This window comes from Oryzias latipes, chromosome 18, assembly GCF_053564925.1.
Source record: "Oryzias latipes strain Hd-rR chromosome 18, Olatipes_Hd-rR_3.1".
NCBI lineage: Eukaryota > Metazoa > Chordata > Actinopteri > Beloniformes > Adrianichthyidae > Oryzias > Oryzias latipes.
In genome coordinates this window covers 10,253,216-10,397,097 of record NC_136254.1, presented here as the reverse complement: position 1 = coordinate 10,397,097, position 143,882 = coordinate 10,253,216, and the positions used below count along the sequence as shown (strand labels likewise).

The 143,882-nt window shown below is 42.0% G+C and overlaps 4 protein-coding genes and 1 long non-coding RNA gene across 14 annotated transcripts; 3 read left to right on the top strand and 2 right to left on the bottom strand.

Annotated features, from left to right (window-relative positions):
- Positions 1-32,727: 32,727 nt before the first annotated feature.
- On the bottom strand, positions 32,728-45,935 carry LOC144987233 (myeloid-associated differentiation marker homolog). The gene is made up of 2 exons (XM_078936387.1): positions 45,785-45,935; positions 32,728-35,173 (listed from the first exon to the last, which is right to left on the bottom strand). Exon 2 carries the CDS (start codon positions 35,080-35,082, stop codon positions 34,228-34,230), a length of 855 nt encoding a protein of 284 aa, XP_078792513.1. The 5' UTR covers positions 35,083-35,173; positions 45,785-45,935; the 3' UTR covers positions 32,728-34,227.
- Positions 45,936-47,960: 2,025 nt separating this feature from the next.
- arhgef11 (Rho guanine nucleotide exchange factor (GEF) 11) lies at positions 47,961-74,615 on the top strand. 9 transcript variants are annotated; one of them, XM_078936378.1, is made up of 42 exons: positions 47,973-49,248; positions 51,996-52,010; positions 52,245-52,336; positions 52,420-52,524; positions 52,611-52,660; positions 52,744-52,801; positions 52,873-53,054; positions 53,134-53,205; positions 53,281-53,388; positions 53,469-53,517; positions 53,646-53,683; positions 53,831-53,917; positions 54,799-54,867; positions 54,946-55,050; positions 55,284-55,382; positions 58,545-58,587; positions 60,519-60,615; positions 61,359-61,481; positions 62,525-62,548; positions 62,671-62,797; positions 64,070-64,163; positions 64,304-64,333; positions 64,441-64,564; positions 64,646-64,840; positions 64,951-65,001; positions 65,144-65,292; positions 65,364-65,504; positions 66,160-66,236; positions 66,313-66,438; positions 67,591-67,708; positions 67,782-67,930; positions 68,007-68,082; positions 68,157-68,339; positions 68,416-68,497; positions 68,575-68,655; positions 70,110-70,156; positions 70,240-70,386; positions 70,461-70,697; positions 70,863-70,979; positions 71,070-71,284; positions 72,720-72,852; positions 72,931-74,615. In XM_078936378.1, exons 1-42 carry the CDS (start codon positions 49,214-49,216, stop codon positions 72,978-72,980), a joined length of 4,200 nt encoding a protein of 1,399 aa, XP_078792504.1. In that variant the 5' UTR covers positions 47,973-49,213; the 3' UTR covers positions 72,981-74,615. The 9 variants fall into 9 exon arrangements, with proteins under 9 accessions (XP_078792505.1, XP_078792507.1, XP_078792512.1 ...); XM_078936379.1 differs by lacking the exon at positions 51,996-52,010 and having other exon boundaries at positions 47,961-49,248; XM_078936383.1 differs by lacking the exon at positions 53,831-53,917.
- A 2,808-nt stretch (positions 74,616-77,423) lies between these two features.
- Positions 77,424-95,234, top strand: LOC144986982 (vang-like protein 2). 2 transcript variants are annotated; one of them, XM_078935733.1, is made up of 8 exons: positions 77,424-77,681; positions 83,874-84,115; positions 86,193-86,316; positions 86,400-87,007; positions 91,099-91,235; positions 91,451-91,586; positions 91,813-92,059; positions 92,500-95,234. In XM_078935733.1, exons 2-8 carry the CDS (start codon positions 84,045-84,047, stop codon positions 92,755-92,757), a joined length of 1,581 nt encoding a protein of 526 aa, XP_078791859.1. In that variant the 5' UTR covers positions 77,424-77,681; positions 83,874-84,044; the 3' UTR covers positions 92,758-95,234. The 2 variants fall into 2 exon arrangements, with proteins under 2 accessions (XP_078791859.1, XP_078791858.1); XM_078935732.1 differs by lacking the exon at positions 77,424-77,681 and having other exon boundaries at positions 83,483-84,115.
- A 330-nt stretch (positions 95,235-95,564) lies between these two features.
- On the top strand, positions 95,565-105,779 carry LOC144986983 (lymphocyte function-associated antigen 3). The gene is made up of 7 exons (XM_078935734.1): positions 95,565-95,685; positions 102,391-102,600; positions 102,683-102,793; positions 102,893-103,156; positions 104,071-104,183; positions 105,513-105,541; positions 105,652-105,779. The coding sequence occupies exons 1-7, from the start codon at positions 95,649-95,651 to the stop codon at positions 105,674-105,676; spliced, it is 789 nt and encodes a 262-aa protein (XP_078791860.1). The 5' UTR covers positions 95,565-95,648; the 3' UTR covers positions 105,677-105,779.
- Positions 105,780-136,379: 30,600 nt separating this feature from the next.
- LOC144987136 (uncharacterized) lies at positions 136,380-139,196 on the bottom strand. Its single transcript, XR_013651011.1, has 6 exons — positions 138,927-139,196; positions 137,186-137,299; positions 137,031-137,080; positions 136,857-136,928; positions 136,629-136,703; positions 136,380-136,552 (listed from the first exon to the last, which is right to left on the bottom strand). It is a non-coding gene; the product is annotated as an uncharacterized LOC144987136 (long non-coding RNA).
- Between the last annotated feature and the right edge of the window lie 4,686 nt (positions 139,197-143,882).

Here is a 143,882-nt window from a genome sequence, read left to right as displayed (position 1 = left end):
TGCAGTGCGTGGATGAAGACGCACCCCGGTGGATCCCACATTAATAATGGGGACATAAGCTGTTCCTCTCTCCAACTTGATTAATGAAGAGGACACCAGTAGGCCAGCAGGCGGGGCAGAATCCAGAGGTTCAAGTAACATGGTGGGTACTTCACACTGCTCAGAGCAAGTGGTAGCAATACATTTCATTGCCCCACCAGGAATCCAATGAGCCCTCCGGCCACGCACCCTGACCATAAATGTTTTTGGAGGGCCCAGTTCGTCCATCTGGTGACACTGCTGCAATACCCCCACAATGGGATTTGGGGCTCCAGAAACATCTGGTGATCCCAACAGGCCCTGGCCATGCTGACTGAACAGCTCACTGTAGCACCGGCGAATTATATTCATCCCTAGAATGCCTGGAGCTCGGGAACCACCATCCCCAGGGGGTTTCATCTCTACCAATACCCCACATTGTGTCATGGACTTGCAACAGAGCTTAAGCTCCTGCTCCTAATAGCCAATGTAGAGGATTGAGAGTCCATTGACAGCTCTTAACTGTCACCAAATGCAGCCCCTAAGTCGGGACATGCCTTTTATATCAATTGTTGGTTACTGTCCCCTCTTGAAAAAAACTCTTCCTCCTCCACAAAAATGTGCGTTAGCCTCATAGCATGCATGCCTAAGTTATATCGTCGACCAAATTTTAATAATTATCAAAGCATAAAAATTAGAATCTGATTCATGTATTTTAATTGTTCACTGCACAACAAAATTAATACAACCTAAATTCCAAATAGAGTGATTATTCCTGCTTTTAAAAAGTTTTGACTGTGGCAATTATGCAACGAGGCTAACGAACTGTTAGTGATCTCGAGATGTTTATTTTTTTTTAAATAAGTACAGATACGGCGTAAATGTGACGTAGCCATTAGGGCGGGTGGTGGAGGGCTGGGGGGGGGGGGGGGGTTTAGGGGGCCATTCCTTCTATATAAATTGTTGGTTACTGTCCCCTCTTGAAAAAAACTCCTCCCCCTCCAAAAAACGTGCGTTAGCCTCATATTATAAATGCCTATGTTGAATTGTCAGCCAAATTTTATTATTTATCCAAGGATAAAAATCATAATCTGATTCGTTTATTGTATCTGTGCATTGCACAAAAAAATAATTAGAACCTAAATTCCAAATTGTGATATTGTTCCTGCTTTTAAAAATTGTCTTAAATGTGACTGTGGCAATTATGCAATGAGGCTAACGAACTGTTAGTGATCTCGGGATGTTTTTTTTTTTTAAATTGCTACAGATATGGCGTAAATGTGACGTAGCCATTACGCCGGGTGGTGGAGGTCTTGGGGGGGATTAAGGGGGGCCATGCTTTCTATATCAATTGTTGGTAACTGGCCCCTCTTGATATAATCTCCTCCCCCTCTTAAAAAGTGTGCATTAGCCTCATAGCATGAATGCCTAAGTTATGTTGTTGGCCAAATTTTTATATTTCTCCAAGGATAAAAATCGAAATCTGATTATTTTATTGTATTTGTGCACTGCACAACAAAATTCTTAGATCCTAAAATCCAAATTGTGTGATTATTCCTGCTTTTAAAAAGTGTCTTAAATATGACTGTGGCAATTATGCATTGAGGCTAACAAACTGTTGGTTATCTTGAGATATGTTTTTTTTTTTAAATTAGTACAGTTATGGTGTAAAAGTGACGTAGCAATTAGGGTGGGTGGTGGAGGCCTGAGGGGAGGTTAAGGGGGGCAAGGCCTTCTATATGAATTGTTAGTAACTGGCTCTTCTTGAAAAAAACTCCTCCCCCTCCAAAAAAACGTGCGTTCTCAGAACCCTGTGCACTACAGCACCCCAAAGATCCTGGATCTTGTGGCACCCCTGGGCACTATGGTCTGGGATCAAGACCAATTGCCCCTCCTGAAGGGGAAGATCTCATACCTCCTGGTCATGTGCTTGCTTCCGGTGATGAGCTGCCTCGTGCAACCGCTCCCTCGCACCCTCAAATGCAAGTGTTAAGCAGGTTTGATGTTCCTTGACCCACTCATGAACAGTCCCACCCACAGGCTCCTTCACACGACCCAACAAAAAGTCCACTGGGAGCCTCGGCTCTTGACCAAACATCAAGAGAACGGCCAATTGACCAATACAATGATGGGGGGTCGTGTTGTTAGAATACAGGAGCTGTGGGAGGCACGCATGCCAGTCCTGCTTACGGGAAACAGGCAAGGTGCGCAAAAGGTCATACAGGGTGCGGTTGAAACGCTCACATTGACCATTACCAGCTGGATGGTATGGCGTGGTCCTGGACTTCATGATCCCGTAGAGGCCGCACAACTGCTGGATTAGCAGGCTCTCAAAATTTCTGCCCTGGTCAGAGTGGATCCGTGCTGGGACCCCAAACTGCGAGAACCCCTCTGTTACCAGGACCTGGGCCAAAGTAAAGGCCCTTTGATCACAGGTGGGCACAGCCAGCGTGTATTTACTGACAACATCGGTCATAGCCAGGACGTTTTCAATCCCATTATGGGTAGGCTCCAACACCGTGAAATCCATGGCCAAGATTTCGTTTGTCCGTCGATGCTAATAAGTGCCCCATTAGGCTGCGAGCGGGTGGGCGGGTGGCTTTGGCTACCTGGCACCGCTCACAGCGTTGACACCACTCAGCCACGTCATCGGCCATCCCTGGCCAGTAGCACCGCTGACAATGCAACTCCAGGGTCCTCTCGACTCCCTGGTGGCCATGCTTCTGGTGGACTTCCGTCAGTACCTCCTCCTTTAAAGAGGAGGGTAACAATACCTGACAGATCAGTTCTGTACCATCAGAACGACAAACCTGCCGATACAGAACCCCGTCCTCTTGTACCAGGCGATCCCACTGGCGAAGGAGGGCTGAGCCTGCTGGCGAGAGCTGCCTACGCTCCTCGGCGCTCGGACGCTGCTTTTGTTCCCAGAATGGCAGCAACTCACTGATCACGGCATCCGAGCTCTGCAGGGAAGACCAGCTGGGCAGCCCAACGCTGTTCGGTGGCACCAACCTTTGCGGTCGACAGGTAGCTCAGGGGGTTGTTGTCTGTGAAGACAATGTACTTTTGTTCAAGGAGATGCTCCCTCATCGCCCACTTCAGAGCCAGAAACTCCAGCTTCATTGAGCTGTAGTTATCCATATTACGCTCTGGGGGCCGTAGACCTGGGCTGGCATAAGCAATGGGCCTTACTTTGCCACCTTGCTCCTGCAACAATACAGCCCCGAGCCCACTGAAGCTGGCTTCCACCTCCAAAATAAAAGGGCGAGAAAAATCAGCAAAAGCAAGTACAGGGGCTGAGGTGAGTTTAGACTTTAACGTCTCAAAGCTTTGATGACACTCCTCTGTCCAGCATTCCACCAAGCCTTAGGCTGACTTCTTCTGGGTCTTTTTGCCTGTCAAGCGCAGCCACCAACCGATGCAAAGGGGCAGCCAACTTTGCAAAGCCCTCCTCAAACAGCCGATAGTAACTGGCAAACCCAAGGAATGACCGCAGTTGATAGATGGTAGTCGGGGGTTCCCAGTTGGCCACCGCCTCGACCTTGTTGGGGTCTGTGGACACCCCTTTTTCTGAGATCATATGCCTCAGGTAAAGTACCTGCCGTTGGAAGAAGGCATATTTACTCAGTTTAACCTTCAGCCCCTCTTGCTATAACCGTTCGAGCACCACCTGCAGCCTCTCCAAATGCTGATCAACTGTGGATGAAAACACCACAATATCACAAGTACAAAAACAATGATTTGCACTGTTAATCCCCAAAGAGCCGTTGCATGAGGTGCTGCAAGATGCTAAGGGCATTGCAGAGTCTGTAAAGCATGCGATTCCATTGGAAGAGACCAAATGGAATGCACAACGCTGTTTTGGCCTTATCTTCCTCTGCGACTGGGACCTGGTTGTAACCGCTGGCCAAATCTATGGTAGAAAACCAGCGGGCCCCAACCATCGTGTCTAAGGTTTCTTCGATGCCAGGTAGAGGGAATGCGTCCTTCCTGGTTTTGTGGTTCAGCTTACGGTAGTCCACACACATGCGGAGACTGCCATCCTTCTTCCTTACAAGGACGATTGGAGAGGCATATAGGCTGCTGCTCTCCCTAATTACCTGGGATTCCAACAGCTGGTTAATGTGTTCCTTCACACCTTCATAATCGGAAGGAGGGATGCGCCGGTAGCGTTGCCTAACCGGGACATCATCCAGCAGAGGAATCTGGTGGGTGATCTGCTCCGTACAGCCTAAATCACCCTCATGTCCTGCAAAGACAGACTTAAAATTTCCCAGAAGCGCTCTGACCTTTCTCTGCTCCTCCGCAGACAAAGGTGATAGGTCGGGCTGATCTGGGGGTCCCATTTCTGCATGCTGGGTGGTTACCTCAGACACCTCAGTGACTCCACTAGGTAAACTCACCACATTGGCTGGAACCAAGGTGCCCCATTGCAGTGCGTGGATGAAGACGCACCCCGGTGGATCCCACATTAATAATGGGGACATAAGCTGTTCCTCTCTCCAACTTGATTAATGAAGAGGACACCAGTAGGCCAGCAGGCGGGGCAGAATCCAGAGGTTCAAGTAACATGGTGGGTACTTCACACTGCTCAGAGCAAGTGGTAGCAATACATTTCATTGCCCCACCAGGAATCCAATGAGCCCTCCGGCCACGCACCCTGACCATAAATGTTTTTGGAGGGCCCAGTTCGTCCATCTGGTGACACTGCTGCAATGCCCCCACAATGGGATTTGGGGCTCCAGAAACATCTGGTGATCCCAACAGGCCCTGGCCATGCTGACTGAACAGCTCACTGTAGCACCGGCGAATTATATTCATCCCTAGAATGCCTGGAGCTCGGGAACCACCATCCCCAGGGGGTTTCATCTCTACCAATACCCCACATTGTGTCATGGACTTGCAACAGAGCTTAAGCTCCTGCTCCTAATAGCCAATGTAGAGGATTGAGAGTCCATTGACAGCTCTTAACTGTCACCAAATGCAGCCCCTAAGTCGGGACATGCCTTTTATATCAATTGTTGGTTACTGTCCCCTCTTGAAAAAAACTCTTCCTCCTCCACAAAAAATGTGCGTTAGCCTCATAGCATGCATGCCTAAGTTATATCGTCGACCAAATTTTAATAATTATCAAAGAATAAAAATCAGAATCTGATTCATGTATTGTAATTGTTCACTGCACAACAAAATTAATAGAACCTAAATTCCAAATAGAGTGATTATTCCTGATTTTAAAAAGTTTTGACTGTGGCAATTATGCAACGAGGCTAACGAACTGTTAGTGATCTTGAGATGTTTTTTTTTTTTTAAATAAGTACAGATACGGCGTAAATGTGACGTAGCCATTAGGGCGGGTGGTGGAGGGCTGGGGGCGGGGGGGGGGGTTTAGGGGGCCATTCCTTCCTTATAAATTGTTGGTTACTGTCCCCTCTTGAAAAAAACTCCTCCCCCTCCAAAAAACGTGCGTTAGCCTCATAGCATAAATGCCTATGTTGAATTGTCAGCCAAATTTTATTATTTATCCAAGGATAAAAATCATAATCTGATTCGTTTATTGTATCTGTGCATTGCACAAAAAAATAATTAGAACCTAAATTCCAAATTGTGATATTGTTCCTGCTTTGAAAAATTGTCTTAAATGTGACTGTGGCAATTATGCAATGAGGCTAACGAACTGTTAGTGATCTCGAGATGTGTTTTTTTTATTAAATTGCTACAGATATGGCGTAAATGTGACGTAGCCATTACGCCGGGTGGTGGAGGTCTTGGGGGGGATTAAGGGGGGCCATGCTTTCTATATCAATTGTTGGTAACTGGCCCCTCTTGATATAATCTCCTCCCCCTCTTAAAAAGTGTGCGTTAGCCTCATAGCATGAATGCCTAAGTTATGTTGTTGGCCAAATTTTTATATTTCTCCAAGGATAAAAATCGAAATCTGATTCTTTTATTGTATTTGTGCACTGCACAACAAAATTCTCAGATCCTAAAATCCAAATTGTGTGATTATTCCTGCTTTTAAAAAGTGTCTTAAATATGACTGTGGCAATTATGCATTGAGGCTAACAAACTGTTGGTTATCTTGAGATATGTTTTTTTTTTAAATTAGTACAGTTATGGTGTAAAAGTGACGTAGCAATTAGGGTGGGTGGTGGAGGCCTGAGGGGAGGTTAAGGGGGGCAAGGCCTTCTATATCAATTGTTAGTAACTGGCTCTTCTTGAAAAAAACTCCTCCCCCTCCAAAAAAACGTGCGTTCTCAGAACCCTGTGCACTACAGCACCCCAAAGATCCTGGATCTTGTGGCACCCCCGGGCACTATGGTCTGGGATCAAGACCAATTGGCCCTCCTGAAGGGGAAGATCTCATACCTCCTGGTCATGTGCTTGCTTCCGGTGATGAGCTGCCTCGTGCAACCGCTCCCTCGCACCCTCAAATGCAAGTGTTAAGCAGGTTTGATGTTCCTTTACCCACTCATGAACAGTCCCACCCACAGGCTCCTTCACACGACCCAACAAAAAGTCCACTGGGAGCCTCGGCTCTTGACCAAACATCAAGAGAACGGCCAATTGACCAATACAATGATGGGGGGTCGTGTTGTTAGAATACAGGAGCTGTGGGAGGCACGCATGCCAGTCCTGCTTACGGGAAACAGGCAAGGTGCGCAAAAGGTCATACAGGGTGCGGTTGAAACGCTCGCATTGACCATTACCAGCTGGATGGTATGGCGTGGTCCTGGACTTCATGATCCCGTAGAGGCCGCACAACTGCTGGATTAGCAGGCTCTCAAAATTTCTGCCCTGGTCAGAGTGGATCCGTGCTGGGACCCCAAACTGCGAGAACCCCTCTGTTACCAGGACCTGGGCCAAAGTAAAGGCCCTTTGATCACAGGTGGGCACAGCCAGCGTGTATTTACTGACAACATCGGTCATAGCCAGGACGTTTTCAATCCCATTATGGGTAGGCTCCAACACCGTGAAATCCATGGCCAAGATTTCGTTTGTCCGTCGATGGTAATAAGTGCCCCATTAGGCTGCGAGCGGGTGGGCGGGTTGCTTTGGCTACCTGGCACCGCTCACAGCGTTGACACCACTCAGCCACGTCATCGGCCATCCCTGGCCAGTAGCACCGCTGACAATGCAACTCCAGGGTCCTCTCGACTCCCTGGTGGCCATGCTTCTGGTGGACTTCCGTCAGTACCTCCTCCTTTAAAGAGGAGGGTAACAATACCTGACAGATCAGTTCTGTACCATCAGAACGATAAACCTGCCGATACAGAATCCCGTCCTCTTGTACCAGGCGATCCCACTGGCGAAGGAGGGCTGAGCCTGCTGGCGAGAGCTGCCTACGCTCCTCGGCGCTCGGACGCTGCTTTTGTTCCCAGAATGGCAGCAACTCACTGATCACGGCATCCGAGCTCTGCAGGGAAGACCAGCTGGGCAGCCCAACGCTGTTCGGTGGCACCAACCTTTGCGGTCGACAGGTAGCTCAGGGGGTTGTTGTCTGTGAAGACAATGTACTTTTGTTCAAGGAGATGCTCCCTCATCGCCCACTTCAGAGCCAGAAACTCCAGCTTCATTGAGCTGTAGTTATCCATATTACGCTCTGGGGGCCGTAGACCTGGGCTGGCATAAGCAATGGGCCTTACTTTGCCACCTTGCTCCTGCAACAATACAGCCCCGAGCCCACTGAAGCTGGCTTCCACCTCCAAAATAAAAGGGCGAGAAAAATCAGCAAAAGCAAGTACAGGGGCTGAGGTGAGTTTAGACTTTAACGTCTCAAAGCTTTGATGACACTCCTCTGTCCAGCATTCCACCAAGCCTTAGGCTGACTTCTTCTGGGTCTTTTTGCCTGTCAAGCGCAGCCACCAACCGATGCAAAGGGGCAGCCAACTTTGCAAAGCCCTCCTCAAACAGCCGATAGTAACTGGCAAACCCAAGGAATGACCGCAGTTGATAGATGGTAGTCTGGGGTTCCCAGTTGGCCACCGCCTCGACCTTGTTGGGGTCTGTGGACACCCCTTTTTCTGAGATCATATGCCCCAGGTAAAGTACCTGCCGTTGGAAGAAGGCATATTTACTCAGTTTAACCTTCAGCCCCTCTTGCTGTAACCGTTCGAGCACCACCTGCAGCCTCTCCAAATGCTGATCAACTGTGGATGAAAACACCACAATATCACAAGTACAAAAACAATGATTTGCACTGTTAATCCCCAAAGAGCCGTTGCATGAGGCGCTGCAAGATGCTAAGGGCATTGCAGAGTCTGTAAAGCATGCGATTCCATTGGAAGAGACCAAATGGAATGCACAACGCTGTTTTGGCCTTATCTTCCTCTGCGACTGGGACCTGGTTGTAACCGCTGGCCAAATCTATGGTAGAAAACCAGCGGGCCCCGACCATCGTGTCTAAGGTTTCTTCGATGCCAGGTAGAGGGAATGCGTCCTTCCTGGTTTTGTGGTTCAGCTTACGGTAGTCCACACACATGCGGAGACTGCCATCCTTCTTCCTTACAAGGACGATTGGAGAGGCACATGGGCTGCTGCTCTCCCTAATTACCTGGGATTCCAACAGCTGGTTAATGTTATCCTTCACACCTTCATAATGGGAAGGAGGGATGCGCCGGTAGCGTTGCCTAACCGGGACATCATCCAGCAGAGGAATCTGGTGGGTGATCTGCTCCGTACAGCCTAAATCACCCTCATGTCCTGCAAAGACAGACTTAAAATTTCCCAGAAGCGCTCTGACCTTTCTCTGCTCCTCCGCAGACAAAGGTGATAGGTCGGGCTGATCTGGGGGTCCCATTTCTGCATGCTGGGTGGTTACCTCAGACACCTCAGTGACTCCACTAGGTAAACTCACCACATTGGCTGGAACCAAGGTGCCCCATTGCAGTGCGTGGATGAAGACGCACCCCGGTGGATCCCACATTAATAATGGGGACATAGGCTGTTCCTCTCTTCACTTGATTAATGAAGAGGACACCAGTAGGCCAGCAGGCGGGGCAGAATCCAGAGGTTCAAGTAACATGGTGGGTACTTCACACTGCTCAGAGCAAGTGGTAGCAATACATTTCATTGCCCCACCACGAATCCAATGAGCCCTCCGGCCACGCACCCTGACCATAAATGTTTTTGGAGGGCCCAGTTCGTCCATCTGGTGACACTGCTGCAATGCCCCCACAATGGGATTTGGGGCTCCAGAAACATCTGGTGATCCCAACAGGCCCTGGCCATGCTGACTGAACAGCTCACTGTAGCACCGGCGAATTATATTCATCCCTAGAATGCCTGGAGCTCGGGAACCACCATCCCCAGGGGGTTTTATCTCTACCAATACCCCACATTGTGTCATGGACTTGCAACAGAGCTTAAGCTCCTGCTCCTAATAGCCAATGTAGAGGATTGAGAGTCCATTGACAGCTCTTAACTGTCACCAAATGCAGCCCCTAAGTCGGGACATGCCTTTTATATCAATTGTTGGTTACTGTCCCCTCTTGAAAAAAACTCTTCCTCCTCCACAAAAAATGTGCGTTAGCCTCATAGCATGCATGCCTAAGTTATATCGTCGACCAAATTTTAATAATTATCAAAGCATAAAAATTAGAATCTGATTCATGTATTTTAATTGTTCACTGCACAACAAAATTAATACAACCTAAATTCCAAATAGAGTGATTATTCCTGCTTTTAAAAAGTTTTGACTGTGGCAATTATGCAACGAGGCTAACGAACTGTTAGTGATCTTGAGATGTTTTTTTTTTTTAAATAAGTACAGATACGGCGTAAATGTGACGTAGCCATTAGGGCGGGTGGTGGAGGGCTGGGGGCGGGGGGGGTTTAGGGGGCCATTCCTTCTTTATAAATTGTTGGTTACTGTCCCCTCTTGAAAAAAACTCCTCCCCCTCCAAAAAACGTGCGTTAGCCTCATAGCATAAATGCCTATGTTGAATTGTCAGCCAAATTTTATTATTTATCCAAGGATAAAAATCATAATCTGATTCGTTTATTGTATCTGTGCATTGCACAAAAAAATAATTAGAACCTAAATTCCAAATTGTGATATTGTTCCTGCTTTTAAAAATTGTCTTAAATGTGACTGTGGCAATTATGCAATGAGGCTAACGAACTGTTAGTGATCTCGAGATGTGTTTTTTTTTTAAATTGCTACAGATATGGCGTAAATGTGACGTAGCCATTACGCCGGGTGGTGGAGGTCTTGGGGGGGATTAAGGGGGGCCATGCTTTCTATATCAATTGTTGGTAACTGGCCCCTCTTGATATAATCTCCTCCCCCTCTTAAAAAGTGTGCGTTAGCCTCATAGCATGAATGCCTAAGTTATGTTGTTGGCCAAATTTTTATATTTCTCCAAGGATAAAAATCGAAATCTGATTCTTTTATTGTATTTGTGCACTGCACAACAAAATTCTTAGATCCTAAAATCCAAATTGTGTGATTATTCCTGCTTTTAAAAAGTGTCTTAAATATGACTGTGGCAATTATGCATTGAGGCTAACAAACTGTTGGTTATCTTGAGATATGTTTTTTTTTAAATTAGTACAGTTATGGTGTAAAAGTGACGTAGCAATTAGGGTGGGTGGTGGAGGCCTGAGGGGAGGTTAAGGGGGGCAAGGCCTTCTATATCAATTGTTAGTAACTGGCTCTTCTTGAAAAAAACTCCTCCCCCTCCAAAAAAACGTGCGTTCTCAGAACCCTGTGCACTACAGCACCCCAAAGATCCTGGATCTTGTGGCACCCCCGGGCACTATGGTCTGGGATCAAGACCAATTGGCCCTCCTGAAGGGGAAGATCTCATACCTCCTGGTCATGTGCTTGCTTCCGGTGATGAGCTGCCTCGTGCAACCGCTCCCTCGCACCCTCAAATGCAAGTGTTAAGCAGGTTTGATGTTCCTTGACCCACTCATGAACAGTCCCACCCACAGGCTCCTTCACACGACCCAACAAAAAGTCCACTGGGAGCCTCGGCTCTTGACCAAACATCAAGAGAACGGCCAATTGACCAATACAATGATGGGGGGTCGTGTTGTTAGAATACAGGAGCTGTGGGAGGCACGCATGCCAGTCCTGCTTACGGGAAACAGGCAAGGTGCGCAAAAGGTCATACAGGGTGCGGTTGAAACGCTCGCATTGACCATTACCAGCTGGATGGTATGGCGTGGTCCTGGACTTCATGATCCCGTAGAGGCCGCACAACTGCTGGATTAGCAGGCTCTCAAAATTTCTGCCCTGGTCAGAGTGGATCTGTGCTGGGACCCCAAACTGCGAGAACCCCTCTGTTACCAGGACCTGGGCCAAAGTAAAGGCCCTTTGATCACAGGTGGGCACAGCCAGCGTGTATTTACTGACAACATCGGTCATAGCCAGGACGTTTTCAATCCCATTATGGGTAGGCTCCAACACCGTGAAATCCATGGCCAAGATTTCGTTTGTCCGTCGATGGTAATAAGTGCCCCATTAGGCTGCGAGCGGGTGGGCGGGTTGCTTTGGCTACCTGGCACCGCTCACAGCGTTGACACCACTCAGCCACGTCATCGGCCATCCCTGGCCAGTAGCACCGCTGACAATGCAACTCCAGGGTCCTCTCGACTCCCTGGTGGCCATGCTTCTGGTGGACTTCCGTCAGTACCTCCTCCTTTAAAGAGGAGGGTAACAATACCTGACAGATCAGTTCTGTACCATCAGAACGATAAACCTGCCGATACAGAATCCCGTCCTCTTGTACCAGGCGATCCCACTGGCGAAGGAGGGCTGAGCCTGCTGGCGAGAGCTGCCTACGCTCCTCGGCGCTCGGACGCTGCTTTTGTTCCCAGAATGGCAGCAACTCACTGATCACGGCATCCGAGCTCTGCAGGGAAGACCAGCTGGGCAGCCCAACGCTGTTCGGTGGCACCAACCTTTGCGGTCGACAGGTAGCTCAGGGGGTTGTTGTCTGTGAAGACAATGTACTTTTGTTCAAGGAGATGCTCCCTCATCGCCCACTTCAGAGCCAGAAACTCCAGCTTCATTGAGCTGTAGTTATCCATATTACGCTCTGGGGGCCGTAGACCTGGGCTGGCATAAGCAATGGGCCTTACTTTGCCACCTTGCTCCTGCAACAATACAGCCCCGAGCCCACTGAAGCTGGCTTCCACCTTCAAAATAAAAGGGCGAGAAAAATCAGCAAAAGCAAGTACAGGGGCTGAGGTGAGTTTAGACTTTAACGTCTCAAAGCTTTGATGACACTACTCTGTCCAGCATTCCACCAAGCCTTAGGCTGACTTCTTCTGGGTCTTTTTGCCTGTCAAGCGCAGCCACCAACCGATGCAAAGGGGCAGCCAACTTTGCAAAGCCCTCCTCAAACAGCCGATAGTAACTGGCAAACCCAAGGAATGACCGCAGTTGATAGATGGTAGTCGGGGGTTCCCAGTTGGCCACCGCCTCGACCTTGTTGGGGTCTGTGGACACCCCTTTTTTTTGAGATCATATGCCCCAGGTAAAGTACCTGCCGTTGGAAGAAGGCATATTTACTCAGTTTAACCTTCAGCCCCTCTTGCTGTAACCGTTCGAGCACGACCTGCAGCCTCTCCAAATGCTGATCAACTGTGGATGAAAACACCACAATATCACAAGTACAAAAACAATGATTTGCACTGTTAATCCCCAAAGAGCCGTTGCATGAGGCGCTGCAAGATGCTAAGGGCATTGCAGAGTCTGTAAAGCATGCGATTCCATTGGAAGAGACCAAATGGAATGCACAACGCTGTTTTGGCCTTATCTTCCTCTGCGACTGGGACCTGGTTGTAACCGCTGGCCAAATCTATGGTAGAAAACCAGCGGGCCCCGACCATCGTGTCTAAGGTTTCCTCGATGCCAGGTAGAGGGAATGCGTCCTTCCTGGTTTTGTGGTTCAGCTTACGGTAGTCCACACACATGCGGAGACTGCCATCCTTCTTCCTTACAAGGACGATTGGAGAGGCACATGGGCTGCTGCTCTCCCTAATTACCTGGGATTCCAACAGCTGGTTAATGTTATCCTTCACACCTTCATAATGGGAAGGAGGGATGCGCCGGTAGCGTTGCCTAACCGGGACATCATCCAGCAGAGGAATCTGGTGGGTGATCTGCTCCGTACAGCCTAAATCACCCTCATGTCCTGCAAAGACAGACTTAAAATTTCCGAGAAGCGCTCTGACCTTTCTCTGCTCCTCCGCAGACAAAGGTGATAGGTCGGGCTGATCTGGGGGTCCCATTTCTGCATGCTGGGTGGTTACCTCAGACACCTCAGTGACTCGACTAGGTAAACTCACCACATTGGCTGGAACCAAGGTGCCCCATTGCAGTGTGTGGATGAAGACGCACCCCGGTGGATCCCACATTAATAATGGGGACATAAGCTGTTCCTCTCTCCAACTTGATTAATGAAGAGGACACCAGTAGGCCAGCAGGCGGGGCAGAATCCAGAGGTTCAAGTAACATGGTGGGTACTTCACACTGCTCAGAGCAAGTGGTAGCAATACATTTCATTGCCCCACCACGAATCCAATGAGCCCTCCGGCCACGCACCCTGACCATAAATGTTTTTGAAGGGCCCAGTTCGTCCATCTGGTGACACTGCTGCAATGCCCCCACAATGGGATTTGGGGCTCCAGAAACATCTGGTGATCCCAACAGGCCCTGGCCATGCTGACTGAACAGCTCGCTGTAGCACCGGCGAATTATATTCATCCCTAGAATGCCTGGAGCTCGGGAACCACCATCCCCAGGGGGTTTCATCTCTACCAATACCCCACATTGTGTCATGGACTTGCAACAGAGCTTAAGCTCCTGCTCCTAATAGCCAATGTAGAGGATTGAGAGTCCATTGACAGCTCTTAACTGTCACCAAATGCAGCCCCTAAGTCGGGACATGCCTTTTATATCAATTGTTGGTTACTGTCCCCTCTTGAAAAAAACTCTTCCTCCTCCACAAAAAATGTGCGTTAGCCTCATAGCATGCATGCCTAAGTTATATCGTCGACCAAATTTTAATAATTATCAAAGAATAAAAATCAGAATCTGATTCATGAATTGTAATTGTTCACTGCACAACAAAATTAAAACTCCTCCCCCTCCAAAAAACGTGCGTTAGCCTCATAGCATAAATGCCTATGTTGAATTGTCAGCCAAATTTTATTATTTATCCAAGGATAAAAATCATAATCTGATTCGTTTATTGTATCTGTGCATTGCACAAAAAAATAATTAGAACCTAAATTCCAAATTGTGATATTGTTCCTGCTTTTAAAAATTGTCTTAAATGTGACTGTGGCAATTATGCAATGAGGCTAACGAACTGTTAGTGATCTCGAGATGTTTTTTTTTTATTAAATTGCTACAGATATGGCGTAAATGTGACGTAGCCATTACGCCGGGTGGTGGAGGTCTTGGGGGGGATTAAGGGGGGCCATGCTTTCTATATCAATTGTTGGTAACTGGCCCCTCTTGATATAATCTCCTCCCCCTCTTAAAAAGTGTGCGTTAGCCTCATAGCATGAATGCCTAAGTTATGTTGTTGGCCAAATTTTTATATTTCTCCAAGGATAAAAATCGAAATCTGATTCTTTTATTGTATTTGTGCACTGCACAACAAAATTCTCAGATCCTAAAATCCAAATTGTGTGATTATTCCTGCTTTTAAAAAGTGTCTTAAATATGACTGTGGCAATTATGCATTGAGGCTAACAAACTGTTGGTTATCTTGAGATATGTTTTTTTTTTTAAATTAGTACAGTTATGGTGTAAAAGTGACGTAGCAATTAGGGTGGGTGGTGGAGGCCTGAGGGGAGGTTAAGGGGGGCAAGGCCTTCTATATCAATTGTTAGTAACTGGCTCTTCTTGAAAAAAACTCCTCCCCCTCCAAAAAAACGTGCGTTCTCAGAACCCTGTGCACTACAGCACCCCAAAGATCCTGGATCTTGTGGCACCCCCGGGCACTATGGTCTGGGATCAAGACCAATTGGCCCTCCTGAAGGGGAAGATCTCATACCTCCTGGTCATGTGCTTGCTTCCGGTGATGAGCTGCCTCGTGCAACCGCTCCCTCGCACCCTCAAATGCAAGTGTTAAGCAGGTTTGATGTTCCTTGACCCACTCATGAACAGTCCCACCCACAGGCTCCTTCACACGACCCAACAAAAAGTCCACTGGGAGCCTCGGCTCTTGACCAATCATCAAGAGAACGGCCAATTGACCAATACAATGATGGGGGGTCGTGTTGTTAGAATACAGGAGCTGTGGGAGGCACGCATGCCAGTCCTGCTTACGGGAAACAGGCAAGGTGCGCAAAAGGTCATACAGGGTGCGGTTGAAACGCTCGCATTGACCATTACCAGCTGGATGGTATGGCGTGGTCCTGGACTTCATGATCCCGTAGAGGCCGCACAACTGCTGGATTAGCAGGCTCTCAAAATTTCTGCCCTGGTCAGAGTGGATCCGTGCTGGGACCCCAAACTGCGAGAACCCCTCTGTTACCAGGACCTGGGCCAAAGTAAAGGCCCTTTGATCACAGGTGGGCACAGCCAGCGTGTATTTACTGACAACATCGGTCATAGCCAGGACGTTTTCAATCCCATTATGGGTAGGCTCCAACACCGTGAAATCCATGGCCAAGATTTCGTTTGTCCGTCGATGCTAATAAGTGCCCCATTAGGCTGCGAGCGGGTGGGCGGGTTGCTTTGGCTACCTGGCACCGCTCACAGCGTTGACACCACTCAGCCACGTCATCGGCCATCCCTGGCCAGTAGCACCGCTGACAATGCAACTCCAGGGTCCTCTCGACTCCCTGGTGGCCATGCTTCTGGTGGACTTCCGTCAGTACCTCCTCCTTTAAAGAGGAGGGTAACAATACCTGACAGATCAGTTCTGTACCATCAGAACGATAAACCTGCCGATACAGAACCCCGTCCTCTTGTACCAGGCGATCCCACTGGCGAAGGAGGGCTGAGCCTGCTGGCGAGAGCTGCCTACGCTCCTCGGCGCTCGGACGCTGCTTTTGTTCCCAGAATGGCAGCAACTCACTGATCACGGCATCCGAGCTCTGCAGGGAAGACCAGCTGGGCAGCCCAACGCTGTTCGGTGGCACCAACCTTTGCGGTCGACAGGTAGCTCAGGGGGTTGTTGTCTGTGAAGACAATGTACTTTTGTTCAAGGAGATGCTCCCTCATCGCCCACTTCAGAGCCAGAAACTCCAGCTTCATTGAGCTGTAGTTATCCATATTACGCTCTGGGGGCCGTAGACCTGGGCTGGCATAAGCAATGGGCCTTACTTTGCCACCTTGCTCCTGCAACAATACAGCCCCGAGCCCACTGAAGCTGGCTTCCACCTTCAAAATAAAAGGGCGAGAAAAATCAGCAAAAGCAAGTACAGGGGCTGAGGTGAGTTTAGACTTTAACGTCTCAAAGCTTTGATGACACTACTCTGTCCAGCATTCCACCAAGCCTTAGGCTGACTTCTTCTGGGTCTTTTTGCCTGTCAAGCGCAGCCACCAACCGATGCAAAGGGGCAGCCAACTTTGCAAAGCCCTCCTCAAACAGCCGATAGTAACTGGCAAACCCAAGGAATGACCGCAGTTGATAGATGGTAGTCGGGGGTTCCCAGTTGGCCACCGCCTCGACCTTGTTGGGGTCTGTGGACACCCCTTTTTCTGAGATCATATGCCCCAGGTAAAGTACCTGCCGTTGGAAGAAGGCATATTTACTCAGTTTAACCTTCAGCCCCTCTTGCTGTAACCGTTCGAGCACCACCTGCAGCCTCTCCAAATGCTGATCAACTGTGGATGAAAACACCACAATATCACAAGTACAAAAACAATGATTTGCACTGTTAATCCCCAAAGAGCCGTTGCATGAGGCGCTGCAAGATGCTAAGGGCATTGCAGAGTCTGTAAAGCATGCGATTCCATTGGAAGAGACCAAATGGAATGCACAACGCTGTTTTGGCCTTATCTTCCTCTGCGACTGGGACCTGGTTGTAACCGCTGGCCAAATCTATGGTAGAAAACCAGCGGGCCCCGACCATCGAGTCTAAGGTTTCTTCGATGCCAGGTAGAGGGAATGCGTCCTTCCTGGTTTTGTGGTTCAGCTTACGGTAGTCCACACACATGCGGAGACTGCCATCCTTCTTCCTTACAAGGACGATTGGAGAGGCACATGGGCTGCTGCTCTCCCTAATTACCTGGGATTCCAACAGCTGGTTAATGTTATCCTTCACACCTTCATAATCGGAAGGAGGGATGCGCCGGTAGCGTTGCCTAACCGGGACATCATCCAGCAGAGGAATCTGGTGGGTGATCTGCTCCGTACAGCCTAAATCACCCTCATGTCCTGCAAAGACAGACTTAAAATTTCCCAGAAGCGCTCTGACCTTTCTCTGCTCCTCCGCAGACAAAGGTGATAGGTCGGGCTGATCTGGGGGTCCCATTTCTGCATGCTGGGTGGTTACCTCAGACACCTCAGTGACTCCACTAGGTAAACTCACCACATTGGCTGGAACCAAGGTGCCCCATTGCAGTGCGTGGATGAAGACGCACCCCGGTGGATCCCACATTAATAATGGGGACATAGGCTGTTCCTCTCTTCACTTGATTAATGAAGAGGACACCAGTAGGCCAGCAGGCGGGGCAGAATCCAGAGGTTCAAGTAACATGGTGGGTACTTCACACTGCTCAGAGCAAGTGGTAGCAATACATTTCATTGCCCCACCAGGAATCCAATGAGCCCTCCGGCCACGCACCCTGACCATAAATGTTTTTGGAGGGCCCAGTTCGTCCATCTGGTGACACTGCTGCAATGCCCCCACAATGGGATTTGGGGCTCCAGAAACATCTGGTGATCCCAACAGGCCCTGGCCATGCTGACTGAACAGCTCACTGTAGCACCGGCGAATTATATTCATCCCTAGAATGCCTGGAGCTCGGGAACCACCATCCCCAGGGGGTTTCATCTCTACCAATACCCCACATTGTGTCATGGACTTGCAACAGAGCTTAAGCTCCTGCTCCTAATAGCCAATGTAGAGGATTGAGAGTCCATTGACAGCTCTTAACTGTCACCAAATGCAGCCCCTAAGTCGGGACATGCCTTTTATATCAATTGTTGGTTACTGTCCCCTCTTGAAAAAAACTCTTCCTCCTCCACAAAAAATGTGCGTTAGCCTCATAGCATGCATGCCTAAGTTATATCGTCGACCAAATTTTAATAATTATCAAAGCATAAAAATTAGAATCTGATTCATGTATTTTAATTGTTCACTGCACAACAAAATTAATACAACCTAAATTCCAAATAGAGTGATTATTCCTGCTTTTAAAAAGTTTTGACTGTGGCAATTATGCAACGAGGCTAACGAACTGTTAGTGATCTTGAGATGTTTTTTTTTTTTAAATAAGTACAGATACGGCGTAAATGTGACGTAGCCATTAGGGCGGGTGGTGGAGGGCTGGGGGCGGGGGGGGGGGTTTAGGGGGCCATTCCTTCTTTATAAATTGTTGGTTACTGTCCCCTCTTGAAAAAAACTCCTCCCCCTCCAAAAATCGTGCGTTAGCCTCATAGCATAAATGCCTATGTTGAATTGTCAGCCAAATTTTATTATTTATCCAAGGATAAAAATCATAATCTGATTCGTTTATTGTATCTGTGCATTGCACAAAAAAATAATTAGAACCTAAATTCCAAATTGTGATATTGTTCCTCCTTTTAAAAATTGTCTTAAATGTGACTGTGGCAATTATGCAATGAGGCTAACGAACTGTTAGTGATCTCGAGATGTGTTTTTTTTTAAAATTGCTACAGATATGGCGTAAATGTGACGTAGCCATTACGCCGGGTGTTGGAGGTCTTGGGGGGGATTAAGGGGGGCCATGCTTTCTATATCAATTGTTGGTTACTGGCCCCTCTTGATATAATCTCCTCCCCCTCTTAAAAAGTGTGCGTTAGCCTCATAGCATGAATGCCTAAGTTATGTTGTTGGCCAAATTTTTATATTTCTCCAAGGATAAAAATCGAAATCTGATTCTTTTATTGTATTTGTGCACTGCACAACAAAATTCTTAGATCCTAAAATCCAAATTGTGTGATTATTCCTGCTTTTAAAAAGTGTCTTAAATATGACTGTGGCAATTATGCATTGAGGCTAACAAACTGTTGGTTATCTTGAGATATGTTTTTTTTTAAATTAGTACAGTTATGGTGTAAAAGTGACGTAGCAATTAGGGTGGGTGGTGGAGGCCTGAGGGGAGGTTAAGGGGGGCAAGGCCTTCTATATCAATTGTTAGTAACTGGCTCTTCTTGAAAAAAACTCCTCCCCCTCCAAAAAAACGTGCGTTCTCAGAACCCTGTGCACTACAGCACCCCAAAGATCCTGGATCTTGTGGCACCCCCGGGCACTATGGTCTGGGATCAAGACCAATTGCCCCTCCTGAAGGGGAAGATCTCATACCTCCTGGTCATGTGCTTGCTTCCGGTGATGAGCTGCCTCGTGCAACCGCTCCCTCGCACCCTCAAATGCAAGTGTTAAGCAGGTTTGATGTTCCTTGACCCACTCATGAACAGTCCCACCCACAGGCTCCTTCACACGACCCAACAAAAAGTCCACTGGGAGCCTCGGCTCTTGACCAATCATCAAGAGAACGGCCAATTGACCAATACAATGATGGGGGGTCGTGTTGTTAGAATACAGGAGCTGTGGGAGGCACGCATGCCAGTCCTGCTTACGGGAAACAGGCAAGGTGCGCAAAAGGTCATACAGGGTGCGGTTGAAACGCTCGCATTGACCATTACCAGCTGGATGGTATGGCGTGGTCCTGGACTTCATGATCCCGTAGAGGCCGCACAACTGCTGGATTAGCAGGCTCTCAAAATTTCTGCCCTGGTCAGAGTGGATCCGTGCTGGGACCCCAAACTGCGAGAACCCCTCTGTTACCAGGACCTGGGCCAAAGTAAAGGCCCTTTGATCACAGGTGGGCACAGCCAGCGTGTATTTACTGACAACATCGGTCATAGCCAGGACGTTTTCAATCCCATTATGGGTAGGCTCCAACACCGTGAAATCCATGGCCAAGATTTCGTTTGTCCGTCGATGCTAATAAGTGCCCCATTAGGCTGCGAGCGGGTGGGCGGGTTGCTTTGGCTACCTGGCACCGCTCACAGCGTTGACACCACTCAGCCACGTCATCGGCCATCCCTGGCCAGTAGCACCGCTGACAATGCAACTCCAGGGTCCTCTCGACTCCCTGGTGGCCATGCTTCTGGTGGACTTCCGTCAGTACCTCCTCCTTTAAAGAGGAGGGTAACAATACCTGACAGATCAGTTCTGTACCATCAGAACGATAAACCTGCCGATACAGAACCCCGTCCTCTTGTACCAGGCGATCCCACTGGCGAAGGAGGGCTGAGCCTGCTGGCGAGAGCTGCCTACGCTCCTCGGCGCTCGGACGCTGCTTTTGTTCCCAGAATGGCAGCAACTCACTGATCACGGCATCCGAGCTCTGCAGGGAAGACCAGCTGGGCAGCCCAACGCTGTTCGGTGGCACCAACCTTTGCGGTCGACAGGTAGCTGAGGGGGTTGTTGTCTGTGAAGACAATGTACTTTTGTTCAAGGAGATGCTCCCTCATCGCCCACTTCAGAGCCAGAAACTCCAGCTTCATTGAGCTGTAGTTATCCATATTACGCTCTGGGGGCCGTAGACCTGGGCTGGCATAAGCAATGGGCCTTACTTTGCCACCTTGCTCCTGCAACAATACAGCCCCGAGCCCACTGAAGCTGGCTTCCACCTTCAAAATAAAAGGGCGAGAAAAATCAGCAAAAGCAAGTACAGGGGCTGAGGTGAGTTTAGACTTTAACGTCTCAAAGCTTTGATGACACTACTCTGTCCAGCATTCCACCAAGCCTTAGGCTGACTTCTTCTGGGTCTTTTTGCCTGTCAAGCGCAGCCACCAACCGATGCAAAGGGGCAGCCAACTTTGCAAAGCCCTCCTCAAACAGCCGATAGTAACTGGCAAACCCAAGGAATGACCGCAGTTGATAGATGGTAGTCGGGGGTTCCCAGTTGGCCACCGCCTCGACCTTGTTGGGGTCTGTGGACACCCCTTTTTCTGAGATCATATGCCCCAGGTAAAGTACCTGCCGTTGGAAGAAGGCATATTTACTCAGTTTAACCTTCAGCCCCTCTTGCTGTAACCGTTCGAGCACCACCTGCAGCCTCTCCAAATGCTGATCAACTGTGGATGAAAACACCACAATATCACAAGTACAAAAACAATGATTTGCACTATTTATCCCCAAAGAGCCGTTGCATGAGGCGCTGCAAGATGCTAAGGGCATTGCAGAGTCTGAAAAGCATGCGATTCCATTGGAAGAAACCAAATGGAATGCACAACGCTGTTTTGGCCTTATCTTCCTCTGCGACTGGGACGTGGTTGTATCCGCTGGCCAAATCTATGGTAGAAAACCAGCGGGCCCCGACCATCGAGTCTAAGGTTTCTTCGATGCCAGGTAGAGGGAATGCGTCCTTCCTGGTTTTGTGGTTCAGCTTACGGTAGTCCACACACATGCGGAGACTGCCATCCTTCTTCCTTACAAGGACGATTGGAGAGGCATATGGGCTGCTGCTCTCCCTAATTACCTGGGATTCCAACAGCTGGTTAATGTGTTCCTTCACACCTTCATAATCGGAAGGAGGGATGCGCTGGTAGCGTTGCCTAACCGGGACATCATCCAGCAGAGGAACCTGGTGAGTGATCTGCTCCGTACAGCCTAAACCACCCTCATGTCCTGCAAAGACAGACTTAAAATTTCCCTGAAGCGCTCTGACCTTTCTCTGCTCCTCCGCAGACAAAGGTGATAGGTCGGGCTGATCTGGGGGTCCCATTTCTGCATGCTGGGTGGTTACCTCAGACAACTCAGTGACTCCACTAGGTAAACTCACCACATTGGCTGGAACCAAGGTGCCCCATTGCAGTGCGTGGATGAAGACGCACCCCGGTGGATCCCACATTAATAATGGGGACATAGGCTGTTCCTCTCTCCAACTTGATTAATGAAGAGGACACCAGTAGGCCAGCAGGCGGGGCAGAATCCAGAGGTTCAAGTAACATGGTGGGTACTTCACACTGCTCAGAGCAAGTGGTAGCAATACATTTCATTGCCCCACCAGGAATCCAATGAGCCCTCCGGCCACGCACCCTGACCATAAATGTTTTTGGAGGGCCCAGTTCGTCCATCTGGTGACACTGCTGCAATGCCCCCACAATGGGATTTGGGGCTCCAGAAACATCTGGTGATCCCAACAGGCCCTGGCCATGCTGACTGAACAGCTTACTGTAGCACCGGCGAATTATATTCATCCCTAGAATGCCTGGAGCTCGGGAACCACCATCCCCAGGGGGTTTCATCTCTACCAATACCCCACATTGTGTCATGGACTTGCAACAGAGCTTAAGCTCCTGCTCCTAATAGCCAATGTAGAGGATTGAGAGTCCATTGACAGCTCTTAACTGTCACCAAATGCAGCCCCTAAGTCGGGACATGCCTTTTATATCAATTGTTGGTTACTGTCCCCTCTTGAAAAAAACTCTTCCTCCTCCACAAAAAATGTGCGTTAGCCTCATAGCATGCATGCCTAAGTTATATCGTCGACCAAATTTTAATAATTATCAAAGGATAAAAATCAGAATCTGATTCATGTATTGTAATTGTTCACTGCACAACAAAATTAATACAACCTAAATTCCAAATAGAGTGATTATTCCTGCTTTTAAAAAGTTTTGACTGTGGCAATTATGCAACGAGGCTAACGAACTGTTAGTGATCTCGAGATTAGTTTTTTTTTTTTAAATAAGTACAGATACGGCGTAAATGTGACGTAGCCATTAGGGCGGGTGGTGGAGGAGTGGGGGGGGGGGTTTAGGGGGCCATTCCTTCTATATAAATTGTTGGTTACTGTCCCCTCTTGAAAAAAACTCCTCCCCCTCCAAAAAACGTGCGTTAGCCTCATAGCATAAATGCCTATGTTTAATTGTCAGCCAAATTTTATTATTTATCCAAGGATAAAAATCATAATCTGATTCGTTTATTGTATCTGTGCATTGCACAAAAAAATAATTAGAACCTAAATTCCAAATTGTGATATTGTTCCTGCTTTTAAAAATTGTCTTAAATGTGACTGTGGCAATTATGCAATGAGGCTAACGAACTGTTAGTGATCTCGAGATGTGTTTTGTTTTTTAAATTGCTACAGATATGGCGTAAATGTGATGTAGCCATTACGCCGGGTGGTGGAGGTCTTGGGGGGGATTAAGGGGGGCCACGCTTTCTATATCAATTGTTGGTTACTGGCCCCTCTTGATATAATCTCCTCCCCCTCTTAAAAAGTGTGCGTTAGCCTCATAGCATGAATGCCTAAGTTATGTTGTTGGCCAAATTTTTATATTTCTCCAAGGATAAAAATCGTGCAACCGCTCCCTCGCACCCTCAAATGCAAGTGTTAAGCACGTTTGATGTTCCTTGACCCACTCGTGAACAGTCCCACCCACAGGCTCCTTCACTTGACCCAACAAAAAGTCCACTGGGAGCCTCGGCTCTTGACCAAACATCAAGAGAACGGGCAATTGACCAATACAATGATGGGGGGTCGTGTTGTTAGAATACAGGAGCTGTGGGAGGCACGCATGCCAGTCCTGCTTACGGGAAATAGGCAAGGTGCGCAAAAGGTCATACAGGGTGCGGTTGAAACGCTCGCATTGACCATTACCAGCTGGATGGTATGGCGTGGTCCTGGACTTCATGATCCCGTAGAGGCCGCACAACTGCTGGATTAGCAGGCTCTCAAAATTTCTGCCCTGGTCAGAGTGGATCCGTGCTGGGACCCCAAACTGCGAGAACCCCTCTGTTACCAGGACCTGGGCCAAAGTAAAGGCCCTTTGATCACAGGTGGGCACAGCCAGCGTGTATTTACTGAAAACGTCGGTCATAGCCAGGACGTTTTCAATCCCATTATGGGTAGGCTCCAACACCGTGAAATCCATGGCCAAGATTTCGTTTGTCCGTCGATGCTAATAAGTGCCCCATTAGGCTGCGAGCGGGTGGGCGGGTTGCTTTGGCTACCTGGCACCGCTCACAGCGTTGACACCACTCAGCCACGTCATCGGCCATCCCTGGCCAGTAGCACCGCTGACAATGCAACTCCAAGGTCCTCTCGACTCCCTGGTGGCCATGCTTCTGGTGGACTTCCGTCAGTACCTCCTCCTTTAAAGAGGAGGGCAACAATACCTGACAGATCAGTTCTGTACCATCAGAACGATAAACCTGCCGATACAGAACCCCGTCCTCTTGTACCAGGCGATCCCACTGGCGAAGGAGGGCTGACGAGAGCTGCCTACGCTCTGAAAAGTTGCACGAGCCAGTAATTTTTGACGACCGAAAGCAATAAACCGACAAGCCATGCTAAGGCTGACACGCTAACGACCGACTGGTACAGAATCAAAGATGGGCGGGGCTTTTGACACCTGCACGAAAGCGTAGAGAAAGTCTAAGGACCATTTGATTGGCTAAAATCGAACCCGCCTGCTTTGCTGATGAGTTTGATTGACAGATTCACTAGCCAATGGTGACATTGGTTGACCTGTTCCGTCAAAAGAGTCTCAATACCAAGGGCCCCCCCTCTTTCGGTTTTATTTGCACCTTAGACATGTAGGGTCCTTGGTAGGGGGGGTGCTTGGACATCACTGCAAGCAAGCAGCAGATGTCCTCCTGGCACCCTACCCGCCAATTTTAACCGCACCTTAGACATTTAGGGCCCCTTGGTGTGGAGGGTGAGGGGACATCACTGTGAGTAATCAGGAGATGTCCCCTTAGTGCCCTACTCGCCAATTTTAACTGCACCCCCCTTAGTACACACACCCCTCCCCCTTCAATATATACATTCAAACATAAACACACACACATGCACACAAACACCCTCTCAAACACCCATACACGCACACACATTTTACAAGGAAGGTGGGACCTGGGTCCATCTGTCCCCTACCCCTTCCCTGGTGGGGGGTGCGGGCCCCTTGGCGATGGCGGCCGTGTCCCTTGGGTGCCGGCTCCCTGGGCCCGGCGGTGCTCTCTCCGCACGGTGGGGGGGTTCATATTACACCTGAGCCGGGGGTGTTCGTGTCCCTGGGGGGTGGGTCCTGGTCCTTGCCCCTGGGCGCTGGGCCCCGCCAAACTTCCAACATGGCCGAGCCTGGTCGGGCCATATTTATAACATCCCTTGTGGGCCGCCCTTTTTTCCCCGGGGTTCCCCCCTCCCGGGCGGGGGCGGCGGGCCCCTGCCTTGCTCCTACCTGGACCAACCGTGGGCCGGGTGGGTGGCTGCCTGGAGTGCGGAGCGGGTCTCCCTTGGGGGGTCCTGGCTCGTACCTGGGGTCGGGGCGGGGGGATGCCCGGAACTCCTGGGTGGTGGTGGGGTGCTCGTCTGGGGCTGTGGGCGTCCCTCTCCGGTGGGGCCCTGCGTTGGGCTCTTCCGGCGCGGCGGGGGGCTGCTTTCCTGGCTGGGCTGGGGCGGCGCTCTCTTTCCCTCTGCGCCTCCCTGCTCTCTGGCTCTGGGGGCCTCGCGGCGGTCCGGCTGGCCCTGGCCTGGGTGGCGGTCTTGGTCGCCCGGGGGGCGGTTGTTCCCTGCCTGTTCCCGTGTGGCGTTGGGGGAATTCCGGCTGCCGCTGCTGCTGCGGCGGGGGTATGGGTGTGGGGGTGGCTGGGCGCTCCTCCTCCTTCTTTTCACATTCCACCATCCATTTTAGAAGAACATAAACACTCACCTGAGCACAGGTGTTAGCTCACCTTTGCACTAATAGTTTGGATGATTGAATGAATGAAAGATTTCACACTAGTTGGTTTAAAGGCATAGGTATGCGTTCGTGAACACTATCTGTTTTGTGTGCATGTTGACATGTGGACATTTTTGCGGCTAGCAGGTGTGTTGATAATATTTGAGTGTGTGTGAACAGGCCCCGCCCTTTTTGTACTACATTTGAACCGTACCGTAACGATAAACAACCAGTAAACCTGTCTGCTCTATGCTGCTTCATGGTCTTACCCCCCTTCCCCTCCTATTATCACCCTCCTACCCCCCCCCTCTCTCTAACGTCCCTCTCTCTTCTTCCCCTCTTTCCTTTTCCGTCTGGTCCAACACCAAAGATTTTCAAACATGATTGAAATTAATAAATTTTGGCCTCAATTACAAAAGGGGTTTATTCAGACATACCTTTGGTTTGTCTGAAGATGAATAACCCCTCTTGTTAAAATAAAATATGTCCAACACAAGAGGCCCTCAGCTCTCATCTGTTTGCCTAGCTGTTGGACAGGACAAGTTAAAAAAAAAAAAAAAAAAAAAAAAAAAAAAAAAGAAAAAAAAAGAGTCTCAATATTCATTGTAGAAAAATCTCTCACAAATGTTTGGAGATTCACAAATGAGAGCGGGTTTTTGAATGCACATTCTGCAATTCGAATCATCTGTAAGTTCACATCACGTGTGTACCTAAAAATCATGTTTGTGAAGCACCTACTGTGCATTTCTGATACATTTATTGTGAATTTCTGAAATGTTTTTGTGAAACACAGTGTGCACATTTGTGAGAAACACTTATTGTGTATTTGTAAAACATTTGGTGTGCATGTGTGAAACACAAAGTGTGTGTTTGTGAAACAGGGTGTGCATTTCTGAATTTATTTTTCACATTTGCATAAAATGACATTTGTGAATCAGAGCGTTTGTATTTGTGGAACAGGTTGTGTCCATTTCTGATTATGGAGACTGAATTAACTCCAAAGAATACTGTATGAACTGTTAATCACAAGGTCAAAATGGGAAACACCTCCGAAGGTGGTAGAGAATGAGAGCGCAAAGATCCTGTGGGACTTCCAGATCCAGACTGATAGGATGGTAATGGCGAACCAACCAGACATTGTAGTGGTGGATAAAGAACAGAGGAAAGCCGTTGTGGTGGATGTGGCAGTGCCAAGTGATGGGAACATCAGGAAGAAGGAACATGAGAAACTGGAGAAATACCAGGGACTCAGAGAAGAACTGGAGAAAGCATGGAAAGTGAAGGTGACAGTGGTGCCTGTGGTAATTGGAGCACTCGGGGCAGTAACCCCCAAGCTGGAGGAGTGGCTACAAAACAGTAGATATCCTTGGTGCCTTCTTTGATTTTAACTGCTCATCCTCATTGGCATGCTCCTCTTCCCCCATGGCCCTTCTTTGACTCGAATTCCTCTTCCCCTGACTCTTCTTTTATCCATTGAGTTTGTTTGAAATCTTCATCAAAATGTGCACTCTGAACTTGCTTTTATAAATGTGGTCATGGCATTAGCAACAAGTGTCTTCAATTGTGAGTGGTTGTATGTTTTGAATGATGCTAGGTGTGTTCCTTTTGTTCAAATATTGCTGACTGTGGCAAGCATTTTGCTTCACATGAGCTTTCATTTGAGGATATGAGCAGAATTCTTTTTGCAACTTTTGCTTTATTACCATCTTATAACGTGCAGATATTATTTTTGGTCCTTTTTAAAGTTTGTTTTGTCCTTTTTGGACCACTTCATTGAGAACCCTCTCCATCCTTCGAAAAAACTCTGAAAGCTTTTTGCCAGACTGCTGTCCCAGCATTCTGAACGAAACGTAGAGTTCTTCTCCAGTTTCTGGTGTGCCGAAAGTGTTTTCCACAACATCACTATAGTCTTGTGACGTAGCATCAGGGTTATTGAACCTAACCGCTTGCAGGATCTCCAATGCCGGACCCTACACACTTTCCATTAATCTAATTTTCTTTTGTTTGTTTGGCCGATCAAGGCAAGGCAAGTTTATTTATATAGCACAATTCGTACACAACGTAATTCAAGGTGCTTCACAAAACAGAAAAATTCATTAAAATCACAATACATCATAGAAATAATCAACGTAAAATTTACTTTAAAAGAAAAGAAAAAATTTGAAAATTGATTTAAAAATAAAGGAAGGAAAGGAAAGAAGAGTGCAGATAGGACCTTTCAGTCATATACACGGCTAAACAAAAATGTTTTAAGTCTAGATTTGAACATGAACACAGAAGAGGCCTGTCTTACGACTTCAGGGAGGCTGTTCCAGATTTTAGCTGCAGAATATTGAAACGCTGATTCCCCTTGTTTAGTTCTGACTCTGGGAATCAACCGGAGGCTGGCCCCTGAGGTCCTCAGAGTACGAGATGGTTCATATGGCACTAACATGTCAGAGATGTACTTTGGTGCTCGGCCATGGAGAGACTTGTACACAAGCAAAGCTGCTTTGAAGTCTATTCTTTGAGGTACAGGGAGCCAGTGCAGAGACCTGGGGCCTCATTTATAAAACTTTGCGTAGGATTTGCGTCAGAAGTGGCGTACGGATGAAACATAGGATGTGCGTACGCACAGAAATATTTGGATTTATAAAACCGTGCGCACGCACATCCTACGCATCTTTCCCTTAATAAATCACAACCAATTCTAAATGCAGTGCAGCTTTTGCGGCTTCATGACACGCCCATAGTTGCCCATAAATAGTCTGCAAAATGCCCACAAATTAATATACATGGCTTGCGAAATCATGGCAAACACCGAGAGGAAACTTCACTCAATGTGAAGGTGGAAAAGAGGAGAAAATGTTGTTTGGAGGGCACAGTTTGGGCATTACTAATGGCAAAAAGGCACTTGAGTGGCAAACGGTGGCAGACGCCAAATGCTGTAGCCTCACAACCTCGGACCATGGCCGAAATGAAAAAGAACTGGTCGGACATCAAAGTCCATGCAAAAAAACGTCTGGTGCTGCATCGCCAGAGTGTGTCTGCCACCAGGGGGGGAGAGCGCCAGATGCACCGGGTGACACGCGTGGTTCCTCCGAGTGCTCTTCTGTAACGCCGGGCCCAAAAGCCAGCAGAGGTCCAAGAGGACGGCTCGAGGAAGTCGGAACCGGCTCATAAGCCACTCGTCCTCGTTTGCCAGCAAGTCTTCTTGCTGTCTAAAGATGCGTTCACTCCGAATTCTTCCATTTGCCACATCTTCTAAGAGCACAAGATAAGCCATTGTGAGTCATTACGCATTGTGATGGGGCATTTTATTTCCATCCATTTAATTACATCTGACAAGCTACAGATGTCGGTAATAATCGACGTGGAAATGGGAAATTGTTCAGCGCAAATGTAATTTCTTGTTGCTTTCTGAATGGTTGAGACATACATTGGGTTGAGCCATACATTGAGTTGAGTCATACATTGTTTTATCAAAAATAAAAAACTAAAGGCATATGCATGAATACCATAATTCCATAGCTTATGAAGAAATGTTTTACTATGAAAACAACTTTCCCCAGTGGACAATTAGTGCGTCTGTCCGTCCGTCCGCACGCCTGCACCTATATCTGCTCCGCCAGACGGACACACTGACGAGAATATCAGTTTTGTACATTATTTCGTTCTGTTAACTATATTATTTATGAGGATGAATTGCACAACATGCCAAGTGTTCATTTGAATTTCTGTTGTAATTTTCGTTAGATTTTTTTTTTGTTTGTTTCACTGCTGATCGATCAAACAGGTGTTCGTGTAGGCTGTTAATTGTAAGACTTGCTTTGTGAAGTCTTCATGTTATTTATGAGAGGCAGGATTGTCATTTTCACTTTCAAGTGTTTCTCCCATCTGCCGACGGTGTCGCCGTTTCTCATTTCATCCGTTTTTGTGCGTACGCCTGGGTCAGAGCTTGCGTGAAGGACCGCACATTTTCCCGTCAAGTTTGCTTTTTATAAATATCAACTATTGCGTAGAGAATGGCGTACGCCTTCTTTTGTGCATACGCAACGTTTCGAAATGAGGCCCCTGAGCACAGGACTAATGTGATCATACTTCCTGGTTCTGGTCAGGACTCGAGCAGCAGCATTCTGGATGTACTGAAGCTGTTTTACAGCTCGTTTGGAGAGGCCGGTGAGGAGGCCGTTACAGTGGTCTAACCTACTGGAGACAAATGCATGAATAAGTATCTCCAGGTCTGACTTTGACACCATGTTTTTGATTTTGGCAATGTTTTTCAGATGGTAAAAGGCAGCTGATGTTACTGACTTGATATGGCTGTTAATTTTTAGGTCAGAGTCCATGATTACCCCTAGATTTCTGACTTCCTTTGAGGGTTTAAGAGACAGAGAATGAAGGTAGCTGCTGACACTTTCTTTGTTTCTGTGGGCCAAAAATAATAACTTCGGTCTTGTTTGAGTTTAGCTGAAGAAAGTTGTTCTGCATCCACGCACTGATCTGTTGGAGGCAGTGGCTGAGTGAATCCACCGGCCCATATTCACCTGGTGTCAGTGACACATAGAGCTGAGTATCATCTGCATAGTTGTGTTAAGATATGTTATTACTGCGTGTTAACTGCCCTAGTGGCAGCATGTAGAGGTTGAACAGAAGGGGTCCCAGGATTGATCCCTGGGGCACACCACAAGTCAAGACCATGTAGTCTGAGACACAACTCCCAATTTCAACAAAATATTTCCTGTCTTCTAGATAAGACTTGAGCCAACTTAGGGCAGATCCAGAGATGCCAACCCAGTCTTGGAGTCTGTGCAAAAGGATCCCATGATCAACAGTATCAAAGGCAGCACTCAGGTCTAGCAGGATTAAGACAGTGACTTTGCCATCATCAGTGTTCAGGCGGATGTCATTGGTTACCTTGATAAGAGCAGTTTCTGTGCTATGATGGGGTCTAAAACCTGACTGGAAAACATCACATGAATTGTTCATTTGAATTGATCATACTCTTCTATCATCTGCCTCGCCTGTTTCAGCCAGTTCTCCAAATGTTCCTATCCAAGTACTGTTGGGACACCTCTGAGAATGTGAGAAACCTCCTTAAAGTACCAGTATCTCTCCCTGGTCTAGATGTTAGCTGCAAACATCCCCTACCGCTCTAATGATAGCTTCCAGACTGGATGCTTGAAGGGGGGAGTAGAGATTAAGGTCGGGTGGTAGACTCTGTAACTCATCCCTGTCTATGACACCAGACAACCATTTAAAACTGAATACTGGTTCAACTTTGATACAATAAAGATTTGACCCTCAAAACAAACAAACTACAGGTCAATATATATTGGTGATGTACTCTTCCTCTTAAACGGAAAAATAAGCACTTGAGACCCTTGAAATTTCAAACACTACTGAACATTCATAAACTAGTTTCACAGAGTATACACAGAGATTGCAATTTGCACCACGTCCTGAAAAATAACAAACTGGGCCAATACTCACTCACTCATTTACACACTTAGTTACCCTTGGGGTCTCTTCTCCAGCCAATCAGCTTAGTCCAATGAAAACCAAAGAACACTCGGCAGAACGAGCTATAGCTGGTATTTTTGTTAGAACTGAGTGACTTATGAGCTAAATCGAAACAAGGAAGTGAAGACTTTAACCACTTCTGATTGGTCAGACTGATGGCATGTGATTGAGCCTTCAAGAATGATTGGTTGATGAGTTTAGGATGGGGCTAAATCGCGGTACCGTCATCCTTACCGTCATCCCGTCATCCTGATTATCAAAATGTCTGTAATAGAATCAAATAAACACAAAGAAAAAAGTATTTTATGATATTTCATATTCCTAACTACTCAGTGTTTTATCAGGGGCCTGTTTGGATGAACAAAGAGCTGATATCCTGGAGATGGAAAACGTTTTTAGATCAGTTAATGAGGGCAATTTTCCACTGTACACTTGACCATCTCCGTGGCACACTGGTTGAACCTTTGTCATGGTAGAGAGAACACGTCAATGGAAGAGTGGGGTCATCTAAGATGGCACAAGGGTTAAAGAGGTCCGGACGAGAACAAGGAAAATCTGCTCATACTGCAGAAAAAGTAAGGTTGCGAATCCCGTGGGAGCGGTGGATGATGGCGCCGAACAAAGTTTTATTAAGACTGGAAGGCAGCGCCACACTTTGTGAATGGATTGTAAAAGCTTAGACTAATGTGTCTGCTTGCACTGTTCTTCGAGCTTTCCCAAAAGCATCATTCGTGAGGAGCTGCATGGCAACGAGACGGACTCTAACAGTGACGAAAGTGAACCTGACGTGTTTGAGAGAAATGTAGCCCAGGTGTTCATTTCAGATATAGAGCATGAGGACTTTGATGGATTTTTGGATGCTGATTGATGACTGGCAAAATAAAAACAAAATCACAACCAACTCGGTTTTGCTCCTGCTGCCTTTTAAAAACACACACTAGCATGCATGTTTTACCGATATGTGTCAACATGCCCGCGCCTTTTGTATGTGTAAAATACAGAAAAAACGCCTATAACTTTCAGACGACTTTTCGGCTGGAAAACTGGGACAATAACGAGAATCCTGAGTATTTCAACGGGCACTTCAAGACGTGGACGACTGGCGCTTAAAAAAGGCTCCTCTGTGGTGTGGTCCACACGAACCCGGAGATCAACTGCTCTCAAACTAACAAAAACTGAGTCGTAGATGTTTGCATCTTCTGCAGCAGAAATATTGTCTGTCTCCATTTTATTTTTGGTTCGAAGACAGATTAGGCCAAAGAGTAAGGGGTTAAAAGGTCAGCAATGTATGCAGCAGTTCGTTCATGCAAGGGCCTAAACTAGAAGTAAGTTTTTAAAATCACCTCTAAACCAACATGAAGAGGACAATAAGGGAGTTATATGTGCTTGTTTATTGGCTCCTGTTAAAAGACTTGCCGCAGAGTTTTGAACAAGTAAGAGTCTTGTATTTTAATGAGTTCTTGTTAAAACAGGTAAAAAGCAGATTACAATGAAAAAAAAAACAGGAGGATAAATAGAGTGAACATACTTTCTGGTTTTCCAGTGTGCAGACATTTTTACTTCAGGGGCTTCACTGAACATTGCTAAAGGTAGGATCATATCACACAGAAACCATTACAGTCAGTTAAATTATGACCCAAAACAACCCAAACACTTCCCAGAAACCACAAACAGGTTCCTGAAGAGACCAATAATAAGAAGACACACTGGTTCTATTGTTAGTAATGGAAACGATTTAGATTGAGCATTATCATTACATGACAAAAACCTGAAACATGTTACAAAACAAAAGATCAAATAATAATTCATTTGTTAGTCAGGTGAGTTGAAAGGCTCTCATTACATTTAAAATCAATGAACTGGGGTTTAATACTGACTCATAATCGTTTGATGCTTTTTATTTGGATGACAGATTTGAACAAGGGGGTGTAACGATTTATCAGCTTAATAGCTGAATTGATTTATCCTCTTATGATCCAACCAGATCAATCTGTCTGAGACAAGTAGTTAATCAAATCGCCCTAAACCCTTGTAAAATCATTTTAAAATGAAATAAATCGATTATACCCTGCGACAGACTGGCGACCAGTCCAGGGTATCCCTTGCCTGCGCCCAAGTGGCCGGGATAGGCTCCGGCAACCCCGTGACCCCGAAAGGGAATAAACTGTAAAGAAGATGAATGAATGAATGAATAAATCGATTATATTGATATTGGAAAATACCATTTGCATTGAGGCACAGTAGGTTTATTTCACTAACGTAAAAACGAACAAATGCATCACAGCGGACGACACACGTGTAATGGCAGCTAAAAAGGATCAGTCCAATGTGTGGAAACACTTTAAATAAAGACATGTGACCAAACAATGTGGTAGAATGTTCTAAGAATGTTCCCTTTGGATTGTTTTCATGTGGAAAAACAACAGTGGTGAACTTTAGGATACTAAAATTGGATTTGACATTAATTCTTGTTTATTTGTTTGTACACATTTTTATTTGATTATCTTGTTAGAAATACACGTAAAGTGGAAAACTTCACCTGCACTGTTCAGTATCACGGTATTTATCTCTGAGTCACACTGGTAGAAGTTTTGACTAAACATGTCTGGGATCGATTTTTGGGTCAGTGAATTGGACCGTTTAAAATTAATCATGTGAATCTTATCAGCAACCACAAATTGATATTGTTGTTAAAATGAATCATCACATCTGTAATTTGAACAGAAACTGCAGCCATCTGACTGAACACACATGGAGTACATGCGTAGGAACTTTCTTGCAACAACCACTTCTTGAAGTATAATATGAGGATGGAAAAATACAGTTCTGTCTTTGAGTCTGCTCAGTCAGTCGACTGTTTTGCTGATCTTCTTCAGACACTGATGAAGACGAGTCTGGCAGAGTATGCCAGGTCAGCCAAGTACAGCAGGAGGTTGAGGCCGGTGAGAACAGCCACGGCGATCTCGTTTTTGGCATAACTGCCTTTTCTCCCGTACTGATCACCAAACTGATACAGGGGCCAGAGGATGGTGGCAGACACATACATGGCAACGGCCAGGAGTCCATATCCTGACAGAAACTTGGGGAAAGAAATGGGAAGCCAGCCGGTGCACTCCCCCACACACATCACCACCACAGCCATGGAGAGGATGAAGCAGATGCAGTACACGGCCATGCACCACTCTAGAGGAGAGTATCCCTTGTAGGACACAGGGCTGCTCACCAGGATAAAGATCATGCAGGCCACAAAGGTCTGGCACACTTTCATCAACCCTGGAGCTGTGGCCATGTAACCGGCCACCTCTCCAGGCCTGGCCTTGGAAAGGCTCACCTCCCCCAAGTAGGCCACTGTTGCCAGGCACGAGAAGACTGTGGCAGTGATGCGATAGTCCTGGGTCTTCCTGGCGTAGTGACTCTCGTTCCTGATGAAAAACACTGGAAAGATGATTGACGCTGACAGACAGAGGAGAGCAGCATAGCACGCTACGGTGATGGGGAAATTCGTCCAGGAGACGGGGATCCGGGTCTGGAGTCCACACAGCTCCACCAGCAGAACGAGCAGGGTGCAGGTGAAGCTGAACACCCAGCAGAACATACACCAGTCAGACATGCCTCCATGGGGCAGAAAGGCTCCTTCCGTTGCAACACTGAATGCAACACAAGAGAAGATCAGCGCAGCAACTCGAACCCAGAGCAGCTGGGAGGACTTGAAGACAATCACAGGCATGATGGGAGGCTCCACCCGGGCCGGAGATGTGGCAGACTTTCTTCAAGGGAAGCGCTGATGGTTCTTACAGATTGCAGTGGAGCCTGGAGTTCTGCAAAGGGAGAAAAAAAATGTAAACAAAAGCAAGATGACCCATGAAATATGCCGAGTACACGATGATCCAATAAAACTGAGTATATTTTTCCAATTTGCTGTCAAATTTTGACAATAAAGACAAGACACAGCAGCCTTACAGGAAAGAAAAAAAAACAGTGAAAATATATCGAATCCTTAACAGAAAGAATTATGATAAACAGAAAATATAAATGCAACACCTTTGTTTTTGCTCCCATTGCCATGAGATGAACTCAAAGATCTGAATCATTTTCTATAAACACAAACTAACCAATTTTCTCAAAGATTATTCAAAAATCTGTCTAAATCTGTGAAAGTGAGCACTTCTCCTTTGCTGGAATAATCCATCCCACCTCACAGGTGTCTCATATCAATGGTGATTAGACAGCATGATCATTCCCCAGGTGTCATTAGACTAGCCACCATAAAAGGCCACTCTGGGACAGTAAGCACACTCTGTGCACTTTAGTTTTATTGGTGGGGATGTGGGGACTCTGAAAACTGGTCAGTATCTGGTCTAGAGATGGGAATAGAAGCCCCATGAATTCTCATTGGGGTTCATGTAATTGTGCCGGAAAAATCAACCACCCATTCAGGGCTTTGAAACCACACAGAACAGCGGCATCTGGTCGTAAACTGGACGTATATCGACATATGCTTCAACTAAGCTCCTTGTAACACTTCAATGTGGAAATGATGATGAAAAAATGTAAAACAAAACAATGTTGTTAATGATGATTAGAAAGAAAAACTTAAAACAACACCACGTGACGTTTTCTGTGAGAGGTGCTTGACACACCAAAATACACATTACATGAAGAAAATAAAAGCAAGGCAAAAAAAAAAAATTTCTAAAACTCTGGTCTTCAACTCAGGACCTCTGGATGCAAACCCTACTTACTGTTCCACTGAGCTATATCTGCTAATACTAATTTAGCTTGCCATCATAGATTCATTGAAGTATTTTTTATACACAATGGTCATAGTGTATTGTTTTATTTGAAAAGAATAGAGTTGAAACGATCCTGAGCCGCGGTACGTTTTTTACCAGGTGAAATGGTAAAGTGCAATGAACTGACGCTGATTCCAATCTTGGGGAAACAATAGAACTGATCAACCACGTGATCTGCGCTAGTTGACAAACGCCCCGAAACCTTGTGCCGAAACACTCTGTTTCATTAAGCTGAAATGCGCGCCGAAGCGTCCGTGTCAAACGGGCCATCCCTAGTATCTGGTGTGACCACTGTGGGCCTCATGTTGTGCATCACATCTCATTTGCATTGACTTGATCTGGTTGTCAATTGTGGCCACGGTGGAGTTATGGGATGGGTAGGCGTGAGTTATGGACAAAGAACACAGGTGGCATTTTAAATGCAGAGATACAGTGGTGAGATCCTGATCGGCCCATTGTTGAGCCATACATCCAAAACTATCACCGCTTGCTGCAACATGATGATGCACAGCCCTGTGTAGCAAGGATCTGTACACTTCTCAGAAGTGTGCTTCTTGCTCGGCCAGCATAAACACCTGACATGTCACCCATTGAGCATGTTTGTGATGGTCTGGATTACGACAGCGTGTTCCAGTTCCTGCTAATATCCAGCAACTTAACACAGCCATTCATTGAAGAGAAGTGGACCAACATTCCACAGGGCTCAACCACAACCTGATCAACTCTAAGTGAAGGAGATGTGTTATGTTGCACGAGACAAGTGGTGGTCAGACAAGATATTGACAGGTTTTCTTAGTGCCCAGACCCCCCAGTAAAACAAAACAGCACATTTTAAGCTACACTCACACCAGGCACATTCAAGTATGCCAGGGGTGGGAAAACCACGGCCCACGAGCTGGATTCGGCCTGCCTCCATGTTTGGTCCGGCCCACTGAACAATATCAGAGACCCTTTTTTTTTTCTGGCCACATGATCAAGACCCGCATAGAACGTGACATTTTATTCCCCCCTTCTGCAGTCTGTGCCCCAACCTGAAACCCTCTAAAAATCTCTGTCAAATAGAACAGAAGACAGTCTTCCCTTTCTATGTCACTGTTCATCTTTCCCGGTTTAGCTCGTTCTTTTAGAGCGACTATGTTCCATTATATTTAAACAGTGCACCCTGTTCTGTGTCCTGATTGGCTGAAAACCTTATCAATCAATCGCGGAGCTCTTCAGATCTACAGAAATCTGTGATTGATCAGATCTGTGTTTTTATTCTAAGATACTGGACCTAATTTCTATGAAGGGTTGAGAATTTGAACAAGAAAAAACTGCCATAAACGTCTAATCAGACTCCGTGGATTTCACGATCACGATTATTTTTAGAACGTAACTCCTGCCATAAATGAGGGAACTCTGTAATGGTGAAAAGATAATGCAGATTTATGCTTAGCTGCACCAGAAGACAAAGAAATGTGCTTTTTTTTCCCATTATCACTGGATGAGAAACAGACGTGCAGGACACAGCCGCTCAGTTTTAGCACAAACTGCGAAACCGGTCAAAGACTCAACGGGACAAAGACAAGAGAAGATCCATTATTTATTGTTTTTTTCTTTTTAATGTATCAGCATATTTTCCGGACTATTTGTCTTTGAAAATCAGAGTTATTTGGTCATTTGTTATTTCCTAAATAGTGTTATTTATTTTATTAAAAGGATCATGAGTTGTTAAAACTTATTATAGGGCTTAACAATAAAAGAAAGATTAAAGAAGTTTAAAGTTTTAATCAAAAAGAGCTATTGTGGCCCTTCACAAGAAAAATGTTGGGGACTCCGCTCTAGCATCAATGTGGTGTTGGAACAATTGTTGTTTTTCATTCTTACGATCATTCAAACACCACATGAACGCAGCATTTCTATAAGTTTTCACGAGGTGCAATTGTCTGTAAAATGAGTAAGGTTTTAAACTAAAATCTCTAAAATGCTCTGTTTTTAAAATATAATTTTCAATCCAAATGTTTTCATCCAGATTCTATGTTAATTCTTTCTCACTCCACGCATCTGCTCCTGGTCCGGCCCTTCTGTCCAATTTTAGAACCCTAAGTGGCCTGCGAGTCAAAATAATTGCCCACCCCTGAAGTATGCACTATATGCGGCTTTCAGCTGGTGGTGTTTGACACCGGTAACACATGGAGTCTTGGGGAGGGGCATCTTCTTTAGTTTGTCTACTGTTAACTGGGGGTTGTCCACCACCTTGCCTCAGTGTGAAATGTCAAAGCTCTGCTATTGCTGCTAATCATGCTCCCATTTCTCCTTTTCACAACTCTAATCCAATATATGAAAGACTTGGTGTCACATCATTGTGGCTGGGCACAAACTGCAAATATTCATTTCTCCTTCATGATCATGTCTACAACAGTTACCATGTCCGTGTTTGGGAAAAGATTCTACCCACATATCACGTCCAAATCCAAGTCCCTGTTTGGTCGAAGCTCAGCATTTCTGGAATTAAACATTTTTAGTACGTAGAGCCTGCGACCAGACTTAGACGTGCATAGCGCCGTGTCAACATGAGATTTCCGGACGTGGAGGCCCGAACTGCAGGTCTACGTGTGTTTACATAGACTCTTGATTGGAAGTGGCTGCTTGAATGCAAGTCGAGACCTTCAGACAGAGTGGCCTTTTCTTGTGGCCAGTCTGAGGCACACCTGTGTGTTATAATCAGCATGCTGATATGGCACACCTGTGAGGTGGGATGGATTATACCAGCAAAAGATAAGTGCTCACTCTCACAGATGTAGACAGATTTGTGAACAATATTTGAGAGAAAAGGTTATTTTGTGTTTGTAGAAAACACCTTTGAGTTCATCTCATGACAAAAGGGGGCAAAAACAAAGGTGCTCTGTTTATATTTTGGTTCAGTTTATATTTAAGATATGTATTATGAAAGCAAGTCATTCCATCTACAACAGGAAAAACATGTTGAATTGATTACAAAATGTGAAGAAGAATTTTTCTTATGGTTTGGACTATGAAAAAAAATGTTTTTAATCTTTATATTTCAACACATTTTTTGCTCAAATAATATTTCCCAGATTGTTGATAGTAAAAGGAGCATGTGAGCGCTGATTCTTAGGAATGTGTGAGGTTTCCAGGGGTCATGTTGGTTCTGTGACGTCAGAACATCAACATGCAGGTATGCAGGGTTGGAAAGTCCCCCAGACTGCAGCCAAAGGGTAAGACAGACTTTGCTGCCCCCTGGTGTCCAAAGCATAGCAGTTATGGAAAGGCATCAGATTTGTTTACATATAAATTAATCAATAGTGGCCGAAAAATGTTAATACAAATGTTCTCATTAAAACGTATAATCTAATACATATCAAGACATCTTATGTCTATTTTAAGATCCATTACAGTATCTTAAAATGAAGATTTGTCTCAGTACAATATGGGCTGTTAGGTCACACTGTCTCAAATACCGTGCTAGTAATTATTTTAACAAAAATACCTGTTAAGAGTGAGAGCTGTTACCAAACCTACAGGGATATTTACTTTCTGCACATCCGTCTTGTGACTACTTTGACTTCCGGACTCCTCCCTTCCTCTCCTTACAGTCAAAGCCACTTCAGCAGGATGATAAGTCTGAGCACTCAGCTCAGGCTCAGTCAGCCTCCAACCTCAATACTTTCATGTTCATTGGCAAAAATAACCCCTTTGGAATGAGGCCTCATCCTGGAAATCTGATTAATTCACTACAGCAGTAAAGACAGTAACACAATCCAGCTAACACCAGTGATACCTGCTTAGAATGGAGGTCTGGGCCTGTTCTTCACAACAGGTCCCACCCATGGGACCACCTAGACATAGACGTAGACTATTGTAGGATTTCTAAGGTAAAATCATTTCATCCAGCATGCCAAAATGACGGGGAGAAACTTAAGCTGAGGGTTGTTATAAAAAAAGACATGTGGAACCCCAAGCAGTGATTTGAATATGTAAACATACAGAGAAAAAACATTCATAACTTCAAGTTTGTTAAGCAAACATCCATCTTTGATCTGTTGATATATATCTGTCATTTTTTTTACGAGGTGCCATAGATTTACCAGAGCATCTACAAAAATGAAATGGTCAGTTAACATGTAGCTGGAAATCTGGTCAAAGTTAACTGCATTTGAATCAATTTGATATCTTTAGTAAAATATTAGTAAAAATAATATTTTAATATCTGGCTAAGCATAATCAGATGAAATAAAGCTTTTTTTTAAAGAAAATCAGTTCTCATGCTATAGTGCAAAGTGCTATACAATTAAAAAACAAGACAGAGGCACAACACTTTAAATTAAAGGCCACACACCCTTTTGCCCCCTCAGCCTTTGTTCACACATAAACCACACACACAATAAATACAGGCATTGCATTGTGATATAAAAGACACAAAAAACCGAATGACAAGTTGAACTTCCCACAAATTATTCCTATAAAAATCACAAAACTGCTTGGATACTTTGAAATAAAAACTTAATAAAAATGATAATTGTTATTTAAATATACTTTTCTACACAAATTCCTAATTTTACAGATAAGTTTAAAGCACGATGTATGTAAAACTGCTTTTTCTTTTTACAAATTAAAATAGCTTTGGATTAAATTGAAAACATAAATTAAAATAAAACAGTATTTCATCTAATGGTATATCAAGTTGATTCCATATCTTGTTAGGGACACAGAGCTTTACTATTTGAAATGAACGAACTGGATTTCTTGTATTCCTCTGACGTACATCATCAAGCAGCTGCTTCCCTTCCATTCATCTCAGCTCCCTCTCAGCCTAACTCATAAGGACATTTAAAACAGAACGTGCTGTTCAAGGATGAGACTCAAGCAAAGATACCAATGTCTGCTAAATGCAGCTCTAAAGACTCAGGTTCCACTTCCAACTTCATCCTCTTTAAATGGGAAACTGGAAATAAAACTTACACTTTAACTAAAAAATGATTTTAAAAAGAAACATGCAGCTGCAGCTCACAACTCGCTCAACTTGAAAGCTTGACTCCACCTTAGAATGTCAGCCTCCAGTTTCATGAACTGCTGTGAACAGAAATAAAACTTCCTGTATGGATCTGCCAGCTTCTTAAGAGTTTAGGGTTATGACTCAAGCAGCCCTGTGACAGACTGATGACCTGTCCAGGGTGAACCCCACCTTCGCCTAGCAGAGGTCAGGTTAGCCCCGCGACCCCATTGAACAGGTTCAGAAAATGGATCAATGGCTAACACAGACACACTCTTCACTTTGACATCAGCCCCACTTATATCCTCTGTTATAAAAACTTTTATAAGAACTTGTATATGCAGCCTTCATAATAAATATGAAAAATATGAAGTACTGTAAACCTTTATTGTTCCAACAAAACAATAAAAGAACTGATCTGGTCACTTTTATGCAGTAGCCTGTTGAGGCTGAGGCTGCAGGAAAGGGGGAGATTTATGATGAAATTATCATCATTTCTGAACCGCTTTAATGGACTGTGGTCTTTTAGAGTGCAGGGGCCCCTCCTTAAGTCTTTGTATGACTCTGGTGGCCTCAGGCATTTGTCATGGAGATGTCTGCTGGTGCAGCAGCATCTCCACAGCAGACCAGAGGAGGCTGGGGAAGCTAGTCAGGAAAGCCAGCTCTGTCTTGTAGAATTTTCTTGATTTAGTGCAGGAAAGTGAGTCAATTGAACGGTAGCCAAGCTATTATCCAGGATGAAGAACAACGCCCACCCTCTGTATGACTCTGGCTTATCACTAAGCAGCTCCTGCAGTGAAAGACACATATTAATTTAAGCTCCTTGTAGGTTGTTTCTTCCTGCCTCTGTAAAAACTATAACTGATGCTGCTCCCAGTAAAGCCATTGAGAATAGCTTTTGTTTAATCGTCACCACCATTCACTTCAAGTCCCCCTCTGATGAAAATCATGGTTTTTTTGAGGTTATACATGTATGTGTGGCCTTTTTCTAATGAAAGAGAACAAATGTAATAAGAAAATCACTTCATTTTTTCATTTCTTCTTAAAAGAATTCATCCTTTTATTTGGTGTCAGTCAAACTGTGGCAAAGATGCTCGGTTTGAATTAATGAGCCGTTATGATGTCAGAGAGGCCCAAGAGTGCATGTGCATCGATTGCACAAGCTCCCTGATCTGCCCCGCCCAGTGTGCACAAGCTCAGATGCAGGAGAAGGGAAGATGGCACATTGCTGCATTGTCCGCAAACATTTTAAGTGCATACAAGGCTTATCATGGGGGACTTTCAAAAGTGTCTATAACTTGTGCAATATTTCTTCCATGGTGCAATGACCTATTATTACCTTCTTCCTGTATGATTCTGTCGATACATGACGCCCAGTATTTTATTTAATGCCGTCCATAATGTGTTATTGTGCTCTTATCATAAAATGTAATATGGAAATGTCACCACTGAGGGAAAAACAAAAGGTTTTCTTATCTTATGATTGTCTTCATGTATAGGATGTGTTTTCAGTTTTCATGATAAATTCCATTCCTTCATTTTAGATTGTTTTATTTTGATGTTTTCCTTATTTATTTCAAAGATTGTTTTGTTGGACTGCATTGCTGTGTCCTTTCATTTCCAGTTTTTATTCTGTAGACATTCTCCATCTGGGTTGTCTGCTGCTCCAGCTGCTGAAGTTCTGCTGGACCTGCAGCTCAGCTGACCGCCTGTCAGACAAGGATTTAGTTCATGTGCTCACCGCATTTGTTTTTAACTTGTTTTATTTTGAAGGTCTGATGAGAGTGAGTGGGAATCCAGATTCCTCTTTGTTCTATGAAAAATGCTTTATAAATAAAGATAGATTAGTTTAAATATGGAAAACAGGGTTTCAAAGTCAAGCCTGCAGCAGGAACGTTTGCTCCTTCTGCAGTGAAACGCAGGCTGTGACTGGTCCTAGGATGGTGTGTCAGTGAATTCCACCTTCATATTGCTCATTGCATTAGCCAATAATTCTGGCGCACCATTTCCTGTTGTGTGTTCTGAGACTTACACACAGGAAACAGCTCTAAAAACGGCTAAAAGCTGGCTTCCAGGAAACCACACCAATGAATAAAACCTTTAATGCTAAACTTCACCTCAAATTGATAGCTATCCATAGAGGTGTGAGCTCTGCAAAGCTGCCACGTTTCCTGTTAATATTGCAGAAACACGGTTTGCTTTGTGAGCATCAACAAACTTTCAATTGGTTTGTGAAGCTGAAGAATTTAAAATCACCTCTAATTCTTCAGGACATAACATGTCCTCCCTAAAAGCACTCGTAGGTTCAAGCAGAAACCTTAAATATTCTGCGGTTCCTCCAAAACTCAGACTGAGTCTATCAGAGGACCCACCAACGGCAGATTTAGGAACGTTTAAAGAATGATTTCAAACATGAAAACAAACAAATTAAAACTTAAGACATGCTTGAAAGTTACTCATCGCCTTTAAACAACCTGTTAGCTGAGCAGTTTCCTCTCTGAAAGCTGTGGTTGTGTGGTGACTGTGACCTCTCAGCATTTGGTTAACTTGGTTTGCTAGTAAACACCTGAAATAAGGCTTCAGGTGCCTGACTGACATGGTAAAGAAGAGAATTTTCAGAGTAAAATTTTACAACAGCCTCGAGGTCCAAATGTCAACACAGAAAGCATTAAAGTACAAGTAAAACATAAATTAAAACTTAAGGGCTTAAAAAGGCCTCCATACCAGTACCTCCAAATTGGGAACATCTCACCAGCGCTGCACCATCCTGGTCTTTGAAACCCTTGTGCTATCCTAGGCATTTTAACATTGGGAGTTGGGTCATCTAGACCCACTAGACAGTGCGCTGAACCTTTTTTCTTCAATGATTTGTGATCTTCACTGGTGTCCATAGATTACATGAAATCTTTCCACCTTTATCCAACTTTGTCATGGTAGGGAGAACACGTCAATGTGAGGGTGGGGTCATCTAAGATAACACAACGGTTAATAAAGACTTCAGGGCATCATTATTTGCCACCTGGAGCTTCTGCATGCCAGATGCCCTGTAGTTAGCCCATAGGTGTGCAGTATAGAGAGCTGGGCAGTAAGATTTAAAGGAAAGAATCTGGATTTTATCTGAGCATGAATAAAACCTGAATGTAAGAGTGCGATCCTGAGCATAAAATACAGTGTTGTCTGTGAATGTCATCCTCATCAGTTATTTTGTCATGAAAGTCCCACATGATCACCTTTTGATGTATTGTGAAAAAGGATCCCAGTGGTCTTTTAATTATAATTATGCTGATTTTAGGCTAAATCAAAAAAACCTGTGTTGTTTCCTAGAACATAGTTTCTGCAGAACGGAAGGAGATGATTAAACGTTCCTTCTGAGTTGTGGGCGGGGCTTCTGAGGAAAGCCCGCCTGCACATCCCATTATTCATCTGCTTACACTCTTTCCTGCTACAGCTACTCACAACTCCAACCTAACATTTGCATTGCAACAAAAATGATGAGAAATGTTGGAGCCATCCTGCCAGACAGTTTTGAACCAGATGTCAGCTTAGACGATGAAAACACAGACGTACATGGATTTATTTGTCTGTAAGTGGATGCATCAGAATGGAAACACAATTTTAAGCCTAAATTCTTTAATGTATATCCATCGTCCATCGTGAGAAAAATGCTATAACATGTTTAAAAACACCAAAAATACAATTTTTTATTGAAGTGGATTCTCGCCATTTTTGTTGCATTGTTAGCTTGGGGTTGTGAGGGGCTGTAAGCTAGCGAGAGAGATGATAAACAAAGGGAGAATGGGAAATCAGTGGAGGCTTACTTCCATGGCAACAGTCCCACTCACAACTCAGATGGAAGTTTCTGATCGTCCCCTGCCGCCCTACATAAAAACTAAGTCCTGAAAACAGGATAATCTGGGAACGCTTTTACAATATATCAAAAGATGATTGGAGTTCGACTTTAATAACATAATTTTTGGGTGTGACAGACATCGAGCTCACTATTGGACAGCTTAGAACAGGAACATTCAAAATCACATCTTTGGTTTGACATAACACAGCACTCCTGTTAGCGCTATATAAAATATCGTTTTAAACCGGACTGCTGGGGCCAATCATTAGATGATTTACTTTAAAACTTCCAGTCATCATAACTGCAGAGGACTGGGGACAATATGCTGCCTTACACCATCACCCTTACCAAAGATGGACAAGATCCCTACCTGACCTGCATTTTCTGATGAGTGTACCAGTACGCTAAAATTCTTACAATATACCTGATCAACTTCAGAAAGGTTTATGGTGGTTTAAAGACTTAGACTGCTTAAAGAATGTTGCATTTATGTTTTTCAGTTGTCAGAAAAGGAAACTGAAAGCTGGATCTCCATCCTCACATCCTCTCTTGCAACAGATTTCAGTTCTGCTGATCACTGAAGCATCTAACCACGTGGAAACCCCACTGTTCCACTCTCATACAACAAAATGTACCCCCAAATGAAAAAATGACTTCAACATAGCGGGCGTGCCTCGCGCGCCATGATCCGCTCTGATCCACAAACACTCCGCCCGACCGTTTCCAGGCCAAACCCCAGAAGTTTAGCACTTTAGAACAGAGGAAAGCAGCAGAAACACGGAATGGATCGTACCGGTTTGCTGGTCTGCAGATGTTCGTCTCGATCCTCCATGCGCTGAAAGTTTCCGTGCGTCCTCGCCTCAGAGGCGCATCCCCTCCAAAGGCGGAATGAGCGGCGCGCCCCGCTAAGACCATATTTGGTAATAGCCCTGTCCAAGCCCATGGGGTCATCTCAGTTCCTCTTCTGAAGGAGGATGTGAGACTGGAGACCTCTTAGACGGAATCTTTACACATCAGAATATTTTACAGTTTGTAAGAATTTGAGTAAAATCTACGTTTCATTTATTTTGTAGTGATGTGACTGAAACTGCAGGCCTGAGATTAACAACAATACAATGAAAGCCTTGTTTTTCTAATGCCTCACAGTTACTAAAACTGTACCAGAGCGGATCATTTTCAACTTTAGCATCATTTGACTTAGTCGGCTAAATGTTTTACATCACATTTTCACATAAAACATAACTGTCAAGAGAAAAAAAATGGGAGCTTGAATAAATGTAAGTCATCACCTTTTTCTTTTTTGCTCCTGGTCAGACCTTCTACTGATTTTTTCTTGGGTGATAGAATGAGTCATGACTGTTTGGGATGTGTGAGTCTAGAATTCCAAAAGAACAAGGTGAGACAAACAAGGAAAGAAAATCCTGTTGTGATTTGATTTAGTTTTATCAAATATAAATAGATTGAAAGCTCACAGATATTGCCAAATGATCACATTACATCTACTATAACAGAAATAAATGACACAAGCTTCTTGTTCACTTTTGCCTTCACTTCTCAAAGTATAACATTTTATAAGCAGCCTGGTCAACTCAAAGCCATCATGCCATCCATTTTCCAAATATTTTGCAGCTCTTGTCATCCATTCCTGTGTTTCTCTTGTTGATTTGTTTCCTTTTGTTTTAAACATAAAATGAAATTATTAAATATTAGGATAAACAGGAAGTGATAAAATGCCAGAGAAAGGGGAGGGCAGAGGAAATTTCGTTTGACTTCTCACTGCCATTTTTACTAGCCTTTATTCTATGCATACATGTTTACATGTTGATAATATTCACTTATCACATAAACACATAAAATAATATAAAAACAATATAATGATTGTCCACATCGTCCCAAAAGGTTTCTCATTTTCCAGCTTACATTTTTCAGAAACTTTCAGTTTTTTGTTTGAATTGTGGACACTTTTTACTTAGTTTGATACTTTCCTACACATTATTCCACAATCACATGCTTTTTCTTGTGTTATCCTTACACAAGGTTGTTTTTTTTAGTAAATACTTGTCCTTCTTTTTCTAAAAACTTACTCCAATCATCTTTTTGATGTATTTTAAAGTTTTCCCAGTAGTCTTACTTATGATTATGCTGGTTTAGCTAAAAAAAAAGAAAAGAAAAGAAAGAAAAACTGTAGTTTTCCAGAACATAGTTTCTGCAGAGCAGCAGTAGTTCATAATCAATTCGCCACTGAGTTGGGGGCCAGACTATTGGAGCAGACGAAAGCCTTCCCTGGTATCTCTCATGCTCCCAGCCGTCCCACAACTCTCTGGATGAAGCCCATCATCTGGACTTTTTAAACATGCATTTGGAGAGTTAGATAAGCTAATTCTTCTTTAAGAGTTCTGGTACATCACATGTCCATCCCAGGGGAGGATCCTTCCTTCATGACGTTTCTTCTTTTTTGTTTTCCGGAATCCATTTTCCTTTTCGCGAAGGATGGTCTAAGGCCAGGGATAACCAGTTTAGTTTAGTCTGTTTAGGTTAGTCTAGTTCTCCAAGTGACTCCATTCAGAATTTGTCCAGGGGAAGTTGTGTTTTTTTATGGAGTCCACCTCAATAGTTGAATACAAACAGGGCTGTGAAAATATATTGTGATAACCAATTATGAAGCTAAGAAGATAATTACAAAAAACATATGATAAGAGAGGAAGGACAGTGGATAGGGTAAAAATCACATTTTCTTGCTCTGTTACATATTTTTGTTGCACCTTTTTGGTCATATTTATAAAGAAAATCCTAAATAATATAAGGGGTTGATCTTTTTCATTAAAATAGAAAGTAATTAAAATGTAGTAGTAAAAAAAATGCGAGAGTGATTATCCGTTCCCTGTAGTGGAATAAACGAGCATGTTTCGGGTCATTGAACGTATCAAGACTTCCTGCAGCTTGTAGAACCGTCCACTTGAGGGCGCTGTTGCCCCTTGTTTGTATTGATGATTTTAAAGACATGGTGGAGGATCAGCAGTCAACCCTCCAAGCTTTCCACACAGAAAATGCTGTTTTTATCTTGACAAGGGGGCCTTTTAGGGCAGTGGATACATCCGGTGGATGTTGTGCCTAAGCGTGGATTCTCCTGGCTGACGGCGGAAAAAGAGCTCCCTCTGTTCTGCACCTGTGTTCGGGGAGAAGACCTGCTGTGAGGCGGAGCTTCGCTGGAATGTCCTCCAAGCTAACTCGCTAACATGGAATTCTGTGCCTGACTGCTCCCAAACTGTGGCTCCTGGATTCTGCGAGTTAAAATTCGCCTCCCCTCTGACATCCACTGGCAGTTTATCACTCTTGTGGTCGTACGCAGCCCAAGGAATGCGGATCTTTTGCTTTGAAGGCGTAGCTGGTTAGCTAGCCAGCCCCGCGCTCGTGTCCTCAGCTGCAAAGCCGGGGACGTTGATCTTGGACTCGGCTTGAGCTCGAACGCCATGCCGCGGATTGACAGCGGCCTGGTAGCATTGCTAACCTTAGCAAGCTAACGCTGGCTGGATGTAATAGGAGGCCGCCGGAGATTGTAGTTAATTAGATAATTCACATGGTGGTTTATTTTTCACGTAGTCACGAAACACTGCAAAGTCACCTTATGGTGGATTTTTTTGAGGTTTTTTTTTTTTTTTTTTTTAATGTTTTTGCGTCTGATTGGAGCTCCACATGTAAACAACAACCTGATACTATTAGAGTGCAGCTTCGGTTGTAGGTTATCACTAAATATTTAAGTTAAACCGGTACTTTTATCTTTATTTCAACTTTTGACGTTTAAGGAGGTACTTTATGATCTGTGAGGAAATCGTCTTAAAACTAAACGGCACGTGTTGGGGGATTTCTGAGGCTGATTTATTCATTCATGATTGATGATCCTCACGGAACCAAACTCTTTTATCCATTCGCTGCTGTCAGTTTCCTCCTCGTTTGTTTAAGCAGCATCAGGTCTGACTTTTGTTTTGTTTTTTTTGGCACTTTATTCAAACATCCTCCTGCTGGCCTGTCAGGAACTACTGGGGATGGGAACTGGAGGGACTCTGAGCTGAAGCAGCTTCCAAGTGGCTTCAAGGTCTGATCAAAGCTGAGCACAGAGCTCCATTGTGTGGACGGCAAACAGAACAGGAAAGAGATGGTGGTGGTGATAAGACGGACCCGGCGACACTGTTGAGCGCAGACCAGGAAGCAGAGGGATTCAGACATGAGTCTCCGCCAGCCCTCCTCCACGCTGGACAGGTACAGACATTTGCATCCACATCTCTAGATCCTGGTGTTTCAAAGAGCCGTACAACCCCAAAACAAAACCATTCATCTAGATCCATTCATTCATTCGTTGGGCTCAGTTCCTGTCTGGTTGCGAGGGAAACAAGTCTGGCAGGTTCACCTAGAGGTGATAGAACAGCTTCTACAGGGAGTCAATGTTGGGCTTAGATGTGATTAGAGAGCTGATGGGTTGGAGTTGGACGCTAAAGATCTCCAGGATCGATGGACCTGTGTGATCCCAGCTGATGCAGATGTGCTCTGAATGTGGAACATGATTTTTAAAGGGTCAAAATATTGAGCAGTAACACTCAAACATAGAAAGGAGCCATATAGAAGCTGGCTTAAAGACCCGTTCCAGTGTAAATAGTGTTTTTAACATGTTCTTATCGCATTTTTGATGGCAAAGGACATACATATATAAAGAAAATGAACTGTCAAATCGCTTTTATGGGTATTTCTTTAGTCGTGAATTAGGAGCAGACGATAAAATGCTGTTGGAAAAAGTTTGTAGGTGTGACGTAAAACCTACAACAACAAGCCTCAAGCTCCCTGCTCCACTCCATTCTGATTGGTCCCCTTGTGGACGACTAGATCCATTTACGTCTTCATTTTCCTTGTCTCTTCTGGCTCAACTGTGCAGCTGAATAGCTTCTATATTGCTCGCCAATTTTGTTGCATCATTAATGTGAGGTTTGAGGGGCTGTAAGCCAGCAGGAGAGCATGTAAACAAAGGGGTGACTGGAAGAGAGGGGGGCTCACTCTGTGTCCAGTCCACTCAGAATTTCTGCTCTGCAGAAACTATGTCCTCAAAAACGACACAGGCTTTTAACATTTTGGCCAAAACGGCCCAATTCTAATTAAAAACCCACTGGAAACGCTTTTACAATAGCTCAAAAGATGACCAGAGTGGGTTTTTTTATGTTTTAGAGTAAATAAAGCTGCAGATAACTTCCTGAATATCGTGCTGAGGGAGCTTTAATCTGGCCTGTGTGGTTTGTACTAGTTTGTTTCCTTAAAACGCTCCATTTGGAGAATGAGTCAGCTCTTGAACCCTGTTGAGGTTCACCACATCATCAGCGTAGAAAGTGCAGGCCTTGAATCCTCTTGGTTTTCAGTCGACGGTGAAGCCGTGGCTTCTTTGATTGGGTCTGGAGAACAGTCGAATGTGGCGCGTTCCTGTCCGTGTTTGTAGCAGACACCTTTTGCTTTTCCCTCCTGCCATCAACCGTTCCCCTCCGCCTGTGTTTACTGCTCCACCCTGCTGCTTGTTGTGTTGTGTGACAAGAAAAACGGCCTCCACGCCAAATCAACCGTAGGAGGCTCTGCAGCGGAACAGGACGCTGACACGTTCATCCCTTTTTCTAATTATCCTCCGGATGTCCTCATACTCCAGCTGCAGAGTCTTTTCCTGAAAATTATTCCATTGCATTCATTTAGAAAACCAATCAATCAGCTCATTTGATTACTTCAGAATCATTCTGTCCAGTGGAAGACTCAGTTTTAGAGATTGGAAATGGATCCTTTTTCGTTTGTTCTTCATTTTACCTGTAAATGTTTAAATCATTTCTAGTAAGTATATTATTTTATTCTAAATTGATCAGATGAAGTGATTCCTGTTGAGGTTGGAAGGACGCTGCAGTTCATTCTTCAGACAAACACGTCTGTTATTATGCACATGTCTGACGGTGACTTTGGCTCACTGGAAAATCACCTTTTATTGTGAATAAATAAATAAATATTTTCATTTGAGGCCTGACAGCGTTTTGGGGTCAAATCGTGTTCAACTTCAGTCACAATTTTTTCTGCTCAGAACAACTTTGTTTTAGAATTTTTATGCTAAAAAAGGCAATATCTTATGTAAATGAGTTTATATTCATCTGTTATAAAGGTTAACTAGGAGTTTAGAACATGAAGGGCTTGACATTTGAGTAAAAAAAAGCCTTTTCTATATGATTAAAGGAAAATCGGGGGATGTTATGTGCTGTTTTAAAAATCCTCACATTTTTCTTTTTTATTAGTAAATAAAACTACTTTTTATATAAAGATTATTATCAAATGCATCAGTGTTGTTTCCATGTTGAAATTATATTATCAAACAGCAGAATACAATTTTGAATGAATATTTGAAATAGTCTGAATGAAGCTGAGGTGGAGTGAAAGCTGTGAGTCTGAGGGTTTTTGAGGGAGAGCAGACGATGCTGCGTCTGCTTTAATAGCAGATGGATGCTGCGTCTGCTTTAATAGCAGATGGATGCTGCGTCTGCTCTCAGAGCAGATGGATGCTGCGTCTGCTCTCAGAGCAGATGGATGCTGCGTCTGCTTTAATAGCAGATGGATGCTGCGTCTGCTTTAATAGCAGATGGATGCTGCGTCTGCTCTCAGAGCAGATGGATGCTGCGTCTGCTCTCAGAGCAGATGGATGCTGCGTCTGCTTTCAGAGCAGATGGATGCTGCGTCTGCTCTCAGAGCAGATGGATGCTGCGTCTGCTCTCAGAGCAGATGGATGCTGCGTCTGCTCTCAGAGCAGATGGATGCTGCGTCTGCTCTCAGAGGAGACAATGATGCATCTGCTCAGAGCAGACACAGCATCGTCTGCTCTCAGGACATGCATCACAATTAGAATCTGAGCTACTGTTTACGTTTTCCTGTTGATTTTTTTTTCTTCCATCTCTTTCTGCCTTTCTCTTGTCTTCTCCTCCCCTCTCCTGCTTCGCTGTCAGCCCTTTCGCTGTTTGGTGAGTTTATTGTTCTTTGCTTTTCTTGTTGCTGTTTTAGAATGAAGTTTTGATCCTGAGTTTGTGTTGTTGCTTCTCCTGTTTCCTTGTTTTTTGTCTTTGGTCTGTCTCATCTGTTGTGGTTCGTCTTGATCACAGTTGGTGTCTCCCTCAGAGGCTGCTCTTCCACCAGCTTACAGTGTTTGGAAATGTTGGGCATCCTCTCATGCAGCGCCGCTCTGTTTCCCCTCGCAGGCTCAGCAGTTTGACCATCGGAGACTCGGAGCGGAGATCCTCTGGCAGCCAGCAGAGGGAGCTGTTGACTGAAGTCCCTGCAGAGGGCTCAAGTAATTTCTCAATTCCAGACTGCTTTGCTTGTCGCGTGTGCTGCGATGCTGGGCTTTCTTTCATCATCGGTCCGTTTGCGCAGGTCCTGGACTGGTCCAGAGATGTGTGATCGTGCAGAAGGACCAGCTCGGGTTTGGCTTCACCGTGTGTGGAGAGAGAGTCAAGCTGGTGCAGAACGTGCGACCAGGTGAGAGCGACTCGTGCGCAGACGTGCAGCTGCTCGGGCTGTGTGTTCAGCCTACATCTGAGCTGTGTCCCCCTCTCTCCCTTCAGGCGGGGCTGCAGTCAAAGCCGGGGTTCAGGAGGGCGACCGCATCATCAAGGTTCAGACTTCTCTCTGAGCTTCTCTCAGACTGTTGGGTGAGATGTTCTGCTTTTTCATGGAGTTGTCTCCTGCGTCCTCCAGGTGAACGGCTCGTTGGTGTCCTCCATGACCCATCAGGAGGTGGTGAAGCTCATCAAATGTGAGTCTGACAGAATCCAGAATGATGCTGGAGAAGCTTTCTGGTTTATTTATCAAGCCCCTCCCCCATAGCTGGACCGTACGTCGCGCTGACTTTACAAGGACCGCCCCCGTCTGCTGGCTCGTTGCCCTTAGAGCCCCTCCCTTCTTACCCCACACCCAATCAGAGAACGTCAGTCAGTGGAGAGGCCCCGCCCCCTCCACTGTTCAGCAGCACCCCATCCCAAAGAATCACGTTACCCACTCTACTGCAGGTGAGTCAGGCCTAAAGGGAAACAGAACGGTTTAATGAAAGAAAGCTTTTATTTTGAAACACGTGCTTTTGTTTTTTAGGACCCAGAAGTGCAAAAACATGCAAGTCAGATTCTCAGGAAAATGTTGGAGCAGGAGGAGGCGGAGCTTCAGGTACGGGAGCGCTCCCAGATTTTTCTGAAACCCAGAAGGCGTCAGCTGAAGACGCCGTTTATGCTCTGATTTCAGGACTTGATGGATGAACAGCTGAAGAATCCATCGCCGTCACTGGAGGAGCGCATTGAAAGTGCCAAGAGGAGAGCTCACCAAGTCAGGATCAAGATCCAGCAGGATGTGGTGAGCAGCAAACCTCCGCTTACACACAAATGAAAGAGGATGATGGGAAAAAGAAACAGTAAAGCTTTTTGGTTCTTCAGGAGGGAACCCGGTCAGAATCCACCACAAGCTACATGAAAGCAGGAGAAGGTTGGTGTCTGCATCTGTCTTCTGAAATTCCAGCAGATGTTTAGCATGAAGCAACTGCTGAACTCCATGACACATGTTTGAGGGTTTGGCTCCTGGGCGGCTCTTCTCACTGAGCTCCTCTTTGGCAGGGCGGCTGTCCCTGGACTCGGGTGAAGGAGACATGGAGGTGGGTGTGGCTTAGCCATCCGCCAGAACAGACTGCATGTGTCTGTGTGTGTGTGTGGGTGTGTGTGTGTGTGTGTGTGTCACGCTCCACTCATCCTGTCCCCCTCATCCTCCTCTGTATCCCTGCTTCTCCTCAATCCCCCCCCAGCCCTTTGAGAGCCCCCATTCCTCCCCCTCATTCCCCTTCAGGAACCCCCATCACCGGCGCCAGAGCTCCGACACACACAGTGACACGGTGAGACTGACGCCCCACATGTTTTGTTTACATCTTCAGCGCTCTGCTCCCTAAAGAAACGTCTCACTCACGACAAGTTAGCATTAAAATCCTGAAGTTCTGTCAGTTTCTCTCTCTTCATTTTTCTGTTTTCACCAGTTTTTTCAGGAGTTTAGTGACCTGGAAGGTTTCAGGACCTGTTTAGTTTTTGTTGTTTAAATAAACAAGACGGTGCTGAGAAATGAAACGTTAGTGCAGCTAAAATATTTGACCACATTTCAGTTCTGATCTGTGACAAACAAATCACTTTGGTAAATACATTTATTTCAAAATATGTCTGAAATTTCACAATCCTCTTTGCCTAACGGTTCATTTTTTTCTCACTATTGTGCAAAAAAATGAGATTTGTTTTTGTTAGAATATGTTTAGAGCTTGTATTAGTTATTTACATTTCTTCTTAATATAGAAACAGATGAATCAGTGAATTCTGATGTGGAGAAAAGCGGTTTTTCATATTGACTCTGTAGACTTTAGCTTAGTAATGTGTTGGATAACGGCGCTCGGCTCCTTTTCTCTGCTGGAGTTTCATGAACTGCATCAACGGTTGAAGAACTGCAGTAGTGGAAACAACTGGAGCTAAAGCTCAGGCCTAAAAAATCTGATCAAAAAGTTGAATCTTGTTCTGCTGCAGCTTTGACACTGATCCTGTATGGAGGAAGACGGAAACATTTAGGTTATTTTCAGGGCCAAAAAGCCAAAATATAATCACTACAATTAGACGGATTTAGGATAGATGATTAGAGGTGGAGGCGAGTGATTTCTGCAGCTCTGGTTTTCTCCTTCGTTTGTCTTTTGTGGTGTTGAAGACTGCAGACGCATTTTCTAAAATCTGTCTTTTCCAGGCTGGGAAAGCTCAGATCATCGGCCCAGAGGAGGAAGATGAAGAAGATGATGGTTACGCCTTCAATGAGGTGCGTGTCTGTGGGACCCCCCCTGCTCTGTCCCGTCCCCACCGCCTCCTCCCATTAATGCTGTTGTGCGTCTCGCAGATGGACGGACCGTTTCAGGACATCGAGTTGCTGAAGACCCGGCCAGCGCACATGACCGTCTTCATGAGATACGTCTTCACGCAGCTGCTGGACCCCAACCCGCTGGTCTGTATACCCCCCCACCACCACACACACACACACACACACACCTTAAAAATGACTCCACACCTGCAGGGTTGCCAGATATGAATTTTCACCCGTAAGTCCAACTAATTTTAGCCAAAAAATATTTTCAAACTTTCTTCCGGCCTCCAAAAGAAGCTGAACTTCTGCATCTCTCCAAATGTCCCTCCCCATCTCTGACGGCTGCCTTCTTGCCTGGTTTCTTTCCTCTGCAGCTCTTCTACCTGTCGGTGGAAGCTTACCTGAGCTCCAGCCCTAAAGACGCCCGCGCCCTCGCTCCTCAGATCTGCTCCCATTTCCTGGATCCAGATGCTGTAAGTCCTGAAACATCTGCAGAGGTTGGCTGCCCAACCAACAGCTTTCAGGTTCAGTTCCTGCAGCCTTTTCTTCCATAGGAAGGAAATCACTGAACAGGTGGAGAAATACCTTCTGTACTGAGGAGACGGAAAACATAAAACGCAGTACTAAAAAGGAGTTTACATGAATAACAAATAATGAGAGTATTTGATGAACCAGAGGGGTTCATTCATTATTAACAGAATGTTCATAAAAACACTTTATTTATAGCCAGAAATAGGTTTTTAAAGCAAACCCTGGAATCCCAGTGAAGGCTGCCTCATCGCTTCTGCTGCTTTAATAAAAAGACATTCGTGTCTTTACATGCAAACAGGAACCATTTATAAACAATCATCATTTCTGACTTGAAATTCATCAGCTTTACACGACGGAGTTTTAGGGCCAGTTTACAAACAAAAACTTTTTTTTTTAATTACGACTTTAAAGTCGTAAAATTATGAGTTTTTTGTTGTCAGTAGCGGTTCTAGGCACGGGCCGTCCGGGCGGTGGCCTGGGGCGGAAAACTGAAGGGGGGCGGCACAGGCGGCCCTTGTAAAATATTATATGCACCACTATTGGTTTACTTATGTCACAGTGTATGTCTGCCCAGTGTTTGTAACAGCCTGAACCTGGCCGCGCCGCCGCCCTCGCCCCGCAGCTGCGCTCTCCTGTCTTTGAGAAGTAGACACAAATGTGTGTGAAGAAGGAGAAGGCAGGGGGCGCGGGGTGAGCAGGGAGCGCTGCCGCGTTTGCGCATGCGCAAAACCTGGCTGGCTCATCTTTCAGGGGAGGCAACGGTCGCGGGCTTGATGAAAAAAATAAAAGTAAAAACTGCGACTGCGCCGTCATGTAGCGAATCAGCGCCCCTGGCTGTAGCTGCACGCGCTCCTGCTGGAAATGTGTGAAGAAGGGGGGGGGGGCTGCGGGGAATCGGTTCAATTGTGGGACGCTTCCAAATTAAGTGGCTAGGTGAGGACAAGGGCGGGGGTTTGAATCTACTTTATAAAACCTTTTTATAAGTCAGTCATAAGGTGACATTCTATAACCTACATTTTAATAAAGGTATAAAAAATATATTCTGCTTTTTTGGGTTAATTTTGTGTGAAATGCCCTAATGAAAAAATGGCAACACAAAACAATGCTGTCACTAAGGTCACAGTTGGTTCAGTCGACGGACTTGATGCCTTCTTCGTGACGTGAGGACATTTATGCCAAACAAATGGCAAAAACATCTAAAATATGGAGAAAAAAAGGTCAAAGCCATCTGGTGCCCAATTTAGAAAGAAAAGAAAAGAAGAAGAGGAGAAAAGAGATAAAGAAAAGGGGAAGTCCTCACAGCTTGATGCATGTCTTTTCTAAATTCTAATGCTACCTGCCCTACAACAACGTTGCCGATGAAAACTTTATTTTGGTCGATGACCAACACTGAAGTAGGCCCAAATGCTGCAAATAGCTGCATTTTTAAATTTTTTTAGATTTTATTCTTAAAAATTTGCTCTGCCTTAACTTGTAACATTAGTTATGATTCATGTGTCTGTCTGCTCTGCTGTAACACAAAGGTTTTGTTGTGTTTTGCTGTTGTATACTAGTTCATAATGTTAAAAAAGCTGTGATGGTTACACAGCATGCTGCTACTGCTGCCATAAGATGCTAATGGGGCAAATAATTTGAGATTGGTCATTAATTTAATAATCATTTGTGGCAGCCTAAACGTTTTCACAATGTTTTTTTGATATTTAACTGGGGATTTAGGGGTTAATTTTGAGCCTGCATATGAAGTTTATTTTTTATTTGTTTTACAAATGTTGGGTTATATTTTTAGCCAATAGAATTTCCATAGATCTGTAGGTAGTTTTAAAAATGAATATTTACCATCTACTGCAACTCTATGGGGACCAAACATAATGTAACAGGTCATAACTAAAAATGTGCCAATCAAAGGATTGAAGACGGAAAACATGAGCTAATTTTTCTTCTCTGAAATAGAGATCGAGATAGAACATGACAATTTAAATTTCCAATTCATAAATGTTTTTATAAGGCCTATATTGTAGTCTACGGTCTTTTGAAGTCAGTATCAAATGCAATTTCAGGGGCACTTCTAAGATATTTTGGATCGTCTACCACTGCTCAAGATGAGTGTGTTATTAGTGTGATAAAAGGTTTGTGCTTTATAATATTTATTTTATATTATTTATTTATTATTGAGTTTGATTCAATATTTTCTTAGCTAACTGTATTTTTGCCATGCTTATGGACTTTTATTTTTTGTGTTCTTATAACTATTATAATGCTGTTCAGAATTCTGACATCTTTTGTATCCACTTCTTAATTTCAATGACAATAAAACATGTCAGTCGACAAAGACAAACAAAGTTCTGTTGTGACTATGGGGGAGGGGGGGGGGGGGGGGGCACCTGGGGAGGGTCTCGCCCGGGGAGTAATTCAGGGTAGAACCGCCACTGTTTGTTGTAAATGTACAACTTTAAATCTGCTCATTTTACTTTTTTTTGTGGTGGCCCTAAAACTCAGTCGTAGCTTTAAATGTTTTCTAAACCTGAATGTTGGGACTGACGCGGTCAGACGCAGTCAGTGGGCGTGGCTTCAGTGCCCTTTTATTCGTATTGACTTTGATGTTAAAAGAACAACAAATATGAAATGAATAAATGCTGCATCGGATCCTTTTAGTTTTTTGTTTTAATACTCAGTATAGAAGAGTTTTATGTGTTATTTATCTTATTACTTTTGCTTACTGTTTTTTCTATGACTTTAGTTTGTTCAAACACTTTCACTTTCTCTTCAATTGAGGATCAGTTTGTTCTGCGAACTCCTGATGATGTTTGCATCACTAAAAGGAAACACGCGTTTAAAACCTGTTAAACTATTTTTCTAAGTTCACCTTCATTTCTTCATTTATTAGTTTAAAAATTAAAATGACTTTCAACTCGACAAAAGCAGAATGATCTGAACCGTTTCTTTAGCGACTTTTCTTTTTGTGTTCTGGTGCAACAGCAGTTTGACAGATTCAGACTAAAGGCTGTAAACATGTTTTTATCATTCATTTCTCTTTGTAATGTCACCTTTACGGGCCTTCAGTCTGATTCACTCACAGTCATTCAGTTCTGTTTGTTCTCTTTCAGCCGCTGAAAATCAAAGTGCGAGAAGAGTATCTCTCAGACATCGGTAAGACTTTAGAATAGTTGGAATAGTTTAATAATTCCATTCCTTCAACAATCACTTGACTGTTACCTCACCTTTGCACAAGTAGTATGTGTGACTCAATGAAATGTTTAATGTGTTGGCCTGAAGGCATTAGCATGGGTGTGTGAACATGAGTAGTATTGTGTACATGTTGACATGGATGTAGGTGAACATCTGAGTGTGTGTGTGGACAGGCCCCGCCCCTTCTAGATTTTTATTACATCTGAACTTCACTGTAATGATTAAAAACATCCAGGAAATTGTTGCTTGAAGGCCTGTTCACACCGGGACGAATTTCGCCGGCGATTTTCGCCGACGTTTAACGCCTCGTGACTAAACAAAGGGCACCAATGAGAGTGTGCACACCGACGCGTAAAAACGCCACGCGTCAAAAAAAAAACGCCTCGGGTTCGTTTTTTTTTTTCGACGCGTCGCGTCGAAATCTACTCGACCAATGAGAATGGCGCTTTTGCTCACGTGTCTGGAGCTTCTGAAGTTACAGTAAAACACAACTTGGGGGCGCTCAAACACAAAACTGCCTTGCTGAGCACACATACCAGCGAAGAAGATAGACGCCAAGTAGCGTCTACACAGCCGCGAAGCAATAATGACGGACATTCTAAAACATCCCCGAACCAAGTACCAGTTGGAGCTACTGGTGCTTGAAATATTCATGTTTTCTTTGTTTGATTCTGACAAGCGTGTAAATACTTGCTCTCTTCTTCTGAGTGAAAAGCGACTTTAAGAAGCGTAAAGTTGCGCAGCGCCACCTTGTGTACAGGAGTATTTCTGTTTTACATTAAGCGCCATCTAATGTCAGGGAATGAAATTGCATGTTCACTCCACTCATCGTCAGCGAAAATCGCCTGGGTGTGAACACAAAAAACGTGGCGAAAAACGCTGGCGAATAACGCCTGGCGAATATTCGTCCCGGTGTGTACGGGCCTTTATGCTGCTTCATGGTTTTACACCCCCCCCCCCCCCCCTCTATAATCACCCTCCAACCCCCCCCCCCCCCTCTCTCTCTCTCTCTTTAACATCCCTCTCTGTTCTTTCCTCCTTTTCTTTTCCTTCTGGTCCAACACAAAAATGATATAAATATGATTAAAATGAATAAAGTTTAGTATAGACAAAAAGGGGTTTATTCAGACATACCTCTGGTTTGTCAGAAGATTCATAACCCCTCTTGTTAAAGTCAAATATGTCCAACACAAGAGGCCTTCAGCTCTCATCTGTCTGCCCAGCTGTTGGACAGGACAAGAATAGGGCTGGGTTGGTTAAATCGATTGATTGATCTGAATCAATTCAAGCGTAATAAATCAATAATCGATCCATAAAAGTAGGAATCCATCTTTTGTGCCTTTCTTTTTCCGGGGACCTAACGCATAACAGCAGTAAAGCCAAAGTCTGCTAGCTTGATGCTAACGTATAATGGAATTTCCCATAGGACGGCTAATGCTAACGCTTGGTTGACCTAAACATACATTGCTGACTAAATGAACAGCTTTAAATACTCACAGACAGGAATTTTACAAACTCTTTTAAGGAAAGTTTTTTTTATGTACTGGTAACCATTTTTGGGCTAAAGTAGCGTTTCTGTTTAAATCTTTTGGAATAAAGTGTAATGCTGTAGACGGAGCTCCACCTCCAAACTGAAACGCCCCCCAGGAGAGGCAGAACATGATGATCTACACTTTTTTGTGGGAGCTGCTCCGTTTAAGAAATCCTGTAACACTGTTCGGTGTTAACACTCTCACTGGTTTATTATTTCACTAATATTATTTATAGTATGTGATTAATATGAATATCTTCAAAACATGTATAGATTATTATTGAAAGTTAATATAAATATGTCTAAAATGTGAAGCATGTAAATCCAAACTGGTTGTTTTTTTTGTCCTTTCTGCTGTCAGAGAGTCGTCTCCACGCACAGGAGGACATCAGAGGACCTCTGTCAGAACTGCAGCAGCAGGTGCTGCCCGACATCCAGGACCAGATTCAGGACTACAGGTACAGAAGATCTGACTCACACCTTCTCCTTTAGGATTTCTTTTATTCGCTCTCTCTGATTTAAAGAATGTGTCTGTCAATTAACAGCAGCATTTTGTTTTTGCTCTAAAGAAACTCAATGACACAGAATATGTATTAAAATACTATTATGCTGCTTTAATGAATGTATGCAAAGCTGTTAGTACAGCTACTTCTCCAGAAACAGCAGGAATCTGTGAACAAACCTTCACACTGAGATCCTCCTCTGCGTCTGTTCAGCAGATTTCTGCAGCATTTTCTTTTTCTTTTTCTTGAAAACATCAAGTTGTTGAAGGCGGACTGATCATGTGATCCTTTCAAATCTTTCATCTGACTTTCAGCTGCAAAGATCCTGCAGGTTTATCAAAATGGAGCAGACATCTGGCTTATCCACGTGACCCCTTTTAGTAAATTAGGGTAAATGGTTTAGGATAAAGTTCTGATCTTGATTTCTTAATCATTTGCATTTTACTTTTCTTCGGGGATCTTTTGTAGCTGTTATCAGGGTCACAGAAGCATTTCTGACTGTGTTTAAGTTTTTGCTAATTTAGTTTTAAACGTGGAAATTAAACTGTTTCTGTTGTCAATTTCCTTTCGAGCATCTTCACTTGTCACAGGTTTTCACAGGAAAAGCATTTTTGCAGCTGAAAGAATCTATGAAGTGACAAAGCTCAACCTTTCTGCAGCGAGGTGTTGACGTGAAGCTGTGGTTCATGTCCTGACAGGAACAAGCAGATGATGGGGCTGGGCTCTCTGTTTGGGGAGGGGGACCTGCGGCAGCTGGACGGAGACCCCGCCAAAGAGAGACAGGTGGTGGACAGACAGGTGGCTGCCCTCTGGGAGGTTCTGTAAGTTCTGCCGCCAATTTTTCTCTTCTTCTTTTTAAAAATAGATAAACTAAATAAGGAAACTTCCAAAACCTTTCTAAACTTGAAAAAATATAAAGAATTTTGGTTTCAAAATAAACCTCAAAAAGGCAAATTAACTGTTTCATCTATAAAGAGATTCTAAAGGGACATTAAAGAAGAAAAAGAAAAAAAAATCTCTAAAATAAAAATCTAACTGTTGTGCTCAACAGTTTTTTTATTTATTTATTTACATACATTTTTATTTACTTACATTTTTTTATTTTGACTTCAATTTCTTTTCTTCTTCAGTGTCCCTTTAGGAGCTCCATATTTCTACAAGCATCTGCCAAGAAGTGAATTTACTCAAACTACATTTATACAGCATTTTGGAACAACTGCTTCTGAACCAGAAGAAAAATGGCTGCTCTGTCATTTTAGAACAAGAGCTTTTAAAACTGTTATGAGGCTTATTTCATTTCATTTATAACCATCTCTGTAGGACTGAAGAAGCCGCCTCTCACTTTATGAGAGAAAAAGTTTGTCAAAGGTGTTTGACCTTTTAACTAGAAACCACAGGCTCACAGTAGTGATCAAAAATCTGAATTGGAAAGTCCCACTCCGATCATGTTTTGAGTGTTCCCAGTGGTCTTTTAATTATGATTATCCAGTTTTTAGTTTGCTGTAAAGGGGGGGTAACATGAAATAATTGCAGACATCACTCAAGTATTTCTCTAAATTTGTAAAGAACTGAGGTAAAGTGAGGAGTTTGGAGAATCTTTTATTTTGCTGATCACAACGGAAACATGAGCACATTTGGATTATTGCCCCAGGTTTGCCAGGCAACAGTTTTGATTATGGGAGTCATAAAAAAAAGTTAATGCAAAGCCACAGCTGGAGCCTCCCAAAGGTCAGGATGGTAGTTCCCGCAGAGCACATGACCAGCAGCGCCGTCACATGACGGCCTCTTGGGCTGATCGAGTGGCTTTTCTCTGTCAGTGGAGGATCTGCAGCTGTTTTTCAGCATCTGTTCTTTTCTGTTCCAGATCAAAGCACGAAGAGGACAGAAGGTACGTTTCAGCTGTCGTCTGGATTCCTCAAACACTTTTGCTGACTAAGCAGGACTACTCTGTGGGTCTTTCTTCCCTCCTCTTCACATCATCTCTGCCCTTTCCTCACTTTGCTCCATCAGTTCTCCTCTGGCGTCAGCTGTGCATCTATACCTGCGACATTCCGGCATCAAGCTGAGAGACTCCAGGATCTTCCCGGGTCTGAGCACGGAGAAGGACAAGTGGCTCGCCTTCCTGAAGTCGAGAAAGGTCAGAATGAGGGAATTCAAGACACTTTTCCTGGAGGACAAATGTAAATCTGGGCATCGAGGTCGACTTCTGTTTTTCAGGGAAACCCCCATCAACAAAAACAGCTGATTTCTTTTTTTACTCTAGCTTTATTTAACTAGACAGGAAGTGAAAAACATCCTTACTTTTGAACTTCCTGGCAAAATAAAGCCAAACTGCAATAAGGAACATTTTTTATATTACAAAAACTTTTTAAAAAGGTTTTTAAAAAACAGAATTAAACTATTTGGACTGAAATCTTTGAAGATATATTGAGCAGAGCAGAAAAACACTAAGAGCATTCAACACTAATTAAACATCTACAGCCAGTTTAGAGGCAACATTAGGAGAGAAATAAATTTGACTCAACATTAGATAAAATTCACTTTAATATTATCATTCAAAGCCTGTTTTGTGACTTTTTACCCAACTAGTGACCTAAACCGAACAAAAATGGAACTTCAGTTGGTGAAAGGATCAATTCCTACAGAATTACTTTATTTACTTTTTAAATTACTTATGAAAAGTTTATTCATATATATTTATGAATTGATGTATTTTGTAAGTGAAGATGGATTTGTTATGTATGAGTTGATGTGCAGCTTTGAAAGGAAACCACAGGTATGTGATCGATTAGGGATAATGATAATGAGGAAGTGAGCACTATCAGAAATTAACGCACGGCGTGGAAACCTGAACCGCTAAGTGCATTAATGTCATTTACAAAAGAAACAAATATTCAATTAGTTTTCAGTACTTTATTCTTGTTATTTTTTCAGTTTTGATCGCGTTTTTCGCAAAGAGCGGACTATTTGTATTGTGAGGCGGCGCGTTGTCACGGTAACATGACAACGCCAGCTGAGCCGCCACCGACTTTGACTGCAGCGGCAAAGAAAAGTGATAAATATGGTGATCATCCCGATAGGTTAAATAAAGCATCCGTTCAGAAAGTTCACCTCTTATTGCTTGTTTTTGTCCAGATGATGAAGCTAGTTTGTTGTAAAGAAGCCGGCGCAGTGATACAAAACATTTAAGACATGAACTTCTGTTTTAGGCGTGCACTATCACTGTTTATTATTACTTTTAAATCCACAACCAGCAACCATTCAGAATCAAGTATTCACCCGGACCATGATATAAAGCAGAGGAACCTCCATCAGTTACAGTTTTGTGACAGAATAATAATAGACATAGACGTATAAACAGGTCAAATAATGACCTGATGATGTGGCGTTTGCCCCCATGTGTCCTTAGACGAGCGGCATCAAGAAGGAGAAGGATGGAGAGGACAGGAAGAGGAACCCCATCCTGAAGTACATCGGGAAACCGCGCTCCACGTCTCAGTCCAGTAAAGTCCAACTTGCTGCAACTCATCTTCACTTTTCATTTCAAGAATCATTTTTGTTTTCTTGCTTGTTGCCATGTTTTGTCTCCATTGGTTCTGTGACTGATTCCGCTTTCTTTTTTTGGTCCATTGTGGTTTGGTAGCATTCCATGTCCCGTTGTCCCCGACTGAAGGTACACTTCCGTTCTCATCTGAGGTTCTTCATTCAGATCTCTGTCCAGTTGGTTCCACTCTGTCCTCAGCAGAACTTGACCTGAAGCGTGAACCCGTTTGTGTGCAGTTCGGCCCGGAAGCGTGAAGAACATCATCCAGCACTTTGAGAACCACTCGGAGGAGGAGGGGGAGGGACCTGCGGACCTCCAGCAGATCTCCAGCAGCAGCCTGGGAGAGGAAGGCCCGGACAGGTGACTGCCCCCCCCAGCCTTCCAGGATCCTGGTGGTGACCTTTTCCTTTCTTTGGAGTGACTGTCAGTCCTCTCCTGCAGTCCCATGGTCTCGGTACGCCTGGCCCGCAGTGGGTCGCTGAAGGCTCAGGGCGAGGGCCGGCGGCGAGGAGGGGCGCCCGGCGCGGAGTTCGTCCCGCGTTCTCGCAGCGATGTGGACATGGAGGACTTCAGCGAGGAGAGGGAGCAGCGGTCGCTGCATCACAGCGCCTCGTCTGCGTCCAGCAGCTCTGCGCGGTAAACATCCGTCCTGATGAGGCTCCTCTGTGGCCCCCCCTAAAAATAGCAACCCCCCTCAGTGAAAGGCTTTTCCTTACGTCATCTTCTCTCCACTCTGTCAAACTCAGGTCTGTAGACAACCCCACACCCCCATACACCCCCCGCACCACTAGGCGCAGGTGAGTCCCCGAGTGCCCCCCCGGCATAGATGCCGTCACCAATCAGAGGAAGACGAAGAGATTTGATTTTTGTCGGTTCATTCGGGCTGAAGCTGATCTTGGACCTGCTGTCACAGCTCTCCCTTTGTCTGCATCCTGGTAGGAGCGTGGACTCCTCACCGGCTCTGCTTCCAGACGCTGCGGTACCAGAGGAGGAGCACTGTGACGCCCAGAACTGGCAGGACACGGTTCCTCCACAGCTCCTGGCAGAGCTCAGCTCCAGGGAGACGGACAGGCAGGCTGTCATCTACGGTAGGGAGGGGTCCGGTCTCACCTCCATCTGCGTCCAACCTCCTCTGACTGACGTCTGTCAATCCTGGCAGAGCTCTACACCACCGAGGTGTCCCACCTACGCACCCTCTGGGTCCTGGACAAGGTCTTCTTCCAGAAGATGAGGAGCGTGCTGAACTCTGAGGAACTGGCCTGCATCTTCCCCAACCTGCCCAAAGTCCACGAGTTCCACGGTGAGCATGAGCGCACGCACGGAAACGAGCAGCAGAAGAAAAAATCTCTGTACAACCATCAAATCACAATCACTTCTTTTTAAACGCACTATGAACGAGGACATCAATTTATTTAGTTTCTTGCTAATAAATGCATATATTCAATCCAATTGATTGATTATGTCTGTCGAAAACTGGAACAACAAAAGTAACGTTGGTAAAAACGCCTGGGGAAAGAGCCATGATTCTTCCTCACATTTGATCTCAGGCTCTTCTAGTTCTGAGAGAACCGGGTCAGGTCCAATTAGAGGATTTTTTTTTCTGCAAAAACGGTGAGTGAGAAGTTCTAAACAAGGCAGCACTAACCTTAACCTCGACACAGCCCCCCCTGCTGGTTCATCACCGCGGTGATCAAAAAACCGTCACAGCTCCATTAGTAAAACTGAAGCACATTTCAAAATAGATTTTAGAAAATTAAAGTATCACAGATGAACATCATAGTTCCAGCGCTGCAGAATATTCAACCTGGACTCATTTTTCCTGTCATTTTTCCATGGAATTTGGTGACTTTGTTCCTAAAAGGGTCAATCTGTGGCGTGAAGATCTGAGGCGCTGCTTCAGGCAGAGAGCTCCTTGAATGTGTTAATGCTGGAGTTCTTCTGCATCTCTTCCACAGCTAACCTGTGTGAGGCCATGAAGAAGCGGAGAGACATTCCCGTCGTCCAGGAGATTGGAGATGTCCTGCTGGCCCGAGTGAGCAGAGCCTTTCTGTTGTCGTGAACGCTGTTTGAGGCGGCCTGGCATGCGTTTTAACCGCCGCTGCTTTCAGTTTGAAGGTGCAGCCGGTGAGGAGTTTCAGGAGCAGGCGTCGCAGCTCTGCTGCCTTCAGTCTCAGGCCCAGGAGCTCATCAAGAACAAGAAGAGGAAAGACCCTCGCTTCGCTCAGCTCATCCAGGTACACAAACACCCTGGGGAGTCCAACATGGACAGCATTTTTCTAATCAAAGTGTCTGAGTCCATTGAAGTCTGAGGCAAAAGGGTAGCTGGGGGCAATAGTCCATTTTAGAGTAAAAAAGGAATAATTGCATAAATGTCTGGCTAGAAAACTTGGAAATCAGAGTGTGGCTTAATGGTAAACTTGGAAAAGAAATCTGCAGTGTTCCTGAAAACCAAAGAAAAAACTGCTGTCATCTTTTAATGTAAAAACAACACAAGTATAATCTTCAAAAGGTGTGCATTTTATAAATGAATCAGATTTCCGTAATTTATTATGAAGCTCCACACTGAGCAGAGGAGATATTTTGGGCTTGTTGGTTAAAGTCGTAGTCCCATCCTCTTTTGATCTTTTTAAAAGCTTTCCCAGTGGTCTTTAAATGATGAATACTGTTTTTAAACAAAATCCAAAATTCAGAGTTGTGGGCAGGACCGATGGCGTGGAGGAAGCCCGCCCCTCTTCCCCTCCCCATTGCTGAGAGCTTGAAGCAGGGAGCTTGTGGACCGTCCAGCGCATTCTCTCTGCCACAAATACGATCTTTTTCAGACTGGATTTTTTTTCATCTGCTCCTGATTCAGAATAATTTAAATAAAGAAAATACTCCGAAAAGCAATTTTCAACTTAATTTTTTCTCTATATGTTCTCTGTCATCAGAAAAATGCTAGAAGGAGATGTTAAAAACACCATAGACACCATTTTCATTATAGGAGTAGGACTTTTAAGAGGTGGAGACGTTAGAGAAAAACAGAAACAGGTAACCGGGCTGTGACCAGTGTAAATGGACGGATCTTAGAACTTAATTCAAGCTTTAGCCGTGGCGTTCCACTCTGAGGGCAGATGGTAGACAGCCGTGTGACGTCAGAGTCCAGCTAGTTTCTGCTGCTGAATCAATGAATCATTCATGGAAAAAGGACCGTCAAAGGGAAATGTTGAGTTGTAGTCAAAAGCTAAAGAACAAAAAAACATTTTAGAAATGTTCATTTTTAGGATGAGTTTTCCTTCGCATAAAAACATTAAAGATGTGTAAAAGGCAAATGTAAAATGCTGATCAAAGTGTAAGAAAAGGTAACCAACACGTGATGTTTCATGGCTGGGGGGCTGTTTTTGATTCAGGAGTGTGAGGCGAGTCCGCTGTGCCGCAGGCTGCAGCTCAAAGACATGTTGGTGTCGGAGATGCAGAGGCTCACCAAGTACCCTCTGCTGCTGGACAACATCATCAAGTACACAGACGGTGGGTGAGCCGCCCCATCCAGAGATCCCACAGGATGTTTCCACCAGGACTCATGTTCCGGTCTGCTCTGCAGCTTCTTCGGCAGACCTCCCCGCACTTCAGCAGGCCCAGGTCTGCTGCCGAAGGATCCTGCAGAACGTCAACGAGAACGTCAGGGAGAGCGAGCAGCAGCAGCGCCTCAGCCAGTACCAGCGCAGGCTGGACCCCGCCCCTCAGTTCAAGGTCAACACCTTAGTGTCCAGGTGATCGGAGCTGAAACTGCAGATGCTCTGAACTGCTTTTTCCTCTCCGTGCACAGAGTCTGGACCTCACCACGAAGAGGATGATTCACGAAGGCTCGCTTACTTGGAAGATGGGCAAAGATAAGCATTTGGGTGGGTGTTACCGTGGCGATTTTTTTGTTTGTGTTTCCCAATCCAAATGTTTGTTTTCATTCTTTTTCCTGCAGAAGTCCTGGCGCTGCTGCTGTCAGATTTCCTCGTCCTTCTGCAGAAAGGCCCCGACGATCGGCTGCAGCTCAGATACCCCACCCGCTGGTTGGGAGGAGGGGGCGGAGTCAGCGGGGACAGCAAGACCTCCTTCAGCCCCCTGCTGAGGCTGGACTCGCTGCTGGTCCGCCCAGTCGCCACAGGTGCCCGATGAGCTTCCTGCAGGTTTTGTTGCTTTTCCGTCCCTGACCTGACAACTTCCTGTGGGCTTTTCTGCAGACGCCAAGGCTCTTTATGCCATCAGCACCACGGAGACGCAGATCTATGAGCTGGTCGCCACGTCAGCCTCCGAGATCAACAAGTATGTCTTCTTTTTCTACCTGCACAGGCTCCTCCATCCTGGGTTTGTTTGCTCTAACCAGAGCTTCTTGTTTGCAGTTGGATAGATTTACTCCAGAAGGCCATCAGATCAGCTGGAGGCTGTTCCCCCCTCAGTAAAGTGGGATCAGTGCTTTCAACGTGAGTGACGCCAACATGCATCCAATATGCATCATTGACCGTGGATTAGTCAGTAGCCGCGTTTACAAAGCCGTGCAAATCTTGTTCAAGGCTTTTTCTTTCTCAGCTTTATTCCGATATATGAAAGACATAAAGACACAAACCATAAATGTTCATTTCTCCTTCATGATCAGTTGTCAAAGCGGTGACATCACTGTGTTCCTGTGAATACAAAGCGATGCTTCGTATAAGTCACTACCTGACAAGAGTCCCTGACTGTTGGTTGAAGGTCAACCTGGTTTAATTTGCTACGCACGTTCAGTGGGTGCATGTTTTGTATTTAGAGCCCGAAAAACGATCGTAAAAAATCTGCGTAGTGACACATGATTGTGAGAGAACGTGGATTTATTCAGACTTTTTTTTTTTTTTTGGAAGTGGCCGTTTGAGCTCGTGTTGTGAACGTAGCTTAAAACCTGCTTGAAAGCTAAGCTAAAAGGTTTTTTCCACGCTGGGTGAAGCCCTCACGTCCTCAGAAAGGCTGCTCCACACTGCTGGAACTTGGCCTCGCCGTGGTTTTTGTTCTGACCTGTGGGACCAACAGACCTGGACACGGGGGCTCTGGGAGGGTCATAAACTAGAAGAAGTTCTGATAAAAATGAGGGTCCAATTCTATTCTAACTCCTTCTGGTCCTGGTTAAGAGGCGAGCAGTGGAGTTTGGAACAAGCTGCAGCCGGTTGACTGTGCTTTTCTTAACTCAAGAAGAAGGTCAATGCAATCATCTGTCAAGTCACACAGTCTGCCACAAATCAGCACTGGACGCTGAAAATCTTACTTTCAGCAGTGTTTCAGTTCTGACCATGAAACACGTCAGACGTTCAAAACGTTTCCTTCATATTTAGAAAAGTCCTGCTGTCCAGAGAATATCACATTAAACTAAAAGTTGATTAACTGATCGATCAGGTCTTTTTTTGTTTTGTTGCTGCTTTTAGATGCAGCTGGAACAGTTTGGAACTTTGCCCTTAGAAAGCTCACTGAGCTGACTTTACAGGAAGTCCTGCAGCTTTTCCAAGAGATTTTCTGTCACCGTAGAGACATGCAGATGAAGAACAGAACAGCAGTAGCTCATTAGAAATTCACCTCTGAGTTGTGGCCGAGACCGATGGTGCAGGGCAACCCCGCCCCTCTTCCCTTCCTCCAAGTGAAGCGTATTTTCTAAGCTCTTTTTCAAACAATATCTTTTTCTCCACCTCTGATTTACAACAATTTGAATAAACATATTCTCATAAATATTACTTATTACTATTTTAAGTCTAATTTCTTTATATATGTCCTTCACCATCAAAAAATGCCACAAGAAGATGTAGAAAACACAGTTTTCATCAGAGTTGGTCTTTAAAGCCTCACCGTTCTGGGGAACTTTCATACTTCTGTTAACTTTTGTTTTAATTTAGTTGTTTTCATATTTATTTTGCAGCACCTCCAGTGTTCCTGCTGTCGCCCCCGGCAACCACATCTGTGAAGGTAATAATCAGACAGCAGTGTTTTGATGTATTTGTAATGTTTGAAAAATAAAGTTTGATCCTTTCTGTTTCTTCGCCCTTCAGAAAACTCTGAACCAGGACAGTCAGACTCTCTGGAGATTCCTTCCTCCAGTGATGACATCATATCGAGCACGCCCACGGACCAATCAGGAGCTCTGAACGGAGATGAAGGCCTGACGTCGTGTGTGGCGGAGGAGGCTCTGAAGGACGGTGAGGAGAGGCCGCCGCCGAGGGCCAACCTGTAAGGGATGCCTGGGACAAACGTTCCTCGTCCTTCTTTGCAGTGGAGACGCTCCGGCGGCTCATCCTGCGGGACCTGGGGGACGACGGCTGGAGCCACGACTCGGACAACACCCCCACCAACGAGACGGCGAACGGCGGGAGCCCCACCGCAGAGCGCCAGCGTCCTGAGTCTCTGGAGACCGTTCTACGCCTGAGCACGGACGAGTGGGAGTCTGAGCCCGAGTGGCTGCCCCCACCGCCGCCGCCCCCCCAACCCAGCGTCTGCGTGGTGAGGAAAGGTAAGTCATGCCAGCGGGGGAGGGGCCGACCGCTGACCTTCATGGGAGTCTCCTTTCTGAATGGGCTTTTCTTTTAATGAGGTGTCTGCAGCATGTTTGCATTCTCTTGATTCTTGCTCCTCTTCATCGCACTCTTCTTGTCACTCGTCTTCACTTTGGGCGTAGCTGTGGTTGTGGGTCCTCCTCCTCCTCCTCCTTCTTCCTCTGTCCCTGATGGCATCACTGATGTCAGCCTCCTCTGCGATCAGTCGTCCCAGTCCAGAGGCCACGCCCCCGATCAGGGTAAAGATGAGCAGACTGCTGCTGGTCCGAGCAGGAGAGCTGAGGTGACCGGCTGTCCCCCCCACCCCCACCCCTCCCTCTGTGCTCCAGGAAACATCTTCTACCTGGTGATGCCTTCAGAGCAGGGGGAGACCGGCACAGACGACGCCAGCGACCCCACCACACCCACCGCCCCCGAGGGAGAAACGCCGCAGCTCAACCATTCCGAGGCGCAGGGGGCGGGGCAACAGAGACTGGTGATCAGGAATGCGGATGAAATCTTCCTCACTATCGAGGAGCTGATGAGCAAACTGAAGAGGTTGAAGGTGGGTTGGAGCTGGACCCTCATGCACACCGGTCCTCGGATGGCGGGGAATTATTCTGGCTTTTCAAGTAAAGTTGTGTGCCAGATTTAAATGACACAAACACACAAAAACGAACCTCACATTCACCGCCTCTCTTTGGACGTCTGTCTGATTCACTGCTGGACGCTTGTCCTAAAGTGTGTTCATGAATCTGACGCTCCAGGTGTGGGAGGAGCTACTGTCAATGTACTAAGTCTCTGCTCTACATGGAGGCACTGACTGTAAAACTCATTTGCAATCCAGTTTAGGTTTCTTTACTTTGAAGAGGTCTGCAGAAGCATCAGTAATCATGTCTCCATGTCTGGGTTCATCCGATCATTCAGAGACTCCCCCATTACAGGGAGCTTCACCATCTGCTGCAGGAGCTGCGTCTGAATGACGGCGCTTTCAGACGCCCTTCACCTCCCTGTGACCCCGTCTGAGGACTTGCTGTCCCGCATTAGGAGGAGGAAGAGGAGGGACAAAATGAGAATAACATTATAGGAACTTTTTATTTTTGTCTGGTTGCAAACAAGAAAAATATCAAAGTTCTGGAGAACAATCAGCTTCTCCTCCGTGGTAGCTTTAGACTCCACCCACTGATCACGTCATCAACACGCCACAGGCCCATCGGAGTTCCTGATTGGCCCGAAGCGTCCTCAAATCGCGCCGCAGGACCGCTGATCGCATCTGTACATTGACTTAACATTGAAACAGGACACGCCTGACGCACAAATAGCATCTGAACGCCTGTATCCTCTTCAGTAAAACCCCCAGCAGGGGGCAGTAAAGGTCCCACATTTCAGATTTCTAGCATCACATCCTTTTTTTTTTAGGGAAACATTGCAGAATGGCTGTTACAACTGAAACAACGGTTTCCCAAATGTATTTGTTGTTTTCTTTCCAGATTCTGATTAACTAAAAACAAATTTGTACTTGAAGAGTATTGCAAAAATCTAAAACTCCAGAGTAAATCCAGTTTAACTAAAGTGATGGTCAATGTAAGAACCTCCAAGCGATCGAGGAAATAAAAACAGAAAAGTTTGGATGTGTGGCCAAAGTCTGGCTTGGCACTGGCGCTGTGTTGCTGTTGAGGCAGTTTAGGCATTTATTCACCTGCTGCTGCCACTGAAACAAAAAACTCCTTTAAAACTTTACCAAGCCTTCATGTTTTTGACCCAACAAGAGAAGGCAACCTTCTGTAAGAGTCTGATCTGTTCAGTGGAGACTGAGCGTGCCCAGTTCATCTGAACAGTGTAATGTGTGTAATAATCTACTGTCATAGTTGATCAATAAAATCTTTTCCTTGTAAAAAAACAGTTGTTTCTAAAATGATGAAGGGATTTAAACAAAGAAACAAAGCTGTTTTATTGCAGCTGAAAGATGACCACTCTGGGATTTTTGCCCGTCTTTGCAGGAGATCGAGCGGGCCCACCGCCAGCTTCTGGAATCTCTTCGAGAGCCTTCAGTGGCTCAGGAGTGGGAGGAGCCTCCGAGTTGCTCACTGGACGTCCCCGACGCCCGCTCTACGGACTGCAGTTCAGGAGAAGGTGAGTCAGACTCCTCTGATGCCGCTTAGTGTACAGGACATCACCAGTAACGTGTTTTCTTCTCTGCTCTTCAACAAGACAAAGATGGAAGTCCAGAACAAGCTAAGATTCTGTCCACCGGGTTCTGAAGGTGATCTGGTTCGGTCAGAGGAGGGAGAAGCAACTAGAAGCACCTTTACCGGAGGTCACATCAGCCCTACTTCCTGTTGCTCTGGGTAACCAAGAAATGTGGTACAGCCCCCCCCCCCCCCCCCCCCCCCCCTTCCAAAAAAATGAAAACCTTTGGCTTTGGTTGCCAGGGCAACAGCCCTCCAAAAAGGATAAAGGAACAAAAAGTCTGAAGTTTTTCCGATGAAGGTTTCAATGAGAGAAGAAGGACCAGGCTGTTGTTGTTCGTGTTTATTTTGTAAAGCTGTTTGAAATGTTGTTTTAAGGAAATCACCCAAGGGACCCCTCACCCTCCCCAGCACTTTACCCACAATGCATCTCTGTGTGAGCTCATTCGCAGATGGAGGATTGGCTTTTTCAGCCGGAGAACCGCTTTAGTTCACTTTTTTGCACAAACCGGACGCCCGCTCACTGTGAAGGAAGCTGTGGTGTCATCAGCTTTCCTGCAGGGGGCGCCACAGCAGTTCCTCCCACCTCCAGCAACACACCTAAAGGTGTCAAAGGGCTGCGCTTCAGGACAGCGGAGCGGGACAGAAGGATTCACTCAAAGGGAGGAGAGGAGCGCTGAAGAGCATGCATGCTAGTCTTCTTCAGCCGCTGCTGCAACACGGCACAAAGGAATATGGAAGTGATGATGATCCTCATGAACATACCAGCGCACGCCAAGGCTCATTCCAGTCATTTCTGTGGTTCAGATCCTAATGTGGAACATTCTTTTCCTGCAGGTAAACCCTCTGCAGCTGCAGGAAGTCACCTGTCTGTTATACAGATATGCTTTCTCTCAAAGATCTTCCACAAATTTCCCAGAAATCCCATTTTTCTTCCAAGTATCTCTGGTCCTGCTTGAAGTTTAGTGGGCAGCAGATGCTGACACTAAATGTTTTTTGTTGTTGTCTGGTACTAACGGAGCGGCACGCCACAGTAAATATGCATTAAACTTCTTCTGCGGAGGTTCCTAATTTGTACAAAAATGTTCTTTTTTTTTCTTTTAGCATCTTGTCAGAAACACTTTGAGCTTTTAAAACACTAACTTCAGGACATGCAGCGCCCCCAGACCCCCGCGTGACCCCCGTCACCCACCCCAGGTGAACTTTGAAGGGAATCTAAAGTCCTACCAAAGCTTCCTTAACAGGTTTTTAAAGGGAACGTGTCGTTGTAACGCGCCTCAGACCAAACCGGATCCTCACGGTGAACACTCGTGCCCCCCCCCCCCCCCCCCCCCCCAGCAGGATCTCCCCCTCATCGCCTCACCCTCTACCTCCACCCGTCTCCCATCTTCCCCCTCATGTTCCGGCAGTGAATCTGAACACGTGGAGGAAAGCGTTTTGCTGTTGCACAAACGTCATGCACAGTGCAAACTACTGTATGTGTGGAAACTGTCATGTGTGTCCTTCACCTGTAATGCAGACCTGACCCACACTTTTCTTTAAAGCCTTAGTCCTTGTATTTGATTTTATTTTTGTAGATATGATTACAGAATAATGGATAAATTATTTTTGTTTTTAAAACTGGTGAGATTGTTTAGCTGCACAGAGTGTTCTTTGAGATTATTAAGAAGAAACGGAATTTTAAAAAATGAACGCTTTGAATCTGAACGACGCCTCTGTGTCCTGTTTTTATTTATTTATTTATTTATTTAATCATTTGGAGCTGCAGAAGTTCACCTGAGAAGCCAAAGTTTCTCCCATGAGTTGAACTCTGATCTGCACAATTTTGTAGCTTAAAGCTAAATATTTGACATTCTTGAAGGACAAAACCCAAAGAGCAGGATGGTGTCTGAGATTGTCCTTTTGATATTTGCCCTCAGTAAACGCAGCATGGGAAAAGGCAGATGCTGCAGATGCTGCTCCTTAAAAAAATGTACACCTGGATGATGGAATTGAAACTATTTGGAAGTTTTGTTTTGTTTAACTTAACCCTGGAGAGAAACCAAGAACAATTTTCTTCTGGGCTTTAAAAGTTTGACTTTTTTTTGGTCTGTTCATTTTGACCAGCAGCAATTAACTAGAGCCAAAATTAAAAAAAACACTATAAATAAAAAAAATAAAATTGAAAGAAATGTAAAAAATACATAAAAGCAATTGGACTAATTTGATCCTGTGGGTTCTCCAGGGTTAGTTCTCTGTTAAAGCAGTAAAATGTACTTATTGTAGAAGAATACATGTAGTGGCTCCACAGTGCAGCTGTGATTAAGGCTTTTGACTTACAGCAGGGAGGCCCCTGGTTCAAGTCCCAGCCGGAACACCAATGGGGGGCCGTTCTGTGTGGAGTTTGCATGTTCTCCCCGTGCATGTGGGGTTTTCTCCAGGGACTCCAGCTTCTTCCCACAGTCCAAAAACATGCATCATAGATTAATTAGAACTGATTAGAAAATGAATGAATACCTGTTGCAAAAACATAACCCTTGTGCTATCCTAGGCACTTTACCATTGGGAGTTGGGTCATCTAGACCCACTACAGTGCTCTGAAGCTTTTTTCTTCAATGATTTGTGATCTTCACTGGTGTCCATGGATTACATGAAATCTTTCCACCTTTATCCACCTTTGTCATGGTAGGGAGAACACCTCAATGTAAGGGTGGGGTCATCTGGACCCCAAAGGATAGCACAAACTGGAAAACATTTTTTTTATTTTATTTCAATTGTAAGTTACAAAAAGAGTTTAAATAACACAAAATAAAATTTATAAATTACACACAAAAAATTAAAGGATTCACAAGTAGAAAGTAACAAAACAAATAATTAATAAAACCCTACATCTGTAATCTAAACTAATGAAAGTTTCAATGGTCAACAGATCAGATTAAATTTTGATGTTGATCTGATAAAAATGTTAATGAAAAAAATGTAATGAAGCCAAAATATCTCTGTTTTTACTGAAAAGAGAAGGCATGAATGAAATAATGAATGACCGAATGAATGAATGAATGAATGAATGACCGAATGAATGATTGAATGAATGAATGACCGAATGAATGAATGAATGAATGACCGAATGAATGAATGAATGACCGAATGAATGAATGAATGAATGAATGACCGAATGAATGAATGAATGACCGAATGAATGAATGAATAATTGAATGAATGAATGACCGAATGATTGAACGAATGAATGAATGAATGAATGAATGACCGAATGAATGAATGAATAATTGAATGAATGAATGACCGAATGATTGAACGAATGAATGAATGAATGAATGAATGACCGAATGAATGAATGAATGAATGACCGAATGAATGAATGAATGACCGAATGAATGAATGACCGAATGAATGAATGATTGAATGTATTAATGACGAATGAATGAATGAATGATTGAATGAATGAATGACCGAATGAATGAAGGAATGAATGAATGACCGAATGAATGAATGAATGACCGAATGAATGAATGAATGACCGAATGAATGAATGATTGAATGAATGACCGAATGAATGACCGAATGAATGAATGAATGAATGACCGAATGAATGAATGAATGATTGAATGAATGAATGATTGAATGAATGACGAATGAATGAATGATTGAATGAATGAATGAATGAATGAATGAATGACCGAATGAATGAATGAATGACCGAATGAATGAATGATTGAATGAATGACCGAATGAATGACCGAATGAATGAATGATTGAATGAATGACCGAATGAATGACCGAATGAATGAATGAATGAATGACCGAATGAATGAATGAATGATTGAATGAATGAATGATTGAATGAATGACGAATGAATGAATGAATGACTGAATGAATGAATGACCGAATGATTGAATGAATGAATGAATGAATGACCGAATGAATGAATGAATGACCGAATGAATGAATGACCGAATGAATGAATGATTGAATGAATGAATGACGAATGAATGAATGAATGATTGAATGAATGACCGAATGAATGAATGACCGAATGAATGAATGAATGACCAAATGAATGAATAAATGAATGAATGACCGAATGAATGAATGACCGAATGAATGAATGAATGAATGAATGAATGAATGAATGAATGAATGACCGAATGAATGAATAAATGATCGAATGAATGATCGAATGAATGAATGAATGAATGATCGAATGAATGAATGAAACAAGTAATAGAAAATAAGTCAGTCTGATCACAAAATGGTCATTTTCTCTCCTCTCTATTCATTAGGACATCTGAAACTTGAACACTTTAATGAAAGTTTTCACCAACAGATAAAAACATAAATGTCTTTGATATAAACACAATCCATGTGATGTTGGTTGTATTCTTTCATTGTGCGTCAAAGCAACTATCTGATTTTTGCTGTTATTTGATCAACTTTCTTTGAGTTTCTACTTTTCTTTCTTAAAGTTTCTCTGTTATACTCCACTTTCTTTCTGGGACACCGGAAGCTGGAAGTCTGTGCGGGATCAGACCCCCGCAGCGCCACACAGCTCGAGCTCTGCGAGGATCAACACAACCGGGAGGAAACTACTAGTCCCGCATTATTTCTATTTCAAACCTTTGCTTCATTTGAATGGATTTCTGATTGCATGACGACGTGCACCGGACGGAGGTTCTTCGTGCGTCAATCTGCGGACAGGAGCCCGTGCTGGGAAGTGTCTCTGAGCGCCGCGCGGCTCTTTGTGCTTCTGCTCCTTTCCTTTTGGACACAAACAGGTGAGCAACTGCGGCTGCGCCTCACTTTTGCAAAACTCTCAAATGTTTGTTTTCACACAAACTATTCGTGCGTGGAATGATGCTCCGTTTGTGCACTGAAGCTTACGCTCGCGCGCACACAGCTGGGAGCTCGTGCTCCCATGACTCGTGAGCTCAGTTAAGATGTTTGTGGCAGTTTTTATTTTACGCACCGATGTTCCATCCGCGCGCGTCAGATTCCACGTTTAAACCTCCCCGTCTTCTGTGCAGCAACTAGTCTGTTTACATGAGTGAAACACACGAAGTAATCCGATTACTGACTGTTACAGACAACCGGATTTGTTTTCCACTTTGACCCTAAACTGGGATTTTCAACACTTTCTCAGATATTAAAGGAAGGGGGAAAAAAACAGCCGCTTTTATGCAGGAATCCGATTATTGTGTTCATCAGATTTTCACAAATCAGATTCCTGTTAAAATCAAACTTAGGAAGTCTGATTGACCTCAGAGAAAGAAGAAATCTGATTTTTGGTTTGCATTTGAGCATTTCTGTCTTCAGTAAATATCCACAGCATTCTTTTAACAGGGTGGTGAATCTTTCCCATAAATAAAACATAAACATAACATAAATAAAATGACACCCTGTCAAAGTGCAGAAAGTTCCTCAAATGCAGTTTCCATGACAAGGCTGACCCCAGAGCCTTTTCAAAGCCATCCCTGTCATGTTCTGTGGGCTCCAAATGTCTCAGAACTGACATGAAGGATATGAAAATATCAGTTCTGTGGTCTTCAATGCTTGATGTCAAAGTTGTCCCAAAAAGGGTCACCAGCCTTTTAAATGTGGACCCATCTATTTTGTTCACATAGATCAAATGTTTTGGGGTAAAACTTCTCAAAAGGAATCCAGGAAGTAATTTCTGCTAATCAGCTGTCAATTGTCCCACTGAAATGTTTCATCTCCTCAGAGACAGAACATGGCCTTTACAGCACATCCTGACCATCGTTTACCTTTTTGCCTGCATGGAGCACAAAAACGGAGAGTAGACTCACCTAGAGTGTGTGTGTGTGGGGGGGGGGATGCTTTGGAGCCCCATCACACTTTCCTCAGAGGCGAGGAACTCCCAGGGGCCCCTACAGCAAAAATCTCAGAACAGATATCTATCTATTGATCTATTGATCTATCGAGCTAATATCTGTTTTTGCATGAAATGTTGCAGACCCCCGGGCTAAAGCAACCTGCCCTAAATGAAAAGAATTAGTTTGGAAAAATTCTCAATAAAACTCTTCACAAACAGACCGTTACATTTCCTTAAAGTTACATTTTGTTCAAGTTACTTTTTGACCTCTGGTGTAGCCCCTCCTCCTCACTACACATGACACATGTGGAACGATCCAATGCAAGCAGATCAGTCAATGCTGAAATGATGGCAGCAGAAGAGCCGATCAATGCCCCCCGCAGCTGCAGGTTTCAGCTTCTGTCTTCAGTCTCTGAGCTCATCTCTGTTCTGGACTGGGACATTCTGGGATCGGGATCTCTTTGAATGTCCGCTGGTAACAGCAGGGCACCGCCTTTCTGCATCTGATCTGGTTAAAGATGATTTCTGTGTGACCTTGATCTGACCCCTTGCTCCACATCAAGATCATATTAACTCTGATGGAGCTGCAGCACAGATCTAAATATAATTTCTGCTATGGGGAGTTCTTCGGTCATCATAGTTTCCATATCAAACTGAAACCAGAGCATGGGGGGATGAAGGGGGATGCTGCGACAGGAAGCTAGAGTCCAGGGTTTTATGAGCATTCTTTCAGAGCAGCAGATGTTCCAGGGAACATCACATCCACAGATTTGCTCAAACATGTTACTGCGACATGAGGGAGCTTCAAGATCCCACGTTTTCTTCAGCTCCTTGAAATACGAGAGCTCTGCGTCTCACACATAAGAGGAGGAAGATGAAGGATAAACAAACAAGCAGCATGTTTCTTAAAATGAGGTCGAAGTTGGAAAGGAAAGAGAACTTCTCTGGATGAAGAGATGGAAAGTTTCTGTGATGGTGTTCATGAAGGCAGAAGAAAATCATGTAAAACAGACAACAAACTCACTAAAGAGCAGAATTCTGCAACAAGATTCTCCAAACCTATTTAATTTAGGTGAAAAATAGAGGGGGAAAAAATTATAATTTCACTGCAGGAAGGCAATCGTTATATCTCATTAAATGTTACATATTATATCATTGTGTTTTACAACAAGTTAATAACACTTTGAAAGAATAGTGCTTGTCACTTCACTCAAAGTGAAAAAGTTGTTGGTGATGCTTTAAGCTCTGATTCTATTTTATGAGACACTGGAAACCAGGGTTCGATTCCCAGGGGTCACAATGCGCTTCATCCAGTGTGGGTCCTTGGGAAAACCCTTTTTTAGCCACTGCCTAACTATGTAGCCACATAGTTCCAAGTCTGGCTTTCCCTGTGCCGGTCCCCAGCTCGGATCAAATACAGGGTTGTGTCAGGAAGGGCTTCCAACAATTTTTTTACAGAAAATATTTTTTTTAAAAAGTGACTTAAAGTCCCACTGCAATCATCTTTTGATCTTTCGAAAGCAATCCCAGAAGTTTAAAAAAAGATATATGATTATGCCATTTTTAGCCAAAGTTCTTGTTTTCTTAGACATTGTTTCTGTAGAGTGGCAGGAATTCATTAGAAATTCACCTCTATAGTGTGGGCAGGGCTATTGGTAAGCCTTCGCTCATTTCCCATCATGCTAAGACTAAGCACTCTCTCTGGCTAGGTTACAGCCACGATCACAAATCATTGAAGAAAACAGGTTCAGCACACTGTCTAGTGGGTCTAGATGACCCAACTCCCAATGTTAAAGTGCCTAGGATAGCACAAGGGTTAAACTGCTTTAAAGCTGCTGCTGGTTCATAAAATCAGTGGCCTAACTGTGTCTCAGTGTTTAATGAACTGTTCTGAGATCTTCAGTCAGCTGTAGAACCAGAACTAAGTCAAGATAGAAGCAGCTTAAATGTCCATAATTTTACCCGGCATTATTTCAGCATTAATAGCTGAGGTTTGATCAGCACAAACCCCATTATAGAACACGACAGTGGTAGGTAGTAATATGGGCTAACTCAGGCAGAATCCGAGATTTCTGCAGTTACCGTGGAAACGGAGAACTCCTTGGCTTACAAAGAAGTTGGAACACAAAGCTTGTTGTTGTGCAACAAGCTTTGTGCACGATGTAACAACAGATTTCCATGAGAATGATACAAGAACCAAAATCCCCCTTTCAACGTCCAAACATCAACGCAATTGTCATTTTTTGGCAGATCCTGAAAAGAGCAGAGCAGAAACGAAGCTCAGTGAAGTGAGAAACTCAGGCCAGAGTTCCCTCATGATGTGGGGCAAAAACATGAAGAAGCTTCTTCAAGCTGTTCATCTATTAATATCAATCATCAGAAACTTTCCACATTCCTACATTTCTCTGGCTTTTGCATGATTTAGCTTTGATGCAGAAAAAGAAAAGTGTGATCTGAGGTTTGTTTCTTTGACTAAAAGAGAGACTTGAGCTCCACTGTGAGTTTGGCATCAGCAGAATGATGGATGCATGTTTTCCACTCTGCAGTTACTGCAACAAAAGGTTCACATTTTGAATGAAAGCAAACATTTCTGCAGATATAGTTCTGCTTTGACCATACTGACATGATGACAGTGAACACATCAGCAGTTTGAGATATCTGAGACAGACGACAAACTTATGTGCACACTGCAAAAGAAAAGAGCCTAAAAACACGAAAATCCCTTAAATTAGTAAAAATATATCTCCACGCAGTTTTGAGTTATTTACCTAAATATAGTTTACTAAATATAGTATCATAATTTGCAGTGTGGAAAGCAGCTTTTAAAACCACAAAATCTCATCGTCTCTTTGCTAAAAGGTAAACTAAGGCACTGTGTCACACTTTCTGTGAAATAAAGCACCATTTTTTTTGTTCATTCTTTTAAAACTTTATTTAAACAGGCAAGACAAACTATGGCCGGGAAAAAGTCAGTAAATGACCGAACAGTTAGAAAAAAATAGATACTTTGGTAAATCTCCAGTATCACACATCCATAATTAAAACCAGAACGGACAGAAAGTTGGTTGTTACCCTAAAAATCTTCAAGGGTGGATGCACAGAAGACATGAAATAAAAAGAGCACAGTTTCATGAGCACCAAAATCGTTGTTTGTTTAGGATCAACAAGTAAATAACTGATTGCTTCCCCAATGATGTCCTGCTGGTTCCAAATGTAGAACAAAGAAGCTGCAGTCCTGCTTCATATGCAATTGATCACACTGTGTGCACTACACTATATTGATCTGTCTGCATCTACCCTCCTGCCCCAAATATCCATGATTCATGCACAATAGGAAAACATTTGATGTTTCTGTCAAGTTTACTCATGTTTTTACATTCACCAAAGTCTATAAAACCTATTTTTATGTTTAGATTTAGAAGAAAAAAAGACTGATATTAAAAGTCCTTGTGCTATCTTAGATGACCCCACCCTTACATTGACGTGTTCTCCCTACCATGACAAAGGTGGATAAAGGTGGAAAGATTTCATGTAGTCCATGGACACCAGTGAAGATCACAAATCATTGAAGAAAAAAGGTTCAGAGCACTGTCTAGTGGGTCTAGATGACCCAACTCCCAATGTTAAAGTGCCTAGGATAGCACAAGGGATATAATATTACCCTGTTAACATAATCAGAATTTTGCTTTTTGATAAACCATCCCATAATACTTGTGTGTGCACAGACACATGTAAACATGTAGACTCTCTATCTGCCTTTGAACACTTTAAAGATAATTTTTGTGTTTTTATACTGTACTGCTTTCAGATTGAAGAATAACCTAATTTTCTTTTTTTTGTCTTTATTTTTTAATTTTGTTTTTTTTATTATTTTTTATTTACATTTTTCTGGCTAGAAAAATAATCTTGTAAAAAAAGTTTTTCAATTGCAAAATCTAATTTTAGGTCACAATCTTAGTTTGCAATTATTTTTAAAGGAGTTCTCGTTAAAAGCATTTTTCTTACCTGATTTGATTTTTTACAGTATTTAAAAGTCTTTTAAAATTGAGGAAGTTTAGTTTTATTTCTGTTTTTGCAGTGTGGTTGCAGTAGCACAAATCTTCTGAGTGGAGATGTTTGTCCTCAGACTTCATAAACCGTGTCGGATTCTTTGTTTGATCTGCGTTTAGTTAATGTTTTTTTATTTACCGTCAAATACGTTTGTTATTTTCCGTCACTGACATCCTCTTAATCAGCTTTTATTTGGGGGTTGTAGTTGGAGCTTTTAAACCTGCGTCTGTGAGCTGGACGCCTGCAGAATCACATGAAATCCTTTAGCAGCTCTGAGGAGTCAGACGTGATCCACGGGCACACGAGGTCACAGCTTTAACGGGAAAGCACGAGGAAACTGCAGATTAGATCTATAGTCGGCTTGTTTTTTCCGGTTCTGATCTCAGAGATCACAGGAACGGGTCCAGAACCTGAAACCTACAGAGAAACATTTACGATGGAAACTTCTGGGTGCCTGTGTCTGTCTTATGAGGTGTGTCGTTTTGGGATGAGGGAAACTGATGGGGGTGCTGGGTTGATCACCATGACAACAACCCCCCCCTCCCCCCCCCCCTCCCCCTCATTCTTCCCCATTGTAGTGGCTGAGCTGTGTTACCCCGGGAGAGCGCTGGGGCGGCGCTGGAATGTGGCGTCTGTGTGACATTGTCTCACACGTCAGCGGAGCAAAACTCACAAAAATGTGGCCTTTGAGGAAATGTCCCGTTAGGGGGCGTGGCCTCAGGGGTTTCTCAGCCATCATTACAAAATGGGTTTCCATGTCTTTTTGGCTCAAACTGGAACACTTTGATCTTCCTCTGATGTTTGGCCTCCATCATCAAAAGTTCTGATCACTGCTGGGAGTGGGCAGATGGGGGGGGGATTGGGTCGGGCCCGGTCCAGTGCTGCAGACGACTCACACTCAGAGTGCCAACACTTCAACAAAGCCGCCTCTCTTCTTCCTGCTATGTTCCCTTTTCAGACATTTATACTTGTCTCACATGACAAATTATCCTTCCTTTCCTCCCCCCACCTCCGCTCACATGTTCTGCTCCTTTCAAACCATCTCCACAACCGTCCCTCAGTGCTTCCCCCCCCATCTTCTTCCCAGGCCTCCAAGATAGATTCCCTCAGGAGTAAAGTGGACCTGCTTCGTCTCCCTCTGGCCCTTTCCTCAAAGTCGGTCGGTAACTGCAAGGGCCAGTTGGGCGTCATCTGGGAGAAAGGCAGCGGTCCGGGGACAGGAGTGGCACTAAAGCTCCGCCCACCGCCGGCCTCTGACATGGACAACGAATCGACATACTCGGGATACTCCTACAAGTCGTCCCAGTCACGTAGTTCCCGCAAATACAGGTAGGAAATTATGACGTAGTTTTTAGGAAAACTCACCGGTAACTTATGAGGAACACCTGAGCAGGAATGCTGAGTAAAAAAACAGCTTTAATCCAAATATGGCTCTGGGAAATTCTGTTCCCTCAGAAGATATTTAAGAATGAAAAACTTTAGACTAACCTTATGCCAAACTCATCTTTGTTTAAGCTCAAAATTTGTGCTGCAGTTTGTACAACTTACATGCTAGCAGTCTAAGTTTTTGATTTGATTTGATTTGAAATGGTTTATTTCAAGCAATAAAGTAGAAATAATACACAAAAGCAATACAATCATCAGTTATACATTCATACAGTAACTAATCAAACTTAGGATAATTAGACATATTAATAAATATAGCTTGAAAGGGAGTGGAAGGAAGCGAACTTATATAATCCCACCCTGTTATACTATAACCATTTTATTACATGATTTATCAATATCCGGTTCCTAGCTTTTATCAGACAGAATTAAAAATCATAAGATATCGATAAAGCACATGACAAAGATGAATTACTTAAGTATTACGTCAAAAATAACTATTTTAGAAATCAACATGGCAAATGCAGATCAGTCATCTGAAATATATGCAGATTATGTTACTTATAAAAGCCATTCATATGAATAAAACATAATACTATATCAGTAAAGCAGACAACACTGTTTCAGGAATTTTCATAGCAAAATTTCATCAAGTATCAAAAGTTAAAAACATGCAAAATCATGCTACATTAGGAAAGATTTTTGAATCAATTTATCAATTTTTGGAGCAAGTGAAGTAATATCATTAAAAGTCAATCAATTATACAATTTTCAATAAGTCATTAATCATTTGTTTTACTTTTTTTATATTTTTATTTATTTTTTTATAATAAAGTAATGCTGTAAGGGAAAAATAAAAAGGGTCCATAATCTGTCGAGTAACAGTAAGTGAGTTTTTTATATGGTTCCCAGGAAGAATCCAATATTTATTTCTTCCAGAATGTAAGAGCTGGTATAAAGGTTTATTTTCCTAGTTGTATTCAGATGTGACGAGCATGGGGGTGGGTTCTTTCTGTGTGGAGTTTGCATGTTCTCCTTGTGCATGTGAGGTTTTTTTTGCGGGGCACTCCAGTTCCCTCCCGTCTCCCACAGTCCAGAAACCTGTTTCATAGGTTAATTGGTGATTCTAACTTGTCCATGGGTGTGCATGTGAGTACCCGCAATAGACCGGCGACCTGTTCAGGCTGAACCCCGCCTTCCTCCAACAGTAGCTGGGTTGGCTCCGGCAGCCTCATGACCCCGAAAGGGACTCAGCGGATTCTAAAGAGAAGAGAAATTGGTAGATTAATAGGAATGCTGTCCATAACAACACTTTCTCCAGCATTGGAGTCATGATTCTTTGGCTTATTGACGTTTTTATGTGTAATGTAACGGTGGAGTTTTCAGTTACAAGAAAGTCATTTGTTTCATTTACATAAATCTTAGGGGATTTTTTTGTCTTTTTGCTTCCAAATATTGAAGAGAACATTTCCAAATTAGATTTTTTGTTCTTTAAATCAAATGTATTTTTTTTATTTACATATAAATGCCTGATTTGCAACATTACCACATGTTGCCATTGGTATGAATTTTTAATTTAACTTTTTTTTGAATGACGCCAGTCTGTTTTATCACCCATTTATCCATTTTCTATCCTTTTTGGGTCACCTATGATGTTTTTGGACTGTAGGATGAAGGCCGTGATGCCCAAAGAAAACCCAGCATGTACAGGGAGAACATGCAAACTCCACACAGAAGGGTCCCAGCTGTGCAGCCCCTGTTTTATCATGTTTTAGGATTTTATAGCTGTTTTAGTGCTGCCAGAGCTTCTTGTCTAAAAACCTAATGTAAAAAACTACATGTTGTTCCAACCAGCACTGACACCTTGTCTCTCGATGTGGAGCTCAGATGTGAAGAAAAGTCTGTAAATCCATTTGAGATTTTGAGTTTTCAGCATATAGTTTGTCCTGCAATCTTCATGATAAAAAGGAAGTCATGACCTAAAATGTGACTCCTTAAATATTGTTAAACGTCTGTCCAGAGAGAGAAAGGAAAGACATCGTTTGAGGAATCGGGATGGGAGCATCCACAGGAATAAATCGGTGGTGGTCCAGGCGGCAGGGGAGTCACTGCTGGACGGAGAGTCCAACCTCGCAGAAGATCGGGTCAGACATCTGCTTCCCTGTTCCTGCTCTCTGCCAGACGTTTGTGTCCTTCAGTTTCTCATCATTGTCGGATTTTTCTGCAGGATGATAATTGGGCGGAGACCACCACGGTGGTCACTGGCACCTCTGTGGACAGCGTCTCTAACGAAGACCTAACTCGGCTCTCTAAGGACTCCGAGGACTCTCTGCCCCTCGACTGTCGGCGTTACGTCAGCTCCATGGTGGGGGCTGTTCTGGGACTGTTCTCACTCATCACTCCTCTGGCCTTCCTGGGCCTCCCTCAGCTTCTTTGGCGGGACTCCCTGGACCCCTGCGGGACTCCGTGTGAAGGACTGTACATTTCTCTGGCTTTCAAGCTCCTGATCCTCCTCTTCTCTACTTGGGCGCTCTTTCTGCGGCCGTCCCGAGCAGCTCTTCCTCGATTCTTCGTCTTCCGCTGCTTGCTGCTCGTGCTCGTCTTCCTCTTTGTGGGCTCGTATTGGCTCTTCTATGGGGTGCGTGTTCTGGAGCCCAAGGAGACAGACTACAGGGGCATTGTGGGATATGCAGCCTCTTTGGTGGATGCACTGCTCTTCATCCAGTACCTGGCTTTGGTGCTGCTGGAGGTCAGACACCTGCAGCTGGCTTTCTGTCTCAAGGTTGTCAGGACCACAGATGGAGTCAGTCGCTTCTATAACGTGGGACATCTCAGGTTAGTGGCTCCATGTTTTCACCTAATACTTTTTCTGATAGGCCTATCAAAAGGTACATATTTATTTGAACATCTTCCAATTCAGGTATTTTGCAAAGTTTAACCTTCTTACCTTACATTTTAAGTGACACCATGTTTGGAAAACGCCTAAAAAATGCACTAATTCTTTTAATTGACATCACATTCATCCATGCAAAGATGAGGGAAGTGTGTAGTCAGGGAACTGTCAGGCTTCCACTAAGATGTCTGTTTTGGGGCTCCCAAAACAGATTTTTTTGTCTTGTGTGAGGTGAACTACTCTAAATGTTTTGTGCCGTTATTATTAGACTTATGAAGTCATTTCTGTGAAGCTCTTTTTGTTTTTTGCTCCTCTCAATAAGCAGCTGAGGCTGTGATTGAAGCTGCTCCTGCCACAGACAGCTGAACAGGCTCTTCCACAATTGCAGTTGTGCTCACAGAAACTTCTCTTGTCTGTAAGAAGTTTGCATGACTCAATAGTTCAGCTCTCAACTTTTGTTACCCATTTCTGTGTGAAGCTACATCCACACCAGCCTCAGGAACATGCGTTCAAGTGGCTACTTCCAATGAAAGTTCTATGAAAACTTGCGTACATGCGTGTTAGGCTTCCATGTTTAAAACCCTTGTGTTCTAGCATCGCTAAACAAGTTTCTACAACTGTTTTCAGGCTCTACATAGAAAACGCGCATCCATTAAACATGCATTGAAAGTTAAACAAGTTGAAATCCAGAGACTTGGATTTGTCAGTGACAGAAGTAGCAACCATTTGAAAATTGATCACAGAGGAGAAAAAGTAGGGCTGGATTGATTAAATTGATTAATTGATCAGTCAATCCTAGCTTAATAGATCAATAATCATGTCCTAAAGGGTGATGCTATAGCACGAGCTCCACCTAGTGGCCAAAGTGAAACGTCCACATTTTTGTTGGAGCTTCTCCTTTTGAGAAATCCTGTTACACTGTATGGTGTTAATATTCTTTCACTAAGAAATTTTACAGCCTGTGAATTGTATCAGATTAATAAGAATACCTTCAAAACACATATAGATTATTATTGTATGTCTAAACAACTATGTCTTATTGTTAAACTGTGTAAATTTAAGACGGAGTTGAATCTAATCGATTTTGGAAATTATTGGTGATTTTCAGCTCTAATAAAAGGCTGTTGAGAATAAAACTCAGACTCTCAACCTGAGAAGAGGAGGAGAATGAGGAAGAATCAGCTCTGACAGAGAAATGTTTAACTTAATGTTTAACCAAATAAACAGAAGTCTAGTTTTATTGCTGTTTAATTTGGGGAAGAACACATTAAGTAAACTGTTGGTTAGAATGGGGATGCCAGAGACAAAGTGAGTGTGATGGGAACTTAGAGCAGGAGGTCATCCGCTGAACAGTTAGAGAAGATAACTTACAGATGTTGCTAAATGAGACGAGGTAGATGATGAAGAGGAGGGAATCAGGGACAGAGCCTTGGGACTCACCTGAATAGGAAGGCAGAGATCTGAAGATTGAATAAACGAAGAACATCTAGACAAATAATATGAGTGAAACTACTGTGTGGGGATGGGGAATGGGACAAAGGAAAGGTGATGGAAGAGGATAGAGTCATAGATGGTAAACAAAAATGGAGGAAGAAAATCATGTTGTTCTGCTTTGCTGGGGATTTTCAAGAGGCCAGTTTCTGTTCTGTGTTGGAGGAAAAACCCAGGCTTGGCTTTTTTTTTGTTTTTTTTTACCAAGGACAGTTTTTGATTGGAACTAGTGGGACCAGCAAACTAACCGGATTTAGTTTGTGTAATGAGTTTAAAGGCTTCTTTATACATTTTCAGTGCAGTTTTCCTACAAAAACGTTTCAGCTGACAACATTTGGATCATTAAAGTGGAGTTCAGAGGTAGACAGAAACAAAACAAACTGGAATTTTCTAGGAGTAAGTATTAAGGACAGGATTTAGACAAAGAAACCAGTTTGAGAGAGGACACAGATTCAGTGTCTTCTCTCTTCATCCTCCTGTTGTCATTATTATTGTCCGAAATACATCGAAATGAGACAAGCCGAGGAAGTTTCCATAAGAAGAGGAAATGAGACATTACAAGAAATGAGAAAATGCTCCGAAATATGAATATCACCAGCAGTTCTGTTTGATAAGGTAAAGCTGCAGGTGAGTGGGCGGAGCCATCCAGGAGAACCCGCCCAGCCAGCAAGGCCAAGTGGGCCTGAAATGCTTAAAAAATGGGAAGACACAGGTTTTACCCACATGGCACTCAGTGGGTAAAACTCGCTACGCTAGCCAGCTGCCCAGTGGACACTGAAGTTAGCTTTGCTGGCCCCTTGAGGCGCCGTTCGCTTGCTCTGCTGGCCCCTAGTCTCTGCTTGTTTTCCAGTTCTCCCTGACTAACTGCTAAGTGGCTAACTGCTAAGTGGCTAATTGCTGCGGATTAGCCGACCCGAGTGATTCTACATCCTGATTGACTGAACACACCTGAGTCTATTAGTAATGCCATCCAGGGAGAGCTGGAAAGCAGACAGGGTCGTGGTTCTTGAGAACCAGAGTTGGCCAGTCCTCCACTAGCACATGGCATTTAAACCTTTGATTCCCAACCTTTCTGCACTACAGACTGGTTTGAAGTTAGACAATATTTTAACAGAGTGGCCTTTAAGGTTTGGCTGATAAATACAATAAAATACTGCTACAGCCAGCATTTTTTAAAAACACAAGTTGTTCCACTGCATATACAACTTTATTTACAGTATGTCATAAGTTCCTCATATGTCACACCTACATTGTAACTTTAGTCATGGCCTCTCAGTTTCACATTTTCCGGTTGTAATGGTAACAAAAAGCTAAACCAACATTGGTTGTTTCTCTGCACTGAGAAAGTCCTATCTAGAAGTAACATTATGTATATTTTCTTTTTAGTTTAACCTTAATTTTACCAGAAGGATTAATTGAGACCAGTTTCTTGTTTACAACGAGGACCTAGCAAGAACACCCAACAGACTTAAAATAAGCAAAAACAAAAATAGATACAAAAGAACAATAAAGGATAATCTAAAATTCCGTATCATAAAGTAGTGACAGTCAACTTTACTGTTGTAGTTTCTGGTTGAACAAATGGTGTTATGGAAGAATGATAAGTCTACGGGAATTTTGGAGAGAGTTCCAGACATTTGTTGCACCAAAATGAAAGGAATTTTGACCAAAGATTGTGCAGACCTTGGGAATGGAAAGTCTAATGATATTTTTAGATCTCAGATGGTAGTTATTATGGGGACAATGTAGGAGGCTGGAGAGGTCGTGCTGTGTTTCCCCAGAAGAGATTTGTGAATAAAAATAGGCCAGTGATGAAGCTGCCTGGTGTGGAGGGAGAACCCACCAATAAGGTTGTACAGTTCACAATATTGGGTGAAAAAGGTACACCAGTGACAAAACGAGTGATAGAGAACATCAAGCCTGTTGAGAGCACACTTGTTGGGAGCCATTTTATGACATCACCATAATCAGACCAGCCAGAGGTCAAGATATTTGTAGCAGTTGACAAACACAAGATCTGATCTTATAGGAACATGTCACACCGTTTTTACATTTGAATAACATGCATTTAGTCTTCTCAGAGTTGAAACGCAGATGAAGGTCATGGAAAGACTTCTCGATGGAGGATGGATGTAGCAGAGAAGAGTGGAGGGTCAGATGAGAAAATGATGAGATCATCAGCATAGAGGTGTATCTGATAGACAATTGTTTGCTCTTTCAGTCATTTGTTGATATTTGTGTTGCTATTGTTCTCTTGTTAATAAAATATATCGTTTAATGTGTTTTGCTTTTTAGGTTAAAAATCTGGAGTTCGGGTTGAAACTTGTTTTATGGGCTTTATTTTGTTTTATGCTCATCTTGTGACAATACTAAACTAAAAACAAACATAATAGCTGTGTGTTTATGTGGTTTTCTGGTTGATTAATTCCTCCTCAAAACATTGTGGTTTTCAGGGCTGATAGATAGAAGGTGGTAACCTTTTCGTGACTTTAACCTTATAGAGCATTTCTCATTTTTTCCTGTGCATATATGTGTCTGTAAGCATCCAGAGGGCAGCAGTGTGGATTCTGGATCAGTACTACAGTGACTTCCCGGTCCATAACCCCGCGCTGCACAATCTGCCCAAGTCCATACTCTCCAAGAAGACGTCTGCCTTCAAAGTTTACAATCTGGAGGAAGGTACCACCATTAATCTTTGTACTTTTTCTTAGTTTTCTTCTTGATTCAACGCACTGACTTTCCCTTGACCAGATCAATGAAATAAGCAGATGTGTTCATAAGATGTGGAAGCCCATGGATGGATCTGTACTCTAGCATAAACTTGAAAAGCTTTAAAACTTTAAAATGTCCTACTTAACATAAAAAAGTTGAAGGTCCAGTGGTATTGTCTACAGAGAACAGCACCAACCCCTCCTCAGGGCAGTCCAGAGCTATGATGGCAACCGCTGCTCGGAGAAGAGACAACTCCCACACAGAGTTCTACTATGAGGAGGCAGAGATGGAGCGCAGGATCCGAAAACGGAAAGCCAGGTGGGTGCTGCAGAAACTGCAAACACAATACTTGTGTGGCTTGGTGTAATAAGGGGATTCCAGAGTTGTTCATCTTAAATCAGTAGAAGTTTTGCTTTATTGTAAATCCTTTATTGTATAGAAACATAGCAAAATGTCCTCCAAACACACTTGATCCCAAGTAAAACATAAAGGATGCTCTTTAATCAGAAGACTGAAACTTTTGAGTTGTTTTGTGTGAATACAGGTTGGTCGTTGCAGTAGAGGAGGCCTTCACGCACATCAAACGCTGCCAGGATAAAGAAACCATTACGTCTTCTCCGGAACACCCGCGGGAGGTGATGAACCCCAGGGAAGCTGCCCAGGCCATATTTGCCCCCATGGCCCGAGCCATGCAGAAGTACCTGCGGGCCACCAGGCAGCAGCCCTACCACACCATGGAGAGCATCATCAACCATCTGCAGTTCTGTGTAACTCACAACATGACACCCAGAGTGAGTTGTTAGTTTTTTATTCCTATTCTGCTACTGAGCCAAATGGGCCCCCAAACATTAGTAAAACGGCAGACACACCAACAGTGTCTTGTTTTGGCAACAGTTTTAGATCTGTAAATGAATCAGATCCACCATTATGGAACCTTGAGGAACACTCTTGTAAATAGGTATCTAATTCATTTAAATTTCACTTAATCAAAATCTTAATCACTTAAATTTCACATTTTTTTGGAAAAAGCTCTTAAAGTGGGCTTTAATAGAAAAAATCACAGATGAATTCTTTCCTTTGCTACAATTAAAGCAGAAATGTAAAAAGTCAGCTATTTCATTTCTGAAATTTACCAAAATATTCACAGTTTTTTCTGCAAATCATCTGCTTAAGGGTTAGTTCCTCTTATCTCTTTTCATTTAGTGTCATTAACGTTCACACTCTCTTAAAGGCTTTCCTGGAGCGTTATCTCATGCCCGGTCCCACCCTGCAGTACCTGGATAACAACAGGAGGCGGCAGTGGACCCTGCTGAGTGAGGAACCCGTCACATCCTCTCTACAGCAAGGCCAAGTGTTCAGTCTGAGGCGGCACGACTTTGCCCTGGTCGTCACAGTAACGCCCCTCCCCTTCCTGCATCTGGGTGAAGAGTTCATTGACCCCAAAAGCCACAAGTTTGTCATGAAGCTTCAGTCAGAGACTTCTGTGTAGGAAGGGGCCGACCACAACTGTCAGGATATCATTTTATTACGGGTTTGTTTTACAGCCTCAGTACATCTATGTCCAACATAAAAACGAATTAATAAATCATTTTAATTTCATTAATATCATCTCAGAGAAAGATGGCTGCATGACGGAAACATCTGATAGCCCTGTTCCTCGAGGTCTGAGTGTTTCCCTCTGATAAAGCTCAACTTCCTCCTAACTCACAGGACTCTTTCTCAAGTTCCGGTCCTCACACGCAGTGACTTGCCTTTTCGTTTTTATGTAGAATGTATGTTACATTATCTATAAGTTTAAATAATCTGACCATTTTAAGGCAAATCTAGATGAGCTTTATGTGCACCATAGACCATGCAAGTTCTACTTTGACTGCTTTTGGTTTCTGCCGTCACTTTTAAGGGCGTGTGCTTTTCCTCAAACAACTTCTTACAGGGTCATTTAAATCTAATTGGTGAAAATTAAAGTTGCTCACAAGTTTAGGAGAAGTTGTTAGATGTGACACTTAGTCATACATTCTGCAACACTTCCGTGAGCTCAGTCATTTAATTCACCAGTCTGCTCCTCCCACATACGGTTGACTCAGGCCCAAATATGGATTTTCTGCAACCGCAGCTTCAAGTGTAGCTTTGGTGTGTCTCTCTAGAACACTCTTGCATTTTACTTTCCTTCTAAAAAAACACATATTTATGCCTCACTGCAAGAAGGCCCTGGTTCACACCTGGTTTTCTCAGGAAACTCCAGCTTTCTTCCACAGTCCACAAACATGCTTCATACTAAGCTTCAACTTAATTGGTATCCTAACTTACCCCTTAGTGTGCGTGTGGCTCTGCAACACACTGGTGACCTGTCCAGGGACTGCCCCGTCTTCAACCAGCACTAGTAGGGTTGGCTCCAGCAACCCTGTGACCCCGAAAAGGGTTCAACAGGTTATGAAGATGGATGTTAAAGAAAACCAGCAAACTCAAGTTTTCATGTACTTTAGGTCTACATTTTAGCTGCTCTTGTTCTTTACTATCAAACATTAACTGATGAGTGTCCACACTGTGCCCGACATGTTTGGGCTTTTACACCCAAAGGTCCGACTGTGGTTCGGAATATTTACCTCCGCTTTGATTTCAATCTGAAAAAAAGAAGAATAAAAAACATTTTTAGATGTTTTATTTTGCATTTTATTAGTACAAACTTGTTAGCAACAAAAGTGAACAAGTTACTTTTGATCTTTAAATGTCAAACTTAAGTCCAACTTCAGTCATTTTTTGATCTGTTGTGAAAACGTTCCTTTGTCTTTTAATTATCATGCTGTTTAGGCAAAAAAAAAAGGTTTCGTTTTCAAAGTTTGTGCAGAGTGGCAGGAGTTCTTCACAAACTCACCTGTGAGTTGTGGACGGGTCAATTGGAGTGGAAGTAACCCTGATATCTCATCACCCCTTTGTTTACACTCTCTCCCACTAGCTGCCTCACAAATAAAAGCTAACATTAGCGGTGCAACAAAAATGGTGAAGCTCTCCAGCCCTACAGTTTGGAGCCAGATGAGGAAAATGAAGACGTTAATGGATCTATTTGTCTGCTAGTGGATGCATCAGAATGGAGCGGAGCAGTGAGCTTGTGGCACACCCACTTCAAGAGAGCTTTTCAAACAGCATTTTCTTTTTATCTGCTCCTGATTCACACAAAGATGCAGTTTTAGGCTTAAATTGAAACAGTGATGACTATGATGATGACAATGATGATGAAGAATCAGGTGGAAATGAGTCATAAGAGGAAGAAGACTGTGGGTGGTACCTTTTTCATTCACGTGTTTAAAGTTGTATCTTTGTAACTGTTTTTTAAGAACATTTTCTATCATAGACTTTCTTATTACTTTTTTTCTTTTCCCTGAAGTGTTGCATTTTGCTTAAGTTTTGTTTTCTCCTGACAGAAAGGAAATACTTTGAATTTATTTGCCAGAGACTCTGTCCTTCCTTTATCCTGAAACATCTTTGTTCATCAAAATATCATTTTGGACTTTTGAAACTGCTGTTTGTCCTAATCTGATTGCCATCAGAAATATTTTGTCTGTCATTTGTCTGACACAGTTATTCAGGTATATATTTGAATGTGTTTTACCGCTTTGGTAAAAGGATCGGGTTCAAATTTTCCACTAAAACATGAAGTTAGGAGTAGACTCATACGTCAGTGAGAAGACTCATATAGTCGTAGAATATTATAGCGCATGGTTGAAGTAAGGCCTGCTGTTTTCTTGTTGTTCACTGATAAAATCTTAGAAGATGTGGTTTGTTTGTCAAACACAACACTAATACAACATTTATGTCCATCTTACTGTAATATTGCTAAAAAAAAACTAACTTTCCTAACATGTTCTTGAGAGAAATGTGCTAAAAGAGAGGAGCGTCTTCCCCTATACTAAACTATGGGCTTCCTTTACAGGAACAGTGTTAATAAATGTTTCCTATGTCTCATGTCAACTATGGTCTTAGTTTCAAAGAGGAAACGAACGACAAAAAACGCATCAGGGGACTGTTGAAATCATCTAAACTGGGAATCCCCCAAACTCAACGATGTAGACAAAAAAGAGGCTGAAAGTCAAATATACCAAAGTGACAGCAATGAGACTTGAAACATGAAATGTGACCCACATACACATTTATATATTCACATGCACACAGGTGAAGTGTGTTTAGATCTTGTCATAACCTGTGTTTTCTAGACTTTTTTTCTCACACAAGTGATGTGTGAAATAATAAGGGTTCAAATAAGAAAAAAAAAGATGGTTTACTAACTTGAACTAAATAAAGGAAGTGGAAGTGGGGAGCAGCTGACAGCCAGCAAAAGAGGATGTTCTATGTAGTACTGTGTTGCTGTAGTTTACCTTTGCAACAATGAGACTCTTAACTCTGCTCATTTTAGTCCTTCACGGTAAGCAACATTTTGATTTTTAGGAAGAATTAGTTACAGAAGAATGGTTATGAATGTTTTAGATCAGTTATTAGAAAAGAAGGAGACTTTAATGAAGGAAGTAGAACAAGAACATGCCGTTTATTACAATGCTGAACTGTGGCTTAAATGAACACAATAGAATTTAGTGGAGCTGGAGTTTAAAAAGAAAACAAATGCATCCCTGTCATATATCTGTCATTGGTTAATATATGCTTAAGTTACGGAAGAGCTAAAAGTCTTCCGTATGGGTTTATATGAAACCATGCTAGGATGTTGGTGGTGGTTTTTTTTATCTACTCACTCTTATCTCAATTCTGAACATTAAAATTGTGAAAGGAGTGTTGCAGTTAATACAATGGGGGTTGTACTTCAGTCCGTGCTGCTCTTTTCTGTTAGAAAACTGATAATATTTAATAGATTTCCTACAGTCAGAGTTGGAACCTACTTTTTGATAAAAACTGAAACACGTGGATGTATTTCAGGCATTCCATTTCCTGGTTACCAAAAATTTGGCTCTGATAGAGACAGAGCCTGATCTTAAAGTTAAAAGGTACCAACAAACCCATATTCCAAGGGGAAGACAGTGTTGACAGAGAGCTTCAATTAAATGAAAAAAAAACAAAAGTGTATTTTCATGAAGGACCGATTCATAACCAAGGTTGTCTCAAGATGCTGCACACAAAAACAAGCCAAAAATTATTTAGCAAACAATCAAGATCCTCTTAATTCAATTTAGTCCAGAAAATTACAAAAAGGCCAGCTTGTGTTCATTGTACAACAGCCTGAACTGAAACAGATTCAGTTCTTATCATCATGCAGGATGACCCAGGTGCAGGAAAGATCAGGCAAAATGCTAAAGCAGGTAAATATAATGCAAAAACAAAAAGTACCTTTTGGCGTGGGTAAAAAAGCCCAGACTAAAAACTTGAAACACACATACAATTCTGAATGCAATGTAAAAGACTGCCGGGCTAAGAATAACTAACTACTAGAACTACTAGAATGCACTAAAATGGAGGACTCGGACTCAAAATAGGGAAACCAAATTAAATGGGTTTTTTTAGCATTTTTTTTCTAAATAGTTATGCTGAGTCAACAGATTGTGATTATTTGTTAGTTTATTGCGTTAACTCCCAAAGCAATGTGGTTGCTCTGGAAAGCCAAGTCACCATTTCTTCATTGGTTAAAAAAACCACATAGTTCCTCAACCTTCATGACAGTGTGAGAGACATACCATCAAAAACAAAGCTGAAGCCAAAAGCAATTTACTTTGTGTAAAAATAATAAAGTATAGACTGAATCCATTTTTAAAATGCTACCAGAAATGTTTCTTTATGGCATCAAACAAGAGAAAACCAATTGAAACTTTTTAGAGAAAAAAAATCCTAAAATCAAATGTATTTGTGGAGGAATTTTTAAATTTCAAGTCTGCCAAGACTGGCAAAATACCACAAATGGAAGCAAAGCAGGAGTTAACTCCTCCCAGTTAAAACATCTGACATGAAACACGTGAGGCAGAAAAATGTCATGGTAAAAACAGAAAACATGGATACCGCTGAGTTGGAACCAGCAACCCCATGACCCCAGAAATAATTCAGCAGGTTCTGAAGATGGATGGATGGAACATGACATTTGAAACACCACAGGGAAAATCACCAGTAGAATAAATAGCCCTAGAACAGTGACATGCAGTGAGGACTGACATTTTCAGTCAGTCATGAAAAACAGAATTGTGATTATTGACTTACTTTTACTTCTAAATGAAGTCCGCCTGAAGAAACACATGAAAAACCCGTTTGTAGAAGTGTTTCTTTTCTTTCTTCCATTTAAGTCTCTTTTTTCAGTGGAGAACACTGCCAGTGTAAAGTGACATTTCTAAACAAATTCCTGAGTTTAGACACATTTAGTAGGGAGCCCGTGTCCTGACATTAAAGAACTAAAATATATCTCGTTCCCACAGATTAATATCTTGTTCCCACAAATTAATATCTTGTTCGCACGAAATAATATTCCGTTCCCTCGAAATAATTAATTCGTGCTCACGAAATAATTATTCACGTCATAAGTCATTCATGAAAACAAATATTGAGCTAAGTCTGGTGAATCGTATGGCAATGCAGCAAGCCTAGGTATCATAAATCTTATGATAATTTTCTTATATTGATCATTGTTGTTTTTCTTTTTTCCTTTCTTGATGGAATGTGGGTCACAGAGACACAGAAGATTCCGCTGAAAGCAGCTTTTGCGGCAGGACGGAGACCATATCCGTGTTTATGAATGACTTATGATGTGAATAATTATCCTATTTGCACAAATTAATTATTTCAAGGGAACGAAATAGTATTTCGCCCAGATGGCGTCAGCCCTGGTATTCTGAGGACCTGTGCCCACCAGCTGTCTGCGGTTCTCCAGCATCTCTTCAACCTGAGCCTCAGACTGGAGAAGGTGCCCCTCCTCTGGAAGACATCCTGCCTGGTTCCTGTACCCAAGAAGACCTCTTATTCTCATCCCAGAGATTTCCGTTGCCCTCACTTCTCATGTGATGAAGGTGCTGGAGAGGCTGGTGTTGGCTCAAGTGAGACCGGTGGTGAGCTTTTCTCTGGGCCCCCTGCAGTTTGCCTACCGGCCGGGCCTGAGGGTGGATGATGCTGTCATCCATCTGCTGCAGCGAACTCACTCACACCTGGATGGTGGTGGAGGCATGGTGAGAATCACCTTCTTTGATTTCTCCAGTGCCTTTAACACCATCCAGCCTTCTTTACTGGGTAATAAGCTGCGGCTGATGGGTGCTGGTGCGTCCACCGTCTCCTGGATCACCGACTACCTGACAGACAGGCCACAGTTTGTCCGACTGGGCGGCGTCCTGTCTGACGTGGTGCTTAGTGGTGTGGGAGCCCCACAGGGCACTGTGCTCTCTCCATTTCTGTTCACCTTGTACACCTCAGATTTTCAGCAAAACTCAGAGTCATGTCACCTACAGAAATTCTCTGATGACTCTGTGGTTGTGGGGTGTGTAAGTGGTGGACGGGAGGAGGAGTACAGGAGGCTGGTGGATGGATTTGTGGAGTGGGCTGGAGAGAATCACCTGCTGCTCAACGTGGACAAGACCAGGGAGATGGTGATCGACTTCCGGAGGAAAAGGACAGTCTTACAACCCCTCTGCATCCTGGGCAAGGATGTGGAAGCGGTCGAGGAGTATAAATATCTGGGTGTGACTATCGACAGCAGACTGAGCTGGAGGAGCCAAAACACTGCTGTGTACAGGAAGGCCTGCAGCAGACTTTACTTCCTAAGGAAGCTGAGGTCTTTCAACGTGTGCAGCAAGATGCTGGGGATCTTCTACCAGTCTGTGGTAGCCAGCACCTTGTTCTCCTCCCTGGTCTGCTGGGGAAGCAGCATTGCAGTCAGTGACACCAACAGACTGAACAAGCTCATCAGGAAGGCGGGTTCTGTCATTGGCTGCAAACAGGACACATTTGAAGCAGTGATGGAGAGGAGGTCACTGAACAAACTCCTTTCAATCATGGACAACCCAGAGCATCCTCTCCACCCTGTTCTGGACAAACAGTGGAGCTCCTTCTCTAGAAGGCTCAGACAGCTCCGCTCCAAAACTGCCCAGTACCGGAAATCCTTCCTGCCCAATACTATAAACCTGTACAACAACTCACTATGCAAAAGATAAACTTTGCAAATTTTTTTCTCTTTTTCTTTATTTTGCACATTTCTTTGCACATCTCTTTACCTGCACTGTTTTGTAAATAGCTCTTTAAACTATACCACATTTTCCTTGTTCTTTTTTTTATTTTTATGTATATTATTCTTAGTCTTTTTTTTCCCCTGTCAGTTGTTATGATAACAAACAAATTTCCCACGTGTGGGATCAATAAAGTATTTCTGATTCTGATTCTGATTTCCTGGGAACAGAAAATTATTTTGTGCGAACAAGATATTAATTTGTGGGAACAAGATATATTTTAGTTTTTTAATGTCAGGACAGGGGGCTCTGTAGTTTAGAAAATGATGCTAAACAATATTAAAGAATAATTGGACATCTGGAGTTGACTTGCAGCCGCTAAATTCTGTTATTCTTTAGCTTCGGTGTCACATTTTCTGGGATCACCAGCGCCCTCTGCCTTCAGTCACATGTACTGCTGCCTCACCTAGTGTATTTCGAATGCGCATTTTTAGTGGATAATAAAGACTGAGTAGGTCACAAACTGGCATTGCTGTAATCAGACAATTGGCATGAAATTAAAAAATGAAGTCATTTAAAATGAGTCATTCTTTTTAGACGATAGAAAGACTAAAACCGTGCAGAAGGGTCTAAGGGCAGGGATGCCAGTTTAGTTTAGTCTGTTTAGTTAAAGTTTAGTAGTAGCCTATTGAATTCTATGCATTTATGATCCTTTTTGATTGTATGTTTACTCTACAATTACTGGTACGAAGTCCATTGAGACGACTGTTGTTGTGAATTCGGGCTATACAAATAAAATTGAATTGAATTGAAATAGTAAAGCTCATGTGTCAGCTGCAGCTCCAGTCTCGGCACAAGGTGTTGGTGCCTCACCTGCTGCTTTGTCGCGTATTTGAACAGGAAATTTGCAAGTTCACTACTTTTTTTCCCTTATTATTATTATTTTTTTTACCAAGGAATCTTTGAAAAGCCACACAGAAAACAGTAATTATAAAATAAACATGTCTGAAAATCTATATTTATTTATTTAATTAAAAAAGTATGTTTATTTTATTTAATCTATGTATTTTTTAAGCTACATTTTGCAGGTGAGGTACAGCCTCACCTGCCTCCCCTGAATGCACGTCACTGCTGAAGAATCCATCCAAGAACTGTAAATCAGTAGACGGTTTTAAGAAGTCTGTCCTTTACATTAAATGCATATGAGAACTGGACTGAATGAGTGTGATGTCACCCATAGAAAATGCCTTACTTCCGGTTCCCTTTCACAAGTGGGACTTTGAGGTTGGGGCCATTAGGCACCAATTCAACTGTGAATTTCTTTATTTCATAGGGACAGTGCACATCAAAACCATTGAATGCAATGAGCCAGAATTAGCCCAGCCCATCTGTTGTCCTCGGACAGATGTCAACCTAAAAAAGCTTTTAGGTAAGAGGTATCAGCAAATGCTTTTATTGAGGCATCTGATTGGATAGTTATAACTTGAATAACTTGTTATAAAGAAAAATTTGAATGAAAAATATATCAAGAACATATTAAAATAGGTACCAGAGCAAGAATGGGTATTCTGGCAGATATATTGACTGAGCAACAGCTGTTTATTTCTCAATAGGAGTCTATGGGATTTTCGCTTGTTTGGACAAGAGGGCACATCCTATTTGGCATGCAAAGGTGGAAGGAATCGCTCTGTTCAGTTTTTTTATAGAGTCAATAGTTCCTTATCTGTAATGCAACAAGGATGTTCAGGGTAATGCGTTTCATACCTTCTGCTCTGACTTAAACTAAACCAGACATCAAACGTTCCTGAATGGGAGTGTTGGTTCACAGTTTCTTGCTTATCAGTTTGTACCCCAAACTCCCTCTGCTTTCTCAGACATCTCCTTTCTCCAGATGGCATGTGGAGAAGCAAAAAATCCCAACACAGCAGCCTTCAATGTGTATGCCTGCAAAGCTAAAAAAACAGTCTTAAAAACAGCAGTGAGAATGATAATAAAGAAAATAAGGTGCTGCACATACATCCAACAGCTAGCCAGTGTTACTTTTAAGATAAGATAAGATAAGATAAGATAAGATAAGATAAGATAAGATAAGATAAGATAAGATATGACTTTATTAATCCCATGATGGGGAAATTCCTCTGTCTGCTGCAGCAAAGTGATATTCAGTACAATGCAACAGTGTAAAAGAACTGAAGAACATCAGTAACTTACATGGCAAAATAAGTTAAATCAAAATAAAAATACACACTAAACAACCTTCGTAGGAGCCAAAAACAACGGAAACAGCAACAACAGATGAAATACACCGTGTGGGTTCATAGAGTGTCACTGTAGTCTCATGCTGAAGGAGCTGGTCAGCACCTCTGCGGTTTTGTCTGTTGGGTGGGAGGGGTTATCCATGATGGATGTTAGCTTGGCCAACATCCTCCTGTCCGCCACCTCCTCCATGGACTATAGTGTGCAGCCCAGGACAGAGCTGGCCTTCCTAACCAGTTTGTTAAGCCTCTTCAAGTCTCTGCCTGCACTGCCCCCCACCCAGCACACAACTCCATAAAGGACCACTGAGGCCACTACAGTGTCATAAAAAGTCCTCAGCAGCTATCTGCACACGCCCAAAGACCTAATTCTCCTCAGCAGGTGAAGGCGACTCTGGCCCCTCTTATACAGAGCGTCTGTGTTGTTAGACCAGTCCAGTCTGTTGTTGTTAAGGTGAACTCCCAGATATAAGTGTCCACAGTCTCATTGTACAGTCTCAGTGTCTGAGCCCTGTATGTTCACCAGTGAGAGTCATTGAGCAGACCTCCTGAAATCAAGAACTAGCGCCTTTGTCGTGCTGGTGTTTAGCATCAGGTGGTTATTTTCACACCAGCCTGCAAAGTCAGAGATGACCCCCTTGTACTCCTGTACTTTTGCTTTTCAATTTGTTTTGTCAATGTTGTTTTTCCAACCTGAGCCACATCAAACCTGACTCACATTTTGTTTTTCCTTAGCTGTGCAAATGGAAACACAGGAAAAGATCTCTGCTTACGCTGGTGAAAATGTAACTCTGGCTTCAGGAGCTAAAAGTGGACAAAGGCTCAAAGGAATTGAGTGGTCAGTCTACGGTAACACAACGTGGATCGCCACCTTTCTAGATGGCATAGAAGATAAAGAGCGTCATGATCAGTTTCAGAACAGACTTGGACTCAACACCATATCAGGTAAAGGAAGCAAGCCTCCAGTCAAAGCCAAAGGAAAGACATGAAAAATCTTATAACTGTGTTGATGTGTTTGGTTCTTCAGGTGACTTAACCATCTACAATCTGACTTCGAAGGATGCCATGATATACACTGTAGAGATCATCGACTCTAATAACAAAGACAACAGGAAACAGATTGAGCTTGAAGTGAAACGTAAAAATTTTACAGAATTTTAACAGGTTACAAACTGTGAACAACTTCTATTTGTTCACAGAAAAGGTCAAAAATATAAATGATGCATTTCATTTGCAGAACGACTTCAAGTACCAACTATAAAAGAGATTGACATCTCAGGCACACAAGAGGGCTGCTTCATCGCTCTGAACTGCTCCTCCTCAGAGAAAGACGTGAACTTCTCCTGGCAGGTTTCACCTCGGTCTATGGCCTCTTGGAGCACCAAGAATGGCTCCTCCTACATTTTTGTGCACACCAATTCAATGCAGGACTTGTTGTTCACCTGTAACTCCACAAAAGGAGACAAGTCAGCTCACCAAGATTTCTTAGCAAGGTGTGATGGTAAGTTTTTGTCTGTTCAGGGTTCCTTTCAGTCATTTAATATACAAAACTTACAGAATTTAGCCCATATACACCGCTGGGGTCAAATTTGAGTCATTTTTGCCCTTTAGCAGCAGCAATTATACTCTAAAGAACATTTTATAGCTGCATTAAATATTTAAAAAATAAATGTATTTATGATGTTTTACAAATTTATTCTGTTGTATCTGTAATACAAAAAACAAAAACAAAAAACAAATTCTTAGCTTTGAAACTCTGCAAGTCCACTTTTTAATATTACCGTACTATGGAAGAGTGGTACCCAGGTTAGTCACTTTATTTGGTCTATTGACAAGATGCTTGCTCAGTGCAAGTTTCTTTTTATTTTTGTTATTTTGGGCTTTTGTACATATAATTTTGCTGTTTTAAGACGTACTTTTTGTAACAGTTCATTCTACTTAAGTAAAATCTGACATATTACATCAATCAAGATAAGGTAAAGATCATTAACATAGTTATTTTATATTACTCATAACAATTAGCTTTAGTTTAGACTCAAACATTTCACAAAATGATGACAATAGAAACTCTTCAGCCAGTAAACACCAACTGTCCAGTCATTCCCATTGCTATCTTTATAATGATTAGTGATGATGAGAGGATGAGGGAATGATTAGGACCATTTTTAGGAGATAACTGTAGCAATAGCAATCTTTTCCATGTCGGAAATATCTCTAAGACTTGCAAGAACCAAAATAGCAGATACTCTACTCTGAGACTACATTTTGGACATGTTTTCATTATAGTCAAAAAATGTTGAACTTGAGCTTAAGTGTACTCTTTTGCAATTTACAAATTCATTATATGTTTTGTATGTTCTACTAAATTTTCATTGAATAGCTTTTCTTTTAATGACTTTTTTGTTCTTTTCCAAGTCAAAAAATTGCCTCATTCGAGGGAAAGATGTACAATACTGTTTTACATCGGAATAGCCCTGGGAGTCCTGATAACAAGTGTCCTGATCTACAGCTGCAAAATTGGGATCTGTGTAAGCACATATCAACACACACACTTAGTATGAAACACATGAAATCTTCAGTTTAACGTTTTATTTTTGCAAAACTCTTTACAGTCTTATGCATGAACCATTAGGAGAAAAAACCAAGGTGTGCAGAAAGGGAGCGTTGCTTTAAGCACAACAGATCTATAACTTATCAATGTGATAAATATAATAATGATAATAACCCCTGAAACCCTTTTTTCATCCTTTGAACAGTTACATTCCTATAATTTCTTATAATAATACTAAAAAAGATCATACACCCATACCTTTTCACAGATATAAGTTAAGGTCCCACTATCTGTCACACACCTAAGTGTGTGAAAATTGTTTCTCCATATTTAACCTGTCTCCTGAGGGAGCGGTGATCTGCAGACACAGCCACACTTGGTTGAATTAACCCCCCAATCCAATCCATTATTGCTGAGTGTCAAGCAGGGAGGGTTGGGGTCCCATTTTTAGTCTTTGGTATGTCTCGGCCTGGATTTGAACTCGTGACATTCCAGTCACAGGGCGGACACTCCACCACAAGGCCACCGAGTTGGATATAGGATTGTTTGCAGGAACAGAAGTAGATGGAGGATAGTTTAACGATATATTAATAAATCTATCTAATATAAAATCGTTTTTTATTACAGTTTTGTACTTTTTCCTAGATCTTAACCTAAAATATGCTTGATTTAAATGAAAAATTAAAAAAAAAAACTTTTCACACTGTTGAGGACCATTTAGAATCGAATGACATTGAGACCACAAAAACCATTAAAATTAAGGCTTCGTTTCCCAAATGCTCGTTTTATACATATGCAAATTTTACAAAGTAAATCTACAAAAAGAGGACGGGATGAATCTGCAGAAAATGGCACACACATCCCAATCATACAGCATTCATTAGAGATAACATGCTCAAATGTCAAGAAACAAGTTGATGCAAATATTCAGCAAATGATAACTAACTGACAAAACAAATTTTATTGATACATTTACAAATTAAAATAAAAAAATGATTTAAAAGGATCAAGGTATGAAAAGGACAACCAAAAGGAATACATTTATACTATTTTCGACCACTTTTATAAATTAAAAATATTCGGGAAACATTATTCGAAAATGTTGAACTTCAATCTATGGAGAAACAGTAGCCTATGTAACAATGAAAGGAACAATTATGGTTCTTGACTTGATTTTCTCATTGTTTTTATACTTTTTGTTGTTGATGTAATTAAAAAAAATTAAAGTAAAAATTTCATATTAAACAAGGTACATTTCCATTTACTGTTCCTCTAAAGCATTTGTTTTTATTTTTCAAATTTTCAGAATTGGCGAGGCAGACAAAATTTGAGAAGGTAAACTCTGTCCACAGCATGATGTCAAAACATCAGAACACAAAATACATATTATTGTTGATGGTTCAAGTTAAGGATTCATTATCATTGTTTTGTCTTTTCTTTTTCAGTGAGGCCACAGATTCATCGCCTTAGAGACGTGTTCACAGCTACAGTTGCAGTTACAAAAACATTCATAGCTGCACATCCATGCAGCGCCGCCAAATTATTATGCCAATGGTATTTTTCTATGATTTTTCTACATCTTGAATGATATTGAGGATAATATTTAAGTCACTAACCATTACAGTATTCACAAAATATTATTGAAGAAACATAAAGATGATAGTTTTTTTAATTATAACCTTCAAACGTACTGTTCCATATTATTACGCACAACAGAGTTCCACAACATTTTTTAGATTCTAAAGAACTTAACCCTTGTGCTATCCTAGACACTTTAACATTGGGAGTTGGGTCATCTAGACCCACTAGACAGTGCTCTGAACCCGTTTTTTCAATGATTTGTGATCTTCACTGGTGTCCATGGATTACATGAAATCTTTCCACTTTTATCCACCTTTGTCATGGTAGGGAGAACACGTCAATGGAAGGGTGGGGTCATCTAAGATAGGACAAGGGTTAAAAATTGTCATTTTTTTTAAATTTGCTGCATTAGGAAGTCATATTTCCTGAAATCAAAAGCTATTCCAATCAAAAACATCTTAATGGGCCAGAGACATTTGAACATAGGGCCCCTTATTTTGTAGTAGCTTCACAATTTCTGTGCAGGATGTTTTGATATGAACTGCTTCCCACCCTCATAGATATTTGGCTTGAAGATGCTCCCGAGGTTCTCAACAGGGTTGAGTTTAAGGGAGGATGGGGGCCGCACCATCCATTTATCTCCTTTTCTGCCCATAGCAGCCAACAATGCAGAGATATTCTTTGCAGCATGAAATGGTGCATTGGCAGACATGAAGAGGATTTTATTATGGAAAGCACAAAAAGCTTCTTTTAGTACTACAGAAGAAAGTGGTCAGTCAGTAACTCCACCTACTTTTCAGAGGTAATTTTCTCACCTTCACAAACAGTAAAGGGGCCAACCAGCTCTCTCCCTGTGATTCTGGCCCAAAACATGACTCTGCTACCTCCTTGCTGACGTCGTAGCCTTGTTGGGACACGGTGGCCATCCACCAACCAACCACTACTCCATCCATGTGGACCATCCAGGATTGCACAGCACTCATCAGTAAAAAGGACTGTTTAAAAAAGAGGCTTCCTGTTTGTCTGGGCCCACTGCAGCTGTTTTTCCTTGTGAGTGTTGTTAAGGAATGGCCAAATACAAGGTTTAGGTATAACTGCAAGCTTCTGGAGGTTCCTACACCTTTATGTTTGTGGGACTCCAGAGACACCAGCAGTTATACCCAATTGCTATAACACATTTTCTTTAGACATTGGATCAATTTCACCAAACACTGAACACAGTTTTCAAAATATAGGCTAAATATACTAAATATTTAATCCGGGGTCAAAAGCTCACTTTGGGGTCAAAATGAAGACTCTGTTGTCAAAACTTATACACATACACAGCAAACACAACACACTACACAACAAAATACTTGGGCTATTCACAAAATGGTTTATGAAGAATGGTATCCCCCCACCCCAAAAAAAAAAGAAATAAAACCAGAGTAAAATAGTGTTCAGAATTTTAATGTTATCTGTGTGTTTTCTTTATTTTTTTCAGTATTTTACTACATGGCTTTGGAACAACATTTATTATTTTATGTTGCAGTATTTGTATTGATCACTGAAGGCAGCGCAACAAGTTGTAAATCCAGTTTTTATAATTTAAAAGATGTTGATTTTAAATGTGTACATGTCTGCAGCCATTCATACTATAGTTTGGAATATTTTGATATGACTGTTCGAGCAACATCTCTGAGTATAATTTAATGTAATTTAAACTGAGTTCTGATACACAGCAAGAAGGCCGTGGTTCAAATCCCAGCTGTGTTCTGTCTGTGTGGAGTTTGCATGCTCTCCTAATGCGTGTGTGGCTTTTCTATGGGCACTTCAATTTCCTAAATTGTATCTAGGTGTGAGTGTGTTGGTGTGTGTGTGTTTGTATGTGTGGTCCTGCAACAAACCTGTTCAGTGTGAATCTCCATTTGCCCAAAGCCATTTAGCTGGGATAGGCTCCAGCAACCTCCTGACCCTGAAGAGGATTTAGTAGGTGCAGATAAAGGATGGATGGATAAAAATTTGTAAAATTATGCAAACATTTATACTAATGACTTGTTTGAAATCATTTCATGCAACTGTCTAAGATATATGTCTGAATGTCAGTCAGAAAAAAATGACTTAGGATTTTATTGAAAAGGAGGGTAATACATTTCGAACACATTATCTGATTTGTGTGTATGTGTGTAAACCAATTTTGTATTTTTTGGCGTGTTTCATTTTGTAATAAACCTATTTTTTTCTAACACTGTTGTTGTTTGGCCATTTAATTTCCCCAACAATTATAATAAGATTTATTTGATGTGATCATCTGATGGGCAACTCCAGGTGGGGTTAGGGCAGGGGTGTCAAACTCATTTTGGTTCGGGGGCCGCATTCAAGGCGTCTGATCCCAAGTGGGCCGGACCAGTGACATAAAAGCAAAAAACCGTTTTCTTTTGTTTGTTTTTTACTTAGTTGGAAAAAAAGCCTCGGCCAATATGGTAGCCTTATAATTTATTATTACACATTCATTCATAGAGGCCAATGGATGTAAAATAAAATGAATTTCACTTAAAAAAATTGGTTTATTTAATTTTTATTCAGACTGAATATTTTACATCTGACACTGAATCAATTCCTATAATAAACTCAAGAGGGGCTACGGAAGAAAAATGAAACACCTGCCTAAAATGTAAATGTGCAAATCAATGAATAATTAAACTAAACTAGAAGGAGCTGCATTTCCAGAAGAAAATGCAGGGTTGAATGCTGTATTGCTGAAAGAAAGCTTAATTTGTAAAAGAAATGGCTGAACTGAGCTGAAAGAGCTTAACATTTTAAAAGTAAAATGGTTAAAATAGGTGAAAACCTGTAAAAGAGGTTAAGCACAGTGATTCCCTATGTATTTTAATGGAGCAAAAAATCCTGGAACATCTTAAAAAGTTCAATGATTTAAATGACCAAAAGTAATAACTGTAATAAGTTGAAAGATTTGAATATTTTCAAAGTTGAAAGGTAGAAAATTTTGAAGCGTCCGAACCGGGTGTCGAACCGCGAACCTCATGTACCATAAGTTCCCAATGCATTTTAATAGGGCAAAAATTCCCGGAAAAACTGGAATATCTTAAAAAGTACGAGGATTTGAAAAACCAAAAGTCATAGCTGGAATAAGCTGAAGGAGCTGAACATTTTAAAAGTTGAATGGTTAAAATAGGTTAAAAATTGTAGAAGTAGTTAAGTGTCAAAAAACGGCGGAAGATAGTGTAAATAATAATAAAGAAACTAGAAGGAGCTGCATTTCCAGAAGAAAATGCAGGGTTGAATGCTGTACTGCTGAATGAAAGCTGAATTAGATGAAGAAATGGCTGAACTGTACTGGAAGAACCATGAAAAGTTAAAGGTGCAAAAGTCCTAGCAGGAATAAGCTGAAAAAGTTGAACATTGTAATAGTAGAATGGCTGAAATAGGTCAAAATTTGTAGGACTTAAGCATGAAAGCTGAAATTGTTGAAAAAATGGCTGAATTGTTGAAAATTTGAAGATGTTGCTAAAATGGCTAAAAGTACTAGCATTGGAATCAGCATCATCAACTGACTCCAAAAAACACGTTGTTTGAGAGTATTATATTGGTAAAAGCTACATGTTCTAAGTTGATAGAAAATCCACTCTTTTCAAAATGGCGGCTTTTCTATTGATTTTATCTCCATAGCAACCATTTTATGTTTGGGTCGCCTGGAGATGAGGAACAAATCAACGTCGGTTTCAGATGAATCGGAAAAAGTAAACTTTTGGACGTCCTTAGCAACGAGCTTTGTTTGCTAACCACGCCCACATTCCTTATATGTCCAGATCCAGTGAATTTCAATATGTTCAGTTCCAGCCATGGATGAAGTTTATTGCAACATTTGCTTCAGATTTAGTCAAAAAATGCCCACCAAACAGTAGGTTGTGTTGCCATCCCATAATAATTTCAAAACGTATGTTGAAGTCCAAAGCCTTGTGAGCATTTCAATGTTTGAACGGTGCCTCTAGCTGAAAGCTTGTTAAAGTTATAATGCTTGAAAGCAACAAAGGTTTTCAAGGATTCTCCATGTATTTAAATTAAGCAAAAATCTTGGAAAATCCTGGAAAATCTTGGAATATCTTGAAAAGTTCAAAGATTTGAAAGACTAAAAGTCGTAGCTGAAAGGAATAAGCTGAAAGGGTTGAACATTGTAATAGTAGAAGGATTAAAATACGTGAAAGTTTGAAGAAGTTTAAATTTGCCTCACATTTTGGCACAAAATGGCCGCCAAACTGTAGGTGGTGTTGCCATCCCATAATAATTTTTAAACCTTATGTTGAAGTCCAAAACCTTGTGAACATTTCAATATTTGAACGGTGTCTCTAGCCAAAAGAATGTTAAAGTTACAATTGTTTAAAGAAGCAAAGGTGTGGCCAATGGAGCAAAAACATTGGAAAATCTGGGAATATCCGGGAATATCTGGAAAAGTTCAAAGATTTGAAGGACCAAAAGTCATAGCTGAAAGGAATAAGATGAAAGGGTTGAACATTGTAATAGTAGAATGGTAAAAATAGGTGAAAGTTTGAAGAAGTTTAAAATTGCCTCACATTTTGGCACAAAATGGCCGCCAAACTGTAGGTGGTGTTGCCATCCCATAATAATTTTTAAACCTTATGTTGAAGTCCAAAACCTTGTGAACATTTCAATATTTGAACGGTGTCTCTAGCCAAAAGAATGTTAAAGTTACAATTGTTTAAAGAAGCAAAGGTGTGGCCAATGGAGCAAAAAGATTGGAAAATCTGGGAATATCCGGGAATATCTGGAAAAGTTCAAGGATTTGAAGGACCAAAAGTCATAGCTGAAAGGAATAAGCTGAAAAGGTTGAACATTGTAATAGTAGAATGGTAAAAATAGGTGAAAGTTTGAAGAAGTTTAAAATTGCCTCACATTTTGGCACAAAATGGCCGCCAAACTGTAGGTGGTGTTGCCATCCCATAATAATTTTGAACTTTATGTTGAAGTCCAAAACCTTGTGAACATTTCAATATTTGAACGGTGTCTCTAGCCAAAAGAATGTTAAAGTTACAATTGTTTAAAGAAGCAAAGGTGTGGCCAATGGAGCAAAACCATTGGAAAATCTGGGAATATCCGGGAATATCTGGAAAAGTTCAAAGATTTGAAGGACCAAAATGTCATAGCTAGAATAAGATGAAAGAGCTGAACATTTTCATAGTCGAACGGTTAAAATAGGTGAAAAATTGTAGAAGGAGTTTAACTGTGAACTTCTGAACGAAAAATTCTCCATGTATTTCAATGGAGCAAAAATTCCCGGAAAACCTGGAATATCTTAAAAAGTAAAAGGATTTGAAAAACCAAAAGTCATAGCAGAAATAAGATGAAAGAGATGAACATTTTAATAGTAGAATGGTTAAAATAGGTTAAAAATTGTAGAAGTAGTTAAACGCCAAAAAACGGCGGAAGATACTATAAGATACGATAATAATAAACTAGAAGGAGCTGCATTTCCAGAAGAAAATGCAGGGTTGAATGCTGTACTGCTGAATGAAAGCTGAATTTGCTGAAGAAATGGCTGAACTTTGCTTGAAAATCTTGAAAAACTAAAGGATCAAAAGTAATAGAAAGAATAAGCTGAAAAAGATGAACATTGTAATAGTAGAATGGCTAAAATAGGTCAAAAATGTAGAAGGAGTTAAGCATGAAAGCTTAAGTTGATGAAAAAATGGCTGAACTGTTGAAATTTTAAAGATGTTGCTAAAATGGCTAAAAGTGCTAGCATTGGAATAAGCATCATCAACTGACTCAAAAAAACACATTGTTTGAGAGTATCATATTGGTAAAAGCTACATGTTCTAGGTTGATAAAAAATCCACTTTTTTCAAAATGGCGGCTTTTCTATTGATTTTATCTCCATAGCAACCATTTTACGTTTGGGTCACCAGGGGATGACGAAAAAATCGACGTCAGTTTCAGACAAATCGGAAAAAGTAAACCTTTGGACGTCCTTAGCAACGAAGTTTGTTGGCTAACCACGCCCACATTCCTTATATGTCCAGATCCAGTGAATTTCAATATGTTCAGTTCCAGCAATGGATTAAGTTTATTGCAATATTTGCTTCAGATTTTGTCATAAAAAGGCCACCAACAATAGGTTTTGTCGACATCCCATAATGATTTCTAAACATATTTTATAGGCCAAAGCCTTGTGATCATTTTAATGTTTGAACGGTGTCTGTAGCTACAAGTATGTTGAAGTTATATTTGTTTAAAGAAACGATGGCTTCAGATTTGAAAGACACAAAATGGCTGCCAAACAGTCTCCATCCCATAATGCCTTACAACCTTGATGTTATAATCCATAGCACTGATCATTTGACAGTCAAAGTGCAGTGACCTCCTCTAATGGGGGGCAACCTGTCATATGCTGAGCTTCAAGATTTATTCTCTGAACTATGCATGTGTCATCAATGTTAGCACACTCATCCATGTATAATGAATGAGATATATGGATCATAAGCTAGCTAACTGAATGATACAGCATTATTTTGTCATTTAACCACTAACATGTATGGTGTAACAACATGATAGTCACTTCTCTTAACAGCCACCTAACTCATGGTGTGGGAATCAACACTTCCCATGAGCCTTAGCGGCCGTGGGCTGGGATAGGATTTTCAATGTATTTCAATGAAGCAAAAAATCCTGAAATATCCTAAAATATCTTAAAAAGTACAACGATTTGAAAAGCCAAAAGTCATAGCAGTAATAAGATGAAAGAGCTGAACATTTTAAAAGTTGAACGGTTAAAATAGGTTAAAAATTGTAGAAGGAGTTAAGTGCCGAAAGACGGCGGAAGATAGCATAAGAGGAAAACAAATGTAACACTAGAAGGAGCTGCATTTCCAGAAGAAAATGCAGGGTTGAATGCTGTACTGCTGAATGAAAGCTGAATTAGCTGAAGAAATGGCTGAACTGTACTGGAAGAACCATGAAAAGTTAAAGGTGCAAAAGTCCTAGCAGGAATAAGCTGAAAAAGTTGAACATTGTAATAGTAGAATGGCTGAAATAGGTCAAAATTTGTAGGACTTAAGCATGAAAGCTGAAATTGTTGAAAAAATGGCTGAATTGTTGAAAATTTGAAGATGTTGCTAAAATGGCTAAAAGTACTAGCATTGGAACCAGCATCATCAACTGACTCCAAAAAACACGTTGTTTGAGAGTATTATATTGGTAAAAGCTACATGTTCTAAGTTGATAGAAAATCCACTCTTTTCAAAATGGCGGCTTTTTTATTGATTTTATCTCCATAGCAACCATTTTATGTTTGGGTCGCCTGGAGATGAGGAACAAATCCACGTCGGTTTCAGATGAATCGGAAAAAGTAAATTTTTGGACGTCCTTAGCAACGAGCTTTGTTTGCTAACCACGCCCACATTCCTTATATGTCCAGATCCAGTGAATTTCAATATGTTCAGTTCCAGCCATGGATGAAATTTATTGCAACATTTGCTTCAGATTTTGTCAAAAAATGCCCACCAAACAGTAGGTTGTGTTGCCATCCCATAATAATTTCAAAACGTATGTTGAAGTCCAAAGCCTTGTGAGCATTTCAATGTTTGAACGGTGCCTCTAGCTGAAAGCGTGTTAAAGTTATAATGCTTGAAAGCAACAAAGGTTTTCAAGGATTCTCCATGTATTTAAATGAAGCAAAAATCTTGGAAAATCCTGGAAAATCTTGGAATATCTTGAAAAGTTCAAAGATTTGAAAGACTAAAAGTCGTAGCTGAAAGGAATAAGCTGAAAGGGTTGAACATTGTAATAGTAGAAGGATTAAAATACGTGAAAGTTTGAAGAAGTTTAAAATTGCCTCACATTTTGGCACAAAATGGCTGCCAAACTGTAGGTGGTGTTGCCATCCCATAATAATTTTGAACCTTATGTTGAAGTCCAAAATCTTGTGAACATTTCAATATTTGAACGGTGTCTCTGGCCAAAAGAATGTTAAAGTTACAATTGTTTAAAGAAGCAAAGGTGTGGCCAATGGAGCAAAAACATTGGAAAATCTGGGAATATCCGGGAATATCTGGAAAAGTTCAAAGATTTGAAGGACCAAAAGTCATAGCTGAAAGGAATAAGATGAAAGGGTTGAACATTGTAATAGTAGAATGGTAAAAATAGGTGAAAGTTTGAAGAAGTTTAAAATTGCCTCACATTTTGGCACAAAATGGCCGCCAAACTGTAGGTGGTGTTGCCATCCCATAATAATTTTTAAACCTTATGTTGAAGTCCAAAACCTTGTGAACATTTCAATATTTGAACGGTGTCTCTAGCCAAAAGAATGTTAAAGTTACAATTGTTTAAAGAAGCAAAGGTGTGGCCAATGGAGCAAAAAGATTGGAAAATCTGGGAATATCCGGGAATATCTGGAAAAGTTCAATGATTTGAAGGACCAAAAGTCATAGCTGAAAGGAATAAGCTGAAAGGGTTGAACATTGTAATAGTAGAAGGATTAAAATACGTGAAAGTTTGAAGAAGTTTAAAATTGCCTCACATTTTGGCACAAAATGGCTGCCAAACTGTAGGTGGTGTTGCCATCCCATAATAATTTCAAAACGTATGTTGAAGTCCAAAGCCTTGTGAGCATTTCAATGTTTGAACGGTGCCTCTAGCTGAAAGCATGTTAAAGTTATAATGCTTGAAAGCAACAAAGGTTTTCAAGGATTCTCCATGTATTTAAATGAAGCAAAAATCTTGGAAAATCCTGGAAAATCTTTGAATATCTTCAAAAGTTCAAAGATTTGAAAGACTAAAAGTCGTAGCTGAAAGGAATAAGCTGAAAAGGTTGAACATTGTAATAGTAGAAGGATTAAAATACGTGAAAGTTTGAAGAAGTTTAAAATTGCCTCACATTTTGGCACAAAATGGCTGCCAAACTGTAGGTGGTGTTGCCATCCCATAATAATTTTGAACCTTATGTTGAAGTCCAAAATCTTGTGAACATTTCAATATTTGAACGGTGTCTCTGGCCAAAAGAATGTTAAAGTTACAATTGTTTAAAGAAGCAAAGGTGTGGCCAATGGAGCAAAAACATTGGAAAATCTGGGAATATCCGGGAATATCTGGAAAAGTTCAAAGATTTGAAGGACCAAAAGTCATAGCTGAAAGGAATAAGATGAAAGGGTTGAACATTGTAATAGTAGAATGGTAAAAATAGGTGAAAGTTTGAAGAAGTTTAAAATTGCCTCACATTTTGGCACAAAATGGCCGCCAAACTGTAGGTGGTGTTGCCATCCCATAATAATTTTTAAACCTTATGTTGAAGTCCAAAACCTTGTGAACATTTCAATATTTGAACGGTGTCTCTAGCCAAAAGAATGTTAAAGTTACAATTGTTTAAAGAAGCAAAGGTGTGGCCAATGGAGCAAAAAGATTGGAAAATCTGGGAATATCCGGGAATATCTGGAAAAGTTCAATGATTTGAAGGACCAAAAGTCATAGCTGAAAGGAATAAGCTGAAAGGGTTGAACATTGTAATAGTAGAAGGATTAAAATACGTGAAAGTTTGAAGAAGTTTAAAATTGCCTCACATTTTGGCACAAAATGGCTGCCAAACTGTAGGTGGTGTTGCCATCCCATAATAATTTCAAAACGTATGTTGAAGTCCAAAGCCTTGTGAGCATTTCAATGTTTGAACGGTGCCTCTAGCTGAAAGCATGTTAAAGTTATAATGCTTGAAAGCAACAAAGGTTTTCAAGGATTCTCCATGTATTTAAATGAAGCAAAAATCTTGGAAAATCCTGGAAAATCTTTGAATATCTTCAAAAGTTCAAAGATTTGAAAGACTAAAAGTCGTAGCTGAAAGGAATAAGCTGAAAAGGTTGAACATTGTAATAGTAGAAGGATTAAAATACGTGAAAGTTTGAAGAAGTTTAAAATTGCCTCACATTTTGGCACAAAATGGCCGCCAAACTGTAGGTGGTGTTGCCATCCCATAATAATTTTGAACCTTATGTTGAAGTCCAAAACCTTGTGAACATTTCAATATTTGAACGGTGTCTCTAGCCAAAAGAATGTTAAAGTTACAATTTTTTAAAGAAGCAAAGGTGTGGCCAATGGAGCGAAAACATTGGAAAATCTGGGAATCTCCGGGAATATCTGGAAAAGTTCAAAGATTTGAAGGACCAAAAGTCATAGCTGAAAGGAATAAGATGAAAGGGTTGAACATTGTAATAGTAGAATGGTTAAAATAGGTGAAAGTTTGAAGAAGTTTAAAATTGCCTCACATTTTGGCACAAAATGGCCGCCAAACTGTAGGTGGTGTTGCCATCCCATAATAATTTTGAGCCTTATGTTGAAGTCCAAAGCCTTTTGAACATTTAAATGTTTGAACGGTGTCTCTACCTGAAAGCATGTTGACGTTACAATGGTTTAAAGAAGCAAAGGTGTGGTCAATGGAGCAAAAAGATTGGAAAATCTGGGAATATCCGGGAATAAATGGAAAAGTTCAGGGATTTGAAGGACCAAAATGTCATAGCTAGAATAAGATGAAAGAGCTGAACATTTTCATAGTGGAACGGTTAAAATAGGTGAAAAATTGTAGAAGGACTTTAACTGTGAACTTCTGAACGAAAAATTCTCCATGTATTTCAATGGAGCAAAAATTCCCGGAAAACCTGGAATATCTTAAAAAGTAAAAGGATTTGAAAAACCAAAAGTCATAGCAGAAATAAGATGAAAGAGATGAACATTTTAAAAGTTGAACGGTAAAAATCGGTTAAAAATTTTAGAAGGAGTTAAGTGCCGAACAACGGCGGAAGATAGCATAAGAGGAAAACAAATGTAACACTAGAAGGAGCTGCATTTCCAGAAGAAAATGCAGGGTTGAATGCTATAATGCTGAATGAAAGCTGAATTTGCTGAAGAAATGGCTGAACAGAGCTGAAAGACCTCAACATTTTAAAAGTAGAATGGTTAAAGTAGGTAAAAAACTGTAAAAGAAGTTAAAAAAAAGATTTCCTATGTATTTTAATGAAGCAAAAATCCTGGGAAATCCCGGAATATCTTTAAAAGTTAAAAGATTTAAAAAAAAATCATAGCAGGAAAAAGTTGAAAAAGTTGAACATTGTAATAGTAGAATGGCTAAAATAGGTCAAAAAATGTAGAAGGAGTTAAGCATGAAAGCTTAAGTTGATACAAAAATGACTGGACTGTTGAAAATTTGAAGATGTTGCTAAAATGGTTAAAAGTGCTAGCATTGGAATCAGCATCATCAACTGACTCAAAAAAACACTTTGTTTGAGAGTATCATATTGTTAAAAGCTACATGTTCTAAGTTGACAGAAAATCCACTTTTTCCAAAATGGCGGCTTTCCTATTGATTTTATCTCCATAGCAACCATTTTATGTTTCGGTCGCCTGGGGATGACGAACAAATCGACGTCAGTTTCAGACAAATCGGAAAAAGTAAACCTTTGGACGTCCTTAGCAAAAAAGTTTGTTTGCTAACCACGCCCACATTCCTTATATGTCCAGATCCAGTGAATTTCAATATGCTCAGTTCCAGCCATGGATGAAGTTTATTGCAACATTTGCTTCAGATTTTGTCAAAAAATGCCCACCAAACAGTAGGTTGTGTTGCCATCCCATAATAATTTCAAAACGTATGTTGAAGTCCAAAGCCTTGTGAGCATTTCAATGTTTGAACAGTGCCTCTAGCTGAAAGCTTGTTAAAGTTATAATGCTTGAAAGCAACAAAGGTTTTCAAGGATTCTCCATGTATTTAAATGAAGCAAAAATCTTGGAAAATCCTGGAAAATCTTGGAATATCTTGAAAAGTTCAAAGATTTGAAAGACTAAAAGTCGTAGCTGAAAGGAATAAGCTGAAAGGGTTGAACATTGTAATAGTAGAAGGATTAAAATACGTGAAAGTTTGAAGAAGTTTAAAATTGCCTCACATTTTGGCACAAAATGGCCGCCAAACTGTAGGTGGTGTTGCCATCCCATAATAATTTTGAACTTTATGTTGAAGTCCAAAACCTTGTGAACATTTCAATATTTGAACGGTGTCTCTAGCCAAAAGAATGTTAAAGTTACAATTGTTTAAAGAAGCAAAGGTGTGGCCAATGGAGCAAAAAGATTGGAAAATCTGGGAATATCCGGGAATATCTGGAAAAGTTCAAAGATTTGAGGACCAAAAGTCATAGCTGAAAGGAATAAGATGAAAGGGTTGAACATTGTAATAGTAGAATGGTAAAAATAGGTGAAAGTTTGAAGAAGTTTAAAACTGCCTCACATTTTGGCACAAAATGGCCGCCAAACTGTAGGTGGTGTTGCCATCCCATAATAATTTTTAAACCTTATGTTGAAGTCCAAAACCTTGTGAACATTTCAATATTTGAACGGTGTCTCTAGCCAAAAGAATGTTAAAGTTACAATTGTTTAAAGAAGCAAAGGTGTGGCCAATGGAGCAAAAAGATTGGAAAATCTGGGAATATCCGGGAATATCTGGAAAAGTTCAAGGATTTGAAGGACCAAAAGTCATAGCTGAAAGGAATAAGCTGAAAAGGTTGAACATTGTAATAGTAGAATGGTAAAAATAGGTGAAAGTTTGAAGAAGTTTAAAATTGCCTCACATTTTGGCACAAAATGGCCGCCAAACTGTAGGTGGTGTTGCCATCCCATAATAATTTTGAACTTTATGTTGAAGTCCAAAACCTTGTGAACATTTCAATATTTGAACGGTGTCTCTAGCCAAAAGAATGTTAAAGTTACAATTGTTTAAAGAAGCAAAGGTGTGGCCAATGGAGCAAAACCATTGGAAAATCTGGGAATATCCGGGAATATCTGGAAAAGTTCAAAGATTTGAAGGACCAAAATGTCATAGCTAGAATAAGATGAAAGAGCTGAACATTTTCATAGTCGAACGGTTAAAATAGGTGAAAAATTGTAGAAGGAGTTTAACTGTGAACTTCTGAACGAAAAATTCTCCATGTATTTCAATGGAGCAAAAATTCCCGGAAAACCTGGAATATCTTAAAAAGTAAAAGGATTTGAAAAACCAAAAGTCATAGCAGAAATAAGATGAAAGAGATGAACATTTTAATAGTAGAATGGTTAAAATAGGTTAAAAATTGTAGAAGTAGTTAAACGCCAAAAAACGGCGGAAGATACTATAAGATACGATAATAATAAATAAAGAGAAACAGGAAAACAAAGGGTTGAATGCTTTACAGCATTCAACCAACTAGAAGAAGCTGCATTTCCAGAAGAAAATGCAGGGTTGAATGCTGTATTGCTGAAAGAAAGCTTAATTTGTAAAAGAAATGGATGAACTGAGCTGAAAGAGCTCAACATTTTCAAAGTAAAATGGTTAAAAAAGTCAAAGGTGAACATTGTAATAGTAGAATGGCTAAAATAGGTCAAAATTTGTAGAAGGAGTTAAGCATTAAAGCTGAAATTGTTCAAAAAAAATGGCTGAACTGTCCTGGAAAATTCTTAAAATATTTTGAAAAGTTAAAAGACCACAAGTCAAAGGTGAACATTGTAAAAGTAGAATGACCAAAACAGGTCAAAATTTGTAGAAGGAGTTAAGCATGAAAGCTGGAATTGTGGAAAAAATGGATGTACTGTTGAAAATTTGAAGATGATGCTAAAATGGCTAAAAGTGCTAGAATTGGAATCAGCATCACCAACTGACTCAAAAAACACATTATTTGAGAGTATCATATTGGTAAAAGCTACACGTTATAGGTTGACAGAAAATCCACTTTTGTCAAAATGGCGGCTTTTCTATTAATTTTATCTCCATAGCAACCATTTAATGTTTGGGTCGCCTGAAGATGAGGAACAAATCAACGTCGGTTTCAGATGAATCGGAAAAAGTAAACTTTTGGACGTCCTTAGCAACGAGCTTTGTTTGCTAACCACGCCCACATTCCTTATATGGCCAGATCCAGTGAATTTCAATATGTTCAGTTCCAGCCATGGATGAAGTTTATTGCAACATTTGCTTCAGATTTTGTCAAAAAATGCCCACCAAACAGTAGGTTGTGTTGCCATCCCATAATAATTTCAAAACGTATGTTGAAGTCCAAAGCCTTGTGAGCATTTCAATGTTTGAACGGTGCCTCTAGCTGAAAGCTTGTTAAAGTTATAATGCTTGAAAGCAACAAAAGTTTTCAAGGATTCTCCATGTATTTAAATGAAGCAAAAATCTTGGAAAATCCTGGAAAATCTTGGAATATCTTGAAAAGTTCAAAGATTTGAAAGACAAAAAGTCGTAGCTGAAAGGAATAAGCTGAAAGGGTTGAACATGATAATAGTAGAAGGATTAAAATACGTGAAAGTTTGAAGAAGTTTAAAATTGCCTCACATTTTGGCACAAAATGGCCGCCAAACTGTAGGTGGTGTTGCCATCCCATAATAATTTTGAGCCTTATGTTGAAGTCCAAAACCTTGTGAACATTTCAATATTTGAACGGTGTCTCTAGCCAAAAGAATGTTAAAGTTACAATTGTTTAAAGAAGCAAAGGTGTGGCCAATGGAGCAAAAAGATTGGAAAATCTGGGAATATCCGGGAATATCTGGAAAAGTTCAAGGATTTGAAGGACCAAAAGTCATAGCTGAAAGGAATAAGCTGAAAAGGTTGAACATTGTAATAGTAGAATGGTAAAAATAGGTGAAAGTTTGAAGAAGTTTAAAATTGCCTCACATTTTGGCACAAAATGGCCGCCAAACTGTAGGTGGTGTTGCCATCCCATAATAATTTTGAACCTTATGTTGAAGTCCAAAACCTTGTGAACATTTCAATATTTGAACGGTGTCTCTAGCCAAAAGAATGTTAAAGTTACAATTATTTAAAGAAGCAAAGGTGTGGCCAATGGAGCAAAAAGATTGGAAAATCTGGGAATATCCGGGAATATCTGGAAAAGTTCAAAGATTTGAAGGACCAAAATGTCATCACTAGAATAAGATGAAAGAGCTGAACATTTTCATAGTCGAACGGTTAAAATAGGTGAAAGTTTGTAGAAGGAGTTTAACTGTGAACTTCTGAACGAAAAATTCTCCATGTATTTCAATGGAGCAAAAATTCCCGGAAAACCTGGAATATCTTAAAAAGTAAAAGGATTTGAAAAACCAAAAGTCATAGCAGAAATAAGATGAAAGAGATGAACATTTTAATAGTAGAATGGTTAAAATAGGTTAAAAATTGTAGAAGTAGTTAAACGCCAAAAAACGGCGGAAGATACTATAAGATACGATAATAATAAATAAAGAGAAACAGGAAAACAAAGGGTTGAATGCTTTACAGCATTCAACCAATAAAGAGAAACAGGAAAACAAAGGGTTGAATGCTTTACAGCATTCAACCAATTAAACTTGCAAGCATTTGTGAACATAACAGAATTTGGAGTTAACCTCTTTTCTCTCCTGAATTTTGTGGCAACACCTGCCTTCCTTCTGATCTTTGATGGGCGCCATCAGTGACCAGACTGATATCACGTGACCAGTTCACTCCAACATAGTCCAGCACAGTAACTAGAGAGCTGACTATGTCATCCGCTGTTGTTGTGTACATTAACTCAAGAAATTCCGCTATGACGTTTTCTTCAGCACCTCTAAGAAATGTGCACAGTTGTGCAATATCTGTATCTGTGCTTTCATTAATAGTGACCGAAAATACAATAAATGACTGGATTCCGTAATATGGTGCCCAAGTCTCCTCAGAGATGTTGTATCTGTAATCATAATCCTTGACAGACTGCTTTTTGGGAACAAGACTTCTGCAGCCTTCAGCATTTTCAATCAGGTGTCTGTCACTGCTCCATCACTGACGTCACGCTGCAGTAAATGCAGACGTTTTTTTTTTCAGTCCAGCTTTTAGTTGGTATATCCTCTCTTTCCTTAATTGCAAATGGTGAAACTTTCCTCATTGTCTCATAGTGGTGCTGAATGTTATATTCTTTGAGCACTGCTACCTGTTGATGACATAACAAGCACGCAGGTTTTGCTTTCAACTCCGTAAACAAATAAAACTTTGTCCATTTTTCCTGGAAAACTCAGCACTTCACTTCAACCCTTTTTTTCTTTTTGACAACATCTTGGTCATTAGGGTGTCACTACTGATCATTCTTATAACAATGTAGCAGCAGTGGGGCTTGCAGGGAACCAAACAACATCTTATCCCTTGTACTATCCTAGACACTTTAACATTGGGATTTGGGTCATCTAGACCCACTAGACAGTGCTCTGAACCTTTTTTCTTCAATGATTTGTGATCTTCACTGGTGTCCATGGATTACATGAAATCTTTCCACCTTTATCCACCTTTGTCATGGTAGGGAGAACACGTCAATGTAAGGGTGGAGTCATCTAAGATAGCACAAGGGTTACTCAGACACAGAGCCATTAGGTTTCACTTTTGGCAGGTGCAAAGATATGCATTTTCACCTGTTTTGCTCAGCCTTTACTCCCCCTAGTGGCGGAATTGCGCATTTTGGTTATTTCTTTAAAAAATCATAACTCGCCACAGGAATGGACTAGAAACGTGCTTGTTTTTTTAAACATTCTTATCATTTTTACTCTTCATGACTGGGCCGGATTGAACCATCTGGCGGGCCGGATGCAGCCCGCGGGCCGTATGTTTGAATCCCCTGGGTTAGGGGTTTAATCCTTGTCTAATTCCTTTAAGAGAGGTTTGGTGAAGCATTTGAGTTCTTGAATTTGAATGCTTTGTAGAAAAACAGTACATAGAGCGTTTTGGTAGGTACTTAATATCTTGCCTCGCATCACACAAAGCAATCGTGAGCATAAATTCACATCACACAAAACTTGATAAAATTATTGGAATGTTTCCTTTTTGAAACAAACTTTTAAATGGAACAATTATGTAACATGTCAAAACATAAATTTAGTATAACCTCTCTGAGTACTCCTATTGTTGTAGTAAAAAGGGCTGGCCTACAGGACAACACTGAAGCACTCATCCTGGCAGCTCAGGAACAAGCCCCGAGCACCAGAGCCATAGAGGCTCAGATCTACTCAAACTAAAACTCAAACTTTATTTATTTATATAGCGCGTTTCATTTCAGTTAAAAACACAGAGCGCTCAACATAAAAGCAGATAAAACATTCATAAAAACCGAAAATTGTTAAAAACAGCAAACAAAGGACAATCACACAAAGATGGGACCCCCCCCCACCCAGCCACACCCAACCTACCCAGTTCCCCCAGTAGAACCCTGAACAGAAACAAAGAACTGCAGCTTAAAGAAGGTCTGGCTTGGTACTGCCGTGAGGAAACGATATGATGGGGAACCATTTATTCCAAGGCCCAGCCCGACCACAGGGGTCATTACCACAGTGCCCGCCCAACACAGGGCAGCCTAGAGCCCACTCCATGGCTATTAGACCACAGAGCGGAATCCCAGCCCGCCCAACGAGAACGGGCACCGCAGCAACAGCACCCCCTACAGGTCAAACTGGTGGTGCCCAAGAAAAATGGATCCCCAAGAGGAAACACTGGAGTAAAAAACATCAGAATAAAAATTATCATAAAATAACAACAATAAAAATAGAAAAAAGATAAAAAATAAAATAAGATTTAACAATTTTAGTAATTAAAAAATAAAATACGTAAACTGATTAAAACATAACCTATGTATCATTGGTAAAATAACAATAAAATAGAGAAAATAATAGTTCTTACAAATAAATAAATGATTAAATACGTAAATAAATAAATAAATAGATAGATAAAAAATAAAAAAGACATAGGTAGTCATGTAAAAAGTCATGTAAAAGCCAGACTAAAAAGATGGGTCTTGAGCCTCTTCTTAAAAACGTCTACAGTCTCTGCAGCCCTGAGGTTCTCTGGCAGGCAAGGACCATAATGGTGGAACGAAGTCTCACCGTGTGTCTTAGTCCTCACCTTAGGGACAACCAAGAGGCCAGTGCCAGAGGACCTCAGGGTCCGCAAGGGCTAGTATTTTAAAATAATATCATTTAAATAAGAAGGCCCAAGACCATAAAAACATTTATAAACCATTAAAAGAACTTTAAAATCAATCCTAAAACGCACAGGGAGCCAATGCAGCGACTTTAAAATAGGTGTAATGTGTTCCCGCCCTCTGGTCCTCGTCAGAACTCGTGCCGCAGAGTTCTGCAATAGTTGTAGATTTGAAATTGACTTTTTCGGTAAACCAGAGAGCAGGGCATTACAATACTCTAAATGACTGAAAATAAAAGCATGCATCAGCACCTCTGTGCTGCAAGAGAGAGGAGCGGGCGGACTCTGGCAATGTTTTTAAGATGGCAAAATCCTGTTTTCACAACGTTTCCGATGTGAGGAATAAAATTCAGCTCAGAGTCAAAAAGAACGCCCAGGTTTCTCACACATTGAGAAGATTTAAAATTCCTAAGTTTGGGTAAAATCATCTCTCTCTTGTCTTCAGGACCAATGATTAAAACTTCAGTTTTGTCCTGGTTGAGCTGTAAGAAGTTTTCTGCCATCCACAACTTTATATCCAAAATGCAGTTTAAAAGAGTGTTGACAGGTTCAAGGTCATCAGGAGACACGGCGATGTAAAGCTGTGTATCATCAGCATAGCTGTGAAAGTCAACGCTGTGTCTCCTGATGACATCCCCAAGAGGCAACATATACAAGTTAAAAAGTATTGGACCCAAGATTGAACCCTGGGGAACCCCACAACCTATTTCATGGACCCCTGAGGACCGAGTATCCATACTTACAAAAAAGTGTCGATCTGTGAGATAGGAGTGAAACCAGTTAAGAGCAGTTCCTGAGAGGCCGACCCGACTACTAAGTCTGTCAAGTAAAATCTGGTGATCAAAAGCGGCACTAAGATCCAGCAGCACCAGAACAGAAAGTTTCTGCGAGTCATTAGTATTTCTGAGATCATTTAAAATTATTAAAAGGGTCGTGTCAGTACAGTAATGCCCCCGTATTCGCGGGGGGTTACGTTCCTCACCCCCCAGCGAATAACGAAAATCCGCGAATAATTGAGGCTGTTTTAAAACTCCCAGAGCCAGAGCCTCTGCAGAGTCAGAACCTTTTTCTGCCGTTTTGGTCCATTTCCAGAAGTTGGAGATGATGCAGGGCTTTTATTGGCTTTTATTAACCTTGTCAGAATGGTTACAGCTTGAACAAAAATAGCGTAGCCTGCTCATACACTCAGCCGGAGGAGAACGTTCAGACAACGCGCACCCAGGTAGGCCCCTATGAAGGTAAAAATGTGTCAAAAAGAACGCACTTGTAGATTTGATTTGAGAACTTGTAATATAGAATCTGAATACTTGTGCATCAAAAATCTGCATCTGTGTGTAAAAATCTTCTGCTGTGAACTGACAAATTTCCAATTGCATGTGTTCATTTAGAGTTACAACTTCAAATCTGTGATTACAACTGCTCAAATGTGCTTCTGCGTGTGCTCCAATCTGCTGCCGCAAATCACAGGTGCGCTACAACTGCGCTCTGACTTCTGACACATTCCTTGCGAAAAACTTGGGTCAAAAGTGATCTGTGTCCGATAATGGGACTAGGGGGGGAGGGAGGGTAAGAGGAGGCGGAGTCAACCAATCAGAGTGGTGGATTCGGAGAACTTGGTCAAGTTAGAAAGACCTTCACAGATTCACACTTCCTGCTTCAATAACTCTTCTGATAAACGTTCAAATGTGACAGCAAGTCTCTCAATCATTTTGTATGAACACAGAGAGTGAAATAAAAATGCATTTCTACAGAAAAACTTAGTTTTCTCCTGCATTTTAATGAGAAATGATCTCTTCGTGCTTTAAATGCAGACATGCGGCTAGACGGCTGCGAACGGACAGGATCAGGAAGATGATTGTAGCAGGACAACAGGGCCAGGGCTATGAGCAGCTTTATTATAAATCATATGGATAAACATTTGAAAAAAATATATTAGATTAGATAAATGTGTTCTCCGCGACGTTCAGGTGTGCTCCGCCGTCGGTCAGCGGGATCCTCGTTTCTTCTTTCCTCCGCGGAGCTCGGCGTCTGGCCGCGGTGTCGCGTACCAGCGACACGCTACGCCCTCGCTCAGTCAGCGGCCAGCCGTTGCTCAGCGGGCTGAGTACGCCACAGCCGCGCGCCGCCGCGCTGTCGCCTGGAACGTCGCGGAGAACGCATTTATCTAATCTAATATATTTTTTTCAAATGTTTATCCATATGATTTATAATAAAGCTGCTCATAGCCCTGGCCCTGTTGTCCTGCTACAACAAAGATGATCATCTTCCTGATCCTGTCCGTTCGCAGCCGTCTAGCTGCATGTCTGCATTTAAAGCACGAAGAGATCATTTCTCATTAAAATGCAGGAGAAAACTAAGTTTTTCTGTAGAAATGCATTTTTATTTCACTCTCTGTGTTCATACAAAATGATTGAGAGACTTGCTGTCACATTTGAACGTTTATCAGAAGAGTTATTGAAGCAGGAAGTGTGAATCTGTGAAGGTCTTTCTAACTTGACCAAGTTCTCCGAATCCACCACTCTGATTGGTTGACTCCGCCTCCTCTTACCCTCCCTCCCCCCCTAGTCCCATTATCGGACACAGATCACTTTTGACACAAGTTTTTCGCAAGGAATGTGTCAGAAGTCAGAGCGCAGTTGTAGCGCACCTGTGATTTGCGGCAGCAGATTGGAGCACACGCAGAAGCACATTTGAGCAGTTGTAATCACAGATTTGAAGTTGTAACTCTAAATGAACACATGCAATTGGAAATTTGTCAGTTCACAGCAGAAGATTTTTACACACAGATGCAGATTTTTGATGCACAAGTATTCAGATTCTATATTACAAGTTCTCAAATCAAATCTACAAGTGCGTTCTTTTTGACACATTTTTACCCTCGTAGGCCCCGCCCCCTCTAATCCACCAGTCACCAGCCCACCGCTGATTGAGATACGCTGTGGTCCAGCAACTGGCAGAAAGAGGGGGGCGCCGCCCGCCCGCAGCTCTGGCCAACTTGGGGTCGTTATACTTTACAGTAAATACAGAGTAAATCGTTTTTCAAAATTCACGGAATGAGCGCTGTTCTGCTTCTCACGCTTGTGACGTCACGTATCTGCGGCCACCCGCGAATGGGCGGGGCGCGAATATTAAACCGCGAATGGGCGGGGAATTACTGTTCTGTGATTTGTCCTAAAACCAGACTACCACACCAGCCAAGACCCAAGGTGTAGGCTGTGCAAAGAGGCGCCCGAAACAATCCAGCACATAACTGCAGGGTGTAAGATGCTGGCAGGGAAAGCATACATGGAGCGCCACAACCAGGTGGCAGGGATAGTGTATATGTGCAGAATATGAACTGGAAACCCAAAGTCAAAATGGGAAACACCTCAGAAAGTGGTAGAGAATGAGAGCGCAAAGATCCAGTGGGACTTCCAGTTACAGACCAGCTGCGGTTACATGGACAACCAAGTCTCTCTGGTGAGTCTGAAGTGTGAAGCCGTCCCCCAATCCCATCTGGATGAAGCTCATCTGCTACGCTATGTAGTTGTAGAGTTCAGTTAGCTAATTCTTCTATAAGAGTTCTGGTACATTGCCTGTCTCTCCTGGGGGAGGATCCCTCTTTCATGTGGACACCCCTGAGGTTTTCCATCTATTTATTTATTTATTTTTAGGACTTTTTAAAGTACTATTGTGGTATGTAATTAAACTTAACAGAATTAAATACTAATCAGTGAATTCTTATGCCAAAGGAAAAAATATTCACTTATTTATATATATTACATTTTCCTTTGTCTTGCATCACAGAGTGAAAACAATGAACAGTTGCACAAATAAACACATACAAGTCAAGCTACATTTTTAGATCTCCACGTAGTTAGTCATGGACCAGACATACCTAAATACTAACAATATGTATTCTAATAGATTATTGTTATATGCACATCGATCCAAACAATCTACAATAATATTGGGTTTTCACAATGAACAAAAGTTTAAGAGTAAATGTCAAATTACATTTGTATGCAATCAAGCTACACTTACAATTAAACACACAATCTTTGTATGTAAAATTAAACAGAGGTACAGAAAAACTTTCAGTTAAAGAGCTTTGCAAAAAGTGAACATATTGTATCGTAAATATATATATATATATATTTTATTTTTACAAGTCATAACTACGATGGAGTTTTAGGGCCACCAAAAAAAAAAAAAAGTAAAATTACGAGATTTATAAAAAATTAAAATTATCTCGTAATTTTAGGAGAAAAAAACTGGTAAATTTATGAGAAAAAAACTCGTAAATTTACTACATTTTAAGTTGTAAATTTATGAGAAAAAAACTGGTAAATTTACGAGATATAAAGTTTATGTGGAAGTGAGCATGCAGAGCAGCAGGTGACCGTCGTGCAGCAGGGAGCAGAGCAACTAAACTTTGTTGAACAGATGAGCTGAATGTTTATTGATAACGTTCCAAATGTCTGGATGCTCATTAGTTTGATTTATGATTTATTAAAGTCTTATTTATTGATGGGTGGTTTGCAGGATCTCTGCAGCCGTTGCTGAAGCCGTTGTGGGTACCGGAGCGATTCGGGCTGCCGGTTGTTCTTGGGGTCCTTCGGGGTCCTTCGACCAATGATGACATCACCCTATAGTAACACCAGTTGGACAAACTACTTAGCGAGCGATTTTACGTTTAGGGGTTTTACTACTTAGCAATTTTATGTTTCCTTTTTAAAAGTTTTTCTCACTCATAACTAATAATGGCATTTTTAATTTTAAGGTGTCTGACATAATTGTTTGTTATGTGTGACATTATTATTTGTTACACCAAATGCAAACTATACTGTAATACATAAACAAAACAAATATGTTCTGTTTATATATTAAAGGGAGAGCCATTGGCAATATAAACTTATTTTTCCAATTTGAGCAAAAATGTATGACTGTATAAAAACAATATTTATTTATGGTGTGCAGTCTGGTTTAATTCTCCCAAATGTCAGTTTCCCTTTTTTTATCTCAGAAAAAAAACATTGTCATTTGATAACTATGATCAAAAGGAGCATTAAGTTAATTAAGTTAATTGAAAGCATTAAAAAACTTATTACAAAAAACAGCACACTTTTTTGTTCAATTTTTGTTTGTTCTTCATGTTTTATCAAAACAAACAAACAAACATCCAACAGAAAGTTATTGTATTATCGAGCTCACGAATCATTAATGTTGTTATTATTTAATGCAAACATTTCATTCATTTATGTAAATGAAAAAATACATGCCCTATGTGTAGTATTTTTTTGAATTATTTTTCTGATTATTATAAGTGTCTTAAATGCATTCCTATCAAAACAAGAAAACTACAGTAATTTATCAAAATATATCAAAAGTATTGTTATTTTGAATTGTTTTTGCCTTGCTTTTGCCTATTATTTGAATTTTATTTCGTTTTTTTCTACATGTGCATTTATAACATTTGTTTACCCTAACTTGTTTTGTATACCCCCTGGCTTATTCCTTCGTTGTTGCTGTTTAACATTGTTTTGTATAGAATTGTTACATTCAATAAAAACAAAACAAAAAAAAAATAACGGAAAGTTGTAAATTGACCAATCACTATCGTAGACGTCATCGTGGCAATTTACAGCCAATCCAATAGTGCGACGTCATCATTGGTCGAAGGACCCCGAGAACATCCGGCAGCCCGAGTCGATCCGGTACCCACACCGTCGGTGTCCCTGCAGCTGTCCACCTTCATCCTTTCTTCCTCCACCAAAGACCAAGGGCCTCATTTATAAATGTTGCGTACGCACAAAAGAAGGCGTATGCAACTCTCTACGCAATAGTTGATATTTACAAAAAGCAAACTTGACGGGAAAATGTGCGTTCTTTCACGCAAGCTCTGACCCAGGCGTACGCACAAAAACGGGTGAAATGAGAAATGAAGACACAGTCGGCAGATGGAAGAAACACGTGAAAGTGACAGTGTGTGCCAAATCGTGCCGGCATGTGCTGTGCTACACAATGTGGCACAGCTTAAAAACGTGCCTCTACCTCCTGGCGCCGATTGCAGTGTTGGCCCTGACCCCGGACCCCATCCCCACGCATTTGCGCCAAATGCTGCTGCTGTGCACCAGCGTTTGGAAGTGATGCGTCGCTTGTAAAGATAAACAAAAGGTGTGGAAAATATTATTTCTTCAAGAATTCCCTCATCATGCAGTTTATTTCAGTCAGTCTTGGTTTCACCCAACTCCTTGGCCACCTCTCTGACTGAACTACTGACACGTCCACTGCTGGAGGTTTCTTCGTTTTTTCCGGAATCCGTTTTTTTTGGGAGTTTTTCCTTACCGCGAAGGGGGGTCTAAGGGCAGGGATGCCAGTATAGCTTAGTCAGTTTGTTAGTTCATTTTAGTATTTTCCTATTGAACTCTTTGTATTCGTGATCCTTTTGAGTTCATGTTTTACTTCGAAGCCCATCGAGACGACTGTTGTTGTTATTTTGGGCTATACAAATAAAATTGAATTGAATTGAATTGGAGGGTTGAGAGCCGCGTGCCGTGGAGAAGCTGGGTCCAGACGGCTGTTCAGCTGCAGCATCGTAACCACTGGCCCCGCTGGAACACCCAGCAACTAAAATAAAATTGTTCTATATTAATAAACTGTAATTGTGTAGCCTGCATACATGTGACTTGATTGCATTCATTTTAATTATTTCTCTTACCTGTGTCACCCGGTGCATCTGGTGCGTCGGCGTCCCCCTCTGCCTCAGCCACCACTCCACTTAAAAGGGATTCCCCAATAATAGCCGCCAGTCTCTCATCAAGAGGGGTCAGCGCCGGTGTCCCCTGTCCCCCACCCGTGGCAGACACACTCTAGCGATGGAGCGCTAGACGTTTTTTCGCCTGGACTTTGATGTCCGACCATTTCTGTTTTATTTCGGCCACGGTCCGAGGTTGTGAGGCTACAGCATTTATGGCGTCTGCCACCGTTTGCCACTCACGTGCCTTTTTGGCATTAGTAATGCCCACCCTGTGCCCTCCAAACAACATTTTTCTCCTCTTTTCCACCTCGCTAATGATAACTTCTACTTCACATTGAGTGAAGTTACGTTTTTTCGATTCCTTTTTCTCTTTGCGTTTGCCATGATTTCGCAATCAATGAATATTCATTTGTGGGCATTTCACATACTATTTATGGGCAACTATGGGCGTGTCATGAAGCCGCAAAAGCTGCGCTACATTTAGGATTGATTGTGATTTATTAAGGTAAAGATGCGTAGGATGTGTGTCCGCACGGTTTTATAAATCTGAATATTTCTGTGCGTACGCACGTCCTATGTTTCATCCGTACGCCACTTCTGACGCAAATCCTACGCAAAGTTTTATAAATGAGGCCCCAGATCTCTACGTCTGTGTGACGCTTCCGTCTGAGGAAGGGCACTTTTTTGCATTTTCAACGTTGTAATGCTAATATAACAAACTATTTTCATTCCTTTTTATTGTTTCATGTTGAAACGGGACGCTTCATCTGGAGGAGGGGGCGTATGTAACACTGTTTACTTCCGCATTGGTGTTCAGATTCCAGGTTCATGACGTAAGGTGACAGATGAACTTCAGGGTGTGTGAATGAAAAGGAAAATGAAGAAAATTTACATTTATGAATATAGATTTGCCAAAAAAAATAATGTATGCTCCCCTGGCATATCTGAAGTTTTTTGTGTAGAATTGTGTTTTGTATTGTACTTCCGTTTTGTACAATTAAAAAAAAAAGTGTGAATGAGCGGTCCTCTACACCCACCCAAACGTGTCTCTGAGCTCCTTATTTTAAATAGGAAAATCTGCTTTAATGACACCAAACTCTGGAAAGCTGGTTCCACTGAAAATAATCTGATTTTGAGTTGCCAAAAGGTTCAGAATCTCTTTGTTTTAAACCTATAATCCGGAAATAAAGGGTCACAAAAGGCTCCACATATTTCAAATTGAAGCTAGGCTGCGATAAACGGACAACTCTGGTCTTTATTCCTTGTTAATCTATGACTTTTTTCTCGTAAATTTTCGAGATTTTAGGTTGTAAATTTTGGAGATAAAAACTCGTAGATTTACGACTTTTTATCTCCTAAATTTCCGAGATGAAATCTCGTAACATTACTTAAATTTTCTTTTTGTGGCGCTAAAACTCCTCCATCGTACATAACAACATTAAAAGTATAAATTGTTATTTAATATTGCAAATCATACATCAGAGTAACACAATGAAACAGGGATTTTATGACGTTTTTTGAAGTCTAAAATATTTTTTTTACTTCTTTTTCCCAATAGCATCAATAGTTTTATTATCATCACTCTTTTCCTGATCCTTGTGTTCAAACTAAACACAATACTGTAATACTAGATGGAGAATGTTGATGAAAATATCAGTTAATAATTCTGAATGGTGAAAATTGAAGCTTAGTAGGAAGGGCTCTATCGACCGGAGTTTTCTCTACTCCCTTCAAAAACTTGTCCAAAAGACCTCGAAACATGCAAATATTTCAGCCATGATAATAATAAAAATAAAAAGACGTATGATGTACTGCATTATGTGGCACTTCTGGTTTCGCATTAAATTGATTAATAGAAGGGTGAGGCTTTGTTCACACATACAAAAGAGCAGAAAATACAGCCAAACCAAACAAATTTTTAAACCTCTAATATGTTATCAAGCTTGATTAGATGCTCTGACATGAACCACATTTATTTGTGCAGGGACAGCAAATATTTTAAATTTTTTAAACAATTATGTTATCATGTCTTAGTTGAGCAAAGCTAAAGGCTCATACCCAGTGGCGGTTTTTGATATGGGCGATATGGGCGGTCGCCCAGGGCGGCACTTCATAGGGGGCGGCATTTGCCGTGCCCGATGCGTAATGTGGTACACACTATATTCAAAGAGGTAGCTTAAAGCTTCTAAGTTGAAATTGCTTCAGTAGCCGACACTTAATGCTTTTATTTTGAAACATCAGACTCTTAATAATGTCTTCCTCCTATTTCCTCTTCACACTCATGGTGCAAAAAAAAAAAAAAAAAAAAAAGAATAATTCAGAGTGAAACAACGTAAAACAGGCACATGAAAAGGATTTAGGCAGAAAAAACATCCGTGCTCAACCCAATTTCGACAAAAGCAGGCAATGGGGGTTATTTCCCACAATTCTTTGCCCAGACACAGCAGACCCGATGCGCACGTGACCACCGCCCTCTGCTGCAAGACGCTTGCGGCCACACCTCTTTGCGGTAGTCTTTGGAACATTAGTAAAAAAACTCGAGAGGGGGGTGCAATTCTCCGGTGGCTGGGTGAATCACACTAACAGGGGATTGGGAGTCTTTTTCTATCTGACAATCAACTCTGAGCCGCAGCTGCACCTCCCGTCATAGAGACGGAGCCGCGTGTGTGAGAGGGAAGGGGAAGGGGGGGGGGGGGGGGGGGGGGATGAGCGCAGACCATTCTTTTAGAATTGAGTTTTTTTGGAGGATTTCTACTGTTGGTGTTGCACAAATTTAGGGAAATGCCAAATATTTTTGGAGTAATCCCACTGATGAGTTCTAAGATTTAGTCTTTAATGTTTTATAAGACCTAAACATATTAATCACAATAAGTTTTATTTTTTAGATCTAATCCCTCTGATATGTTTCACAAAGACACACACAGGACGTCACACATTAAGAAATTATTGCTAAAAATGAAGCAGGAGTCCAGCTCTAAAAAAAATGCTCTAAAGAATGATGAAAGAGCAAAAAAAATGGAATTATTTGATATGTAATTTCTTATTAATATTATAATATTTCCAGGCTTTCTTTGTTTTTTGTCCTGCAGCATGTTCATATTTGTATAATTTTGACAGAATATATTTCTCTGGAGAGCAAAATATTACAAGTTATTTAAGGTTTAACTTGAGTTATACTGGATTAATGTTCCTGTTTTTATTCATATTTATGTTCAAAAAGTTCAGTTTAAAAGGTTTAAAAGTTTAGCTTTAGTGTGTTCAGTAAATGTTTATCTTCTTCAGGCAAAACATTAAGCGTGTTTTTAACTTAGGCCCCTGTGTGACTGAGTTTGACCCCCCCTGTAATATGAGTCTAGAAAATTCATGCATTTTTTGAGTAAAATGGCTAAATAGAAGATAGGGAACACAACAGGATGTTGTCAAATTTTGTATGTGTGCGGGGGGGGGGGGGGGGGGGGCGCTGGTGGGGTTACTCGCCCAGGGAGTAAGTTAGTGTAGAACCGCCACTGCTCATACCCAATGTTTGAATTGATTTTTTACAATTTGTATTAATGAAAAGGTAAAATCTTAAGAAACTTTTCTAACAAGCATAAATAATTATCTTCATCCTTTTAGCTCCAACTGCAGGAGAACTACTGCTTAACGCATGCCTTAGTCACATGCATCTGTACTGGGGTTGACCCAGACAGGGGCTGTGGCTTTTTGGGTTGTCCATAGAGGATTGTAGAGAGGAGCAGCCGCATCTTTGGACACATGTGTGACATGTGGGTGATGATGTTGTAAGGGGCCCTTACGCCACTCTCTTGCCCCGGGGGGTAGCGAACTTTTTGTCTGGTGGCCCACAAAGGGTTCTAAGGCCGCCTTTACACTGCATTGTTCAAGTGACCCAATTCCGATTTTTTCCTCTCACGTGGCACAGATCGGATATGATCGGTGAACGTGTAAGCAGGACAAAAGCGCATGGATTCCGTTTTTCTCAGATCGGATACAGGCCTCTCTCATATGTGGAAATAAATCGGAAACAAATCGGATACGTGCATTTGCGTGTGCCATGTAAGCAGACAAATCGGATATTCCCCAGTAAATGCGAGTCGTACGTCAGTGACGGCAACTCAGGAGACCACCAACTGAGATCACATGACTTATTAAGGTGCTTTTTGTGCGCTGATTTTGCTGTCAGCGTGTTACCTTTCAGCCTCAGGCTTCAGACCGTAGTTGCAAACCGCTGTTATGTTCGGTCCGGACGCAAACGGTAACTAATGAAGCGGGACACCGATGCTATGGAACAGGCTAGAAGCCGTTTATTTCTTTGGGGGCGTGTATGATGGGGACCATGTGTGTGTTTGAGCGCGCGCACGCGTGCTTGCGTGTGTGTGTGTGTGTGTGTGTGTAAGGAAAGAGCCCCCCTCTCTCCTGTGAGCGCTGAGCGGGGGACTGTCGGAGAACCGTAAATTAAAAATAAGGTGTCTCCCCCAAAGGTTTTGGAGTCTTTGGGTGAGGCTGAGGGTTCAGAACGGAAAAGTGAACCCCGAGGAAATCTCCCGTGTGTTTCTGACCACGTTCGGAAAAGAGAAGTCATCGCGCAGGAAAGGTTCAACACTTGGATCAAACTGTTCGGACAGCACGTCTGCAAACACTTCCTCATTCAAAACTCAGAGAGAGAACATAAGACGGCCGACCAGCCCTCATTTTTACTCCCCCATGCATCCCCTCAGGAGCGCCCAAGGCAACGCCTCCTTCCGTCACCACCTTGCCTCCATGACAACCGCAGTCACAAAAGTCCGAAAAAGGTCCGCAGAGGGCGGAAATACTGCTACGTAGTCCTCAGAATGTCTACGTTTGATAGTTTCAGCATTGTATAGTGTAAATGCAAACATCAGATACGGGTCACTTTTAAAAGATGATGTAAGCGGGTCGTCAAACAAATCGGATATAGTCAGAAAATCGGATATGAGCATCTAGACCTGCAGTGTGAAGGGAGCCTAAAATTTGACAGAAGGGCCAGGAGCAGAAAGGTGGGGTAGTAATTCAGCTCATAAGAAAACATGCTTTAGTTTTGATTGAAACTAGATCATGGAGTTTTTCTATTTCAAAACTGTAGCTTTTGTTCTCATTTTTGTGCAAGCTGCACCAATGGGTTGATGTCCTTCAGGGAAAAAACACAAACTTAGAGAAATGCTGATTGGGGTTGGAATTATCGGATAAATGATTGTCCGATAGGCTCCAGCAACCCTGTGATGCCCCCGGGACATAGTTTGCCCAGCCCTACTCTAGACATTAATATGACACATTCACTGGCTCCTTACTGACTGTGCACAAATGCTTCATGCAGGGAGTGTACAGGTGATAAGAAAGTGCCTGTAGGACACCCACACAAGCTAGTCTGATGACCTAATTTCCTCACTTGTAACAGTCAGGTGGCACACAGGGAGTGTGCAGTCATCACTTAAATAGCACTAACATGCTCCTTGCACAATGCGTAGGTTTTGGTGTGTATGTGTGTGTTTGTGTGTGTGTGTGTGTGGGGGGGTATTGGGAGAAAGCATGCCCTAACTTTAAGAGTCACCTGCGTGGAGGTCTGCCCCTTTTTCTAACTGCAGACAGCCCACATCCACCCATAAAGGCCGTTGTGACTAAAGTATTACTGGAACTTTTAAAGCTGAATATTTTCCAAGGAGTCCATGTAAAATCAGTTCTGAATTAATAAATAACTAAGTCATAAATCAAAGTAGAGGAGACTACAGCTGGACCGCCAAATTTTTAATCCTTACAGCAATCCGAGCTGCCATCTTTAAAAAGTTAAGATTTATTCCGAAATTTTATCCAGCATGTATTTAGGTGAATTATTTTTTTGAAACAATTTTAGCTATTTTGGATTTACATAAGTATTAATGGGGTTTTTCCATCAATTTTCTGTCCTCTGAAGTATTGGTAAAGACTAAAGACTGTTATGAGTTGGATGTAGTGTCTAAATGTGAGGTTTCTCTTTATCAGAACAGCCTTTCTTTTCTTGACATGCACCTTTTTTCCAGTTTATCTGTGAAGAAAAAGTATTTTCTTATTTTTATTTTTCACAAAATAAGACTTTACCATCCAAAAAGTGATCCTCACACCTTCTATAAAACTTCCTTCTTCACTGCAGGCTTCAAGTGACGGTTGAAGTCGACCTTATCATACACGGTTGGAGCCTGGATGTGCAACCAAATAAAAAGACAATTCAGCATTACTGTTTATTTAAACATGCTAAATAATCATTTGCAGAAAATAAATGTACTTTTCTAGTAAATAAAAAAATCGAATTGCCTTTTTTTTCCATTTTAATCATGCAAAGTATCTCTTACACATTGAGAAGGTGTTGGAGGGCTTTCTTGGATGGTATCATACAACGAGCATGAAGCCTGGCTGGTGTTAATCTGTAAGTTTGCATGCAGACAGAAGCTGTGAGAGATTTTCAAAGCTTCTTTCACATCCTGACAAAAGTTCTGAGGGGGAGTGAAAAAAAAGAGGAGACTTACACGATGGTCAGTTACATCAGCGTATACGGTGAGTTCAGTTGAGTCGCTGCCTGCAGACACACAAACACATTTAGATTGTTGGTGTGAGCGCTGCAGAAACTGAAACAAGCCACAGTAACAGAGAGGACAAAAACAACAACGACATTTTCTTTTACCTTTCCGCTTTTGTCTGCAGCAACAAGCAACTACAACAAGAAGGATTATTATGATCAGCAGACCTCCTCCACAAGCTGCACCAATCACCAGCAGGTTAGGCCAGTCATGTAAATCTTGTAAAAAAAACAAGGAAAATCATAAGAATACATAAAAAATGTAATGTTCCTGCTGTATATCTATCATTTATAAGAATTATTCACCAACCAGAAGTTGTTCCAAAATTTAAAACAAGCAAGACAACAATGTTTGCGTGACAGAATGGAATGCTTCACATGTGTGTGTTGTATGCATAAATATGTGTGTGTGAGCTGTGGCGGTATTGTATTGTGTACGTGTGTGACATGTTTGTATGTAAAGATTTTTGGAACCAACAGGTACGTTTGAAACATTTTAGTGCGTGTATGGCATTGACTAACATTTACATCTGACAGTAATCATTAGAAACCCCGAGCAACGTGTTGCTTAATGATTCCTCCTCCTCTTCTTCAATCACCCTCCAACCCCCTTAACCCCCCCACCTCTTCTTTTATCCCCTTTCTTTTAAACCTTTAACCTTCTAACTCCTAACATCCCACTTCTTCTCTCATCTTTTCTGTCTGTTTAAACACAGCAAACAATCAATATAAATAAAGTTTGGCCTCAAGCACAGAAGAGATTTATACAAATATGCATATTGTGTGTCAGAAGATTCATAGCCTTCTATTAAAACTGTAAAATCTCTCCAACACAAGAAGCTTTCAGCTCTTATCTGTTTGCTCATCTTTTGGACAGGACAAGTAATATAATTAAATAAAATGTAATGACAGGATTTTTTTATGTAACTAATTAAAAAATAACTTAAGTGTGAATTTATTTTATTTTTATTTATTTTTATTTTTGACTTGACTATCAAAGCGACGTTCACATTGCTCTCTGAATCAACGTTCAAGTGGTCACTTTTAATGAAAAGTCAACGTAAACGCAGGTATATGGCTGTTTTGAGCTTCAGCGTTCAAAACTTATGCTCACATGTCACTTTGCACATTTTTATGATCATTTTCTGGCCCTACTAACAAAACGCACACCCATTGAACATGTGCTGCCAGGTTGAACTTTGACCATCAGGGAGTCGGATTTAGTAGTGATGTATGACAGCGTCCCTTTTAATTCATGCAAGGGGCTAACTGTTTAAAAATTGAACATGGAGGAGAAATTAATAATTGTGGTTTGTACCTGGTCGGAATTATATGACATCAAGAATATTAGAATAGAGCTGTGAAAGAAAAGCCTGGAGCAAGATTCATAAGATTTGCACCACTTCAACATTTTGCACCAGGCCTCTTCCAGCTTTAGGTGACAGACATGCGCTATCGCGTGTGAACAACATTATCTAAATGTGTGCTCAGGAATGTGCATCACATTCCCTGCAGTCTGATACAACTGATCCAAAGGGCTCTTTAACCCTTATGTTATCTTAGATGACCCCACCCTTACATTGACGTGTTCTCCCTACCATGACAAAGGTGGATAAAGGTGGAAAGATTTCATGTAATCCATGGACACCAGTGAAGATCACAAATCATTGAAGAAAAAATTTTCAGAGCACTGTCTAGTGGGTCTAAATGACCCAACTCCCAATGTTAAAGTGCCTAGGATAGTTTAAGGGTTACATTGAACAGAATCCTGATTTTGACCAATCCAAAAAGTCTTAATTAGAAACATGAACAATACCTGCTGCTCATCAATAGTGTGTGAACGTACCTCCAGTTAAATTGTCTGGACACGTGACAGTTATGGATCTCGTTCTGTTACTGACATAGTTGGAGGCTGTGCATGTGAACTTCTGCACCTCTTCCTGCTTTGTGATGTTGTGCTGCAGACTGGAGCCATCGTAGGTTTGATTCCCAACAATCAACTTGTAGTGGACATTGTTGGTGGACTTTAAACTGCAGGTCACTAAAACTGTGCAGAATTGATTGGAATCACTTGAACCATGTGTGGAAGTCAGAATGGGGTCTTCAGTTATGGACTCTGAGGACAGACAGGAGAGAAAAGAAAACAATGGAGAACACAATGTTTCAGTGTATTCATAGTCTCTAAAACCTGGTTGGCATTACAACTTTAGCTGTTTGTAGTTTGGTTTTATATTTGTGTTTGTAACATCCAATGAAATTTAATTAGATGTGACTTTAGATAGAATGAAATGTCAGTTAGTTTAGATTCAGTCTGAGAACTTTAAGCATAAAACAATATTTTAATTTTTAAAAATTGGATCTACTGTTTCAGTTTTAATCATTTCCTTTTTGAAGCTTTTGAGAAATTATTTTTATGTTAAAAAGACCTTGCATTCTTACTTTTGCTAAAATCAGTAACTGAAAAAAACTACAAAGAGCCAAATTTAATAAGAAACTAGAAAAAAAAAGATTTACCATAAATTTGAAGAGTAACGACAACAGTTTTCCTTTGTTTGTTGTTCTGTTGAGAAATAAAACTGAAATTCCCAGAATCTTGAAGAGTTAGCTTTGTTAGAGTTAAACTGAGGGTGGTGGTGTTGAAGTTTAATCTGTTGCCAAATTTGTGGTTAGTAATGTTGAGACGTCTGTCTGCAACAATTTGATTTTCATATTTCCACTTTGCTATATTAACTCCTTCAGTTGGAAGCTCTGATGAAATCTCCACTGAGTCTCCAACTTTTTTGTAAATAGTCTTCAAGGAAACCAAACCTGAAAAACAAGAAGCAGAGAAATGAGAAAAAAGGGTATGTTCAAAACTGAATAAATCCATAATATTTGTTATACTTGTTCTAAAATAGAGGCATATGTAATTTAGAAAAAAATGTTAATATAATATTCATATTTGGGTCACTTTCTCTACAGTTCAAAATGTTGGGATCACTTGGAAGTGTTCCGATTTTTTTAAGCAGAGCACTTTTTTTTCAGATAAGATAACTTTAAATGAATCAGAAATATATTCTTCTCTCAAAGACGTGTTCTACTCTCTTCAGAGAACAGCACAAACAGGCTCTAACCAGAATACAACAGAAAGTGGGAGGTCCCTCTTCACAACTGAGCAAGAATAGAAGTACATTAGAGTCTCCAGTTTGAGAAATAGAAGCCTCACAGGTCCTCAACTGACTGTTTCATTAAATAGTACCCGTAAAACACCAGTGTCAACATTGAAGGTCGAAGGAAATCTTCAGTTTCTTGGTAATCTTTCTCATGGAATAGCCTTCATTTCTAAGAACAGCAGTAGACTGTAAAGTTTCACATGAAAGTTCTCATTTCTGGCTATTTTGAGCATTTAATTGACCCACAAATGTGGTCCTGCAGATACTCAATTTACTGGTAGGGAGATCTGTTTTATAGCAGCTCTAACCCCCAAACTGTTTTTAGCCGAGCTAATCATCTCTTAGCCTCTCTGACACTATGAGCAAACATATTGTACTATTTGGAACACTGAGTGATGGTTGCTAGAAATAGACCTCAAGTGACCAAGTAGACAATATACCAAAAACCAAAATCTGCAACTAGAATAGTCATTTTTTAATGAATTACCACATTAATAATGTATAGAATGTAACGCTGATTAGTTTAAAGTTATTTTCATAAAAAAGCAAAAGTGGTTTTTGTTTCAAAAACAGAAACATTTCTAAGTGACCCAAAACCTTTGAACTGCAGTTTGTATTTCAAAAGTTAACTTTCAACAATTTTTCCCTTCTCTCCATTTTTGCTGTCATTTTCACAATAGGTATGTGATGCTTTTGTACTGATGGCCCCTCCCACCTGCAACGCCTGGTACTCCACCTTTTTTTTACTCGTGTAACGTGTGTGTGTTGACACTACATGTCAACTCTGTCTACATCGGTTTTAAAGAATTGTCCAATACGTGAGGGCATTCAGACAACTTCAGTCACAGTTATACAAATAAATAAATATTAGGATTCGTAAGTTGTTGAATATCTTCATAAATCATTTGCTTTTGCATTTTTGAACAAAACTGTTGGCCATTATGTCATTTTTGGTCATTTATAGAAAGACCAATCATGACACGGCAAATACATGTGGATCACAACAGAAAATATCGATTTAACACTCAATTAACAGGATCATGATGTTTGACAAATAATACATTAAATGAAATCATCATTATTTTCCCCCCAATTTTTTTCAACTAAAAAAAAAACACTAAACAATTGGAAAATTCCTTTAAAATGTTTTACTTTAAGTTTCCTCATGAATTATTCCCACTTGTATTTTATTTATTTTGTGGATGTATTAAGAGGCAAAAAAAGTTGTTTTACAGTGAACTGAATTTTCATCCTGCTTTGTCCTGTTGGGGGTCACATGGTTGCTGGGTGCTGCCTGCAGCTCATTGAGCTCAGAGTTACCATCCAATAGTGATATTAACAAATATACTAAGGCTCTGAAGCGCTTCAAGTGCTTTATCCACTTCCTGTTAAAGTTACGTGCATCATTTACACGTTGTGGCCTCGTTGGTAATCTTTAAGGCATTGTTTGGCTTTCCTGCTTTGACAACTGGTTCATTTCTGATAGGATGTTTCATCCAAATAAGACCTTGCAAAAACATAAGGGAATCTGTGGGTTGCAGTTGGCTGTCAGATGGTGAGTAGTGTTGTTGAAAGTGTTTCTAGACTGGAATGGAAACTGCACTCAAAATAAGGTTTTCACCTGTGTGGGGATTTTTGATGTTACCAAAGCTATTTATGAACTAACATTGCTTCATTTTTTACATTTGCTTTTCAGTATGCCAGATTTGTGTTTTTATCATCTGTTCCTTGCAAAATGGATGTTATCAAATAGTGGGGGAATTGTAAGGTCAAACTAAAACTGCTTGAGTCTAGAAATAGTCAAACCCATAACCACTCGGACTGATGAAGCCACTTGGATGAGCTGTGAAAGATTTTAATTGAGACGATTAAGTCCAAATGCCATGACTCCTTTTTAGGTGTACCAAAGTATACTTAGTGTACTACCCTACTACTTAAGTATACTTAGTATTTGTGATGTTTATTTTTTACATGCTATCTAAATATTGTAAACTTAAAATGTTCCTATTTAGTCTGAAGAAGTATTCTGTTCATATACTTCCTAGTACACTACACATCTGGTCTACTTGCTATACTTAAATTTAAGTTTACTTTTCAAGGATGGTACTTTTTGGTAAGTATCAATTTCAAGATGTTACCTGATTAACCCTTGTGCTATCCTAGGCACTTTAACATTGGGAGTTGGGTCATCTAGACCCACTAGACAGTGCTCTGAACCTTTATTATTCAATGATTTGTGATCTTCACTGGTGTCCATGGATTACATGAAATCTTTCCACCTTTATCCACCTTTGTCATATTGATCTTTTCCAGACTGGACTACTGTAACTCTCTGTACAGTGGTATAGATCAGTCTCTGCTCCGCCGTCTCCAGCTGGTTCAAAATTCAGCGGCCCGTCAGCATGGCCGGCCCTCCCTATACGCGAATTACGCAGCTGCGTAGGGCCCCCGTCACCACCAGGGCCCCGAAGTGGCGAAAAAAATCAAATAAAAAAAGGCCCAAATCTGGCAACCCATTTCAAAGAACTTCCGTACAAACGTGCGCTCTGAATGTTGTGCAAAAGAAAGTTTCCTGAACTTTTATGACCCCCCCCCCCCCCCCTTCAACACACCTGAACCAGTCTGGCAACCCAAATAATGACGTTACGCCCCTCTTAGCAACGATTGGTCAACATCACTGCATCTGAGCCTGGCACAGTGTGCATTTATTGTTTCAATAAAGTTGGGAAAAAGAAAAAAAAGCGTATTTTGTCACGCTGATCAAAGCGACAGCAAGAGAACTTCACACCAAAGAGACTTTATCCATCAGGAGCTGAAAAAGATGAACTTCAACATCAATGACAAGGTAAGTTTGGAGGATGTTGGGGCCTTATTTTTACATTATCCAGTATTTCGGTGCAGCTGCGCAATTTACGTAAAATAGTAACCGATCCGAGGTGAAGATTGCACAAACGACCCCGTTTGTCCTAATTTCCAATGGAAAACTCAAAAATAATTCTGAAACCCAAGTTTCCAACATGAGGTTGCACATGACCGTGTAAAACAGCGGAGAGTAGAGAAAAGTAAATAATGATAATGGTATGATGGCTGATAAATGTTTTATTTCCTAACACATATTAGTGCACTCTGCATTTTCCTGTTTATGTCAGTATAAAAACTGCTGTTTATCTGTTAGAGACAGTCAGGTATTCTAACTTTTTCAACAATTTGTCTTAAAATCTTGCATTGGCATAAAATATGGAGAATCAAACCGCCAAAAACAAATAGGAAATAAATGTTCTCATTTAAATGACAAACAAAATAAATGTACTAATTTTAAAATTATGAACATACAAAATAATAAATAAAGAAGTGTATAAATGCTTATATTTCCATTTATGCTGAAATTATTGCTCACATTTATCATTTATAAATGGGTACGTTTATTTCTTAGTTGTATTTTACATAATGATGTTTTGCACAGTTCCGCCTCAGCCGACAGTTTCTTCTGCTCTCAAAAAGTATCAAAAAATATTGGAGGTGGTGCAGCATCCACATCCCAAGATGTTCCTTTGAAGATGTCATCTCAGGTCATTTTAATAGCATGTAAAGTCATTTAAAAAACAGTGTCTGCATAACCCCTCTTTTTATATAAATAGCAGCTGAAGAGT

Coding starts and splice junctions, on each gene's coding strand:
- LOC144986983 (XM_078935734.1), top strand. CDS start 95,649: ATGAGACTCTTAACTCTGCTCATTTTAGTCCTTCACG. Junction 95,686..102,390: donor GCTCATTTTAGTCCTTCACG/GTAAGCAACATT, acceptor GTTTTTCCTTAG/CTGTGCAAATGGAAACACAG. Junction 104,184..105,512: donor GCTGCAAAATTGGGATCTGT/GTAAGCACATAT, acceptor TCAAATTTTCAG/AATTGGCGAGGCAGACAAAA.
- LOC144987233 (XM_078936387.1), bottom strand. CDS start 35,082: ATGCCTGTGATTGTCTTCAAGTCCTCCCAGCTGCTCTGGGTTCGAGTT.
- arhgef11 (XM_078936378.1), top strand. CDS start 49,214: ATGAGTCTCCGCCAGCCCTCCTCCACGCTGGACAG. Junction 53,389..53,468: donor TCAAGATCCAGCAGGATGTG/GTGAGCAGCAAA, acceptor TTGGTTCTTCAG/GAGGGAACCCGGTCAGAATC. Junction 71,285..72,719: donor GCAAACTGAAGAGGTTGAAG/GTGGGTTGGAGC, acceptor CCGTCTTTGCAG/GAGATCGAGCGGGCCCACCG.
- LOC144986982 (XM_078935732.1), top strand. CDS start 83,634: ATGGGGGGGGGATTGGGTCGGGCCCGGTCCAGTGCTGCAGACGACTCA. Junction 91,587..91,812: donor ATCCGAAAACGGAAAGCCAG/GTGGGTGCTGCA, acceptor GTGTGAATACAG/GTTGGTCGTTGCAGTAGAGG. Junction 92,060..92,499: donor CTCACAACATGACACCCAGA/GTGAGTTGTTAG, acceptor ACTCTCTTAAAG/GCTTTCCTGGAGCGTTATCT.